The sequence below is a fragment of the Mustela erminea genome, chromosome 7 (genome assembly GCF_009829155.1).
Source record: "Mustela erminea isolate mMusErm1 chromosome 7, mMusErm1.Pri, whole genome shotgun sequence".
Lineage (NCBI taxonomy): Eukaryota > Metazoa > Chordata > Mammalia > Carnivora > Mustelidae > Mustela > Mustela erminea.
Window position 1 is genome coordinate 101,810,246 of NC_045620.1, and position 113,118 is coordinate 101,923,363.

General features: G+C 45.7%; 2 protein-coding genes and 1 non-coding gene across 4 annotated transcripts; 2 read left to right on the forward strand and 1 right to left on the reverse strand.

Moving 5' to 3' along the window:
* Positions 1-6,354: 6,354 nt before the first annotated feature.
* On the reverse strand, positions 6,355-77,498 carry POLR1A (RNA polymerase I subunit A). Its single transcript, XM_032352666.1, has 34 exons — positions 77,062-77,498; positions 74,638-74,842; positions 72,833-72,982; positions 70,429-70,536; positions 69,389-69,474; positions 69,177-69,280; positions 63,437-63,523; positions 61,937-62,042; positions 61,487-61,649; positions 59,047-59,217; positions 58,769-58,891; positions 56,260-56,490; positions 51,101-51,355; positions 46,371-46,562; positions 33,974-34,123; positions 32,573-32,756; positions 30,024-30,106; positions 29,749-29,907; positions 28,108-28,206; positions 26,915-27,067; positions 25,561-25,643; positions 23,060-23,225; positions 22,053-22,274; positions 20,955-21,169; positions 19,073-19,240; positions 18,043-18,178; positions 17,437-17,594; positions 12,774-12,900; positions 11,218-11,328; positions 10,153-10,452; positions 9,181-9,381; positions 7,899-8,016; positions 7,194-7,358; positions 6,355-6,871 (listed from the first exon to the last, which is right to left on the reverse strand). The coding sequence occupies exons 1-34, from the start codon at positions 77,136-77,138 to the stop codon at positions 6,771-6,773; spliced, it is 5,157 nt and encodes a 1,718-aa protein (XP_032208557.1). The 5' UTR covers positions 77,139-77,498; the 3' UTR covers positions 6,355-6,770.
* A 66-nt stretch (positions 77,499-77,564) lies between these two features.
* On the forward strand, positions 77,565-110,108 carry PTCD3 (pentatricopeptide repeat domain 3). 2 transcript variants are annotated; one of them, XM_032352672.1, is made up of 24 exons: positions 77,565-77,700; positions 79,857-79,909; positions 80,018-80,054; positions 85,540-85,585; positions 90,345-90,413; positions 90,813-90,917; positions 92,456-92,579; positions 94,392-94,507; positions 96,342-96,409; positions 97,599-97,686; positions 98,079-98,139; positions 98,828-98,913; positions 100,001-100,145; positions 100,836-100,886; positions 102,745-102,834; positions 103,129-103,157; positions 104,015-104,121; positions 105,091-105,169; positions 105,262-105,352; positions 106,196-106,281; positions 106,782-106,930; positions 108,393-108,434; positions 109,030-109,188; positions 109,459-110,108. In XM_032352672.1, exons 1-24 carry the CDS (start codon positions 77,597-77,599, stop codon positions 109,529-109,531), a joined length of 2,058 nt encoding a protein of 685 aa, XP_032208563.1. In that variant the 5' UTR covers positions 77,565-77,596; the 3' UTR covers positions 109,532-110,108. The 2 variants fall into 2 exon arrangements, with proteins under 2 accessions (XP_032208563.1, XP_032208564.1); XM_032352673.1 differs by lacking the exons at positions 77,565-77,700; positions 79,857-79,909; positions 80,018-80,054; positions 85,540-85,585 and adding an exon at positions 88,155-88,384.
* Positions 107,927-108,063, forward strand: LOC116596695. Its single transcript, XR_004288277.1, has one exon. It is a non-coding gene; the product is annotated as a small nucleolar RNA SNORD94 (small nucleolar RNA).
* Positions 110,109-113,118: the final 3,010 nt, after the last annotated feature.

Here is a 113,118-nt window from a genome sequence, read left to right on the forward strand (position 1 = left end):
CTGGTGGGGTGTATGGGGGCTCATGTCACCTGGTGGGTTCCTCAACCTTTGGCCAGGTCACAGTGAGGCTGTGTCCAGCTGGCTTGTCTGTTGGGGCACTAGGCTGTGGGCTCTGTGAGGGCAGGGCCAGTGTGTTTCTTCCATCTTTGCGAGCTGGGTGCTGTGGGCATCAAGTTCCGGTGGGTGCAGGCTGGGGAAGGAGGGGCACAGTCAGGATACTTAGGTTGGCATGTACCTTCCGGGCTCCTGAGTCCAAAGCTCTTCGTTCCTAGAGGTGCTCAAGGGAAGTCACATGAACAGCCAAGGGAAGCTGAGGAGCTCAGCCCTGTTCCCTGTAACCAGGTTCTGACCTCTCCCTGGGCCTGTGGACAGACCCGAGCTGTAGGGGGTTCTGGGCCGCAGGGAGCTCCCTGATTACCGCGCACAGAATGGGGAGGCAGTGCTGCTTAGAGCTGGTGGGGGGGCGGGTAGTTCTCACAGAGGGGCTTCACTTTGGACGTGGCTTCTTCTCAGGGTGTTTCCTGTAGGAGATACTGGCAGGTCCAGTGTTCCCTCTGCCTGCCCCTGGGGACGCATTGCAGGCAGGAGCTTCTGCTGAACAGCAGCCTCCCCCACGTGCTGGGGGTGTGTGCCCAGCTGCAGGCCTCCTGTTTGTGCCTGGAAGCTCCACCTTTCTCTGCTAAGCCCCAGGCAGAGCAGATTGGGAAGAGCTTTGATTTTCACTCAATCGTTGCAGACATCTATCACCCATGGCCCTGTAACAACTTGGTCACACACGCGCACAAACTCTCCTACTTTCTGAGGGCAAGATCTTACTGGGAAAACTGGGTCCCAGTGACTCACTCCTTGCAAAATCATCCTGGAGACAGAAAACGAGTGATCTGCACAATTTAGGGCTTATTCTAAGTCAGTTGTCCTCGATCTGCTGCACGTTAGACTTTTTTTTTTTTTTTTTAAGATTTTATTTATTTATTTGGCAGAGAGAGAGCACAAGCAGGCAAGAGACAGGCAGAGTGGGGGAAGCAGGTTCCCTGCTGAGCAGAGAGCCCAATGCGGGGCTCGATCCCAGGACCCTGAGATCATGACCTGAGATCATGACCCTGATCATAACCTGCTGAGCCACCCAGGCGCCCCACATTAGACTCTTCTGGAGATCTTCTATCACCTTCTGTAGCAGGCCACACCCCAGATTCGTTAAATCAGAATCTCTGGGACAGTGCCCTGGGATCATTTTTGTTTGTTTGTTTTTTAATTTTATTTTTTCAGTGTTCCAAGATTTATGCACCACACCCAGTGCTCTATGCAATATGTGCTCTCTTTAATACCCATCACCAGGCTCTCCCAACCCCTCACCCCCGTCCACTCCAAAACCCTCAGTTTTTTCTCAGAGTCCACAGTCTTTCATGGTTCATCTCCCCCTCCGACTTCCCCCAATTCACTTCTCTCCATCTCCCCATGTCCTCCGTGTCATTCCTTATGCTCCATAAGTAAGTGAAACCATATGGTAACTGACTCTCTCTGCTTGACTTATCTCACTCAGCATAATCTCTTCCAATCCTGTCCATGTTGATACAAAAGTTGGGTATTCATCCTTTCTGTTGGAGGCATAATACTCCCTTGTATATATGCATCATATCTTCATCCATTCATCTGTTGAAGGGCATCTAGACTTTTTCGCAGTTTGGTGACTGTCGCCATTGCTGCTACGAACATTGGGGTACAGATGGCCCTTCTGTTCACCACGTCTGTATCTTTCTGGTAATTACCCAGTAATGCAATTAATTGCAGGGTCATAGAGTAGCTCTATTTTTAATTTCTTAAGGAATCTCCACACTGTTTTCCAAAATGGCTGTACCAACTTGCATTCCCACCAACAGTGTGAGAGGGTTCCCCGTTCTCCACATCCTCTCCAACACATGTTTACTGTCTCGTTAATTTTGGCCATTCTAATTGGTATAAGATGGTATCTCAATGTGGTTTTGATTTGAATCTTCCTGATGGCTAATGATGATGAACATTTTTTCATGTGTCTGTTAGCCATTTATATATCTTCTTGGAGAAGTGTCTGTTCATGTCTTCTGCCCATTTTTTGACATGATTATCTTTTTTCAGCATTGAGTTTGAGGAGTTCTTTATAGATCTTGGATATCAGCCCTTTCTGTAGTGTCAGTTGCGAATATCTTCTCCCTTTCTGTGGGTTGCCTCTTCATTTTGTTGACTGTTTCCTTTGCTGTGCATAAGCTTTTGATCTTGATGAAGTCCATTTTCACTTTTGTTTCCTTTGCCTTTGGAGACATGTCTTGAAAGAAGTTATTGTGACCGATGTCTAAGAGGTTACTGCCTATATTCTCCTCTAGGATTTTGATAGGTTCCTGCCTCATGTTGAGGTCTTTTATCGATTTCAAGTTTATCTTTGTGTATGGTGTAAGAGAATAGTCAAGTTTCATTCTTCTATACATAGCTGTCCAATTTTCCCAGCACCATTTATTGAAAAGACTATCTTTTATCCACTGTATATTTTTAAATGCTTTGTCAAAGATTAGTTGACCACAGCGTTGCAGGTCCATACCTGGACTCTCTGTTCTGTTCCACTGGTCTATGTGTCTGTTTTTGTGCCAGTACCAGGCTGTCTTGGTGATCACATCTTTGTAGTAAAGCTTGAAACCAGGCAACGTGATGCCCCCAGTTTTGTTTTTCCTTTTCAACATTTCCTTAGCAATTCGGGGTCTCTTCTGGTTACATACAAATTTTGGGATTGTTTGTTCCAGCACTTTGAAAAACGCCAGTGGAATTTTGATCAGGATAGCATTGAAAGTATAGACTGCTCTAGGCAGTATAGACATTTTAACAATGTTTATTCTTTTGATCCATGAGCATGGGCTTTTCCATCTTTTTTGTGTCTTCTTCAATTTCTTTCATGAATGTTCTGTAGTTTTTTGAGTACAGATCCTTTCAGATCCTTTACCTCTTTGGTTAGGTTTTGGAATGAGTTTTTTAAAAAGGTTTCCAGGGGCCTGGGTGGCTCGGTTGGTTGGGTGACTGCCTTTGACTCGGGTCATGATCCCAGGGTTCCAGGATTGAGTCCCACGTCAGGCTCCCTGCTCAAAGGGGAGTCTGCTTCTCCCTCTGACTCTCCCCCTTCTCATGCATGCTCTTGTCTCTCTCTTTCTCTAAAATAAATACAATCTTTAAAACAAAAACAAAAACATAAAAATAAAAAGGTTTCCAGGTGGACCCAATGCATAGAATTGAAAACCTCTATTTTAAGTGTATGTTGGCAAAAAGGGGGGCTTGATAGTGTAGGAATTAAACCATTTTTGACTGTAGCTACTTTGGTGGTTGCAATTGAAGAGTCCTGTGTAAACAACGCAGGAGAGAGAAAATGGCAGAAGGGCTGGGAGACCCATGGGGGACCAGCAATCCCATCAGCTGAACTGCACGGCCTTGAGCACAGGCAGTGACTGCCCTCCCCACCCTGCAGTCCCCGGCCACCCTGCTCAGAAGTCTGTAGGACTGTCATGCCACCAGTCTTTTAGAACCAGTCTTGCCTATTTCGGGAGCATTTTCTAGACTCCTACAGTCCCCCATTCAATCATCAACTCAAAGGTTTAAGATTGGCAAGCAACAGAGAGATGCTTCTTAAGTGGTTCCTAAGCCTGCATAGGTAGAGACCCCCCAAGCACCCAGCATCTGATTAAGACACGATCTAAGTGAATCACTACATCTGCCATATAGCACAAAAGAGAAAAGGAAAAGTATTGGCAAGGGGATGGAGAAATCGGAACCCTTGTGTGCTGTTGGTGGGAATGTAAAATGGTACAGATGCTGTAGGAAATAGCACAGCAGCTTCTCAAAACATGAAAAATAGAACTGCCACTGCCAATGATCCAACAATTCCACTTCTGGGTCTAAACCCCAAGGAACCGGAAGCAGGGTCTCCAAAGGATCTGTCCATCCATGTTCACGGCAGCATTGTTCACAAGAGCCAAAAGGCAGAAGCAACCCAAGTGTCCATTGACAGATGGGTGGAATGCCCATTGACACAGTGGAATGTTATTCAGCCTTAAACAGGAAGGAAATTCTGACACACACAATACTGCGGAACATCGACATTATGTCAAGTAAAATAAGCCAATCACAAAAGAGCAAATACTCTTTCCACTTAACAGAGGTAGGAGTCAAATGTGGAGACAGCAGAAGGAATGGGGGGCTGCCAGGGGCAAGTGGTCACCAGAGGAATGGGGGAGTTGGTGTTTGATGGGGACACAGATTCAGTTTTGTAAGATGAAGGGCTCTGTGGATGGATGATGGTCCAGGTTACATAATAACCTAACTCCTTAATGCCACTGAATTACAGACTTAAGAATAGTTAAGAGAGTGCATTTTATGTCATTTCACCAAAATTAAGACAAAATCACGCACAGCCTAGAGAAGTGGGAAGGGCACACAGTAAGAAGCCAACTTTTCACAGAAGTGGTTTATCAGAGTTGTGGACTGCAAGAGCCTTGGCAGGGCCAAGGAGGAATCTGCTTAGGTTTTGTACATCTATTTGGGACTGAGGACAATGGAGAGACAGGAAAGTTAACTGGACAAAGCGCTTCACCCTCCACCCCCCCCCCCCAGTGTTCTTCCTGGTTCAGATAGAAAATGTCAAAGGTTCACAAAGGAGGGTTCTTGCAGGAATGCCAGTAGTTTCTTATGAGAACCCAAAAGAGAAAGATTAAAAAGAAGCAAAGTTATAAAGCAAGCAAGTAGGGAGGACACTGACACACGAAGGGGTGACATGGGGAAGACACCCAAGAACAGTGGCTGGGCCTGGCACCACAGGGCTCTGAAGAAACTTGCAGCCACCATGAAGTCTGTGAACCCCACCCGACAGTCACTCCCTGTTCTACTTTGATTAAAAAATTATTATGCACCTTGATCTACCCTCTTCATCAGATTTGGCTTGGACCTACTTGTGGTGCTTTCCAAAGCATTTACAGTGCACAGCATATTCTAAAGAACATGCCATCTGAAACAGCCCAGAGTCCCCAAGGACGCTCAGACAGAGAGACCCAGTGAGGAGAGCATGTGATGGCAGAAGGGGAGCCCGCAGAATCCTGGCCTGCCGTGACCAGCAAGCTCTGCAATGCCTGCTTACAAAGCAAGGATATCCTGGGGCAGAAACACATGGAAAACAGAGGTGCCGGGAAACGCACGGATGGATCGGGTAGGGCAGGGGGTCATCGCCTCACCTCCCAACACAGGTCAAGAATCTACTTCAGTGTGCAGTGTCCACACCGTTTCTGCTCCAGCCTTGCTCCTTCCCCTTCGTACCTGCCACATCTGAATGCGGCCGAGCCAAGAAACTTACCCACTTATGCCGAGCCGTGGGGGCCAAGCAACCATGTGCTCCTTTGTCCGGCGGTCTATCTTATGATCTCCTGAGGAACCCTCTCCCACAATTCTAGTGGGAGTGGAAGCTACAGAGCCATAAATTGGCCCACTACCCCAAGCACACACAGCTTAACCTGTGGCATGGGATTCCCCTGTGACCCTTCTTTCTGGGCCCCTCAGAAGCTGTGCCTACTCCTTTGTACCCAAGCCCTAGTCAGCTGTTGCTGCTGCTTTCCCCAGCGTGGACACAGGAGGCCTCGTGTGGACCGGTCATGTGTCTGGAGGGAGCAGCGTGGTCATTCTCCCCAAGCAAGGCCTCCCTTCCCACCCAACACACACGGGGGACCTTGCCACTGGCTTCTACTCTCCTGGCCACGGGGGCAGAAGCTGACTCAGGAAAGGGGATGAAGCAGGGGCTGGTGGGGGTCATAGGCGGAGGCTGCAGGGGTGAGCTCTCCCCCACCACATCCTCTGACAGGAACAGAAGGGACCAAAGACACGGCTGTACTGAGAAATCACAGTCCTGGGCTCTCAGATGAGAAATGGAGAAACCACAAACCAAGGGAAAAAAAACAAAAACTGAAGTCTTTTTAGTTTCTTTTTTCCCCTCCCAATAGCTAGTTCCAGTGATGTTTATTACTCAGCCTGAGTGGGAATAACATTAGACAAAAATAGAAATGGCCTCTGGTTTTACAAAGCGTTTGTACAAGTCCTCTGATTTTCTGTTCATGCCAGGGTCCCCTGCTGTGGCGCCAGAGGTCAAGGGAGGCTGGACGGCCCAGACGCTGCAGGGCCTGCAGACAGGGTTGCGGCCACAATGTCGACAGCAGAGCTGCGGAAGATAAGCCAGGCAATTTGTTCAACAGCCCGACTGGCGACTTAGGGCTCCACACGTGGGGCTTAGCTGCTGGGGTCCTGCACCAGGCACAGAAGTTGGGTGGGTTGAGGCACGGGCTGGGCCTGGGCAAAGAGTCCTGGGCAGAGACTCTGTGGGAACTCTGACCCCAGGAATTGGCATAGCTGGAAGAGGCCGTGGGGCCACAGCTCCAGGTTCCTTCCCAGCAGCCCACAGCAACAGGACATCACCTCCCTGCTTCTGTGCCCCACAGAGAAAGGGCTGGCCACCTGAGAGGAACTCGGGATTCGGTGAATCTTGCTCATATCCCAAGACAGGGAAGGCCAAGGAACGCTGCCACTGTCTAGTTGAAGCTGGTCCAGTCCAGAGGCCAGCTGCTTTCACAGATGCCCAGCGTCGCTGCTGCGCCCTGCACAGCCACTCTGAACCACCTTGGATTCTGCTTTCCCAGGCCTCTCAGGGGACGGGCAGGCCGGGCCCTCCCCCACGTCCTCCTGGCTGTCCTCCAGGCCGGACAGATGGTACGTGGCAGCCACTATCTCAGGGGCTGCTTGAGCTCAAACAGGCCTGTCCCGCCCTTGACGACTTTCCCGACGACCAGGCAGGCAGAAGGGGACCTCAGCTCATCGTGCGATCCTGGGAGACACAAGAGCTCTTGTTAGGTGGTTGACGGAGAACTTGGGGTAGGTAAGGAGACAGACGGGGCATCTCGGAGGCCAGCAGGAGGCCCTGAGTCCTGGAGGCCGATGAGGTTACATGAGGTAGCACTGCTTTGCAGAGAGGAAGGCCCTTCTCCCTTTCCTTCAAAAGGGCAGAGGTAGCTTTCCCATCTACCGCCCACCCTCCCCAGCTGCTTCCCAGTGAGATTCCAAGATCTCACTTGTGTGAAAGGCATGTAGAACAGGGACAGAGCAGACTTAGGAGAGGGAAAGCCCAGGGCACCTGTCCATGCACTGACCCATCAAGGTGGCCTGCTTCAGGAACTGGAAGCTGGTTTCAAACGTCATCTGCTGCAGAGGGGAGGAGTTTGAACGGATCCCAAAGCGATTCAATGGCTTGTAAACGCCCTCGAAGCACATATAGTCGGCGACCAGGGAAAGATGGCGGGGATCAATGGCAATGCCTGTCACATTGGCAACAACAGCGGAAGGATTATGCAATGACAGGGGAACAGTTGGGACAGCGTCACCTGACACGAGCCAGCGCACGGGCTCAGAGGTCAGACCCCCTTGGCTCCACTTCCAGGTCAGTCATCTACTATTCAGTCGGCTACTTAGCCCCCAACCTCAGTGGGGCAGTCCACCCTCATCCCTGGCCACTATCGGTGCAGCCCACTCTCCGCCTTTAACCACTAGCCCAGGACACAGACTCCAGACTTGCAGGACACGGAGAACATAACACCATTGTTTCACTTGGGAGTCCAAACCTTGAAGGCAGGCTGGGACCACATCATCAGGCAAGAGCTTCCTCAGAGGCCAGATGAGAGGTTGAGGGGATGGCAGTGGTAGGGGGAAGCCCTCAGTGATGGGACCGAAACCCGTTCTCCCAGGTCACGGTCAGGGTCACTCACAGGTCACATGCTCACTGCACCTACATTTTGGCTCCCTACAGAGCTGGCCCGCTACACTGGGACCTTCTTAGCACTCCCCGTGGCCCCTCTCACCATACACAGCAAACACGTCCCTGATCTCCTTCTCGATCACCCGCAGTGCAGCCTCAATGCCATAGGTGCTGGCCATCGCGTGGATGTCATTGGAATAGAGGCGGCGCAAGTCCAGAACCTAGATAAGAAGGTGGGGCTGAGTGGGAGGGCCTGGCCTTCTGCTCCCTTCCATTGGCATGACCCACCCTGACCAAGCTCACTCCTTGTCTGGTAGTGAACCACGGCTGACGACGAGATGATCGAGTGGTGGCCCGGGATTAGTGAAGGGGGACAGTGCAGGCAGAGCTATGGGTGGCCAGGCCCTAAGATTTGTCTCGCTGTCACCACCACAGCCCAGAGATAACTTGGTACCTGCTTCAGGTCAATAGGAAGAAAGATATTTCCTTGTTTATATGATAGATAGATGTGTTTCCTAGGGTTTAGACTTCTTTTGATATATGAGGGAAGTTCTCCAGCAGACACTGAAATCCCTCTCCAGGGCACGAGGGGCAGCAGTGAGGCAGCAACGTGGGGGAAAGCCGGGCTTTGTCAGGAGGCTTGAGGCTCCAGCTAAGCTATGCTGGGGGCCCCGAGGGGGCCCAAAACATGGCAGGTGATCCTGGACCTGGTGGAGACCTTAGTCTTGTTTAAACAAACCCCACGATCACAATAGAGTTCACCCTGCTGGGGGCTGACTCCCAGGAGGCACAAGCCCACCCTGCCCGTCTCAGGGGCAGCAGGGGCCTTTGCAAGGCAGCTGTTGTGGGAGCAGTGTTCCAGGAAGGAAGAGCTTTGTCAGCTGGGTGCAGACCTGGGAGAGTGGGCTACAGGGGTCCCAGCACCTCAGTATTCTCTGGGGAAACTCTTGTGCCCAGGGGTTGAGAGCATCTCAAAAGGTTCTGAGAGACACAGTGAAGTGGGAGAATAAAGCAGCAACAGCAGGTGGGACAAAACTTACTGGGCGGCTGGTCTGGGCCACCTCTGCTCCTAGGGCCTTCTTTGCCAGATGAAAGGAGCAGCTCCCAGCCGATCACTCAGCAACTATTTCTAACAAGTTGACTTTGGGGAAGTTTTAATTTCAAGGAAAAAAAATGTATAGCCACAGTGGTTTGAGAAACCTTAGGTTAGATAACGTTAAACAGGTTTCTATACTACAAGTCCCAACGAGGCTCATGCACACGGTGGATCCCAAGAAGAAGGCCTGGGGATGGTGGCTGGGGCCTCACCCCCCAGTGGCCAGGCTCTGAGAGAGCGTGCGGACCTCGTTCTCAGCGAGCAGACCATATGGAGAGGGGACACATACCTCCGAGTACTTGAACAGCTCCGGCAGATTGATTCCTTCTGTGTTTAACACAAGCTCTTTCTCGTTCTTCTTGTTGGTGGTTTCATTCAGGAGACACCTTGTGATGCCCTTGGTGGCGTAGACAACGGCATTCTGGGCCAGGGACATGACCAGGGAGCTCATGTCAAAGTTAATCTTCATCAGAGGGAGCTTCACTGTCACCTGCAAGAGGTGGGCGGTTTGTGTCAGGGGAGGGGGCCAGCCTTAGCCCCGGGAAGGAGGCAGAGGTCCCCCAACTGGTTCCCCAGTCACCAGAAGCTGACACCTTCAAAGCCTGTTCAGCCAACACCTTGGGGAGGCTGGGTCAGCACACGCCAACACTGGGTGGCAAACGGACCATGCAGTGTAGCCATCTGCAGTCACCCACACAAAGGTCACACCTTCACAACTGCTGCTGAAAATCGTTATCTGCTCAACAGCACCCTCGAGAGCCTTTTGATCACCACCACAAAGCATCACAACTGTCTGGTATGGGGAACCTGCTCAGCGACTTTTATCCACCTTGCCATTTGCAAACCACTGGACTGGATCAAAGCGGAGAACAAAAACATCAGTGCGTGTGTGGCTGTGCAGGCGTCCTGACCAGCCAGCCTTTCAGAGAGCCCAGAGACCGCTTCCAGAGTGGTCGGCTTCCAGAGACCGTGGGTGTGAGGAGCTAGCGCACTCCTGCCGGCCTCCACAGCTCTGTACACTAACTGGTAGTGCTGAAGACGGAAGGATGGCAGGTGTTTACAAGTACCCACGGGGCCTGGCCCACCGGACTCACATATACACACTGTCCTAGAAGACTGAGAGAACCGGCCCATAGGGGATTTCGGTCAAAGGTGGAGGGACAGGGATGTGGGGTCCCCACCTGACCCCCGGTGGGCTTGGGGAGGAGCTGGGCAGCAGGTCCCTCGTCGGGGCTCTGCCAGGGTCGCGCGCGGCACTGACCTGGCACCACAGGCTCTCCTCGGTGTCGTACTCGTAGTCCTCTATGAACGAGTGGGCCTCACGCACGGCCCGCACCCGGCGCTCCACAGCCTCGGCTCCCTGGGGCTCCCTGCGGTGGGCGGATTTCCGGGGCCGGCTGAGGGGGGCGGAAGCAGGCGAGTCCTCCTCGGGGCCTGAGCCCACCTCTTCATCCTGCTCCTGGGCCTCGTGAGCACCGTTCGCAGAGTTGTGCCCTTCCTCCCGCACGTCCTCATCATCATTATCCTCCTCGACCTCTTCTTCCTCGCTCTCATAATCGACCTGGCAGGGCACAGGGCACAGTCTGTGTCACAGGGTCCCGCATCTGTCCAGACTTTGCCTGTGGAACAAGCACCCCTGCAGAGGCCTTATTTGGCCACACCCATGTCTCTACTCCACGGGCCTAGGCTGCCTTCTCCTCTGTCCTGTCCCTCCCCTGCCAATGTTGGGGAGGGACAGTCCCAACTCCCAGCACCTTCCACCCTCCTCGAGCTCGATCTCTCGCCTGTCAATTTCCTCAGCCCCTCTAACCTGCCCTCGGTCCTAGGAGCAGTCATGAGGTGGGTTTTTCTTGTTTTGTTTTTAAAATTTATTTGTTTGAGAGAGAGAGAGAGAAAGAGAGAACAGTAAGTACAAACGCAAGCAGGCAGAGGAGCAGAGGGAGAGAGACCCCTGAGCCGAAACCAAGAGTCAGAAGCTTAACCAACTGAGCCACTCAGGCGCCCCCACAAGACTGGTTTTCGTATATTTTCATTAGAAAAACAAGAGGCAGCCTGACCTCACCTCCTTGCAAAAGCCTCTAGTCCCTGACTCTGATTAGATCCACAGTCAAAGGGCAGCCCTGGGATGGTCCTCGCCCAGCTCCTGTCCTGTGAACTTTATCTTCTTCGTGGAGACAGGTGCTGGGCAGGCCAGATTTGCTTCAAGGTTTGTAATGGGTTCCAGCGTGATAACAGAAGTGGGGCCTTACGTGGCAAGCGATTATCTGGCAGGTGTGACAGAGAAGGGATGTGCGCACAGCCCTTTCACCATGGCCAGTCCCCTCACCTCCTCTTCCTGCTTCTCCTTGCGTTTGGCATCAGAAGCATCGGCGTCTCCCTCGTCAGCTTCAGCATCCACAATGGGGCCCTCCTCTTCCTCATCGCCTTCCTGTTCTCCCTGGGGTTTGGGGACAAGGAGGGAAAAGATGGGCTCCAATACCCAGTGCCTGGTGAATCCGTCCACCTACCCATCCATCTTCTTTTCTGCTCACTCGCCCACCCAGCCACCCACCTGCCTGCATATCTCACCATCCATTCCCTTTACCCCCACCTGCCGCCCTCCCAACCACTCCTCTACCCACCCTTCCTCCTGGCCAACTCATCCACCCAGTCCCCTGCTCTGGGCCGGCCCTGTACTCCCTGCCTCCTTCTCTTTAAGCATCGTTTTCACATGTACTGCTTGCAAAATCCTGCATTTTAAAATAATGTCAGAAAAGTAACAAGGCTTTCTAAGTCATTACAAGAGTAAGTTATAAAATACTGTTCCAAATATTTTTGTTGCAAGTGGAGATGAAGATAGAGGACCGGCTTGGCGGACTGTCCAGTATTTTAAAAACCAGACATTTATACCTTCTGACCTTGGCTCCTTATTTCTCATAGTCTTCTGGTTGCCTTAAGGATAGACTGAGCAACACAACCAAAAGACAACTGACAAAATGGGAGAAGATATTTGCAAACGACATCTCAGATAAAGGACTAGTATCCAAAATCTATAAAGAGCTTATGAAACTCAACACCCAAAGAACAAATAATCCAATCAAGGATAGACTACGCAGCCTTTCAAAGACCATCCATGCCCCTCTGTGCTCTGATTCCCCAACTGGGAGACCTGCCGGGCCAGAGGCGGAGCATTCTCTCTGTTCTCAGCCAGTCCCTCATTGTAGGGGTGAGGAGAAAGGCCAGAGACAGGAGCTGACACGGCTGAGATCACAGAGCAAGGCGGGGGCAGCACTGAGTCTTCTCGGAGGGCCCCATCCCCACAAGCCAGGCTGACTGCAGTGGCACAGCCACTGCCATGTAGCGAAAGCTGCTGTGGGCTCAGGTGACGCTGGGGAACCTGCCCCACCCCGCCCCAGGGGCTCCTGGCAGATGATGTATCATCAGTCCTGCACTGTTCTGCCTCCAGTGGCTTCTCTCTGGCTCCTTCCTTTTTTATTCCTGTAGCCCAACTTCCCTGCCACTCCTCTGTGGTCCCCACTTTACCTGGTCCAGGGAAGTTAAAGGCAGAGCCCAGGAAACCAGGAAAAGAATTGGAAAGCCCAGTGGGTACCGACACTTTGAGCCTATCCTCGGGATAAAAATCACTTACAGGGGCCCCTGAGAATACTCAGATGGATGACCCTGGGGCCTCACCTAAGGCCAATGAGACTGGCCCCCACTGTGGCTCTGTCAGCACAGCAGATAAATGAAACAGTACATGGAAAGAGGGGCCGAAACCAGAGAGGGGTTTGAGGAGTACAGAAAACCACCCCCGAGTCTTCCCAGGAGAGAAGATGAAGGCAGCGGCCACACCTATGGGCTTCCCAGGCCTGGGACCCTCCCCTGTGCTGGGGACTCACTCACCCGACTCCTCTCTGACTCCCCAGCGTTGTCGAGATCCCGCTGGGTGGCTCTCCGAGTGTTAACGGTTCTGAAAGCGGAGGCTTTATTATTCTTCTTTCTGAGGGATTCCATCAGAATTTTAAAGAACCTAAAACGAGAAGAAACCCGCGTGGGCCCGTTCAGTACACCTCCTTGCAGGGGTAGGAAGTTCTGTCCGAGGGTCTCACAGCCATCTAAGGCCACGCCAGGGATTTACACGTGAGAGAGAGATAAAGCATCTCCTCTCGACTTACTTTCCCTCCTCCTGCTGCTGCTGAAGGGCAGAGAGCTCGTCAGAGAAAACACTGCTCCACGGCCCTCAGGCCGGTCAGAACACACGTCCTGCCACTCCCTGGGTGTGTGCCTTTCAGCCCGACAGTCGCCGGAGCTTGAAGTCCCTCATCTGTAAAATGTGTGTAGGAATCTGTGCTGTGCAGTCTCGTTTGAAGGCTTAGACCTGACCCCTGTCTGAGAACCGTCACAAGCCTGGCTGAGTGGGTGGTCCGTAAGTGGAAGGTGCTAGTGTGGCTGGGGCCGGTGTCTGATGAGGACAGCAGACTCTATGGCAGGACTGGGGGTCTGGGCCAGGGCCCGGACTGTTCCCCAGACTGTTCTTACTTTCTCCAGAAAGCAGTACAGCGTAGGCCTGACACCTCTGTCTCCTTGGGGCGGGAGACGCGGCAATTTGATGGGAAAACTAAGATGTGCAAGAGTATATCAGAGTTTTGAAGGCAATGAGGACTTATTTTGTGGCCATAAATCATGTTGACAGGTTGGAACCAAACCAATTTAAAGGAACCAGCTTATAGCAGGGCCTAGGGGGAGCCTTTCCTGGCCTCTCCCCTCTTCCTTCTGACTTTTCTATTTTTAAGCTCCCTTAAGGCCTCAACCCGCCCACCACCCCCTGCTCCTTTTTTCACATAATCTCTTGCCTGTCTTCTTCTTCAGGCCAGAACAGCATGCCAAAATGGAATGCTTTTAATTATATTAAGTATCAGATCCCTTAGCCAGCCAGCCAGCCAGCCTGTACTGTCTCAGTGCCTATAATGTGTGTATCATGTGCCCTGAGAGTAAATCAAGGATGAAAATACAGAAAATACAGAAGTAGGCAGGTCAAATATTTACTGTTTGGCTTATTAACAGCAAAAGACAACTGTTCTTCCTCCTCGTTTTATATACATATATATATTTTAACTTTTTAAACTTGTGCATGGTTTTGCTGAGGTTTCCACCTTTGGCAGAAAAAAGTCTCCTGGCCCTCCAATCCAGAGAAGAGCCTGGTCACCGAGTGCTGGGGATGGGGACAAGGGGCCAGAGGAGGGAAGGCCAGGCTTGACTTGAGAAGACACAATCCAACCGAGAAGAGGGGGTCAAAGAGAGGTTTCTAGAAGACCAGGCTCCGGTTCAAATCTGCATTCAGAGACTGGGGAGGAAGGTCTTGATCTCATCTGTATAGTGGGACATTCCTATCCCAACCGGAGCCTATTGCACAATGAGGAGAGGAAACGGGACTGACAGGGATGGGGAAGGCCCAGGCCTGCTGCCTCCCTCCCCACAACAGGAGCTGCTCATCTCCTCCCACTGCTTCGGGGCTGCTACTCTGACTCCCCAGAATCTCCAGGCCAGCAGCTTTGTGGCTGGCTGTGTCACCCCTCCAAGTCTCCTCGCCTCCTGCCTTCCACAATTGGCTCCCACCCCCACAAAGCCATCTGTTCCCACCACCCCCAGTGCATCCTCTGCCAGCAATTTCCCCAGCCACTTCTCTACCTGCTGGAGCTGTACCCAACCCCCAAGCCTGGATCTGAGTGCAGAGGAAGTCCCCAAGGAGACCTCCCCTCACCCCCCTCACTGGGACTCCCTTCTGCCTGGCCTGCTTCTTTCAGCGAACAAAACCGTGGGAGAACACGACAGAAGGTGAGGAAGCAGAATGAACCCTGACCAGTAAGTGGCAGACAGGTTACCAGTGTGCCAGAATCCTCCTGAGGACGCACACACTTTGCCCTTCTGTGATTCTGCCAAGAGCAAGGGAGCCAAAGGCCCACAGCGGCCACTCTGTGCAGGTCTCGCTGTTTGTCAGAATGTGGCAACCGAAAGGGAACAGCAGGGATAGGCTGCAGGGAAACCTCCCATCCCACATAAATAATTGCAAACAGAGAATATGACCCCTGGCTGTCTCCAAGAGTGCCTGGCAACAGCCCCACCACCTGCTGCTTGCGAAGTCGGGTTCATAGGAGCTGTAACTGCACACCGCCAGCTTGGTCGTCTCACGGCCGGGGACGGGCGGCCAGAACTTACCACCCGACTCCTAGCTGGGTGCTCCTTCTACTTCACCAGCCAGGGCCCCCCTTCCAGAGACAGACACTAACATCCCAAGTGACAGATGCTGGTATAAATACTTAGAGAACCATCAAGACTTATGCATCTCCATCTAGGGATGTGCCTCTGTGTTTGTTTTTGTTTTCTTCTCCAATCTACTGTCAAAAGAGTCTCAGGATCTGTTGCTGGGACAAGAAAAGGGAAGGGGAGAAGAGAGAGAAAAGGAAGTGAAGGAGGTGGGGGGAGGGACGGGAAGAAGGAAGGGGCGGGTTTGTCACTCTTGGGAGCGCACGGACATTTCCTGTGGTCTGCGAGAGGCCTTAGTGTGGCCGCTGTGCCGCCCAAGGCTGTCCTGGATGGTCCAAACCACACCCTGCTCAGGCACTGCTCCTCTTGTGCTGGAGTTGCAGAGTAGCTCCACAAGACCTACTGCCGGTGGCTTTGTTTATCACAGCTTCTCAAGTGCACCAGCAAATACAAACTCCAGGAGCTGAAAAAGTACTTCACTTCTGGGAAGAAGCCAGGGCTGTTCCTCATTAAGAAAACTTTTTTTTTTTTTCTTTAAGTGATGGATTTTTCAAATCCCTGAGATAATGTAAGTAAAAAGAACTCTAAGCACAGCCTGGTACATGCCTCACACCGACCTACCTGCCTGGCAGGCGAAAGCCCTAGGTGAAGAGAAACTGGGCAGATCATCCAACTCCACCCGCTCTGGGTAATTCTCGGGAGGCCACGTGATCCTAAGTCCCATTTCTCAGAGAAGGGCCACCTGGACGGCACACACATGCGGCGCTCTTGGGAGCTATGCTCCCCCACATTAATTAATGAGCCGGCAGGCTGGAGACGCGTCTCCTGCGACATGGCCCAGCATCACGAGAGCACTGGGTCTGCCTGGTAAAAGGAACCTTCTCCACCCAGGCGGATGGCAGTGCACATGTTCCCCAAACCCCAGCCAGCAATGACTTCACCCAGGCTCACGTAAACTGGGGCAGGAGATGCCTGGCTGGGGTCCCTTTCCAAGGGGATGGGTTTCCATGCAGGCTCACCTGCCCTAACACCCACCATCCCGACCGCCGCATGTTCAGAGGGCTGGCCTGAAGCCAGCCCACATCTCTAGGCGAGAGGAAGAAGAGGGCCAAGGGCAGAGCGCTTGCTGTCTCCTGGCCACATTGCACCTGTGACTCATCTGTGAACGGGCATCACCCAGGGAAGGCTGGTGGGGTGAGGGGGCGCAGTGCACTCTGACTCTAGGCTGCCCCGGTGGGTCTCCATTTCAGCGAGGCTCCGGGAAGGCCCAAGTACTGGTCTAGATTAGAGGCAGTGGTTGGTGCCTTTGACGGAATCCTGCTGACAGATGGGATCTGTCTGGACCTTACCAAGTTTCAGAAAATGGACCAATTAGTTGCTGGTATTTAAAAATTAGGAGACTTTTCTCATTTATAAAAGCAAAAGTAAGCGACCAAATAGCCAGAGACAGAAAACAACAGGAGAGGGGAAGAGAGGATTCCTTCTTTTTGGATCAGAAGACCTGGCCCCCTTGACTCACACTCCTGTCTGCAAGGCAGGTTCTGTACTCTCCAGTGTGCTGGGGCCTCCTGGCCTGCTTCACTGGCCTGCTCCCTGCTGGGCCCTGCAGCCTCTAAGTCCACAGCATGATCTAGGGTCAGCTGACGAGGAGCAAGTGCTTCCCTGGCTCTTCCTGGCTCACCCCAGCCCCAGCACGCCCAGCACCCTACCCTGTGTACTCCGCATGGTCGCCTGTGCTTTTCAAATACCCAGCAGGAACATGCACTTGACAGAAGGACGTTCATTCTCCCTACCAGAAGGGAACCAGAGTTTCTCTGGAAGAAGCTGCCGGGAACCCCAGGTATAGAATTGGGGTTTAAAAGCAGCACACCGTCGGCATACTGCCTGTTATGAAATAGAATATAAACATATTCGGAACCACACAGAGCAGCCTGGAATGTTTTGCCAAAGATCACCCCCAGGAGCTGGTCCGCCCTCACAGCAGCACGGCTGTGCCCCTGGGGCTCCCTTCTTCTTCCGGTACATGTCCTTCCACATCTTAAAGCCTCCAAACCCGAAAAAAAAGTCTCGTCAACCAGAGTGAAGAAATGTCTCAGGGAGTGGCGTGTGGTGAGTGTAGTCACACCCACAAGCCTGACCCGGAGGGAGGTGTCCAATCTGGGCTGCAGGACCTGCTGTTTCCCCCAACACTGCCCTTGAACGACCCATTTAGACAAATGCACCCAATCTCCAGGAGGCCTGTGGCCCGGAGCACTCAAGGCCCTGGACAGAGCCAGGCCATAAATGCAGCCAGAGTCCTCACCTAGTTTCCATGAAGTGCAGGATGTCCTCGGGTCTCAGGCACTTCTCCTGCTGGTAGTACGCATGCGGCAGGAACTGAAACCGCAGCCGGTACACCTGAAACTTGTCATGTTTGTCTCCGACACAGAACGACTCCTGGACATCAATTTTCTCCAACACCTTGAACCAGACGGACAGAGAACCCAGCTTGCCTGAGTCCCAGGGGACTGTGCGGGACAAGTTGGTTTTAGGAACTCAGGGGTTTAAAGGAATAGGAGCAGGGGCCACGGGCCAAACTCCCAGCACCCAGAGAAACCCCACTGAGCTCTGCCACTGTGACTCACTGTGGACAGAGGCCCACAGCTGGTAGGTCACTGGCAGAGATGGCCTAAGTCTGCAGGCAGCGGGCTCTGGCGGGGCTGGTTAGCTATGGCAGGAGCATTTTGAAGGCACTCAATAATGCTGCAGAACTGATGATTATTTACCCTGCTCGGCACCTGGCAGAGAAAGCTCCCTCATTCATGGGAGTTTGAACCCAGAGCCTGAACAGTCAGCAAATTCTATTCTTCACAGATGAAGCAGGCAAATGCCTCCACCACGGGGCCAGCTGGATCCCAGAGACAGTTACCTCCCCTAAGCACACTCTGGTGAGCTGCTTCTTCAGGCTTTTCACTCTCTTCAGGGCTTTCTTGGTGTTGAACACAGGCACGCTCATCATGGGCGTCTTGATGTTGGCACTCGCCACCATGAGGATCTCCCTCAACCTGTCACAGAACAAGGGCACATCTCATCACAAGAGGGGCCTGGATTACCTATTTGTGCAAGGCCTTTCTTCTCAAGATGTTCGAGCTCTTCTGGGGTCTGAGAAGCCTGGGGATCTTGCAAGGAAATATGCTGGATCAGAGAGTCCCAGCTCTGGCCCCATGCACGTCAGTTTAGGACAAGCTAGTGTGACTCTTGTTTCCTGTCAGCCATGCTGGGCCCACACGGGAAGCTAAGAACTTACAGAGCGAGAGATGCAGGGATGGGTAACTAGCACCTGCAGTGCTCCTCCCAGGTGCAGGCACCATGATGCTCCTGGCCTTGCCTGTGAGCTCTGTCAGCCCGCACGGCCCACCGGCATGGTGGGCTCTGGCCTCCTCCCTTCCACAGATCGAGGACCTTAGGGTAGGGAAGTTGTCTCTCTGCTAGAAAGTGGAAGAGCCAGGTGCTGAATGCAGGTAGGTCTCCCATGCCTTCTTCCTCTTGCCCAGTGGCCATTATGCTGCTGTAGGTGAGCACAGTTACTGGAAGGGCCACTGTGGGCCACAGTCTAGGTGAATGGTGCCCCTGGAACTGGGCAACCAGGTGCATGGGGCTTGTTCATAACCTCTGTTCCTGAGTCCTGACCCAAGGAGTGTGACTTCACAAACATCCCAGGTAGCTGATACAGCAGTTGGCAGAGGGATACAGAGAGATTCTAAGAGGCCTGGGCACAGATCCAGCCAGAAAAACCAGCTGGGCTCCAGCAAGTCTGACCCTAATCCCCATTTTTGATGAGATGCCTGTTTCTCTCCCTTCCACCCTCTCTCTCTCCCTCCTTGTCATTAAATGACTTCCTCTCCAGGAGTGGGCTTAGGACAGACCCCACCACCCTACGCACCCCTGCAGCCTCGCACCTCGGAATGCCCAGGGTAACGTTCATCTCGCCTCTGCCCGCAAAGTGGAAAGTGTTCAGGGTCATCTGCGTGGAGGGCTCCCCAATGCTCTGGGCGGCCAGCAGGCCCACGGCCTCACCCGGGTCACACAGCGAGCGCTGCCACTTCAGCTGCAGCAGGGTCCTCAACCTGAAATGAGGCAGGGGAGGGGGTGGCATGGGTTAGGAGTGCAGACACCACCTGTCTGTCAGGAGCTGTCAACGCCACCCAAGACCAGGGTACAAGGCGCTATGCGCTCTCCTTCTTTCTGGGCTTGTTTTTCCTAAGCAAATCCTGCTAATCCTTAAAATCTCACTACTGACCCTGGGATGACCTAAATGACACAGTACAGATCCCAGCTGGGGGACTGAAGCTCTAGATGTCCCCGCACAGACTGCATATCTGCCCTGAGGACAGCATGCACCCACTCTGCACCAGCCACCGCGAGCCCCCCGGGCAGTGAGAATTTCTAAGCCTGCTATTCATATTTTCCTCTGTTAATTCTTCTTTCCCCACCTCCCACCGTGCAAACTAGAAAGAGGCTCACTAAGCATTTATGGGGATACGGGGTCAGGAAGGAAAGGGGAGGTGTCTGTTTTCTTAATTGGTGCAAATAGCTGCAGGCCCCCTGGGAAACGTGCATACTATGCAGCTTTGTGATCTAAGAACCGTTTTTCCTGTGAAAGCTGGCTCTTTTGGAACAGCCACGGGAACGCTGCACTATACGTGGAACTTCACCCTGAGCTTGCTGCTTGTTAAGAGGTCCCCTGTGAGAGTGACTGAGCAGAACTGGCTCCCCACCTCGGCCTGTGAACCCAAGGGATGCTACCCAGAGCTGACCTCTCCCCACTCTTGCTGCAGCACCAGCGATCCTTCTGAAGGTCAGTGGCCAGTGCCCGGAGCTGCAAGGAGCCAGGTGAAGGCGGCGGGGCATCAGGGTCTTGGTTACAGGGAAAGCCCTGCCAGCCTCTGTGAGATCCCAGCATGATTTATTCTATCTGGGCCTCTCTGAGGCCTGACTAGAGGAACCATGTTAAGGAGCAAAGATAGAGTGTCTTCCTCCCCTCCGGTTCCTCCACTCACGCATTTGCCTTGACTGATTCCGACCTTCCGTCTGCAGTCCCCCTGCTGGACCCCAAAAATCTCACGGGGTGCAGGATGAGCGGCCAGGCCGGGCCCATACTTTGGAGGTCTTCCAGCTCTGCAGGCCAGGCTTAGTGAGCTGAGTGAGATCCCTGGAGTAGGAAACTGCTCCAATTCAAACCCAGAGCATGCCTTCCTTGGGGGCACTTGTGATGTTTTAGTCCAGTGTGGCTTGGTGCTAGTACATGGCTGGCTTCCCACCCATCCAGACCACAGGATTTTCCTACTTTTTGTTTATTGGTGAACAAGTCTAAGTTGAGGACTGCATGTGGTCCTTCTTGCTTAAGACTTCAGAATCCAAAGCTCAGAGGAACACCGGAGTCCTCACATGAACCCCTCAGGAAAGGCTGAGCCATGGTGTCACGGGGCCATGAATGATTTGCCTTGGGTCAGTCAGAAGCTGCTGAATGGGGAGCAGACTCCCTGCCTCTTAGTTAGTCATGACCACCACACCGAGCTCGAGAGAGGTCATTTCTGCAAGCTCCCATGTGGCCGAGCATTTTCCTGTCTTGGGCCAGGTGGCATATCCACTCCTACCCTCCCTGCTCTTTCCCGTCCTGGAGCCCTTTGGGCCTGCAACGTTCCCTTTCTGTTTCACTTCCCTCCCTCCTGCTTGAGGCTCAAACCCAGAAGGCTGCCCTCCCTTCTGAAGTGGGTAAGGAAGGGCCTGGGAGGCTGAGTCTCCCTCAGCACATGCCCTGTAACAAGTCAACATCATTACCTGTCAAGAGAAAGCTCTGATTTCTCATAACTCTTCTCTGCTTGAGATGCCCACTCAACGCTGTAGTCATCCATCTTCTTTTCAAATGTTTCTGACACTGATGCAAAGTAGATGTCTGGGCGCCAGACAGCCAGACTGGGGTCAGGACAAGGAGCTGCCTTCTTCTGGTATTTTCTCCGACTCTGCTCATCTAACTCACTCCACATCTTCAAGATCTGAAAGGAAGTACAGGCCTCAGCCACATGGGAGGAAATCAGGAATGGGTTTGTCTCCCTGGGACATCCAGCAGGATAAGGACGATCATAGGCACGGGCTCCAAACAGGAGCAGGGGAAGGAGACAGAACCAGATGGCAATGAGAAATCCGTCTCAACACTGAGGACCCAGGGCTTCCCAGCACGTGCTGCCTGACCATGACTCTCTGAGCTCTTTATCCTGGCCATTCAAACACAGGCTGGGTGACCGGATGACCGTGAAAGTTAGCATCCAAACTGTCATTCTTTTTGAGTAGAACGGGGAACTATCATTGATAATGTTAGAGTGAAAGGCAAAGCCAAGACATTCCTAGGCCAACCAGGACCTGTCTGTCCCTCATCTGGGCTTTCACACACTCGATACCCCAAGGCTATCCCACAGCAACTGCTTCAAAACGTTCTCCCTGCCTCCTGGCTGCCAGCTTGGTTTGCTGACTGGGACACCCCAGCAGCAGAGGGAAAAATTGGAGAACAGTGAAGCTGGGCATTTATGCCCTGCTCTCTCTAAGAAACCTCTGAGTAGGCTGTGCCTCCCTACTGCCCCCTCATCCCACCCTACAGCCACCCTCTCCATTCCTGGCGGGTGCTCTTCCGGTTTCTGCCCACCTGGGGTAGCCGAGGACCCAGGTTACCAGCCCCAGTCAGTTTCCCCAAACCCCGCCACACCCTTGTGAAGTCCCCTCCTTAAATTCCTATTTGAGGAATTTGTTTCATTTTGTTTCCTAACAGTGAATACAGCCAGATTATACTATGACACCCACTATTAGGAAACTACCCTGTTTCCTCAACCCCTGACTGAGGCCTACACGCTCCACACACTGAGGACACAATCACCCCCAAGTCACCTGGTGAGTCCCAAGGCTGCGGCCATTCTGGTTCCCACCCTCAAGGTTCAAGGCTTTCACAGCTGCTTGAATTTTCTGTGAATAACTCAAGAAGGCGCCTTTTCTCAGCAGGGTGTTGGGATGTTTGCTTTGCCATTTTTTGATGGCTCTGAAGTGACGGAGAGCTTTCTGGGGATCTGCTCTGGATAAAACCTCCTGGAGATGCTTCGATTTCATTATCACCTAAACAAAAACACACACACGAGATCCACATCACACAACTTCACAGGACCACGATGGTCTGTGTGGGGCCCTCACGACGCCCCTCAGTGGGGCTGAGCACCCACTGCTGACCAGGGCCCTCGCTGCCCTCACTCCAGAAGCCAGGTGGGGGGGTTTCTAGGGAGAAACGAGGAGAGGAAGTGAAGGCCAAAGCTTTGGGACAGGCGCCAGGATGGGAAGGAGCCAATGCAGGACCACGACCTTCAACTCTGCCATCTGCTGCCTGGCCATGGTCATGACGGCTTCGGCACCGGACTGCAAAATGGGGTGACCACTCAGTCGCTGGGGGCGGGCATTTCTGAGGCGGTAAGGTACTGTATGCAACCCCCCCAGCCCGGGTGTCAGCTAGGCCTGCAAGCAAACACAGGCTCTGCCTCGCACCAGCTGGTTCTCATGCCCCACCACCCGCAGCCTTGGCTGCACAGACACAGAAGAACACCTACTCCCCCAGGCCGTGGTGCGGATAAAAGCGGACAGTGTTCACAGCGCACTGTAGCTTAGGGCCCAGCACCTGGCAAGTGGCCCCGGATGGCAGCTGGGTGCCAGAGGCACGAGTGCTCTCTGCCATCTTGTGATGAAGGATCCAGAGCGGGTATGAAAACGTCGAGCACTTCAAAGCATCGAACGGTGCTTTCTAACCTTTCCCCACCCTGCCTTGCAATAGCTGCCCTCACCGCATGGCAAAGTTGAGGGTGCAAGGCCCACCATGCAGCCCAGGGCCCCACCACTGGGGCCGGGCCTACTACCTCGTAGTTGCTGGCGAGGAAGGGGAACTGCTTGGGCTGCAGGAACTGCGTCTTGGGGATATCCAGGCCGTCCTCCCCGTACAGGAACTGGACCACGCTGCCATCACTGTCACGCACGGTCAGATCGTACTGGACCACGAGCCCCTCCAAGTGCTTGATGATGCACCTGTGTGGAGGCCAGGGGTGGCAGACGACGGAAATGGGGACTGCTGCTCTGCAGGCAGCTGAGCCAGGCTCTCATATTCCATGTTCTGAGGTACGGCAGCTCCGGGCCAGGGTCTGCGCTTCCTCATGGTCCTCTGGGAGGAGGAAGCTGCAGCCACGTGACTGAGAGCCTGGCTGCCACTCCTTGGCCCTGGCTCCAATGTCCAGCCCCAGCAGCTGGGACCGCTGCCTGCCTTTCACTGCCCTGCAGCGTAGCACTCCCCAAGGACCAGTATCTTTAGGTCCATAAGGCAGGTAAGGCAGGAGGGATGCCACCCTGCCCACTGCTTCCCCAGCATGGTTAGTCCAGAATTGGTCAGGGGAACAAAGGGGACATTGGGAACGAAATGCTGATGTGCTCACTGTAACCTGGCGCCCCTTTTCCAATGTTCCCAGCGGTCGGCCGTCTCCCTCGACCTCTCTCCCTGCTACCTGGTGCTGGCTGCTTAGCTTACTTCTGGTCATTCTGCCTCAGACTCTTCAGCCATCTTATCAGGAGGTTTTCTAGTAATCACTGCTCCCCCAAGCTCCAAGCACAGACCTCAGTGTTAGTCACCACCATCTTCTTGGCACCCAGCACCAGGCCTGGCAAGGCTGGTGCTGAAAATGCCGGAGGGCAGGCTGTGCCCTCTGCTCCTTACCCCAGGGCTCCCGCTCTCTGTACCAGCTATGGCCCTGCAAGGCTGCACGGCCAGGCCTGTCCTGACCAGCAGGCCTTGTCTTTAAAGGTCCACTAGATGCGGCTCCTTGAATATCCTGCTGCTGACAGCCCCCGCCGCCTGTTTTCTCTCTCCTCTCTGTCCAATGTGCCCTGGTGCTATCACTCAGGCCTGCAGACTCAGCCAGGTCTGTCTGCCGCCCCCTGCCTCATCTTCCTGTGTTTCAGCCCATCGCTCTGTCTTTGCCCCACCTGCTTCTTCCTTTCCATCACTACTCTTGGGGGACAGCCTTCCGACGTCTGGCTGGGAGTCTCCACCACAGCCGAGCTGGCCCCCTCCAGTCCATCCTTCTGAAGCACTGCACGTGACCTCTGCCCCAAGCCCCCCCACGGGCAGGTGGATCCTGGGGAGGCTTGTGCCCTTCCCCCCAGTGGCTGCCGCCCTTCCGTTCCAAGCGGGATTCCATACATACTCCTCCTTCCCCCACTGCATTTAATTGGCCTCAGGGACTCCCGCCTCACACAGGGATCCCCCAAACCCAGACTTATTTGATCATTTGTTTCTTAGCTTTTTCCACGTTACACATGTATTGTTGAGAGATTACAGAAATGGCAGGTGGGGTCTAAACCCTGCTTATGGAGGGAAGTGGCCACGTGATCCCTGCTCCTGAGAGGGGATTTCACCCAGGTGCCCCGGCTCCCCACTGACCAGCCACGCAGGGCTGCCCACCCCAAACCCGCCCTTCCCTTTCCTAGCCCAACCCCGTGGGCTGCAAGGGGAAGGGGACCAAAGCATGGGATGCAGCGTTGGGGACTGTGGGACACAAAAGCAGGAGGACAGGGCTGGAGCACACAAGGAAACCTCTGAGGGCAGGATAAAGGAGCTCGCCTCCTTGTGCGGCAGTCACCCAAGGTCCCGGAGAAAAAGACTTCACGCCATGCCTGAGAGGCATGGGGATTTCTTGTTGCCATCTCCTCCATTTCCTACCACCACTTCTCCTCGCACAGGCTCTCTGGGCTCACGAAGAACCCAGCCAGAGCTTCCCCAGGCTGCACTCCAAGAGAGAGGAGGCTGGCACACAGGTATCTGCCATCCTGTTCCGCCGGCCAGGAGTCAGGCCTTGTTTGGCTTCAAGCATCACTCCTTCCCATCTGCCCAATGGGCCAGTTAGAGTGGCTACTTACTCCCTTTCCTCCCACACAGGAGAGAAAACAAGCAGGTCTGGGCTGGGGAACCCCAATGTGACACCTGCATCTGGGGAGACAGTAACACTAACTACAGATTCACAGGCAAGGCCCCTGGGACCGGAACCCTCTCTGCACTGTCCCGGATGCTGAGCCCTCCCAGGGCAGACGACAAGCTCCTCACGGCTCCAGGCCTTTCCCCGGATCCACAACCTCCCCTGGGGAAGCGGGGGGTGGGGGCAGAATGACACACCTGCAGAACACAGGGACCTTCTGCATAAACCTCCGAGCTCATGCTCTATCGATCGGTTAGAAGGGGAAGAATGTCCACCATTTTCTGTCTCAGGCACCCATGGTGGGGTCTTTAAAAAGTGTTTTCATCCAGAGGGACTGTAAGTGAACTATCCGTGACAACGCACAAGATGACAGAGGTGACAGAGTAGGGGCTTTTTACCTTTGGAGGTAGCCGGAGCGGCTGGTTTTCACAGCGGTGTCCACTAGCCCCTCTCGCCCGGCCATGCAGTGGAAGAAGAACTCCTGTGGGAGAGGCGGGGCCGGGCCCCAGACGGGTAGTGAGGGCAGGGTGCTTCTGGAAGCAGCCGTGTCCGAGCTCCCGCAGCCCCGGCGCTGATGGGCCCACCGTTGCCCTCCCCCATGGTCACCTGTGTCTCCCCTTGCCTGAGAGTGGAAGGAAGGTGGAGTCTGGGTACAGGAGCCAGGAGCGCTCCCTGCACGCGTGCATTCCAGCCCTAGCCAGGCACCCTACTTTCCAAGTGGCAATGCTACCAGGGCCTCGTCACCCTTCCATGCAACCCACATCCCTGAATTCTCCCCACAGCGTCACTGGAGGTGCACGGTGCTTTCCAGACATTTTCACCTACCCAAGGGTGCAAAAAACACCCTTGCAGTAGTCATCAGCAAATGTAGAGATACACACATGCACAGAGACAGAAAACTCAAAACGATAACTTTATAAAACTATCCCATCCCTTGGATGCTTTCTTCACCATCCCGTGCTGTTTTATTGCTCAAAGAAATGCCAGTCACTATCTGTTACGGTGATTTCATGATTCACTAGGGACTAGAGTTTAAAAAGTTCTGGTCTAGATCCTCTCTCCTCCATCCTCTGCCAGAAGCCATGGGTGATCACAGCCAATGTGGGATTGACAAGAAGCAGTCGGTGGCCTTGAAACCAAGGGCCAGTCCTGTTCACAACCTGGTCTTAGTTGTCTGACCTTAATGTACCAATCAAGGCACAAAAGGTACTAACATCCAGAAAGCCATTTCTGACAAATACGAGGAGAAAAGCTTTCTCTAATGGGAGAAGTCTGTTTTTGACCAAGAAAGAACAGGCATTTGCCACAGCTACTGGATTTTCCCACCGTGAAGGAGCCATGGGAGGAACCCCACGGTGGGGATTCGTGAAACCAATCTCTGTGATGTTCTCTTTGGCAACAGAGAGTACCCAGGTGAGGGGCATCCCCTTCTCTGGCTGCCTTCCAAGTACGTGAGAAATGGTTTCGAGAGGGGTATGGCAGGAAAAAGTGGAGCTGGGATTGGTCTGACTCATCTCTCCACTTCTTGGCAAACACTGAGCACTCACTATTGCCAGGTCCCGCGAAAGCTCGGGCATTACAGTGGTGAATACACAGGGTCCTCGGGGGCCACAGGGTCTAGTGAGTCAGCAACAAACGGCTCGACATTTATTACTCAATAGTCCTTGCTCAAAGTTGTTGGTAAAGGTCACGGGCCTCCTACCATTGAGCTTGGCAATGAGAAGAGACATGAGGAAAACCCGGAATACATACCGGAGGCTTGATGCCAGTGAGGAATCTGCCAGTGACGAAACCGCCGGCCCTGGGCGTGAACTCATAAGGCTCAAAGCAGGGCAGTGACTTGCCAGATGCCATTAAGGGGGGTCTCCGACCTTCCAATTCGATTTGGCCCAGCAGGCATGAGATCTGGAAGGAAGGAGGCCCAAAGCAAACTTGAGATCCACACGTGTGTAAAGCTTTGTCCTAGCAAAGGAGGGAAGGTCTGCTCTGGAAGGAAGGCTGCGTGGAAAGTGGTTTGTGAAGTCCATACTGGATTTTCACACAAACCAGAGGAGCTCTTGTTTCAAGAAAAGAACTGTGTTTTTGTTTTGACACATCTAGGGTCACTTGTAAATGGTAGAAGAAGCCACATCTCAAAATCATCACGTTCTACCTGTAAGGGTCCCAAAGGCCCTAATGGAGAAACTGAGGTCTGCAAGAAAAAGGGATTTACTGTGATCCTTAAATTCTAAGGCCAAAAGGGAATAAAAGCACCTCTTAATATTCATGGGGGTAAGAGGACTTCACTTCAGTCAAGGGGGCTTCCTGATGGCATTCAGCCTTTTAAGCCCATTCCTATATCGCTCTACACTCACCAAGGTCCTCAGGACTTTAAGAAGAACTATTAACACCTGTGAACACACAGCCACCTGAGGTGGTGACGGACCTCGGATCAGGGGTCAAGAAACCTCTAGGACAACGCCTATAATGTAATGATAAATGAAAAAAGCAGACCACGACAGGATCTCAGAGAGGACTGACCACACACGCGCACGCATCTGCCCTGGTGCTTGTTCATAACGTTGAGGTGTTAACAGGGGTTGCCTCCTGTACCAATTTCTGTATGCTTTTGTATTTTGTAGTACTTGTCCTAGTTTATATAGAATGTGGATCCTTTTAAAAAAAAATCGGAAAGAGGGGCGCCTGGGTGGCTCAGTGGGTTAAGCCTCTGCCTTTGGCTCAAGTCATGATTTCAGGGTCTTGGGATCGAGCCCTGCATCAGGCTCTCTGCTCAGCAGGGAGCCTGCTTTCCCTCTCTCTCTGCCTGCCTCTCTGCCTACTTGTGATCTCTGTCTGTCAAATAAATAAATAAAATATTTTTAAAAAAATCAGAAAGAAATCTGAAAATTTCCTCCTGCCATGACCCCACCCTTCTGGCAAAGCAGCCAGCCTGCCTTTGCCCACACCTGCATGGTGTTCACAGTCGACCCTTTGGCTCCAGACTGCACCATCATCTGCAAGTTGTTCTCTGGGAACTGTCTGTGCAGGCCAAATGGCATGCACGCCTGCAGAGGAAATAAACACAGCAAGTCAGTGACTTCACGCCTTTCTGAAATCCCAACGTAATCCCAAATCACAAGATAAACCCAGGATGCGAAAGCAATAAACTCAGACTATTTACCCAGAGATAAGTGTCAAGTCCCACTCGAGGTAAGAAGTCTCATTTGGCAACAATCCTTTTGCTAGAATCTCTGGAGAGAAGTCTAACGAGATGGCCCCACATGCTACACTGTGCTGACCCCCTCCGCCAAGAAGCCCAAGGCTCTTATCACAGGCCAATGGGGACAAAAAGGGAGAAGCAGAGGGGCCAGCATATGCAGTTTGTGATCCTATAAAACAGCGGGTTCAAGAGAAAACCTGAGGTGTATCATTGTGAATCTGCCCAGCAGACACGGCCTCGATTCCCGCACCCCTGGCAGCGAGGACCAGTGTCCATGTCACACTCACATTTACCAACACGCTGCCCGAGCACCACACGGGAGCCTGGCCTTGGATCCAGGGCCCATAGACATGAATAAAGCCCTCTATGTAGAGCTGGAGGAGCTGGTGGCAGGGCCTCCAAGTCTGTTTCAGCCTCTGCCTAGGGATACAGAGATCCGGACCAACACAGGAGATGTATGTGTTCGGGGGGGCAGGGGGAAGAGGGGGCGTGGTGCGTGTGGTGGGAAGAGAGGAGCTGGAGAGACAAGAAACAATCCTGAGATGCTTCTGAGAAAACGTCCTAGCATTCTCAGTCAAGCCCTGAAGCTGAGAGGTGCTAGGAGGGCTCCTCTGAAGAAATCCTCTCAAGGACGACAAGAGGTCTCGTTCTTGGCAGTCTAAGGGATACCGAGAGCCGGTGAAGAGGCAAACACTGATTCTTGTCAAGCACTGGCCTTGCCTTCCCCCTCCTCTTCCGCAGCTCTGGGGCAGGAAAGTGCAGAGCCCAGGCTGTGGCCTTCGCCTGTCCAGGGACTTCCCTCTCCTTTCTCTGTTGCCCAAGACCTGGCTTGATGGAAAAAGCAGACGGGGACTCCAGAGTACTTCCAGAGTGCTCCCACTGTGCCGAGAGTGTGGTGTAGATTAGCTCCTTAATCCTCTCAGCAACCCTACCTCCTGGTGAGTAAACAAAAGCACAGACTGGTTGTATCACTTGCCCAAAGTCACACAGCAAGTACATCGTCCAGCCAGGACTTGAACCCACACCTCCACCCCAGGCTCACCTATATAGCAAGCACCAGTGGTATTTTTGGTCCTCCAATTGACTCCTCCACTAAACAGTGGCCCCAGAGGAATTATTTACTCCCCTTTGATGCAGTCACCCCCAAATCCAAACATTTGAAGAGAAAAAGTGCAAAGTATTCCCTCTCATCATTAACTGGTTAAGAGAACAAAGTCCTTGATTTTTCAAAACAGTGAATTCTACACATCTCACCTCGCATCTCACCTAGTTAACTGTCAAACAGCCCAATTACTCCAGAGAGCCCCAAGTGAGAATCAAAATGTAATTTTTTAAAAAACCAGCATTCAAAATAGTGGCGATAAGTGCACACACTCGCTGGACTAACCTTGTTAATCTCATTGCTGTAATGGTTCACTTCCTCCTTGAACTTCAGATCAATCATGTTAAAATCCCTCTGGTCTTTGCCCAGATGGGCATCCTGCCATTTCCCTCGGACCTCATCACATGACGCAGCTTCTGGCAGGTTTAACGCAGCCCTGACAGCCTACAAGGAGAAGAGGCACAGGTCGGAGGCAGCAGCCAAGGGAGGAGGGCGTGGGTTTCGTTCCATGGGAGCCCCAACCCTCTACCGCAGGCCGTAGCCACCCAGGCCCTCCTCACCCGTGGCCCGCAGTGGGTGGACTCTTCAATGACCCTGTGTCTCTTTGCATCTGCCTTTGGCTTCACCAGAATGTCTTCCACGCCTGGGGAGTGAGACAGAAAAGCGTGGGTAGGACTGAAACCGACCTGTTGTAAGCTCAGTGAGGTCCCAGCATGGTGGGCACTGCCATGAACACAGGCAGCATAGGGATAGCAATGTGGACACCGACCTCCCTAGTGAGGGCCTGTCACCAGCTGTGAAGTGCTTCCCACAGGTGGAGCATCCTAATCACCGTTTTACACATGACCAAACGAAGGCTCAGACTTCAACTACCTGCCTTGTGTTACGTGGGCAGTGAGTAAACCCACGGCCATGTCCCAAACCTGTGCTCTCGGCCAGCAGCTCTATGAGCACACACTGGATGAATGGGCTGGGGGTGAAGACGAGGTTTCAGGTGAAAAACTGGGAAGGAAGAGAGACAGGGAAGGAACAGTCTGGTTTTGATTCCCATAAGTGACAAGTCATAGGCCATGCGGGCACAGGCACACACCTGAGCCTGGGTGACAGGGACCACCACGGCAGGGTCTGCCCCAAGACCCTGCAAATGTCATTGCAGTTAAACCTTCCTCCTGGCTCCAAAGGGCTGAGGAAGTCCTCACCTTGGGCAGGACATCCTTCTACTTCACCCTCCAATCAACTATTTCCTGTCTATATGTGTGAGTGCTGCTGGACTCTAGAACTCCCTCAGCCAAGATGTGCATGGGAAGAAAATCAATGGTGCACTGTTTAGAAGCTGAGCTAAAACATCTGAATTCCCAATGCCACATCCTGGAGGCCTGAGGGACTCTAAAGAACGTGTACGAGTAGGAAGGGAAAGAACAGTCCCTTTGTGAGGAAGCTGTCATCACAGAAGTGAGTTCTTCCATGGGGTCGGCTCCCGGTTGCCTTGCTGTCACTTCACTGACCCCTGGCTGTAAAGGCTGAAGAAAAGGCGACTTCACTTGGCCGCCCTTTCCCCAGAGCTGTGTCCAGTTTGGCCCCGCTCCCTTTCTCCATCTCGAGGTCTCGGGAAGGCCTTGGCACTCGAGGGCTGATTTTCCCTGCACCACGTGCTAAGCAGAGCTGCAGGCAGGGCTGGGTTTGTTGGGTGTGGTCCTTTTCATGCTCTGGGTGTGGCAGCTTCCTCGACTTCTCATTTTTAAAATTGTTTGTTCAAGGGCCCTCTTCCCAATAAAGTGAAAACCAGGAGACAGCCCAAATGTTTAATTATAGGAACTGGTTAAATAAACTGTGGTACCAGTACACCACTAGAATAATCCATAGCTGAGCATGTAGGCTTATATTAGGATATTTACAAAAGAACATTTATAAATATATTCCATAATGGGGAGGAAAAGATCACCAAACTGTGTAGGGTAGGATCTCACTTTTTCCTGAATGTGTTTATACTGGCGGGTCTAGAAAGACAACAACAGATCAAGAGAATGGTCATCTCTGATGACTGAATGCTGGGGGACTTTCAACTGCTCTCTGGTCTGTACCTATTTTTATTTCTCCACAGTTTACCTATATCCTGTAATTAGCAGGCCCCACTGCATCGAGTGCACGAGCTCCAGCTGAAGCAGGCCCAGGGGCCTCCCCGGGGGGGACTTCCACCATGTCCGCACACACTTAAGTCTGCAAAGCAGAGTCCTACTCCCACTACTACGGTATTATGAACCTGACAACTCCAGCACTCGCTGTGGCTCGAGCTTGACATGCAGCAGGTCCCCTGCTCCTCCTGGAACACCACAGAAAGGCTCAGAAAGTAAGAGCACACTTGCCATCTTTCTCAAGGCCAACTTGCTAAAATGGTGTGTGCTCAGGCACCTGGGTGGCTCAGTTGGTTGGGTGACTGCCTTTGGCTCAGGGGTGACTGCCTTCGGCTCAGGTCATGATCCCAGACTCCTGGGATTGAGTCCCTCATTGGGCTCCCTGCTCCATGGAGAGTCTGCTTCTCCCTCTGACCTTCTCCCCTCTCATGCTCTCTCTCTCTCTCAACTAAATAAATAAAATCTTTAAAAAATAAAATAAAATAAAATCGTGTATGCTCATTTCCAGGAAAGAATGTAGCTCCTCTGCCTAGGTTAGGATTGTCCCAACAGGTCTACCCCAACATGTGTTTCTGACGGTGCTGACGCCCCTGCGATGTGGGGAGGTGTAGGCAGTTCTGACAATAGGGAAGGCCCTTTGTGGAGCACAGAGTGCCCAGGGCATTCTGGAAACACACTCGCAGGAGAGAATGGAGATGGGTTTGAGTGTGAAAAATCAGTCTCAGGGACAGAAAACTATAGAGGCTGGGGTGGAGAATGGAATGGGGACTGAGGAGCCGGAAGAAACACTGGGTGGGGGAAGGGCGGAAAGCATGGGAAAGGACCAGGTCTGTGACATGGTGGTGGCAACCAAGAGAGGACATGGTTATAGGAGCCTGTCCCTCCCCTGGAAGCTGCTAGTAGAGTCAGGGAGACATCCTGATGGCCATGCTGGCCAGGAGAGAGGGGAGCCCCAGGGCCACTCGCCGAGCACTCACCCAAGGTGAAACCTCTGTAGAGCTGCAGGTAGGCAGTGAAGAGGCGGGCCAGGCAGGTGAGAACCTTGCCGCTGGTCTCCCCACCATAGATCTCATAGCAGCAGTGGACCAGGCCATAGGCGGAGCTCCCGTAGTGCGCCTTGTCCAGCACCCCACACAGCAGCTCCCCTTCTCTGATGATCACCTGTGGAGGGGACAACCACCAGTGCTGGAACGGAGGAGACCCCTCTTGTGTGAGCCACCCCCTCCTTTTCCTGTGTTTTATTAACCTTATTGTGTATGTCCCTCCACGGTAACCTGCCTCAGGTTCTTGATGGAAAGGAAGATGCAGGGAGTGATGAATCACTAAATTCTACTCCTGAAACCAATATTACACTATACTAACTAGAATTTAAACAAAAACTTGAAACAAAAAAACAAACAAAAGAGAAATATGTAGCTTATAAGTGGAACTAATATATTTTTTCCTAAATAAAGGAGAGGAGGACATAAAGACCCATTTTTTTCAATTATGTTTGCTAGGGACTATTACCAGCACCCCTCCCCCCCGGACACTTTGCTTGTTTTCTTGTCCCCCTGCAGCACAACCCCACCCATACTGACTGGAGGTCAAGTACCCTTTCCAAGGACCTTATGACTAGAAATGAGAGCATCTGGAGGATAAACTCCATGAGCACAACCTTGGCCTAGGTTCTTCCTCCCCTTGGACTCTACAAGTAAGAACAACATAAGCCTCTATCTGTCAAATAAAATAAATAAATCTTTAAACAAAACAAAACAAAACAAAACAAAAAACCAACATAAGCTTTCTAATATCTTCTCAGGCATTTGCACTTTCCAAAGTTGGGTTAAAGCATCAGAAGCTAATTAAAGGAAGGACTGCTAGCCGCATAATGTAGCACACATTAAGCCCTTGATCTCTAAAGGGAAAGAAAAGCGGCAGCTTCAGTTCTAAATGGAATGTCTGCTACTTCCTGTGACAAAGCACTTGTGAGCTGGGGACTTAAGGTTGGAAGTCTTTAGTGTGGGGCCACTGTCTGGCTGGCTTGCAGGAGCACTGTTTCCCAAGGGCTGGAGCCGGAAGGTGTGGAACCTCACAGCAGATCCGTGAACTTGAGTTACTCAGGGGTCTCAAGGGAAAACATGGGTTCTGCATTTGCAAGTTTTGCAGAATTGAGTCCAGAGGCCTTCTGCTTCCCAAGGGGTTGGGAGGTTTATATGGAGGTTTAAATACCACCAATCAACTCTGACCCTTCCTAAAACCAAAAGTGACACCCATTTGGGTACAACTACCTCTCTTGAAAGCCATGACCTGAGTCTCCCTTTCTCCATCTCTGTTTTATATTCATTTGTCTAAACCTGAGACTAGATGTCTCCAACCGCACAGCTAGGCAGCCACACCTGGGACTCGCACATGGAGTCAGGGTTAAAGCCAGGAACAGGCCGAGGGGACTCCTGTACCCAGGCTTTGCCACTGATCTTCGCCTTTCCCGATAAGCTCAGTGGGACGTGGTCTTCTGGGATTATGTTTATGAGCAGCGTTGACACAACCTGGAAAGAAAAGAAAGATGCTGCTGATTGTGGGGAGAAAAGGGGAGTTCCCTTTTAGGACAACCTGGCCCTGTTCATCCCCAAAAGCCAGACAACTCCATTCTGATGATCTGTAGGTAGAGCAAGAAAACCACACGTTTCCACCTCTGTGGGACAAGCTGATCTCAGTTGTTCTCCACTTACATGCCGTAAGAGGGGGCTTAGGAACAGAAACAGATATACACCATTAAGAATTTCACTGGCACTCTTATTTCCTGAAATAAATTCTTTTTTGAGAGAGAGAAGCAGATCCCCTGGCTAAGCAGGGAGTCCCACTCAGGGCTCGATCCCAGGACCCGGAGATCATGACCAGAGCTGAAGGCAGATGCTTAACTGACTGAGCCACCCAGGTGCCCCTCCTAAAATAATCTTTAAAGTGAACAATCTTCTAGAACTGAAGATGAAGTCCCTGAATAGACCTAAAGGACAGAGAAGAAAAAAGTAAACTGCTGTGGGGTCACAGTAGAGAAAGATTTGAGTATGTAGTAAAAAAGTAAAAGCAATGACAGCAGGGTTGAGAGATGGTGGGGGTCACAGCACTGTCCTCTGCCAGAGGTCAGCCCCAACATGATGTCAGTTCCAGGACTGAGGCGAAGGTTGAAGAACACTCTTCAGAGACATCCTTATTTCATCTTCAGGCCACATCAAAACAGATGAGTCACCAAAATTATGGTCAATAACATCCTCCCACAGAAGAGCTTTGACTTTCCAGTGGGTGCAAAGGAAGGAAGGAAGGGAGAGCTCTCCCTCTGAAGGGCTTCACACATGAGGCCTGGATAATCTGACTGAGAAGCTTCAGAGATGAGAGGATGTTCCAGAGTCTCTGGTCCACGACTGACTGGTCACGTACTGAGGGGCAAAATGACTGTGCTCTTTGGGTTAGCACCGCTCATTTGCAGGGGAGATAAAATCCACCTGTTCTTTCAGCAATGCTCTCCTGATGCTTACAATGGGCCCCGTGCTGGGAAGAGTCACGAATGAATCAGTCTGCCTTCACTGGAACCTTCCTTCCCAAAGGGGACTGTCCTTGGAGGAAAACAAAACAGGGAAGGAGAACCCCAAGGAGAGCAAGGGGGAAAGGGGAAGGAGTATTCAGGATTTTCAGTAAGACAGGCAGGGAAGGCCCCCCCAACAAGGTGGTGAGGAAGTGAACCATGCAGAGATCAGACCATGCATTTCAGGCGGGAGGCTTTTAGTCTGACTGAGAAGGAAAGCTATTCGGGAGGTTCTGATCACAGGAGTGACATGCTCTGATTTTACTTTTAACAGGCCCACCTGTTCCAAATACGTTCATGGTCTAGACACTGAGGCTACGTAAATTTCTCAGAGAATAAGCCCGCTGAGTGACACTGACAAGAAGGACCAGGACTTTAGAAGCGGTTATTAAAGCTGAGTGAAGAAGGAGCACCATGGGATAGTCTCCATGTGAGGAACACCACAGGATCCACTGGTTACATGATGAGCAACCTGACGGCTCCCACCCAATTAGGTTTTACAGAACTAACACGAGAAATAAAGTCATTCGACCGGGATTAATCATGGATACTGAGAGACTGGGGAGTCTTTCCTTCCTTTGCCCCAGCTGGGTGCATCACGGTGGCCACCCACTCAATAAGTGGCTGCTAACTGGAGGTTAGGGGGGCGATTTCTGAAGCAGCTGCTCCACTGAGAACCCAGGCGGGGGCAGCTGCGCCTGGGTATAACCATGACTCCAGAGAGGGGCAAAAGCACACATTCCCAAAGATGTAGCAGGCAAGGTGCAAAGAGGCCAGGGCAACAGGCATGCGGGCTAAGGAGGGGCTGGGAGCCATCAGCAGGCATCAGTAAATAGCTCTTTGTACACCTGCACCAGGCCCCACAGAGTGGCGTCTTTATGTATCATCTTTAAAGAAAACAGACAACACTCTGCCTCAACGGAAGATGACCGGTAGGGCCATAACCGCACTCTTCAGAAAGCTAGCACTGCCAGACAAGGGAGAGGAAGTAAAGACAGGAGGGTGAGGCTTCCCTGTGAGGCTGACCACAAGCTGCACCTCAACTAAATCACCACAGCGTGGACTGGCAGGCTGGGCACAGTCAGGATAGGAAGTCTATGTGCAAGGTGCAAGCACACATAGCCAACCATCAGAGGACAAGGAAATACGACCCGCCATCTTGTCTATAAAAACAAGAACGCAGAAGAAGCAAAGCACTTGACAAATTCCAACAACCTTTCATGATAAAAACACGCAGCAGAATAGGAATAGAAGGGAATGGTATTGACCTGAAAAGAAGGCACTTATGAAAACCATAGTTAATATACTCGGTGGTTGGGTCACCTGGGTGGCTCAGTCAGTTAAGCATCCAATTCTTGATTTCAGCCCAGGTCATGATCTCCCAGTTGTGGGATCCAGCCCCAGGTCAGGTTCCATGCTCAGTGGGGAATCTGCTTGAGATTCTGTCTCTCCCTCTGTCTCTCCCCCGACTTGCAGACTCTCTTCTTTTCTCAAAATAAATATATTTTTTTTTTAAAGATTTTATTTATTTATTTGAGAGAGAGACAGTGAGAGAGAACATGAGCGAGGAGAAGGTCAGAGGGAGAAGCAGACTCCCCATGGAGCTGGGAGCCTGATGTGGGACTCGATCCTGGGACTCCAGGATCATGACCTGAGCCGAAGGCAGTCCTCCAACCAACTGAGCCACCCAGGCGCCCAATAAATATTTTTTTTTAAAGATTTTTTATTTATTTATTTGACAGAGAGAAATCACAAGTAGATGGAGAGGCAGGCAGAGAGAGAGAGAGAGAGGGAAGCAGGCTCCCTGCCGAGCAGAGGGCCCGATGCAGGACTCGATCCTAGGACCCTGAGATCATGACCTGAGCCGAAGGCAGCGGCTTAACCCACTGAGCCACCCAGGCGCCCTCAAAATAAATATTTTTTTGTGAAGATTTTATTTATTTATTTGCCAGAGAAAGAGAGTACAAGCAGGGTGAAAAGCAGGCAGAGGGAGAAGCAGGCTCCACACTGAACACGGAGCCTGATACGGGTCTTGATCCCAGGACCCTGGGATCATGACCCTAGCTGAAGGCAGATGCTTAACTGAGACACTCAGGCATCCCTAAATAAATCATATCTTAAAAAATGCATACATATATACTAAACAGTCCAAGACTAGACACTTTTTGCCCAAGATCAGGAACAAGACAAAAGATACCTACTCCCACACTTGTATTCAACAATGTACTAGAAGTACTGGCCAGGGCAATTGGGCAAGACAAAAAAAAAAATAAAAGGCAACCAGATTGGAGAGGAAGAAGTAAAACTACCTCGGTTTATAAATGACATGATCTTTAGATGGAAAACCCTAAAGAATCCACAAAAAGGTATGAGACCTAGTAAATTACTAAGCACAGAGGAAGGAGGCAAAGGTCAACACAGAAAATCTACTATTTCTACACATTAACGATGACAATCTGAAAATGAAATTAACAAAATAATTCAGTTTAAAAAAGTATCAAAAAAGAAAATACTCAGGAATAAATTTAAAGCAAAGAAGTGTAAAATTCATACACTGAAAAGTCTAACACAATGTTGAAAGAAATTAAAGAAAATCTAAATAAAATGGAAAGACATCAGGGATCAGAAGACTTAATATTGCTAAGATGGCAAGGGTCCCCAAATCGATCTACAGGTTCAGTGCAAACCTTACTGAAATTCCAACTGCAAGTTTTGTATAAATGAACACGCTGATCCTAAAATTTACAAGGAAATGCAACAGACTTGAATGACCAAAACAATCTTGAAAAAGAAGAACAGGGCGCCTGGGTGGCTCAGTGGGTTAAGCCGCTGCCTTCGGCTCAGGTCATGATCTCAGGGTCCTGGGATCGAGTCCCACATCGGGCTCTCTGCTCAGCAGGAGCCTGCTTCCTCCTCTCTCTCTCTGCCTGCCTCTCTGCCTACTCGTGATCTCTCTTTGTCAAATAAATAAATAAAATCTTTAAAAAAAAAAAAAAAAAAAAAAAGAAAAAGAAGAACATAGTTAGAAGACACATACTTCCAGATTTCAATACAACAAAGGACACAATGATGGCATAAAGACTGACATACTGATCAATGGAAGAGTCCATAATGTGGAGCAATTAGAATGCTCAGGCATTGCGGGTAGGAATGTAAAATTGTACAGCTGTTTGGGAAAACAGTTTGGTAGTTCCTAAAAAAGTTAAAAATGCTCAGGCATTGCTGGTAGGAATGTAAAATTGTACAGCTGTTTGGGAAAACAGTTTGGTAGTTCCTAAAAAAGTTAAAAATGCTCAGGCATTGCTGGTAGGAATGTAAAATTGTACAGCTGTTTGGGAAAACAGTTTGGTAGTTCCTTAAAAAAGTTAAAAATAGCATTACCATATGACCCAGCAATTCCACCCTTAGCCAAGAGAACTGAAATGCATCATCACACAAAAACTAGTACATGAATATACATGGCAGCTTTATTTAAAATTATCAAGAGGGAAACAACCTATATTATCCATTTATCACCCCACTAACAAAATGAGCTATTTCCATACAATGGAATATCATCCAGCCATTAAAAAAAATGAAGTCCTTTTCACGCTACAATATGAGTGGATTTTCAAAGTATTACATTAAGTAAAAGAAGCAAGTCACAAAAGGCTACCTGTTCTAAGGTATCAGTTACATGAAATGTCCAAAAGAGGCAAATCCACAGAGACAGAAAGTGACTACTTTGGAATGAGGGAGGGAGGAATTGAGACTGTTGGTAATAGGTACGGGGTTCCTTTTAGGGATGATGGAAATGTTCTGGAATTAGCTAGTAGTGATTGTTGTACAACACAGCAGGCATACTAAAAATCTTTGAATTATACCCTTTTGAAAATCATAAATTTTAAGTTAAATATGAATTACATCTCAATAAGAAAAACACAGAAGTCAAACAAGAGGATTTTAAGCTTCTTCCTGTGATAACATTCTAGAAATGTTAAATTTACTTTCTGGTCATAAAGTATTATGCTAGGGAGAAAAGACAACCTGCAACCTGTTCTTAAACTGAAGGGCAGATAGCAGTATCTTTGAGAATTTTAAGTGGATTTTTTAAATATTGAACTTTAAAAATGTTTTAAAAATTAAAAGGATTTCTTTAAAAAAAGAAAAGTTTTAAAATGTATATATCCTTTGACTTGGCAATCACATTGCTAGGAACTCATCTCAAATACAAACCAAAGAAAGTGCATGAGTGTAAACGTAAGTGGGTGCTCACCACAGCACTAGGTAAAATATAAAAACCAGGTAACAATTAAATGTCTGCCCAAAAAAGCCAGTTAAATCAACTATGGTATATCCATATCACTGGATACAACAGAGAAGGGGTTAAAAAGAATGACATGATCTACAATATGTCATTAAGTGAACTAAATCCATCACAAAGCAATTTTAAGAAAGGTCCTGCCCGTTAATCTAGCACATGAAGGCAGTTTAATGAACTTCTTGCCATATTCAGAGTAAGTTAGGGTAGTCCGAGAAAAATACAGACTGCTTGAAATAATGGAATTCCCTTTGGAAGGCCTGGTGGCTCATTCAAAGTAAGCCATGTTAAAAATCAGTCAAAAAAGGTCCATGTACTTGGTGGTCATGAAAGCTCATGCCTCAGGTACAAGGATGTTACAGATAAAGAGGTTTAAAATATAAGTTCAAAACTGAATGTCAAATTTAATCAGGACTCATGGTTCTCCTGACTAGGTATTATATCTCATTCTGAATTACTTTCTATGAGAGTACGTGTGGACATGGAGAATAGGGTTGGGGAGGGAGGGAATGTTTCCTTTTTCCCTTCAGGTCACTGTGTTCTTGTTTAACAACAACTTCTGTTACTTCTACAGTTAAAAAGAATTTGAAAGGCACTTATCTAATAACTGAATTCAGGAAGGTTGCTGAATACAGGGACAATACACATAAATTAATTGTATTTCTACATCTATATAATTAGAAAATAAACAATGCCATCTATAATAGCAATACCTAGAAATAAATTTAATGAAAGATATACAAGACTTACATAATTGAAGGACATACTATGTTCATAATTTGAAAGATTCAATACTGTAAATATGTTGATTCTCCCTAAAGTGATCTAAAGGTACAATGTAATCCCAATAAAAATTCTAGAAGGTATTATTTTTGGGGAAATTTATAAGCTGACTTTAAAATTTATATGGAAATACACAGGGCCAAGTATATGCAAGACAGTCTTGAAGAACAAAGCTGGAGACTTTTACTGTCAGAAATCAGTATTATAAAGCTACAATAATTAAAATAGTGTAGTACTGGTACAATGAAATCAAACAGATCAGTGGAATTAAATAGAGGCCAGGAAGAGACCCCCATCTATGTGACTAGTTGATTTATGACACAAGAGATACTAAAGAGAAGTGGAAAAATGCTGGTCTTTTCAACAAATGATGTTATATTAACTGGAGAGCCATATGGGGGAGAAAAGGAATCCCCTACCTTATATCGCACACACCCACAAATATCAATTCCACGCAGACAAGTAAACCTAAGTGTGGAAGTGAAACAGTAGAGCTACTGGACAATGACACAAGGGAATATCTTGATGCCCTCAGGACAGGCACTTATACAGGAGTAGCTTTGAACAGCACATGCTGGTGAATTATAGTAATAAAAAAGCTCTGATCATTAGAAAACAGCACTGGGTAAAAAGGCAAAAATTTGGCAATGGATGAACACAAGAACATATAAAAAAAAAAAACCCTTACTTATTTATAAGAAAATGGCATGGAATAGAAAACAAGAAAAGGACTCCAATGAGCACTTCACAAGTGATGATCCCCTAATGGCCAATAAGCATATGAAGACGTACTCAACCTCACTTATCAGTAAGAAAATGCAAGTTACAACCATAATAAGGTGCTACTACACACCCATATGAATGGCTAAAATAAAACTAATGGAAACAAATGGTACAATAATTCAACTTCCGCTGAGCATAGGAAGTAACTAGAATTCTCATGCCCTGCTGGTAGAACTATAAAGTGCTATAAGCACTTTGGAAAAATGTTTATTAATAAATCTATTAATGTTAAACATAGATCTTATGATTCAACAATTTGATTCCTTGGTATCTAGCCTACAAAATGAATGTGTATGTTCCACAAAAGATATATACAAGAATGGTGATAATAACCCTATTTGTAATAGCCAAATGAATACAAGCCACATGTTGCTGGAGAGTAAATGAGTAAATATATGATGGCAGCGTTACACAATGGAATACTATACAGCAATGAAAATGAATGAACTCTTGCTATGTGATACCATGAATGACTTACGCAGAGATATGACTGACCATTCCATTTACATACAGTTCAAAAAAAAAAAAAGACAAAATGTAATTACAGTGTTCGAAGTCAGGTTGGGGGCCATCTTCGGAGAGGGGTAAAAATAGACTGGGGCCTGCAGGGGTCTTCTGGGAGTGCTGGTGAGATTCTACTTTCTGGTCTGGGTGATTTTACAAAGGTGTGTTTACTTTGTGAATGTTCACTGAGCTGAACACTTGAGATATACAATGACAGGCAAATCCTTTTCCTTTATATGCTCTTTCAACAAATGCTGAGACCTCAGATTCTTAAATGAGAGTAAAGCACTCAAGAGGCTGCCTCAAATGCCCTTGAGAAGGAGCCTAAGACTTGATTTTGGGGTACAAATAGAGCACCTAGGCGAAGCTCCTTATCTCCTAATTCTACATATGGCTTTTCTCTGCAGAATCAGACTGAGCCACCATCAAATTCTTGTGCATGGCAGTCATTCTTTTCTTTTACACCTACTTGCAAAGAAGTAACAGCCTGTAGCAACCTTGCAAAAACACCAAAAAACCTTAACTGTGACACAAGTAAAACCTGGGCCTATTCTCTAGTTTTACTAATTAAATGGTAATAATCTTGGCCCAGAAACACTGTAAGATGAAAATGATTCCTAACATGACCAAATTATTCCATCATTCTAATCTTTTCCATGCCACACATTTTCTCACTTATGTGCTTAACATGGTTGTGACAATGAACACACAGAGAATGCTGTAGTCTATTTTTGTTTTCAACATTAGGTCAGAAAAATTTCCCAGGCTGTTTCACAATATGGTCTTTTAAAACCACTATTTTAAACAGCTACATAATATCTTCACAAACGGATGTTCCACAGTTTCCTTAGCGCCGATGTAAAATATCCAGGTTTTTCTAATTTTCCACCTCCATCAACGGTGGTGTAACGGGCTACTTTTTTCAAGTAGCTTTTTCTACATTTCAGACTGTTTCATTTGGCTAGATTCCCAGATTGAAGGGAATCAACGTATTTATGGTTCTAGATATATATTCTTTTCCCACTATTTAGTTCTATTTTGAACACATAGCTTATGTTTAAATAAAATTCTAATAAATTCTGGACAACTACTTAAAACATAATCATTCACTTCCAAGAGAACTTCAGATGGCTTATAAGATGAACACAAATAAACAGAAATAATAAAAATACTAGAAATAAAAATAATAAAGCAGACAAATACATATGGCCAACTAAGTCAGAAGCCAGGAAACTATAGCCTATAGGCCTCATCTGGTCTACCACCTGTTTTTGTAAGTAGGTAATTGGATCACAGTCACGCTCATTCATTTATGTTTTGTCTATGGCCACTTTCCTGCTACAACGGCAGAGCTGAGTAGTTGCAACAGAGACTGTATGACCTGCAAAGCCTAAACTATTTATTGTCTGGCTTACAGAAAAAGCTTACCACTCCTTGAACCAAACAATCCATACTTACAGATTTTAATCTTAAATTGCAAAATTCCCCATCTATTCAGTTAAACTGACTTCCACTTCTGGCCAAGCTAGAGCAACAGTGACCTAATGATTCTTCCACCAAAAACAACAGCAAAAGCAGACATGATCATGAAACAATGGTTTTTAAGACAGTGGATACCAGGCAATGAAGGACAGTGATCAGCAAAGACAGTAGACTTGAACTATTTATTAACTGACATTTTTAGAGCACTTCATTTAACAATAGCCGAGTATACATTATTTTTATGGGCTCACAATATTTACCAAGATACACCATAGTAAACATAATCTCATACACAAACATCAATAAATTTTAAAAGAATTCCAGTCACCCAACATATGTTTTCTTGCCACAATGAAATTAGATTGGAAATCCATAACAAAGATATCTGGAAAATCTCTAAGTATGTAGAAACTAAATAATGGACTTTTAATTAACTCATGGGTCAAAAAGAAATCAAAAGGCAAATTAGCAAGTATTTGAATGAAAATGAAAACAACATAATAACTTAAGTGATGCTGCTTAAGCAGAACTTAAGGGGAAAACTTATGAAATGCCTATATTAAAAAAAAGGGGAAAAAGGTCTCATATAAGTGATTTCAGCTTCAATCTAAATGATGAGACAAACAAGGGCAAATCAAACCCAAAGTAAAGAGAAGAAAAGAAAAATTAAGATCAAAGTGAAATCAATGAAATAGAAAACAGAAAAATAAAGAAAGTCAATGAAAGCTGATTCTTTGAGAGCAAAACTAATAAATTTCTAAGCAAACTGATCAGGAAAAAAGAAAAAAGACACAAATCAGGGTGCCTGGTTAGCTTTGTTAGAGGAGCTGACTCTTGATCTCAGGGTCATGAGTTTGAGCCCCACATTGGGCACAGAGATTACTTAAAAAAAAAAAAGAAAGAAAGAAAGATTTAAATCACCAATATCAGAAACGAGAGAGCCGACCCCCCCATAGATTCTGTAGATAGAAAAGGATAGTAAAGAAATATTATAACTTTATGCCTATAAATTTAAAAACTTATGAGAAAAAGTCATCTAAATCACAAAGTACGGAGGCTCATTCAAGAAGAAACAGATAACCTGAAGAGCCCTATATGTATTAAAAAGATAGACATCTTAGCTAAAAAAACCTTCCTATGAAGAAAAGTCCAGTTCCAGATGGATTCATTGGCTAATTCGACCAAACATTTAAGAAAAAAATTAATACCAATATAATACAAAGTTACAGAAAGCTGAAGAGGAAATATTTCCCAACTCATTCTATGAACCCTGCATTACCCTATAACAAAACCAGGCAAAGATATTACAAGAGAAGAAAACTACAGATCAGTATATGCATATCTTAGAGATATTGTGGGGTGAGTTCCAGACCACCACTATAAAGTGACTATGAGGATAAAGTGAGTCAAATGAATTTCTAGTTTCCCAGTGAATACAGAAGTTATGTTTACTTTGTACTGTAGTTTACTGTGTGCAAGAGCATTATGTTTAAAAAGCCAATGTATATACCTTAATTGAAAAAATACTGCTTCACTCCTATGTGGAATTTAAGAAACAAAAGAGATGAATATAGGGGAAGGTAAGAAAAAAATAAGATAAAAACAGAGAAGGAGGTAAACCATAAGAGATTTTTAACTACAGGGTGCAAACTGAGGGTTGCTGGAGGGAAGGTGGGTGGGGGGATGGGGTAACTGGGTGATGGGCATTAAGGAGGACACGTGATGTAATTAATGAGCACTGAGTGTCACACGCAACTGATGAACCACTAAATTCTACCTCTGAAACTATTAATACACTATATGTTAACTAAATTGAATTTTTAAAAAATACTTTAGTGCTAAAAATGCTAACCATCATCTGAGCTTTAAGTTGTAATCACTAATCACAGATCACCATGACAAACAAGATAATGAAATAGTTTGAAATTTTGTGAGAATTACCAAAATGTGACATGGAGACATGAAGTAAGCAAATGCTGCTGGGAAAATGGCACCAATAAATGCAATGAAAAATGAAACAAAGCATACAAAACTGCTTGAATGCTGGGGAGCCATAAACCTTCAAGGAGTAAAAAACACAGTACCTGTGAAGTTCAATAAAGCAACGTGTAATGAAACGAGGTATGCTTGCATCCCTCACCAACACAAGTGCAAAAATATTCTCAACCAAACTTGAGCAAAGTGAATTTAAAAATACACAGATGGGGTAGTATCTCATGACAAGTAAGGGCTGCCCAGAATGCAAGACTGGGATAACAACGAAAAACCAGTCAGGCCGCAGGTGCGCAGACTTAAAAAACTACTGAGCAGGAAGAGACCTGAGAGATTATCACCCCGAGCCCTTTGTATTCTAGATGAAGAAAGGAGGCCCACAAAGCCAAGATCACGCAGCTGATGAGGAGTTAGGCCTTAAGGCTAAAACTGGAGACCCAGACAACAGCAGAAACACACACACTACTGTATTTCATTATTTGATCGCCACACACACCATTATTTCATTACTTTGACAGGAAGCACAGCGTGATCTCTTAGGAGCTAGGAATCCTGCGTCTGAATTCCAACTCTGCCTCCTACAGACTTGGGCATGCCACTGAAGTTCTCTAAGGCCTCAGTACCCTCGTCTACTATAATAATAGTATATTATACTATATATATATATATATACACACACACACACATACAGTATATATAGTATATATACAGCAATAAGTATATATACAGTATGTTACTGTATATACTATATTATTACTGTATATACTATATTATATATACTATATGTTACTGTATATATACAGTAATAAGTATATATATATATACTAATTAATTATTATCTGTTACGTTATGTAGTCCTCACATAACGTGCTGTGAAGACCATTATTATCCCTAATATATATATATATATCTATATATATATATATAGATATATACCATGTCAGGCTGCAGGTGCGCAGACTTAAAAAACTACTGAGTGTATATACATATATATATATATATATATATATATGGGCTGGCTGTGAGGACCACATAACGTAACATCTACAGAGCTACAGTAAGGTACTCGGCCCCTCCCAACAAAAAAATTACTACTACTGCCACCAATACCAGCACCTCTTCCCACTGTATCTGCATTATGAGGACATCGAGGACAGACACTATGCAGTCCACTCTTAGCGGACACTCCCCTGAAACCACCCAGACTCAGGAAGCCCACCAAAGAGAAAGTCATACAGATCATACAGGTATACCTTGGGTTCAGTTCCAGAACATCTGATTTGCCGTTTCTCTACGTCTGGACTCTATTGGGAATGAAATCTTTTACACGAGTGGCCTGTTTCCTTTTTTTTAAATTTCTCCCAATTACCTGCTTTCCTGTCCACAGTGGAAAGGGCTTCAGGATGGCAGGAGGAAAGAGCTTCACACGCCCCACCTTGTCTGTGAGTCCTCGGTATAGCAGCTCCATGTACTGCTCCCGAGTGAAAAAGCAACCTCGAATGGTCATGTTTGCGCCCGAAACCATGTGATCTTGGATCAACCCTGCCAATGGTTGGCCATCCTGCAAACCAGAACAGGTAAGAAAGAAGGCAAATGTGAAATTACATTCTAATTCCTAATCATCCGCTTGGAAGCCATGTACCAACAACAGCACTCCCCTCCACTCCTGTATTGTCCTGCCCACAGCCTCGCTAGGCCCCGGGCTTGAGCCTCCCATCTGGAGAGCAAACTGCCTCCCAAAGAACATGACCTGGGCTTCTTGACCAGCTTCCCCCTTTACCATATGCCCACTGTTCTAGATCAGAACAGCTCCAACTCGTCCAGTTCCCCAGGCCTTCTTTTCATAACCCCATCTGGTTCTAGTTACTCCAGTGTTATTTTTGGCATTTTTGCATAAATTTGGCCTCACTACAGTTTGCTATGTTCTTGCTTTTATATTTTGGTTTTATGCTTTAGTATTTTTCACACATTTCTGGCCTGGTTTTCCTCTAAATCAGTCATCCATTCAGTAAATATTTATTGAGAGAATACTATACGCCCAGACATTTGGGTTAGCCCTCCAGTCTACTCTAGTGGGCCAGATATGATCCTTTATGGTGAGGAAGAACGAGATAGTCAGCAAATGACTGGACAACTACATTATCGCAAAGAATTTTAAATATCTTGGAAGAAAATAACAGATGGGTCATCATATAGATTAGAGGTAGGGGGATGGTCAGAAGGATCTTTCAGGGGGCAGTAAGAACTCTGAGTATTACTGATGTAAGCGTCAGCTCTCTAAGGGGTAGGGGTTCAACCAGAGGAACCTCAAGAGGGTTGAGAGGCCTTGCTGTGCCTGACTATGGAAGAAAAGAATGTGTCTCTTTACAATGCAGCACATGCTCATGGTGGGGCCTTTAATAAAGGCTGTTATCTACCAGATGCCCAGACAAGGGCTTTAATGTAAGCCCCAGTACGTTCACCTCATTTGGAACTTTTTAGAGACTTTCTGGGCCCCAGTCTCCTGCAGCTTATCTGGAGGTCTGTGTTCATGGCAACGTAAGGTACACTAATGTAAAAATAGCTGTGCCCACTGACATGCTCTAAGCAGCAGTGTTTGCAAACTTTGCAGTGTTGATGGGAACTTGAGAAAAATCTGTGCCTGGGATCTAAAGATTGTTATCATTTGATTACTCGTTAAATGCTATCCAATGTTATGGCCAGGTTTCATAACTAAGGCTAAAGGAACTCACAGATGCAGCTGTGGAGAAGTGCCAGGAATTTAACCACATGTACTAATTCAAAGGATAAAAAGGATGCTTGTCAAATAGCGTACATACTGTGGCAATGGGCTCTACATGAACTCAAAGACAATTATTACAGATGGGCTGAATAGACAGAGCAAGGTCAGATGGTGTGTACAGCCTCTCTTACGAAGGCTTTGAGTTAAGAACATAAATAAAAAATTATACTCTGCATCTTGTTCCAAAGACAAGGTCTTATTTTGCTTGGTTTTTGCGGGGGGGTGGGGGGTGGGTGGGTAACCCAAACCAGTTTTATGTATTTGCCTCATCCCACAGTCTTTGGGGGCAGATATAGATTTTTCTTTCTGTTTTCTTCCTTTAAAGAACATAATTACAAGTTATATGATCTATTCAGTGCCTTCCCTTCTCTCCATCCAGATTTTTCCATGACTAGAAAATCACCTTCATGGCTAAATTGCTTTCAATGCAATAATCATGAATCGTAGGGAGGAATGCTGATTAAAGCAATTTACTAAAGGCCTACTTATAATTCTGGATTTCCCAAATTCTGCTTAGGATCAGAAAGACCATCTCTCAATCAAAAACCCAGATAATTGTTAGCTATCCTATTCCACCTAATATCACAGCAAAATGACATTACAATTAATGCCTTTGGTCAGGATGCTTTGAGAATTAGAGTATTCTGGGATTTGAATTTTCTGGCTAAGTGGATGGAGCCAGGAGACTCTCAAATCTTGTTAGGGGGAACCCCCCCCCAAAAAAAGAACCAACACTTTCCACACGGGAATGGCCCTCAAAAAATACAAAAAAAAAAAAACAGAAGAAAAAAACCCACAAAGAAACACATCAATGAAAAGTTTAACTGTTTTCTCAGGAAAGAAAGAACTGGTATCATTTACTTCCTATTTTAAGTAAGAAAATAACATGCAACTCTACTAACCACATAAACAATAAAATAAAATGTACTTTAATCGGGTACTACGGTTAATCAAGGAACAGAACCTGGAAACAGAAGAAATAGATTAATAAACAAAAGGAAATGGGGGTGCCTGGGTGGCACAGTGGGTTAAGCCGCTGCCTTCGGCTCAGGTCATGATCTCAGGGTCCTGGGATCGAGTCCCGCATCGGGCTCTCTGCTCAGCAGGGAGCCTGCTTCCCTCTCTCTCTCTGCCTGCCTCTCTGCCTACTTGTGATCTCTGTCTGTCAAATAAACAAATAAAATCTTTAAAAATAAATAAATAAACAAAAGGAAATGGAAATAAGGGAAAAAATTACCCCCCTCTCCCAAAAAATGACTTTTCCTAATTTAACAAAGCCAGTTCCTGTTCTCTTAGGACTTTATCACCAAAGTAGTTTAAGACATGTTGCATTTTTATAAACATGAGCAAAAATAGAACCCATGTCTTGGCATTTACACTAAGGATTAAATGAAATTTATCAAGAATCAAGAGCTCTGTGCCTCTGACTAAAGAAAACTGATGGAAAGTGAAGTGAACACTTGGGTCACCCCTTGGAAGTTTCTTTCCCCCAAGAATGTAATCCATTGATGTAAGCTTATTTATCTGTGTTCTGCCTATCTCTTGACCTAAAATCCGTGGGTAGGCAAACATATGCTGGGGCACATCTGGATTTAAACAGCTTAGCCCTTTGAAAGACATGGTGTAAGCATGAAGTCCTTGTAGGACTTTATTCAATCAAAATGAAGTACGGAACATTCAGGTTCATTGGTCTGAGAACCTCAGAGCACCCCAAATCCCCATTCCAACTCCCCCTGTGTCCAGTGCCACAAGCAAACTATCTGGCGCTTCCTGGTAGTGTCTCCCATGGGGAAATGAGGCCCTGCCTCTCAAGTCAGAGAGCCAGTTCGGTCCTGGCAGCTACTTACTGCCACGTGGCCTCATCCCCCACCTTGCCTAGTAAGTGAGAGTAATGACCCATGATGTACATGGACGTGGGAGTCAAAGGTGCTAGGTTCAAGTTCCTGCCTCATCGCTGGCTGGCAAGTCACTCCCCTGTGTTTTCTCTTCTGAAAATTGTACCTATCTCACCAGGTTGTTGGGAGGGCTAAGAGAATGTCTGCAAACAGCTTAGAGCAATGCCTGCTGCTCGGGGAGTGCTCAATGGGTGGTGGCTTTTACTGCGGCCTCAAAGACAGCCACAACTCTTATTTGCATGAAAAGGCAAAAAATCAATTTTCAATTACTAAAATTATTATTCTAACTTCCAAGGGACCTCAGTGGGCCTTTCAACCCTCCTTCCTACTTTAGCCCCTTCACTAATCCAGTGCTGGCTGAAGTGGGCAGAGAAGGGAATGAGGGTTAAACTCACACAGCAGCTTCCCATGCTCTCCTGTGTGGAGAAGACCCATTTCTTCTGCAGAAGCGGGGCAAGACCCACGGAGGTGGAAAGCAGCAAAGCCCCGAGGAGCTGGGAGCTCCCTGTAACTTTCTCTGCCTTCTCAGCAGGGTCCTGCTGCAAGTTCAGTGCCCTTTCGTCTTCTCCATGTGTAAACATGGACACCAACAGCACCTACTCCAACGGCCGCGTGACGGTGAAAGGGGAAGCCCCCCAAGTACTTTGTTAGACGAAGTCCTTGGGAAATGGCAGCCATAACTCCCTGTTACTATTACTACTGGTTCTTTCACATTCCAGCACAACCCAAGTGAATGATGTATAACTGTGAATCACTGTGATGCAAACGGCTGATAATTTGAAAGGCCCCAGGCCTTAGGATGGGTAGTGAGGAGTAAGTGATGTCTGGAACATCCTCTATTCTATTTCCTGCAGCCTGGCTCTATCCCCACTCCGTTGTTCTCATGAACACTGGATGACTCAGGCCCCTGCCACTTAACAGAATGGGTCAGTTGGCCAGGCAAGGGGGAAGGAAGCTGAATCCTTCCCACATACCCCACCGGACAGCCATGACCACATGCGTCTGCTTTTAAGGACCAACCTCAGAGAGAGAAGGAAGGCATTCAAAGAGAAGACACTTTTATGGGCTAGAGGGATCTCACTGTGGGCCTTCGCGATTAAGTTGTCTCTTAAAATTCATGCTTGTCAGAACTCAAAGGATCAAAGTCATCGGGGGTCAGGAGGACCATCACTGCTGGGATGCCAATGCTTGCCAGTGGCACAATCCAAACATAAGTCCGGAAGATAAGACCTATTACACAGCTACTGGTTGCTACCCTCTGAGCAGCCAGAGCCGAAAACCTCACCTGGAAGAAGCCAGAACCCTCCATTCCATGGGCCCCTGACCCTAGAGCTACCCACTGACCCCAGAAGCTGGCAAGAGCCCAGACATGAAGTGGCAAGTTGTGCAATGACCACGGAACGGCCTCAAGGTCAGACCTACCTTGGGGACTAGGTACTGCTGATCTGTGCAGGCCAGGACATAGGCCTCAGCCCGGCCCAGTTCACTCTGGGGGAAGTGGGCATTCATCTCGTCTCCATCGAAGTCAGCATTATACGCCTTGCAGTTGGCATAGTGGAGCCGCAGGACTTTCTCTTCCGGCAGGATGCGGGCATGGTGTGCCTGGATAGAGGGTCTGTGCAGGGTGGGCTGTCGGTTCAGCAGGAGGATGTCCCCATTCTTCACATGCCGGCACACCTGCAGGCAGAACAGAGGAAAGGGGGCTGGTCAGTGACAACTTCAGTGTCCCAGGGCTCACCTCAGCCTGCTGTGTGTGTGACTTCTGTCCATCTCATGTTTTAGTCAACCAAATCAAAGGGGCATTTTTAGTGTGGAATGAGGCCCTAGAAATCAATGAGAAATAGCTATGAGCCCAGCTTTGCCCTGATCCTGGCTCTGGGCTCAGAGATACAAGAAAGAGAGGAACCTCCAGACCTTTGTCTAGGAGTCTCTGTCTTCTTCGGAGACACATGGCCTTTCTAGACTCTTAGATTCCTCTGGCTATTGGTCTTGGGAGACAAATGGACACATGTGAAGACAGCGCATCTGCACATTTAACTGTGAAGCCCCTAGTCTGAAAAGACCTGGCAGACCTCTGGGTCTGTGGGCAGACCCACAGTCCCACATGGGTACATGATCCTAAATGCAAATCCCACGTTTTAGAATGACCTCACCCAAACTCAAATGCTGGAGCCAGCACCGGAACACAGGGCTCTGACTCCCAGTTCAATGCCTTCTGAAGACCTTTTTTTGCACTTAAGACATTAATAAGAAATTTAAATTGCCACAGTCTTTTGGGAAAGCCATCTGACAACAGATTCAAGAACATTTAAAACTCATTTCCTTTTGGCATTTCAGAAGGAAAAAAGTGGCAATGTAAGGTTACACAAAGATGTATGATTAGGCAGCATTGTTTACAGTGGAAAAACTTGGACTAACTCGGGCTGTCCCACGGAAGCGGCAAGGGCATATACACACTATGTACATATACACACTATGGAATGTTATGCAATGATGAAAAAACTGGAGTTAAATCTACACTAGTCCCGAAGTGATAGCAATAACGTACTCCAGTAAAACAATACCACCAACAAAAAATCCACGTGCCATCTAGGGTGACAGGATGAGGCGAATGAAAACCCAATGCAATTCATATGTATTTATATCCATCAGGGAAAAGGCTGACTTGAGTGGAAGGCTCATTAAGCCTCATTCTGCCCTTCAATTCCCCTTGTATCAACTACCAGGCTTCCTAAATGATGAACATGAATGCTATTTTAAAAAGCGAACACACGGGGCACCTGGGTGGCTCAGTGGGTTAAGGCCTCTGCCTTCGGCTCAGGTCATGGTTCCAGGGTCCTGGGATCGAGCCCCACATTGGGCTCTCTGCTCGGCAGGGAACCTGCTTCCTTCTCTCTCTCTCTCTCTCTCTGCCTACCTGTGATCTCTATCTGTCAAACAAATAAATAAAAAAATCTTTAAAAAAATAAATAAATAAAATAAAAAGCAAACACACGAAGGCAGCTGCTGCCCAATGATTCTGCAGGCCCCCTGAGCAGCCCAGAGCAGTTATGCGCCTGGTCTGACCCCTCTTGCTCAAGTTCCTCCAAATCACAACAGGCAACAAGCTGGGAATAACAAATTTTCCAAGTCTGGTCTCTTTTTGTGTTGCCCATATTTATGAAGCTGAACCAAAAAGGCAGCCACAGAGAGAGGCACACACACACACACCCCCACCCCACCCACCCACCCCCCGGAGTTGAAAGTTTCCTCCAGGTCAGGGAAGCAGGGAGCAAAACACTGGAATTCTAAAATGCAGTCCTAAAAGCACTTAGCAATGAGGCAATCTTGCTGCTCCCCAAGGAGTTCAAACCTACCCCTCTCTGCTCCCACATCCATGTTTCCAAGGAGACCTGAACTCCTGTGGACTCCCATGAGGGTCTGCCCAGGGCACGTCACAGAGCCTGAGCTGACTTTCAAGGTCTTATTTCTTTAGCCTCTCCAGGGAGAAACTGCCCAGACCTGTGGCCCAGGCCCAAAACTCCAGGATGGACCTCGGATTTGAGTCTCGTAAATTCGAGACATCCTCCAGCATAAGCAAACCCCACAGCTGGGAAGGCACGCAGGCCAGTCTGGCAGTCAGCGGCCAATCCAAACAGAAGCCCTGGAGCACGGGGAGCTCCCCTCGCCAACCCAAACCTGAGGCCCTTCCTTTCTTTGCTCTCTAAATAAATACTGCAGTGAAAATTAGCATGCCCCAGTGCCCGGGTCAGAGTTTGCAGAGCCAAAGATCGGCTTCTGGCAGGCTGCTGCGCTGGGAAATGAGACTCAGCCGTCCTGGCCACCTCCTCCTGACTTACAAGGCCCAGAGGAAGGGACAGAGGTTTCACACCTCCCAGGGGAAACGGGTCCTGTCAGTCATCCTTTCCCTTCCTGCCTAACCTGCGGTGTGTCCTTCCGGGGACCCGGCTCTCTCCCTCCTGCTCATGTCCTCCAGCCTTTGGGCTGGTGCCAACCTACAGGCAACACGTTAACCAAAGTCTTTTAAAAATACAAATAAATTAGAAGTACACGTGCATGTGATTACATAAGTAAGCACTGTGTGTAATGTTATTAAGATTTTGGAAAATAAAAATAATCATCCTTAGTCCCTAGGTCCTGATGTAAAAACCTCTTTTCCCTCATGAAGTCCCTTCCTGTCTTTGCCCCTGGGATTACCAGGTCTAACATGGCCTTCCGACCTCAGAGCCTCCTACACCTCAGCCTGGATCCATCTACCCCACGGGGGTGCCCTGAGCACCTCCTCCATATCGGGAGCTGAGCAGAAGACCTAGCCTGCGCCCTCACGGTGTTTAGCAACTGGAGGGAGGATGAATGGGTGCACGCACTGTGACAACACAACGCAGTGAGAATAACAAGGTGCTGGGAAAGGCCGAGGGTGTGGAGGGAACACAATGGGGACCTCATACAAGTTTTGAGAGCGGCAAACTACAGCACACAAGTGGGACACCTGCTTTCGGAACCAGTGTCTTCCGGGCACACGGCCAGGCCCATTCATTTGTGCACTGCCCATGGGGGCTCCAACACTACAAACGCAGGCTTCATCAGCTGCATCAGAGCCTAAAATATTTACTACCTGGCCCTTCGCTGGAGAAGTTCACAGACCCCTACCCTAGAGGATGAGGGCTTCACAGAGACCTGAAGGACTAGCAAAGGTTGGCCAGGGAGACAGGGAGGGCAAAGAGATCCAGATGGGGACACAAATGCACAGGCGCACGGCCCCTACGGGGGCCAGCTAGAGTGTGGGGGGCAAGCTGAGAGGTGAGGCAGGAGGAGAAAGCGGGGACAGTGTGCCCAGGGCTGGAACTTAGGCTGGAAGAGCAGCGACACAGCCGACCACATTCGACCTTGCTGCTGCCCAGAACTCTTTTCAGACACTTCCCAGGCACTGAGCCACGTGGGGCAGCGGGCCAACCTTGCCTCTCCTAAGCCCTGGATTTCCACTCACCTCCGACCCTACAGACGCAACTAAGGCCATGTGAAGTTCTCCTTGCATTTGCCTCATCCCCACGTCCCAATTACATCAGAAACCCAGGATCATTCTGCTTTTCTTTCAAATGCCCTTAGCTCCAGGCTTCGCTGCCTCATAAGAGCTCCTCATGAGGGACCTGACTCCTCCCGCTGTTCAGACTGCTTTCCTGCGTCACCAGTGACCTTCACTAGGACAACTCAGATGCACCTTCCTGCGGTTTCCTCACTCTTCTCAAACTTCACATTTAACTTCACTTTAACAAGTGCCCCTTCGAGAGCTAAAGATACCCAGGGACTAATCTTGACCTGGAAAAGCCCCACAACCCTGTGTGGGAAACAAATGCAGATGTCAAATGAGGTGACCCAGACCCCCACTCTCTTCTCCCTCAGCTTCCCTGGTCCCCCCTGCCTTCCTCCTGTTCCTGCATTTCAGCCCCAATGAGTCCCCTATTTTTCTCTCCATTGTACTTTGTGCTCAGAGTTTAACATTCTGAAAATCCCATTTTTCTAACTCTCCGGCCCTTAAGTCCCACACCCCCACCTTTCCCAGGACATGGCCCTAATCTTCTCTGTTCCTCCTCCGAAGCTACTTCCAGGCTGAGAGAGACTCTGCAGAGCTCGGACTCATTACGGAAGAACATCCTGATCTACCACTTGGTGTGCCCAAGTCAGAACGCAAGGAGATTTTGAACAAAGGTGCAGAGGAAACCGTGCTGAGGAAAATGCACTCAGTCAGCCCGACACCGTGTACTCACCCACCAACCAAACCTGAATAAAAATCCATTTCACCTGAACAACTTCTGCTGCTAATGCCTGGCTAGGGGTCATTTGTTCTGCTTCCCCCACTGCCCCCCGTATAAATGGCCATCTTTAACAGGACACAAATGAGCTCACCCACCGATTTCACACCCCCAGCTCATCAATCATGTACTCTTTCCAGTGGAGCCCAGCGAAGGCTTAGGATCCCTTAACACTGTCCCATGGGCAGCCACCAGCAATTGCCAGAAAATGAGGCATCAGATGCAACCTGTGGGTTATTAGTCATCACGGACAGACCACACAGGACACTTCCTTCCTTTAGGGCAGTCCTCCAAAGGACTGCCCTAAAGAAACCTAAAGAAACCCCACAAAGTGCTTTTAAAGCCCAGATTCCTGGGCCCCATTCCCAGAGAGTTCTAATCCATTTTGCACGGGGTGGGGAGGAGAGGCTGAATGTGCATTTCTCACAAGCTCTAGGGATGCTACAGCTGATGATCTGAGAACCATCTTTGATTCGCCTTGCTTAAAGACAGCAAAGTTGCCTGCCCCAGGATCATAACTGAGTTATTATTAGAGAGCATTTCTCAAACCTTGGATGGGTAACCCAGCACTGTGCTGCATGACATGGAAGAGCCAAGTGAATTTAATCATGGGGTAAAGATCCTGGGAACTCCAGCTCCAGCTGGGGAGGTAAAGCAAGCACGATGAAGCCATGAAGAAACACCCACATGGGAAGAAAGCTTCATCCGGGGATCAGCACACGTGATCTGCAGTCATAGGAGAGACCCTCATCAAATCAGCCCAATACTCACAATTTTTGTCCCCTGGGGCTTAGGTGCCCCCGTGGCTGGTGTCAGGAGCTGTTTGGCCACGGCTTCCCGCTGGGTCAGGTCAACGGCACTCAGGGCTGTGCGGCTGCCGTCCTCGTTGATGACCATGGAGGCTCCTGGGTGCACATTGGGGCCATTGATGACGGCTTGCCTCAGTTCCTGAACATTCCAGGGGGTGACTGGCTGAGGGTAGGTCAGTTTTGTGGCAAACACCTAGAAATGGAGTGGATATGAAAATTCAGGGGAGGCAAAGAAGATGATATGGATTCAAAATCTGATTCAACAGGCTGTGCGACTTCTTCCCCAAGACACGGAGGTGCTATCCTTGCCACGAAGGTCCTTTGGGGAGAAAGCAACATCCTGTCGTCCACAGAGCCATTTTTCTAGACTTAAGGTCTTTAGAGAATAGAGAATGGGCCTCCTTTCCTAGCAGTCTGTCTGAAGAGAATAACCTGAGTGTTGCAGTGTCCACACTGGAATGTCAGTATCCTGTTTTAAAACTTCATCATTTCCTCACCCACTGATCAATTCATAGTCCCCACAGGGAACACAGAATGGGACACCAGGTTGAGAGAGGTGGCCAGTACCACCCCTCAAGTACCACATTGCAGCCTTGCCCACTCCTGCAGACCTCACTAAGTGATCCTGGCCCTTGCCCGGAGTCCAGACACGGCATCAGAGCCTCTACCCGGCAGTTTCGGCTGCCTCTGTGATCAAGGTGGCGCTTGAGATGAAACTGATTCGGTCTCCTGATACACGGTAAGATGCAGCATTCTACTTAATGCTAGACCTGCAATATACTCCAAGAAAAACGAGTTCCCTGGTTAAGTGAGTTTCTAAGCTGCTGAATATCACAAACCCTCTGATGCTTCCAAATGCACTTAACTACATCAGAGCCTCTGAGGAGTCTGACGTAAAGAACCTGGCTGGATTCTGTCCAGGTCTCTGCTTGGATGCCACGGCAAAAGGCCTTACCTGCCATCCCAGCCGGCACTCCCTTTCCCCGTCACCTGCCCCAGTTTTGCTAATGCACTGACCACTGCCTGACAGAGGGTTTATGCTCCTATGTATTTGTTTATTCGTCTCCACCACTGGAACGTGAGCTTCTCAGGGGATACTCTAGACTGTCTGGTTCACTGCTCAACTCTAGCTTAATTTGCCAAACTTCACTTCAGCTCCTTACTCCCATAATACCTCTCCACAGTGCTCTCCGGGAAGTGTGTGCCACAAGGGACCAAGAAATAGTCTCACAGCCATCCTGTGAGTACCACCCCCCGGCCACGATGACCCTGAGACCTGGAACAGGCTAGGGGTGGGCAGAGGAGTAACTCTAGAGTCCCTCCTTAGGACCAGCCATTATAAAATGAAACCAGATCCAAGAAAGGGAGGTCTGGCACCCTTGAAGGTAAAAAGAGGAGGCAGCACCTACAGTCTCTCCCAAAGCTGGGATGCTTTAGGCATCTGTGAAGCCAAAGCCTGCGGGGGTAGCCCATGCCTTCGGTATGGAGAAAGCAATAAATGCCAGTAAATGGCCCTCTCCTCCCAGGGCTTCAGACTCAGGAAGGTCACCACTGAGCTTCACAAGGCCTTTCTCTGCCACCTGACCCAGCTTCTAGTTGGAAAGACCTATGGTTCTAGGAGGCGATGGACACAGGGCTAGGCTTTCTATGACTCCTCTCACATTTGTGTCCTTGCCTAGGGAGCCAAGTGTGCCCCAGAGAGATGAGGCAGTGGCCATGCCGGAGGCCATCAGGACACTCGAGCTCCGCTCATTACCAGCACTCCCCTGAGAGCAGCAGAGGGGGCAGCGTACGAGGAAATGAGACTCTCCACAGAGGGAATTAAACCATCTTCATATTTCTGGCCTCAAGGTCCATTAAGGAGGAAGCCGATTAAAGCACTGGTGCTAATGAGCACCACAGCTTGGACGGGTGGGGAAGTGAGAGGAGGAGGCCGGCTCCCTGAGGAGACTCTAATGGGTGGATGGGGCAAACCGCTTACCCCGGAGGAACTGGGAGGATGGAGGACTTGCACACAGCCCTCGGGGGGGGGGGGGGCCTCTCTCCCTTTCCTGGGCCTGGCAACAAAGAGTACACATTCCTGACTCCTAATGCCAGGCAAGTGCATGGGGGGCAAAGCCCCATTTCCCTCTTCCTCATCTCTGTCATACACTCGATTTGACCAGGAAGGTTTGGACTTGGCTTTGAGAAGTTGCGGGGGAGACACACAGGCAAGGATGTGGACCACCGTGCAGTCAGCTCCCTGCTTGCCCACCAGGAAGTGCGTCTTCCTTGGAGGCAGGTGTTTGGAGACTTGGAAAGGAGTGAAACCAACACCATCACACAGCCTTGTGCTCCCTCTAAATGGCTTCTTTGGGAAAAAGCATAAAGTCCCCACCCAAGCCACCACAGTCTGCTGTACCCCTTCTCCCCAGTCTTCAACATTCCCATCTGCCACCCGACAGTAGCTGGGGAGGCCCCTCCACACACACCATGGGAATTCCAATTTCGTTGGTGTTAATGTACATGTCTGGGCAGATGACTGAGCGGGCCGCGTAGTCTACTCGCTTCCCCATCATGTGCTTTCGGAATAAGCCATCCTTCTTCTCCAGGATCTTTATGCAGGAAAATATCCACAGAAAGCATCGTTAAGGAAAAAAAGAAAGAAAGAAAAAAGAGTCAAATACATTTATTATTTTCTTGTTTTGATATAAGTATGTTTATTATTTAACCCCTCCACCTCACAATGGGGATCCAACTTTCTTCTCACCTGTCTGATGCCAGGATACTTTTCCATCATTAATTTGTCCATCTCACTATCAAACACAATATTGACATGGCTCTGAAGACGAATCCAAATGTTGTAAAGTTTGTCTGTGAGGGACTGGCCTGGAAGCAAACTCAAAAAGGATCGGTCCAGAACAATAGAAGAGTCTTTTTCCTGGCAAGACACAACCAAGAAAACAGGCACGATGGAAAAACCTCAGAAAAGCCAAGCTTGGTTTTATTTTTCTTCCTTACTCTCTGACAATTGATGAGCTCTGGAGTCTGCCTTCATGTCTCTTGAACATGACAGATCAGTGGCAAAAGCACTAATAAATCAATCTTCTCAGTTTCTATCAAGAAAACATTTGGCCCGTTACACATTTACCAGTCCTTTTTGGATAGTAAAATGAACTCAATTTTGTAAGCAAGCTCCTTTTTTTTTTTTTTTCTTTTTTAAACCAATACACATTTATTACTTCACAGTTTCTCTAAGTCAGGAATCTGGGTACAGTTCAACTAGGTTCTCTGCTTCAGTCTCTCCTAGGCTGTAACAAAGGAGTCAGCCTGAACTAGGGTCCCATTTGAAGCTTCAGCTGGAAAGGATCCATCTCTAAGGTCACATGGTTGTTGGCAGGGTGCAATTCCCCGAGCTGCTGGACTGGGGGCCTCAGGTCCTAGTAGGCTATTGCCCAGAGACCACCTGCAATTATGTGCTTTGCGGGCTTCTCCAACATGGTAGCTTGTTTCACTGAAACGTGTAAGCCAAGAAAGTAATGGAAGGGTGTGCCAGCAGCAGCTGCTGAAGTCCCTTACCATCTAATTCTTTAGGCCACCCTAGAAATTCTCCCTCCATCTATACGCTTCATGAAGCTCTATTACCCCACCAGGCAACTGATTCTCGCATGGAATTTCACCTTTATTTATGGTTTTGGAAAAACTTAATCCAAAGCACTTATGAAAACACAAGTGGATTAACTTTTTTAAAAGGAAAAACGCTGCCATACTATTTTGTATGCTATCAAATAAAATGTGGGTTCCCACCTGAAATATGTCAAGGGACTGGCTGAAATCCAGGCCTCCCTGGAATATTTAACCAACCCTTTTAATTATTTCTGTCCCCGGCTCTGCCTCCTCTTCTCTCTCTACCTCCCCACTAACCTGCCTTACAATAGCACCATCTACTGACATTGTGTGGCCACCAACTAGCCACATCTGGCTGGCTATGACACAGGAGTTAGAGGCCCCCAGTGTGAGTGAGATGAGAGAAGAAACCTGTCAATGTGTTGAGGGAAGTACGGGGGAGGGGTGAAGATCTGGTAAATAAGAATGCCATGAAAACCACTAGTACAGTGCCTTTGTCCTCAACCCTGAGGAAAAAGAGAGGTCTTCTTTAGTTATAGGGAGGACAGATGCATTTTCTCTCTGCAAGGGGAGACGCACAGGAAGAGACGGTCACTTCTATGACTACAGAGGCCTTGTCGGCCTAAATCACTGCTTATGACATTACCGGCTCACGGCTATGTGATTACCCTTGTAATGAGACCTGTGAGAGAGCTCTATTTCCAAGGAGCATCAAAATAAAAGTTCTCAGCCCTGTTCATGGGTCCTGGCTATCCTATGACCTTCCCCCAAAATGGAGCCAGGACCTACAGCTGGCACATTTCTCTTAGACTGAAGGTTTTTGAAAGCACACTACCTGGACAGACCAGAAAACTTTAGCAAAAAGCAAAGACAGTGCAGAGCAGAGTACGGGTCACCCACAGCACACGGTTCCAGGTGGACGTGGCGCCACCTGGTGATAGGCCTGGCTCCCAGCGGAACTGCTGCCGGCAGCCCAGTCCACTGAAGGCTGATTCATCTTTATACCCACTGAGGACCTGGAACACTGAAGGGACTCAGAAAGCTGGCTGAAACGGGAAGACTGATCCCACGCTATCATTTACTGAAAAGGAAGCTGAGGCCTCAGATAGGACAATCCTATTCCGGGAAATTCCTAGAATCGACAATAGTACCCTCCTGAACCCAATGCTAGAGGTCTTAATGAGCCCAAAACAGAGCTGGATGACTCAGGCTCTGGTACTGTACCCAAAAGGGACATTCTTAGAGCCCAAGGATGCAGACTCCTCTTTCCGGAGTTGCCATTCACCGCCAGCGAAGGCAGGTGGCCCAGAACTGCCGATATGTAAAATCTTACCACTAACCCTACACATTTTACAGTGGAGACAGGCCCATGAAACCAAGCAACTCAACAAAGGTCACCGCGGCAGGACCTAGATCTTCCTATGCTCGTATCATGCTTTCTCCCAACATTACTTAGGTCCCCCAAATGACGCTCGCACACAACTGTACAGCAGCTCCCTGCACCCCCAGCGTTCTGCATCAGCCCTGCGGGCCTCAGAATGAAGCAGACAGGCTGATGACATCAGCTCCAAGGTGGCCCTGACCTCATCCTTGGCAGGTGCTGCCACCTCACACGGCAGCTCCTGTTCTTGGGCCATGAGTGCCAGAAGTTTTCGGATCAAAACCATATCCTTCATGACAGCCTGCAAGTTCACCGTCTGGCCGTTGGTAAACATCTGGTCCCCCAGCCGATTGACAGGGCGATACCTGCAGGGGGACACAGGGAATCAAGGACCGCTGAGCATGAGGGAAGTGTCAGGTTCTTCAGCCTCTTGCCCATCCCTGCTGTAAGCAACTCACAACCCACCACACTTAGAATCCAGCCAACATTCCCACCGCAGTCAGGACGAACACTCCCACCCACGGGCAACCCGGGTATGGAACCGCCGCTTGGCTTCTCGGTGCACTACGCCCTCCAAGCCTCTCTCAGGGGTCATTATTCCATCGCTCTGTAAACCTTTTCCAGTGAAACAAAGCTAATTAAAGGGCATTACCTTGAGGGTGGTACCACCAGGAAATCCAAAAAGAACATACTGGGATTGAATCTAGACTCCACATCGACATCTTCCAGTCCCGAAAAAAGGTAATTCAGAAAGAATCCTGCATTTGAAATTAACCAAAAGGAACATTTACATCTATGTGTGAGGGCAGGGATGAAGGACCACTAAAATTCTACCGGGTGACGAAAAAGAAAAACAACATGTGGTAATAGGTAGAGTAGAATCTTATTTTTCTTTCTAAACACAAGCAAAAAATAGCCTTTGTGTGTTGGGAACCCAGACACAGGTGAGATGGTGGTTTAAGGACAGGTGCTGAAGAGGGGCTGAGATGGACTAGGATGGGGAATGAAAACCTCCTCTTGTTTCTCACTACTCTCCTGGACTATCAGACTTACACACACACACACACACACACACACACACACACACACACTAAGCTTTGGTAACTATAAAAAAAAAGTATCTGAAATAGGGAAAATCAATTTAAAAAAGTTAGTCTTCTTAAAAATAAAACAAAACAAGGGGTGCCTGGGTGGCTCAGTGGGTTAAGCCGCTGCCTTCGGCTCAGGTCATGATCTCAGGGTCCTGGGATCGAGTCCCGCATCGGGCTCTCTGCTCAGCAGGGAGCCTGCTTCCTCCTCTCTCTCTCTGCCTGCCTCTCTGCCTACTTGTGATCTCTCTCTGTCAAATAAATAAATAAAATCTTTAAAAAATAAATAAATAAATAAACAAATAAATAAATAAATAAAACAAAACAAAAAACCCTCCATATAGATGCTACCAAGGAGGCATCGTTTTTGTGGATCAAAGCTGTATTTTAAGTTTCCAGTGAACTTAGAAGAAAGCTGCAGACAAAATGAGTAAGTGTTAGGGCCTGCTGCAGAAATGATCACACTGACTTGAGTGCTTTTTTTTCCCTGACATCATCTATCCCTTCAGCAGCACTGTCATTTTTAAGTGCCTATCATTACACAGTAGCAGCTTTCAGCGTTCTAGAAGAGCACTTTCTGCGGGTGGTGACATGGAGGCCTAAATACAGTGCCTAGCTTTTGTTAGACATGCACAAGGAATGGAAAACTTTCTTTTGTAGGAAATTAAAATGTGGGAAAATTCTAATTAAAAAAAAAAAAAGACATGTTAGAGTTCATTTTTTGAATCACAGGAGGAATTCCCTTAGAATCCTTTTCTGAAGAAGTTATTAACAGGCATTTAAAGTAAAGTTGAGTTACACTACAACTCTAGAAATACGTCAAACTAAGCGAGGCCCACCCACAGCTGTCATTTAATAACCAGGTTCAGTTAAATAGTCGTGAAGTTCATATTCTTGCCTACTCTAGAATGTGTCGATGACAATGTACCTGAAGCCAGCCCCAAACCTATGAACGGAATTCAGTAGAAATCTATAATTATCACAATTCTGAAAACACAGAAATAATAAGGCAGGATAAAAGAGCCCAGAGACTCATTTCGATTTCTTTTAGGTTGGTACAGCACCTTCATTCTTCCAAAGGGCGGTAAGATGTTCTTGGGCGCTGGTGGGTGTCAGGTACCCTCGTTTTCCCATCTGAGCTTCCTCAATTCCTAGAACCGGGATGGGGGATCAAAGCACAATAAATCAATAACAGGCACTCCTTCTGTAATGGGATTTATCAATGCTTTCTCCCCGCCCTGCCAAGCCTGCAATTTGACCACAAAAATCAATCTCCAGGACAGCTTCTTCTCAGCTCTGGATTTTTTTCCCCCTTAACCTAATTTCTAAAGTAATGGAAAGAGTATAACTATTGCATAAAACCAAGAGAACAGAAGAAAAATAAATCACACACAATTCCATTAGTACTACTACATACTTTGTTCCAGTCTTCTGGTTTCTATGGTATCTAAGGTAACTGTAATCTTTTTCAATTATTGTTTTTTAATCTTTTTTCTTTTTTTTTTTTAAGATTTATTTATTTTAGGGAGAGTGAGAGTGCATGCGTGCACAGGAGAGGAGGAGGCGGAGAGGGTGAGAGAAAGAATTCCAAGCAGACTCCCTGCTGAGTGTGGAGCCTGCTGCGGGGCTCGATGTCACGACCGGGAGATCACTACCTGAGCTGAAACCAAGAGTGTGATGCTTAACTGAATGAGCCACCCAGGCGCCCCTAAGATAGCTGTAATCTTAAGTGTGGGTTTATTCTGTACACTGCTTTGCTCGTTTAGTGTCCTCCTGTGAGCATTTCTGTACGTAGTCACGTAACATTTTTAGTGACTGCATGATATTCCACCAAGAGGATGTTTCCTACTGAGCTGACCATACTCTTACAACTGGACACAGGGAAGATCCCAATTTTCTTACTGTTGTAAGTTACGCTATGATTGGGGTGCCTGGGTGGCTCAGTGGGTTAAGCCTCTGCCTTCGGCTCAGGTCATGATCTCAGGGTCCTGGGATCGAGTCCCGCATCGGGCTCTCTGCTCGGCGGGGAGCCTGCTTCCCTCTCTCTCTCTCTCTCTCTGCCTGCCTCTCCATCTACTTGTGATTTCTCTGTCAAATAAATAAATAAAATCTTTAAAAAAAAAAAAAGTTACCCTATGATTAAAAAAAAAACCCCACAACTTTATGCACCTGACAATGTCTCACACACAGCAGATAACAAAGTCACTGGCTCAAATATACCCATTCAAAACATTGTACAAGAATTTATACTTACAAACCCTACTCTTTTTACTTATTTATTTGAGAGAGAGAGGAAGAAAGCACAAGCAGAGCAGGCAGGCAGGCAAAGGGAGAGGGAGAAGCAGACTCCCCACTGAGCAGGGAGCCCAATGTGGGGTTTGACCCCAGGACCCTGAGGTCATGACCTGAGTCAAAGGCAGACGCTTAACCATCTGAGCCACCAGGCACCCCAAATTCCACTCTTTTGCCTTTTTCTACACTTATAAAAAATCCAGCTTCGAATTCCACCTCTCATTCTCCAATTAAGTTTACCATCTACAAAGGATGTGTCCTCACAAGATTTTAGGGAAATACAAAACTTGGATAATTAAAAGATATACCCCAATTTAACTAGTCTCTACTGATAGGTGTTAAGTCATTTCCCATTTTAAGCTATTTAAATAATACTGTCATGTGGGTATGTCTAACTCTCAAAATAGTCACAAAAGTGGAATAGCTAGGTCAAAGAGTCTACACATTTAAAATTTTGGTTCCTACAAAAGCAAAGTATTTCCATCAGTTAATGCAATTCAAGGAAGTATGGGTAAGCAATGAAGAGAGGCTCTGACCTTCAGGGATAACCACAGCATTAGAAAGCTATGTATCTTCGGTGGGAAAACAGATTCCATTAAGCTAAACATAACAATTTGTGGGCTTTTCTGAAAATGGCAATCTGAATTTCCTCTCCTACTCAAATAGGTTTGAAGGGCTGAGGAAGATCAGTTGACTCTGTCGATACTCCCCAGCTCCTGTCCCAGTAGCTCCCAGTACATGAAACTGCTGCAGTTTCCTCATTGTGAAGGCAGAGTGGGGTTGTTCAATCACAGGGCTATAGAATCAGAGGAAGCCTGCACGGCGCCCTCCTGAAAAAGACACTTGTACAACCAGCGAAAATGGATACTGCCTGGGTAGGCTTTCAGAACACTACTGACGTGGGTTTCATTCAGCTTCATGAGCTGCTATGTGACAAAGGGGCTGATCGGGAGGTCAGAGAACTTGGGGAAGGCTGGATCGCAGTGGAGTGTCTTGCCTGGGAGGATCCTCATTTTAAAATGCTGCGGCACCTGGGTGTCTCAGTGGGTTGAGACTCTGCCTTCGCCTCAGGTCATGACCTCAGGGTCCTGGGATGGAGCACCGCATCGGGTTCTCTGCTCAGCGGGGAGCCTGCTTCCTCCACCCCTCTCTGCATCTGCCTCTCTGCCTACTTGTGATCTGTCATAAATAAATACAATTTTAAAAAATAAAAAATTTTTAAAAAAGATTTATAAAATGCTGATGCGCATCGTGGGGCCTGAGGGGCCCTCGGAAGTATCTGCAGAATCTCACAAGCTTATGATGCTCCCTGTGGGATCACTGGCCTGCACCAACCGCAGAGGCACAGGCCTCGATGCTTGGCTCCTTTTAGCCAGGAACACAGCCTGACCCTTGTTCAGAACATATCACCTGCTGCCTAGAGTTACTGACCTGGGTCACCTGTGGCCTCTTCTGACAGCAGAGGCCACGTGGTCTCCACCTTGGTACTCTGCTTGGTCACAGGCACCGTTGTTGGCACAAGGCTGAGTGCCCACCAAGTAAATGTTTGCTAAATACTAAAATCCCAATCCTGGAACCACTGGAGACCACCATCACTTTATTCCTAATGTGCAGAATTTTGGGTGGCACTGTCATACGCTCATAGCCACAGTGAAAGGTTACTTCAGAAGAACACATTTGGCAAAAGCACTGGAAGGCTACTTAACTTCTAGACATTTACTCCAAAGAAACAGTTATCTTTTAGAATTCTGACCATCTTTGCTCTCCATCATGAACATTTTCCAAGGCACACTAAGGGCTAAGGCAGCAATTCCCAACCTTAAATTGTTTTATGGGCTATTTATAGGTAAGTGTATGAAAACTCCACCTTTGTGGCTGACTGTTAACCATTAAACAAAATTAAACAGGCTTTTTTAAAAACGGGATTAGATCCAAGAGCATAGAAAGGACATCACTGGAAAATCCGGAGAAATTCAAATAAAGCCTGTAGTTCATTTAATGGTAGTGTACTAATTTCTTAACTTTCTTAACATGGTGGACATGTATACCGTGGTGACGAGTGTGCATGGGAACTCTCTGTACTATCTTCGCCACTCTTCTGCAAGCCTCAAATTAGTCTAAAATAAAAGGTCTGACCCAGACCTTTAATAAACTTTCAATAAGTATTTCATAGTTAAGTGAAAAAAATAAAAAATAAAAGGCCTGAACATCTGTGTCCCCTCAAGTTTCATGTGTTAAAATCCTACCTTCACCCCATATGATGGTACTGGAAGTGGGACTTATGAGAGGTGATAAGATCATGAGAGCAGAACACTCGTGACCAGGACTGGCGCCCTTATGAAATGACCCTGAAAGCTCCCTTGCGCCTTTCTGCCATGTGAAGCTAGAGGGAGAAGACAGCTGATGGTGAGGAAGCAGGCCTTCACAGGACACCAGACTTGCCAGCACCAAAATCTTGGTCTTCCTAGCTTCGAGAACCGTGAAAAATAAACGTGTGTTGTTTAGATGTCACTCACTCTGTGATATTTTTTTTATGGCAGCCCAAAATACTGAGATAGTTATCTATTCCAAGCCTTGCCAGAGTCCTCAATGTAAAAGATTTATGCATTGCTAGGAAGAGATCTTATTTCCCTGCCTCGACCATGTTCTCGAGCTCTGGAATAAGGTTTAGTAACAATATGCAATGGACTTTCGCTCATGAAATCTTCCCAACTCTGGGCAAGAAATTTGGTTATTGCCACTCGATTGAGTTGAAAACAAAACTCCAGCGACCTTCTCTAAGCCACTAATGGCAGAGTGAGGGGTCAGTCCCAGGTCATGCTCCCCCCCACCAGCACACTGAGTGCACCACACAAAATCAACAGTTAACATCTATGGACCACATACTATATGCAGCAGGCACCGATCTAAGTACTTAATATGGACTATCTAACCTCATCTTCACCACTTCACAAGAAAAATCAAAAACCATATTTAAACAATCCTATGGCTACAAAAATTTAAAAAGAAGACATACAGACAGATGGCCAACAAGCACATGAAAAGACGCTTAACATCACAGATCATCAAGGGAATGCAAATCAAAACCACAATGAGATATCACCTTACAGCTGTCAGGATGACTAGAATCAAATAGACAAGAAATAAGCGTTGGCAAGGATGTGAAGGAAAAAAAAACCCTTGTACACCGTTGGAAGGAATGTAGCTTATTATAGTCACTGTGGTAAAAAGCATGGAGGTTCCTTAAAAAATTAAAAATAAAAATACCATATAACCCAGTAATTCCACTATTGGGTATTTAGCCAAAGAACAGGAAAACACTAACTTGAAAAGATACACATACTCTTATGTTTATTACATCATTATTTACAATAGCCAAGATGGGAACGCAACCTAAGTGTCCATTAACAGATGAACGGGTAAGGGAGAAATGGTGAACATATATACAACAGAATATTATGCGGCCATAAAAGGGATGAGATCAAGCCACTTGCAATACCATGGATGCACCATGATGCATAGTGAAATAAGTCAAACTGAAAAAGACAAATACCATATGATGCCCTTCATAAGTGGAACCAAAAAAAAAAAAAAAAGAACAAACAAAAAGTATAATCAGAACTATAAACTATAAATACAGAGAACAAACTGATGGTTGCCGGAGGAGAGAAGAAGTGGGGATTGAGCAAAATGGGTGAAGGAGATACAGGCTTCTAGCCATGGAATGAGTAAGTCACAGGAATAAAAAAATATAAAAATATTACATAAAATATAATATATAAAAATATATTTTTAATATAAAAACTAAAATAGGAATATGGTCGAGCATACTGTGATAGTGTTGTATGGTGACAGATGGTCGCTATACTGTGGTGAGCACAGCACACAGTGTATAAACTTATCAAAGCACTGTATCTTACACCTGAAACTAATGTAACACTGTGTGTCAAATAAAAAATTTTTTTAAATAAATAAAAGATTTAAAAATAAAAGTACTAAGTCTCTCAAATTTTTTCCCAAGAACCCTATTGGTAGAGCAGAGCTGAACAGGGGACACTCTACTCCAGGGATCTGAGTGGACAGCCAGGAGCAGCCTGTGGGAGGCACTGACATTCTTTGTATATTCAGTTTTCCTTTAAAACTCACCTGCATTTTACATTTTGCTTCAAAATAAGCCCACACTTATTTGACAATAAAATGGTTCTAAGTATTTACCAAGTAGATTTCTTAACCTCTTCCTCAAGAATCTTCTAGAAAGATGACTACCTGAGGAAGATGCACTTCATTCAACTCATGGGTCACTGCCTCATAATGTAGCTCAGCCTGTCAGTTCTATCTGAGAGGCCAGGGCTGGCACTCACTAGGGTCCTCTCCAACCATCTGAGGCTTGGAGCCCACCCCACTGCTGGCCCACCACAAACACAAAGGTGAGAAATATGATAACAACCAGGTATTCCCCAGATTCCAAACACATCTGTTGGTCACAGACCTCCCAGGGCCCAGCCTGCTTACCCAGGGACTCTGTGTCCTTCTGGCCAGCCTTCTTGTGTACCATGGCTGGGTATGTGACTGTCAGCTTGCTGTTGTGCTCCTTTCGGACAACTGACCGCCCAGTCCTATATGTGAGAACAGTTGTGACTCAGGAGAGAAAAACCTCAACAAGACATCGAGTAACTGGCCAGAGGCTTCTGGGAAAAGGGAAAGGTAAGAGCCCGGTCACTCACTTGCAGTGGGGACACCGCTTAGCAGTCATATGTGCCTTCCAGAAGTAAGCAATGAGTTTGCTCCTGCTCTCACAAACATTTTTCACCTGTTGAAAAAGGGCAAAGAACTTGCGGTACAATCTGAAGAACCCTGGGGTACACATTCACTTTACAGTTTTTACCTTTTTAAAAAAAAGACAAAGAAAGCCATCCTCTTTCTTAAACAACATTCCCCACAGACCCCCATACAGCCAAACTCTGCCAATTACTGAGTGACTTCTTTGAGCCTTAACTTTCCTCAACCGTAATGTGAGAATGAGATTAACTACCTCATGAAGCTCCTCCTAAGAGTTCATGAATGCAGTGGGGGGACTTGGAATACAGTGAAGCCCTCTAGAAATGCTAGTTAATTTAAAACAAACTTCTCTGTACGCAGCTAGCATACCCTCCCTGCTGCCTCCCTTGGATGGCCCTCAAGGTCCTAACAAAGGCACGTCCACATTTAAGCTACACAAATAGGTCTGAGCCTCACTGCAAAGGAAACCTTCCTGGGAGATTCTGTAACTTCCACTGGACTCTACCCCAGACCAATGAAATCAGAATCTTGGGTGTGGAACTTGGGCATAAGGTGAAGTGACTTTAAGATGGTACCTGAAAGAGGAGTAGAGGCTGATTAGTATGCCATTTGTTCATCCACTGAACAAACACTTACACATGTGCTGCAGGGGCGGGGGAGGTGAGGAGGTGGCAATGGTTTACAGGGGAGGAAAAAGAAGAAAAGGACGCGGACACCACTCTTAGTGTCCACCATAACCTTGCTGGACACCGGACCTACGCCACCTGACTTCATTGAATCCTCTCATCAGACCTGCAGGTGTGTTAAAGCAGAGGACACAGAGGCTCAGGGACAGCAGGTAATTTATGAAGTCACAGGCCTTTAAGAGGCAGAACCCAGGTCTGCCTTGGGGCAGCTGAGGGCACACACAAATGACAACGTACAAGGATCTGTGATAATTATGCTAAAAACCAAGTGTTAGAGAAAAAGAGAGAGGATAACTCACATGAGCACCATGGGATCCCAACATATTGTTCTGTACGATTTTGGCCGTGTACTGTTCCAACTCTTCCTGAATTTCGAAGGCAGTAGGATCAGCATTTTCTTCTAGAAACTGAGAAACAAAGAGAAAAACAATACTACTGGAGTAAAGCAAGCATACGACTGCTAGCACCACAGGGGCCAGACTCTCCCAGGGTGGGAGGGTTTAGTTCAAGGGAAGAGAAGGAAACTTCACACTGTGCTGCATTTTTAAAACAGTGAAGCAACACTGCTGTTAAAAATATATATATATATTTATCAAAAATATCTTGCTTCTGCCAATGGTGAGCAAAGTTATTCAGACCAAACCTAAAGCTGTCAAGAACCAAGATAAGCTGCAATACTAAAAAATACTTTAAAGCTCCAAAGAGCTGACAGGACAGTGAGGAAGAGGCAGATGGAACTGAAGGGGAGCCAAGAAGCTAGGAGGTCAAACCCCATGGGGGTCATGTTTGCTCTGATGCAGGGCTGCGGCACGGCGGGGCTCCAGGGTGGCCCACAGCGTAGTTATGCTCCCCTGCAGAAGGCATTGCCAGACTTCTGATCCTCTCTGGGGGTCGGCAGTATCATCCTAGGCCTCGTGTTACTCCCACTGAGAACTAAGTATTCCTAAGTAAGATTAAAAAACCCAAAACATTGGTCAAAAATAAATACAAAAGGACAGGGGAAAGAGACAGGGTTTCTTGGGATTTGGACACTATCTTGACAATGAAGGTGACTATATGGGTGAATGTTACTTTGTAACTATTTCCTAGACTATAGGATTAATGTGCTTCTGTGTATACTTTATAAAAAAAAAAATGTTAAGGTAGTAAGCATCATGAATCTTATGTCAACAAATCTGAAAGTTTCCATGAAATGGACTAGAAAAATACCTAGAAAAATAAAACTTACTCTGAGTAAAGCTTTAAGAAGATCCTTCTCTCTCTCTCTCTCTCTCTCTCCCCCCCTTGGGCAAATTTGACTTTGAGCTCATTTTTTGGCTCTGTTCCCCGGGAACCACATATGCTTATGTGTACGTACCAAACTTCTAATTCTAGTCCAACACCATAGAATTAATTCTGGATCTTTTCTCTTCCACGTTTTTGTAACTCCCTTCTCTAATAGTGTGAAATCTGGCTTGCCTCTCCTTAAAATTAAGACTTATTGGATCAGTCCCCTCCCTGTATGTAACCTCTCTCCCATCACTGCTACCTCTCCCATGCATGGCTCCCTCTCACTCGACTTGGGCACCCACCTGCTATGCTGAGCTCTTATCCCTAAGTGAACAGTTTCCTCATCTTATGTGAGCTCTGACATTCATGCTGGGCTGCCCACACATGCAGGGGTGTTCTCCTCTTGCTTGGGCTCTGACAACCCACCTAAGGCTACACCTCTGTGTAGAATCCTATTGGCTGTGTCCACCTAATGTCTTTTATAATACTAAATTACTCAGGAAAGGGATATTGAAAGGAAAGGTGAAAGGTTCCCCTTGTGACAAGAAATAAGACAAGGATGCCCACTATCTCTTCACTACAGATCCTAGCCACCAAAATAAGGTATGAAAAAGAAACAGAACATATAAGGATTGGAAAGAAACAAAACTGCTATTAGTCACAGATGATAAAATGGTGTTGAAAATCAAAAAGAATCCATAGGTAAAGCATTAGAATTAATGATATGCTTGCTATGTTGTTTTGGACAAAAATCAATACACAAAAATCACTCCTATTTTGATCTACAAACAGAAAATGAATTTTACATAAGACACTTAACACTAGCACCAGAAAATCTGAAGGAGTTTTGTATTGCAAAGAGAAAAATGTCTCTGTGATAGATTTGGTGGTCCCCATCTTATCCACGTAACCACACTCTTAGCATTACCAATAATAAAACCAGCTGGCAGCCTGGGCCTCCTGAAATGACACCATACAGTGTAGCTCACATGGTATAGGCTACATTCTTACCAAAACATGAATCTAGTGAGGGAATAGTCAGACAAATCCTGAAGAAGTGAGAAGTCCTACAAGACAACTGGCTTTGAGTCTTCAAAAAAGTCAGTACCATGAAAAACAATTTTCTGCATTAAAAAAGACCAAAGAAATGTAACAAACCAAAGCAATGCATAAGCCTCCACTGGCTCCTACATCCAGAAAAAAAAAAACTCAATGATAGGTAAAATGGTATTTCAGTGTTGTTTTTGTTAACATTTCTTTAATTTCTCTTATGGCTTCCTGTTTTCATACTGAGCTACTGGTACGTAGTTGTAAGACATAAAGATCAAGCATTCTGGTGACTATTAGGATGACAGGCCTGGGGACAACACACAAAGAGGCCTGTTTTCACTGCTTTGGCTCGCCTGGTTTCCATGCCAATCAGCACCCACCTACCCTGTTCAGAATTCTCTCAAGTTCATAGACTGCCTGTAGGGCACCCACTTCCAGAACTCGCAGCTGGCACACTAAGAGGTGAATCACAGCACGGGGGCAGGTCAGCATGTGACAGTTTAAACAGGAGCCTCGGAGCAGCAGGTAGAGTTTCTGAAGAGAGGGAAAAAAAAGCAAGATCATTAGAAAGAGACAGAATAATCAAGGTAATTTTCAATGTATTTAAGATTTTTGTTTTTATGTAGCCAGTTTATTCCTTTGAGAATTCCACTTCCAGGGTACCAGGGTAGCTCATCAGTTAAGGGTCCAACACTTGATTTTGGCTCAGGTCATGATCTCAGGGTCATGGGATCCAGCCCCATGTAGGCCTCTATGCTCAGCGGGGAGCCTGCTCAAGATTCTCTTCCCCTCTCTTGGCTCACATGCGGGCACACACTCTCTAAATAAATAAAATCTTTAAAAAAAAAAATTCCATTTTCCCTGATACACCTGGAAAGGTCTCTGTGACTCTACGAACTAGATAAATATTCCTGTGTATTTCTTCTTATTGTTTCATTTTAATCCTTTAAAAGTTGAAATTTACTCTGGGTCTGAGACAGGGAACTACTTTCATTTTATTTAACTAAGTACCAGATACTAATTTTGGTATTTAAATATTTCATTTAGAATATTTAATAGGGGCACCTGGGTGGCTCAGTGGGTTAAGCCCCTGCCTTCAGCTCAGATCATGATCTCGGGGTCCTGGGATCAAGCCCCGCATTGGGCTCTCTGCTCAGTGGGGAGCCTGCTTTCCCCCCTCTCTCTGCTTGCCTCTCTGTCTACTTGTGATCTCTCTGTCAAATAAATAAATAAAATCTTTAAAAAATATAAAATAAAAAAATAAAATAAAATATTTAATAATTAAGGGGCACCTGGCTGGCTCAGTTGGTAGAGCAAACTACTCTTGATCTGGGGATTGTGAGTTCTAGCCCCAACTCAAATTTGGTTAAATATTTGGTATGTAACTAAACACCGTATTTAAGACAATTCTTTTCTCAACATGGTTAACAGATAAATATCACAAACACCGTCATCATGGAGGCTAGGTTAAGTGACAGAAAAAGCTGAAAATACACAAATAAGACTGTAGACAGGACCCTCATTCTTAGTTCACTGTCTGCCCTTTTGGGCTTTGCTCCTCTTGCAACCAAGCAAAAGCCTACAAATCCACCAGAAGAGCTCAGGGAAGGGTTGAAGAACTCCCGCGGTCCTTCTCTTGTCAGGAAGGCTTTGCCTAGATTTCTGAAGGGCATGAAGCCCCTGAAATCTAAGATGTAGGGGATGAATTCCAGTGCTTTTTTCCTATGTGAACAGAACCAAGCTGTGGCTCTTCTCAACTGGAATCAAATGGAAATTCATTCAGTTAGGTCTATAGGCCAAGTTGAATTTATTGGATTTGGCTCCTCCAGATCTTATTTTATTTTAAAGATTTTATTTATTTATTGGACACAGAGTGAGGCAGCGAGAGAGGGAACACAAGCAGCGGGAGTGGGAGAGGGAAAAGCAGGCTCCCTGCCCAGCAGGGAGACCGATGTGGGGCTTGATCCCAGCACCCTGGCATCATGACCTGAACCAACAGCAGACACTTAATGACTGAGCCACCCAAGTGCCCCTGCTCAAGATTTTAAAGCTCACAGTAGAGAGCACTTTAACTCCGTGCCTAGAGCTAACTTCCTTGGACAACTGTAGTGAGGCCAGGGGTGGCACTCACAAAACCCACCAGCAGCCCCAAGATCCCACACGTACAGACAGCCCAGGCCAGAACGTACATCGAAGAGGAGAGGGTTGTACACCGTGAGTGGAAGGTCAATGTGGCCCAGGTGGCCAGAGCAGTTGTTGAAGTCCTGTACGCAGGTGGAGCACACTTCTTTGGAATCTGCAGGGCCCAAAGCTAAATCGTACAGGCCATTCACTGATGGGTTCCCCAGGCTGTCCAGGTAACGAGGGTTCGTAATGGACTTAACACTTAATTTCCTAAGGAGGTGAAAGAAAAATCAAGGGGAAACTAGGTTACCCAAATTCTCGGATGTTTCTTCTCAGGTGCTTCGGAGTTAAATGATGATTTCATGTTTGTTTCCTCAGACATGCTGACAATTGAGCCTGTAGCATCTGTGTAAGACTTGCTCACCCCTGCAGCTCAACACTTAGCAGAGTCTGCATACAATAGCTGCTGGAATAATACGTGCTTAACAGATACGAGTGTAAAATATTTAAATACAGGTTTAGTGCAAATCTTGCACTGAGTACAGTGGAGACTATTTATAGTCAAGCACCTACACAGGTTACATGCTTTACAAGCAGCATTTAGTCTGACTTCAACCCTCCAAGAGGCCATCACTATATGCATTTTTCTGAGGAGGATACTGGGGGTCAGAACAGTTAAGCGATTTAATCCAGATAACACAGCCAAGATTACAGGGAGGACAGAGGCAGGATATGGACCATACTTAAATTCAAAACCCACATAGTTCAATAAAGAAAAAATAACCCAATAATCCCTACATGCGGAAATAGTAAACTGACGTTAAACACAAATCTGCAAAACTTTGAGAAGTGTAACCTGTTTCACTAAAAGCTTCATTACAGTATCTTACGTTTGGTTTAAAGGGGGCTCCCATAGGACACCTAACGACTTTTACCGAAGTATATTCATGCCAAATTTGCTTTTTAAGTTTTTGTGGGTTTTTTGGGGTTTTTTTTGTTTACTTTGGAAATAAAGACAGTTATCCAAATCTCACAACCTAGGAAAAAAAAAAACACTTTTAACATTCATAGACATAGCTTTATAGATATATTTTTAGAAAGATAACTGGAATCATTTGGTATTTTTAGCATTGCATTTGTCTATTTTCATTTAGCAGTAAATGAGTGTTTTTATGTCACTAAAATTCTTTGGAAACACAATTCTTAAGAATTATAAAATCTTTCATTATGTGGCAATTAAGAATTCATTTAACCAAACTCTATTTTAAATGAGCTTATGAATCCTATCTGCATAAGGATTTTGCACTGGATACTTCAAACCCGACTATGTCCTAAAAATATAATTATTTTCTCAGTGGAGTGGAATCCCTGAATTAAAGGGTGCAAAATGTTTTAAAACTCCTGATACCTTGCAGTCTAGAAAAAGTGGGCTAATAGTAGATTGCCTGTCTTTATTAGCACTGATTCTTAGCACTTAAAAATCTTTCCAGGGGCTCCTGCTGGCAGGTGACTCCTGATCTCAGGGTCCTGAGTTCAAGCCCCATATTGGGCATGGAGCCTACTTAAAAAAAGAAATCTTTCCAAATTTCAGGAGGAGAAATGCTACTCCACTATCACTTTAATTTTTTATTGTAATTATTTCAAGTTGTTTTAGTCCTTTACTTATTTCGAATTGAAATCTTAATGTTTTCGTGACTGTACTACATGTACCCCTCACACATAAGGACATTAATCTTTTACTATAACGGTGTCAAATACTTTTCCCAGTTTATGATTTGGCTTTTGTTATTTTTCACATTGAAGGTTTAAAAATTATTTAACAGCTTCGTTGAGATATAACTCATTACACAATTCATCTTTTTAAAGTGCACACTCAATGATTTTTAGCCTATCTAGAGTTGTACAATTATCACCAGTGTAGTAAGAGTATTTTCATCCCCACTAAGAGAAACGCTGTACCTATTAGATGTCACTCTTTTTGTCACAGAAATAAAAGAACTTGCAAACAGTTAAGGTCCCGCAAATAAACAGAGTTCCGAGGGTGTGGTCAAGACCGCCAAACGTTACGGTGATCAAAATGAAGATTTAAGAGAGTCCCCTTGATTTACTAACTAAGCAAAGAATATAAAGGGTCCTAGCAAAGAGAAGTTGTCGCTTTCAACGAATCTTGAAGGATAACTATTTTGATTATGTGTTTAATGAACCACCTCAAGGACGATGCCACTCCACAGACGCTGGTTAATTACCAAAGAAACTGATGGACGCTAATGTTGCAACTTGGTTACCAGCGCAAACTCTAACCTAGACCACCGAGGTTCTAGGCAGTGCACGCCAAACCAAGACGTGTCTGGAACTACGGATCCCAAAAGGCCACGCGCCGGACAACCACTAACTCACAGGATAAACTGAGCGCAAGACCTTTTGGGAACTGTAGTTTACAGCGCCGACCTCAACATGCAGGCTCGGCATGCTTCCCACCAACTCCTTACTTGAGTTCTTCCGCCGAATACATCCCGAAGGAAATACCCTGCAGCCTCCGCCAGGGCATGTTCTTTGAGCCCAACATCTTCCAGGTAATTTTCGAGTTCTGACACCCAGAAAGAGATTCCAATCAACACCGGCAACTTAACTCAGCTAGAAGTCCGCAGCCACCATGTGATTTAAAATGCGCTTGCGCGCGAGAAAAGCTCGCTGGTTTGAGATTTACGTGGACGAGACCACTTTCACTGTAGGGGGGGAAGTAATTTGACGACTTTCGATCTCCCTCTTATCTTGAAAATATCGAAGACATATAAACCGCTGAAATAATAGTTCCGAAAAATTTCTTCGAGGCAGACGGGGTGTTTTGAGTCTTTAACTTCCGTAACAAAGTCTTTCAAACCATGAGCTTTTTTAACCTCCTAATTCTTGACCGCTTTTGTCTTGTTCTGTCTCAGCCAATAGCCGAACTATTCCCCGCCCCCTCTTGGTGATCCTGAAGGTCTAGGTCACGCTTTCCCAGCATGCAACGCGAAGAAGCCAAAGATGGCGGCGGTCGCGGTGAGGCGGTGGCTGCGCTTCCGCTGCAAGGTTTGTCTGACCCTCACGGGTCAGCGGGCAGGTCCGTGTGGACAGGCCCCTAATTGTAGGTAAGACACGCATGGAGAACCCAAGAGAAAGACCCCTTAGCCAACCTCGTCCGTAGTGTGGAGAGGACGAGAGCTGGGGAGCTAGGTACAATGGAGTGAGACGCGCATGTGCAATTTCGCGGCCGCGTGCTTAACTCGACACGCGGAGCTGGAATCCTGGGAAAAGGGCTTGAAACTCGTTCGTTAGGACATCACTTATTGGGTGGCTGGTTAATCCTAGAATTAAGAACTGTCGGCAATATGGGATCCTGCTCTCGTGGAACTTAAGTTTTAGTGGATGTGGCTGCTAGCAACCCCGTCCCAAGTTTTTAAAAATAGAAAAGTATGCGTCTTTACTCATCTTTATCAAACGGGGAACTCTGAAGATTTTCCCAAATTAAGGGCAGTTTATGAGGGCCAGTGTGTGCTGGATATTTTCGGGATGGTGGGCCAAAGAAATTATCCAGGTCTTAACAAAAACAAGGAAGTGTAAATGATTGGAGCACAGCCTTTGGATTGCTGTGATTGTCACACCTGAGAGTATGTATTACTTAATTTTTTCACTAATTACAAACAGTGGTGGTGTGGAAGTAGTGTCAGTAGTTTGTAATGAAAAGTTGGGGGGTGCCTGGGTGGCTCAGTGGGTTAAAGCCTCTGCCTTCGGCTCAGGTCATGATCCCGGGGTCCTGGAATGGAGCCCCACATTGGGCTCTCTGCTCAGCGGGGAGACTGCTTCCTTTCCTCTCTCTCTGCCTGCCTCTCTGCCTACTTGTGATCTCTCTCTGTCAAATAAATAAATAAAAATCTTTAAGAAAAATAATAAACGTTGGGAAAACCCCAATTTTGGATTCGAGGTTTGCCAATTTTTTAGTTGGTTAATAGATTTTCTTTTTTGTAGACTGCAACTTATAATAATTGTCCAAAAAATGGTGAGGAGTAAGTGAGCTGTGTAGCTTGAGGTATAGTCTTATATGCGATACTTGCATGCAGCTTATCAGAAAAGGAGAAAGTGCTTCACCTGATACTCTAGAAGCCTTAATGCTGCTGTCTATCCTGGTCCTTTTCCTGATAGTGCCATTGTTGACATTTTTCTACTCATTTCCTTTGCCCGACACAGCAAGCATCTCTCCCACTGCATTTACCCACAAGACAGCAGTGGTCATATCCTAATGTCAGGAGAGACAAATAGCGTGATTTGAAAGAGTTGATCCCTCTCTAAAGTTGATCCTTAGCAGTAAAGTATCGTTTTAAAATGATACCTGAGGGGCGCCTGGGTGGCTCAGTGGGTTGAGCCGCTGCCTTCGGCTCGGGTCGTGATCTCAGGGTCCTGGGATCGAGACCCGCATCGGGCTCTCTGCTCAGCAGGGAGCCTGCTTCCTCCTCTCTCTGTGCCTGCCTCTCTGCCTGCTTGTCATCTCTCTCTCTCAAATAAATAAATAAAATCTTTAAAAAAATAAAAAATAAAATGATACCTGAGACCAGATGCCAATAGAGGAAGTGAATTTTATATCTAATCACATTCTGGCAGTTTTAGCAATGGTACCAATGCTGTGTAGGAAGGGAATAGGTAAAATAATAATGCACATGACTATGTGCTATTTTGATTGTATTTCTTAGTGTTATCAGAACATTTTAAAACTCAGTCATGGGTCAGTGACTCTGTATTTTAGATAAAAATATTATCAGTTTCAAGTTTAAATTAGCACATACATATTTGGCAAATTACTGATTGTTGAGTGACGTGGGATGAAAGTCTGATGATCTTAGCTTAATAATTTATCATAATTGCTTATCATCATTAGGGTGTTACTCATATAAAATCAGGAGCTCATTAAATTATCCCTCTTGACCTCAGTCAAGATTAACAAAGTTGAAAGTCCCTTATGTTTCAAATCTGCTTCTTCAGGTGGTTCAAGTGATATTGAAATTTTTTCCCTGATTTTATTTACCGAGATTGTCTGACTAAAAAATATTGACCATATTGTGTCCTTACTTTGTATCTGTTTTGTAATGGTTTTGAACTTGCCGTCAGGCCATGTCTTCTCAGTGTACACTGACATGAATCATTCAGTTATTTTGATCCATGACAATTGGGAAATTTGGTTTAAATGCACATAGGTGAAGGTGAGATGGAAACTTCATTAATGAGTACACTTCCGGGATTTTATTTCTTGCAGATTTTATTCTGGAAGTGCAACTGTCCCAAAGGTTGAAGGAGCTAATGTAACAGGTACGTAAAAATATATTGAAATGATTTCATTTTTGTGTTAACACGTTGCACTTATTTGTAATAGTAGTATTGGGAAACTTATTTACTTTTTTTTATTTTTAAATTAAGGGATTGAAGAAGTGGTCATTCCAAGAAAGAAAACTTGGTGAGTATTCTATGTTCATTCAAGTGATTGAGGGCAAAACATTTGTAGGTAAGGAACCAATGACATGAAGAACGATAGAGAGCATTCCTCGGGACAAAACAGTGTGGGAGAAAAACTTGGGAGTTGAAAAGAACATAAAGAAGAAGGTGGAGAGTAGTGAGTGAATGGGGCCTGAGATTTATATAAGGGTTAAGAGATCTTCTGAACTAAGTTTGGGTTAATGTTAAGTAATGGTTAATTGTGAACATCATTATTAGAATAACTTTTTTTTTCCATTTAAGAAAGTTCTTAGAAGGTTGGCAGACCAGACAGAAATTCTGTCTTTACAGTCTTTAATGAAGTAAAATAAAATAGTGTGGACAGAGTTTAGCCTTTTTTAAGCTAACTAGGTAGACCTTTGAATAAATTGCCTTATTCAGCATTTGTTGAATATGTGAGAACTGAATCTTTTTCCCATAGAATTCTTACAGTAATGATTTTGAATGCGTTTTATGACCCTAAAAAGCCAGGTCTTCTCCAAGTAGGACTTGAAGACTCAAGTCTATTTAAAAAAAGAAAAAACCTTTTTAAGTTATAGAAGTCATTGACTGTTGTGGGTGGGTGGGCTAAGTGCAAGAAGGAAATAAAATTACCAACAATTCCTCTATTCAGAGACTGTTTACTTAATCTGTCTGTCCCATAGTAAAATGTGGATAATGATTGCACCAGGCCTAAAGGAATAAAGGAGCATTTGAATAGCACCTTACACATAGTCAGCTCTCAAAGGAGCACTCTTTTTAAAGTTCTGGGATATAATTTTTTTATATAAGTCACAGTTGATCCTTGAATAACAGGGATTTGAACTGTGTGGGTCCATTATGGTTTTCCATAAATATGGTATAATATTCTTACGGTTGTCTTAAAAATTTTTTTCTGCCTAACTTTGTTATAAGAATACACTGTGTAGGGCACCTAGGTGGCTCAGTTGATTAAGCAACTGCCTTCAGCTTAGGTCATGATCCTGGGGTCGAGTCCCATATCTGGCTCCTAGCTCCATGGGGAGTCTGCTTCTCCTTCTGACCTTCTCCTCTCTCATGTTCTCTCTCACTGTCTTTCTCTCAAATAAATAAATAAAATCTTGGGAGGGGGAAAGGCATACCTTGTGTAATGCACTTAGTATACAAAGTATGCATCAGTCAATTATTCATGAAGTGTGCATTAATCAATTGTTCATGTTATCAGAAAGCCTTCAGTCAATAGGCTATTAAGTTTGGGAAGAGTCAAAAATTATACATGGATTTTTGACTCTGCAGGGGACATGAGAGTTGGTTGGCACCCCTTGTTCAAGGGTTAGCTGTATTCATTTAGTTTGGGAGAATTTATTTATATCCATGAATGAGGCACTTTCTTGTGGCATTCATGTCTAAAGCACATTACCAACCCACTGTGCCTCTGTCCCTGAGGAAGGTACTACAGAGAATACAAAAGGGAAAACTGGGAGGATGTGAAAGCAGAGGCTTTAACCCACTGAGCCACCCAGGCACCCCTCACGTGCATACTTTAAATCTTACATCTTAAATTTATGTAAGTACTAATCTTACACATGTGGCTGGAGGCACACAAGATATGATAAAATTAGTAATGATTATATTATTTTAATCAAGGGGAGTTATATTGAATATGTAGAAATATACCTGTGCCTTAAAAGAGTAAGATTATTTTATTGGAATCAGAATCACCAGGAAGGACGCCTGAGTGGCTCAGTTGGTTAAGCATCTACCTTCAGCTCAGATCATGATCCCAGGGTGGTAGGATCAAGTCCTGTATCCGGCTCTTTGCTCACTGGGGAGCCTGCTTCTTCCTCTCCCTCGGCTGCGAGCGCGCGTGCGCGCTCTCTCTCTCTCTCTCCTGTGTCAAATAAATAAATAAAATCTTTAAAAAAAGAATCACCAGGGAATTTTGTTTAAAATCTGGGGCGCCTGGGTGGCTCAGTGGGTTAAGCCACTGCCTTTGACTCAGGTCATGATCTCAGGGTCCTGGGATCAAGCCCCACATGGGGCTCTCTGCTCAGCAGGGAGCCTGCTTCCTCCTCTCTCTCTCTGCCTGCCTCTCTGCCTACTTGTGATCTTTCTCTGTCAAATAAATAAATAAAATCTTTAAAAAAAAATAAATAAAATGCATATCCCTGTACGTAATTCTTGTGAGCCTAAAGTATGAGACCTACAGATAAACGAAGCAGTAAGGTAGAATGGGACATGACCGTGACATATTTGCTGTTAGGAAGAGGCCAAAAATGGTCTTTCAGAACAAGGGAAATAAGGTATCTGCTAGAGAGCATTGGCCAGTAAACTGAGGCCCAATTATTTATAGCCCAAGAACCAAGAATGGTTTTTACATTTTTTTACACTTGAAAAAAGTGAAAAGACTTTTTTTTTGTTTATTAGAAAGAGAGTAAGAGAGAGCATGAGCAGGGAGGGTCAGAGGGAGAAGCAGACTCCCTGCTGAGCAGAGAGACCAATGTCGGGTGAGATCCCGGGATACCAGAATCATGAACTGAGCTGAAGGCAGTTAAGCCTCCCAGGCTCCCCGGAAAAAATGAAAAGACTTTCATGACCATGTGAAAATTACATGAATTTCAAATTTCAGTGTCAACTAAAACTGTTTTGGAGTGTAGCCTCATTTGCTAATGTTGTCTGTGGCTACTTTTATGTTATACTGGCATAACATTCAACAGAGTCCCTGTGACCTATAGAGTAAAAAATACTATGTTTCCTTAAAGAGAAAGTGATGATTTCTGTGCTCAGGAATTTAGGGTTTTAGATCTGGGAGAACCATAAGGACTATAAATTCTTGTTGCCTTATTTTAGATATTACCTTTTAAGGGTGTGATTTCCCAGGTCACTCAGGTAACATAGAAGACGCCAACAAATTATACAGGGTCATTGTGAGTTTTCATAGGTGAATGTGGTGTGATAAAGGCAGTGTTGTGGGCACCTGGGTGGCTCAGTTAGTTAAGTGACTGCCTTCAGCTCAGGTCATGATCCCGGAGTCCCTGGATCGAGTCCCACATTGGGCTCCCAGCTCCACGGGGAGTCTGCTTCTCCCTCTGACCTTCTCCTCTCCCATGCTCTCTTTCACTCTCTCTCTCTCCAATAAATAAAATCTTTTAAAAAATAAATAAAGGCAGTGTTGTGAACACGTCAGTCTAAATTGTATAGTCATTTTAGGGATGACAGGGAGACCATTTATGATCAGTGCATTGGTAACTGGGTCCTAAAAGAAATAGATACTAAAATTTATTAGAGGGGCACCTGGGTGGCTTAGCTGGTTAAACATCTGACTCTTGATCTCAGGGTCATGAGTTCAAGCCCCACGTTTAAAAAATATATATTAGATTGGGGGGCACCTGGGTGGCTCAGTGAGTTAAAGCCTCTGCATTCAGCTCAGGTCATGATTCCAGGGTCCTGGGATTGAGCCCCACATCGGGCTCTCTGCTCAGCAGGGAGCCTGCTACCCTTCCCCTCTCTTTGCCTGCCTCTCTTACTACTTGTGATCTCTGTCAAAAAAATAAATAAAATCTTTTAAAAAAATTTTTTCTAAAATATATATTAGATTGGGACAGAGATGTGGAGAAATGGATGCCCAGATACATTGTTGATCAGGCACTCAGTTGGAATAATACTCTGGAGAAAAGTTTACAGAGTCATAATTTAAAATGTGTATACTTTATTGATTAGCTATTCTGGGGGAGCACTTGCATAAATCCAGGTACTTACGTGTTTTTTATAACTTGGGAGTAATAACAAGCTGAGACCATCTAAATGCCCATAGAGAAGTAGATAGGTGGATAATGAGAAATGGTTATCATTTAAAGGAATTAACTAGATTATATGTAGTAACATGGATAGTACAGATTTATGTAAGTAAATATTCAGAATGACTGTGTTTTTTACGACTCTGTGTATGTGTGAGAGAGAGAGAGAGAAAGTACCTGAAAAGTTCTGGAAATACAAAAACCAAACTTGCAACGCCTGGTTAACTCAGTCGGTAGGGCAGGGTGTAGAGAATTAAACAAATACCAAACTCAGTGGAGTGGGGGGGAGGGGCACAAGATGACCCCATAACCTGTAATGTTCTCATTTGTTTTTTAGGGATAATGTATCCATTGAGGTTGCTTTTTAAAATTACTCTTTTAAAATGAGAACTAGTGAGTACTCTTGAGTGTCATAATCTTACTGTCATTTTTTCAGTATGTTAGGAAGATATGTTGACTTGCTAGGACATACATGCTAACGTAGCTCTAGGGGATGCCAAGAGATGTGAGGATGCTTTGTCTCAAAGAAATTACATAGTTTCTTTTTGTTTTGTTTTGTTTTGTTTTAAAGATTTTATTTATTTATTTATTTGACAGGCAGAGATCACAAGTAGGCAGACAGGCAGGCAGAGAGAGAAGGGAAGCAGACTCCCCACTGAGCAGAGAGCCCCATGTGGGGCTTGATCCCAGGACCCTGGGATCATGACCTGAGCTGAATGCAGAGGCTTTAACCCACTGAGCCACCCAGGTGCCCCCATAAATGTGGTTTTAAAAAAAAGGATAGAAAACCCAGTGGATTTTATACACATCAGGACATTATTCAGTCTTGATGTAATACAAAATTTCCTGTATGTTTTGTCTATTAGAGATGATTTATGTTTATATAAATGTTACATTAAACTTCTTGAAAAATGCTTTTGGTTTATTAAATTTACCTCACTTTTGGAAATGAAACAAAAAATATAGCAGAAGTAGAAATGTATTTAGAAACAAATTACCTTGGTTTGTCTATTCAGTGAAATCTTTTTTTCTGGTAGTTAGTGAGGGTCTCCATACCCATAGCACAGCAGACAGCTGGCCTGAGATTTTTATAAAGGTTATATAGTTGAGAGGTTCTAAATGAGGAGAGTACAGCGGAGTCATCTGGGAATTCAGTAAGAATGTATGTGACAATTCTCTGTGGAACTTGGAGTATTTGATTCAGGAAGTCCAGAGTGCATCTTGCGATTTATTCTCATATGTAGCTGAGTTAAGAGCCACCATTTTTTTAAAAAGCCACCACTTGAGATAAAAGAAGCCCAGAAAGTGCAATGAGAATGCCTAGGAAAATGGGGCACCTGAATTTGAGCCCCACATGGGTATAGAGATTATTTAAAAATAAAATCTAGGATAGATCGTTTTATGAGCTAGGGGTGGAAATCGCTAGGCCTTTGGAGACGGAATGATGACCATGCCAGAGAGGGTAGGCAGAGTATAGTAGGAACATTACTGCCCACCTTTAGGCAAAAGCATAGGACAGGTCTCTCGTTTTCTAGCTTGTTTTTCTAGCGATCTTGAGAAATAAGAGCTGGCTTTAGTTGAGACCTGAACTTTGTTATTGACCAGTCCATACTGAGAGTAGAATCAATCACTTGTTCATTTTGTGGGTATGGAAATCCCTGCCATAGGCTAACTTGTGGTTCTTGTTCTTAGGGACAAAGTGGCTGTTCTTCAAGCACTTGCGTCCACAGTGAATAGGGTAAGTAGACTTTTAGCTTTTTGTTGTGGATCTTGAAAGTTTCTTAGAAATGATCTAATCCAGTCCCTTCCTGTGATAAATGGGGAAACTAAAGCCTTTAAAGGAACTGGCTCTAAAAGTGCTTGACTTAGGCCCTTGTCTTTTATCTCCAAATTCAGTGTTTTTAATCCTAAACCAGTAATCCTTAAACTTAATCCCCTGAAGAGCTTGTTGAAATGTCCAGCCCTGGGGGATGGTTTTGGTGTGATACTGTAATGCAAGTGATCTGTAGACCAACTTTGAGGAATATTGTGTTTACAGTGCTGTAAATAATGCAACGATTAAGAATGTGGGTTCTGGAGCCAGTGTTTTGTTTCATAGCTGAGCAACTAGCTTTGTGATCTCCATCAAAAAGTTCTTTTATCTCTTGATGCTTCTATGTGTTTATAAAGTGGGGATTAATTATAACATCAAACTTTAAGGTTATAGTGTGAAATAATTAATGTTGGTACAAAATAAAAGGATTTAGGGCAGTGCCTGGCACAAAAGAAATGCTCAGTAAATGCTGGCTCTTTTACTATTACTGCAACTTATTTTAGTGAAGTATTTGTCGATAACTTGCTCTGTTGACAGTTCACAGAGTTTATAGTCTGATAGATTAACTAAAATCTTGATAAATGCCTCAGAAATGGGAACTTCTTTTTTCTTTAAGGTGATCTCTGCACCCAGAGATTACTGTGAGGCTCAAACTCACAAGCCCAAGATCAGGAGTCACATGCTGTACTGACTGAGCCAGCCAGGTGCCCCAGAAATGGAGCTTTCTGAGTAATTATATATTTCATCATACGAAAGCTATACTTTCAATTTCAGCTATGGGGATAATGTCTAAAATAATGAAGACGTTAACTGCTATAATAGCTGTGTGGATACTAAACCTCTTTAAGGCCATTGTCACAGATTTCCAGGATTGTTTTCTGTTGTAGATGTTACAATTAAGGAGTCATGGGCCAGACATACCCTGATACATCTTAGCAGTTTCTCCGAAAGGGTTTTTATAATACTGCATCTCCACACTGGCAAGACATTGAGATTTTCAGCAGTTTACTTAGCTCTGAACAGGCCCCTGAAATGTAAACTAGAGTAATGGTCTGCTGAGACTGATCTCAGTTTTTTTTTTGTTTTGTTTTTGTTTTTTAAGATTTTATTTATTTATTGACAGAGATCGCAAGTAGGCAGAGAGGCAGGCAGAGAGGAGGAAGCAGGCTCCCTGCTGAGCAGAGAGCCCGATGTGGGGCTCCATCCCAGGACCCTGGGATCATGACCTGAGCTGAAGGCAGAGGCTTTAACCCACTGAGCCACCCAGGCGCTCCTGATCTCAGTTTTTTAATGAGAATGGCCTTCAGGTCAAAGAAGTTATAGAATTATGTGTACAGTTGTCTGATTTATCTGGGTTTGGGCCCTTAAAATCCAAGGTATGGTCATTTATTCATTCAGTAACCACATATTCTACCCTTCTGATGCTTACCAGGCACTATGTGGGATGTAGAATAAAGACAGTCCTTTCACAGTTCCTAGAGAGGGAGCATGAAGGAGCACTGAGAAGAGGGTACGTAACCCAGGCTGGGAAAGGACTTCCAGAGGAGCTGATAATTGGATTGCTGCTAGGAAGGTGAGCGGCAAGGATACTGTGGTGGGAAGAAGCATTCCTCGTAAAAACAGCAGCATGCACAAAGGCCCAAAGGCATAGAATGAGTAGATGGTATGGTAGGAATCAGGGATTTGACAGGTGGAGACATGAGAGATAGGCAAGATGGCAAATGCTATGCTGGGGACTCAAGTCCTCTGAAGAATTTTTTTTTTATATTATTGATTTATTAATTTGACAGAGAGAGAACACAGGGGGAGTGGGAGAAGGAGAAGCAGGCTTCCTGTGGAACAGAGACCCAGGACCCTGGGATCATGACCTAAGCCAAAGGCAGACACTTAATGACTGAGCCACCCAGGCACCCCTCCCTGAAGAATTTTAAGCAGTGGTATGATAACCAGATTTTAGAAAAGACAGCCATGTGGAGATGGGAAACTTTTCAACTTTAATGTAGCATAAAGATCTTAAAACTAGCATATCTGAACCCATACCTTCTCAATAGCAACTCCATTATTCTAAATGCCCAAGTCAAAAGCCTGGGAGTTATGTGTGACTCTTCTTTCTTTCATGCTGCATGTTAATAAATCCTTTGTTTCTTCCTTTAAGATAGCTGTGTGTGGACTCCCATCATCTCTCCAGGTTCAGTGATTGGCTGGGAGAACACTCAGAACACTCAGCATATAGTCCTACAGCTACAATTTATTATAGAAAAGGCACAAAGTGAAGTCAGCCAGGGGAAAAGTCACACAGGGTGAAATCCAGAAGAAACCAGGTTCAAGTTTCCGAGAGCGTTTTCCCAGTGGAGTCACACAGAACACTTCTAATTCCTCCAACTGAGTTTTAACAGCATGTGTGAAACGTCTACCATGAAAGTTCATTAGAGACTCAGGGCCCAGAGGTTTTTCTGGTATCTGGCCACATAGGCACCCTGTGCCTGGCACATACCAGAATTTCAGACTTTGAGAAGGAAGTATAAACAGTTTAGGCACAACAAGCCGTTTCATCAGTACTGGGGGTGGTGGGACCCCTTCCCAAATCCAGGTTCCCAGGTGCCAGCTAAGGGCCAGTCTTGCAGGCAGGCCTTTCTGAGGACAGCAGTCTCGGGCCTGGTAACTCTTTCTGCACATTATCAGATTCTGCACTCATATGATCATCACCACAGTTGCTTTCCTCATGTAAGTTATTATCATCTAATACTCTGGACGGATCCCAGCAGGCTCGATCTCTTACATTGTCTCAGCTCCCCCCACACACTGCTCGCAGTTAAGCAGCCCTGATGATCCCAGTAAAATGTTGGATCACTCCTTCCTCAGAACTCGAGTGGCCTCATTTGTCATAATTGGGATAAAAACTGAGGTCCATATGAGGGCTCCTTAGGCTCTCCCGCTATCCTCCCCACCCCCACATTACCTCTGACAGCGTCTCTTGCTATCTTCGTGGACACCCCAAGCCTCCTGGGCCTCCTGGCTAATTCGCTTTCCCACCAGGCACACCTCTGCCTCAGGGTCCAGTGTTTGCTGTTCCTTCTGCCTGGACTGTTTCCCCAGATACATTACTTGCTCCCTCACCTGCTGAACTCTGCCTCAGTGTCACTTCTACAGTGAGGCCTTCCCTGACCACCTGCCTTAAGTTGTAGATCTGCTACTTTCTTGTCCCTTTTTGTACTTCATTTTTCTGCATAGCAGTTAACCTGTTTTTAATTCACTGTCTGTTGTTTATTTTTACTTTCTGGAGGTTCCTGTCCTACTAGACTAATAAGCTTTATTTGGGTAGAGGGTGATTTTATTGTCTCCCTGGAGCTAGAATAAATGCCTGGCACATAGGTGCTCTGTAAATAATGAATAGGATGGCACTGAACTACGGCTGTGGTAGTTGGGATAAGGGACAGTGGAGTCAGTAGGGGAAGTTAAAAGAACTAGCGTGGGTTAGATCTGATGATATCTCAGTTGACTAGAAGTAGTGGGACAGGATCTACAGGTTGGACTGCAGATTGGTCAGTACCATTCACTGAGAGAAGACAGGACAGGTGGTGGCTTCAGGGAAGTTCACTTTGGGGTGCAGTTTGGTTTAAGGCATCTGAGCTACAGGGCCAGAGTGGAGTTGTTTCACACAGACCGTGGAGGACTTGGAAATCTGATCTAGGGAGAAAAGTTAGGAGATAATGGGAAGAATAAGTCTAGTAAGTTAAAAGAAGCCCAGCATGTCACCAGAACTAGAGTCCCCAAACAGGTTTCTGACAGGGGTGGTGCAGAGGTCAGAACCAGAGCTAGGCACTAGTTTGAGTGTAATCAGGGAGTGAGCAGTCCGGGGCAGCTAACGGAGAACTGTCACCTCTGGTTTACCATTAACTGACTGACTGCCTCATTCAGTAGAGTGACTTGACCACATGAAATGAGCCTCCCATGAGTATGAAGGGATATTGATTTTGAAAGTGGCAGCAGGAAGCTGAGATGCCCCCAAAAATCCCACTTCTCCTTAATCCTACTTAGGTATGAGTAAGACAAGGTATCAAGGGGACAGTTAGGAGAGATTCTGGATGTAGCTTGAGTTTTCCCAATGGAACAAAGGTCCCAGAAGGCCCAAGAAAGGAGGCTCTAAGGGAGAAGTGAGGAATAGAGGAAGTAATTAGGGGGCAGTTTTCAGTGAATGGTACTGAAGAGTTGTTCAGGGTTCTCCCTAAAACAGGGTAAAGCAATATGTAGAATGTTCGACAACAGGGCATAGGAGAAGCTGCTATTAGCTCCTTCCAAGAGGGCACAGCAGTATCCTCTATTTGGGGAAGGGACTCTTGGTGGGTAGTGGCTAGGTTTGAAGGTGCGCAGGACACTGGTACCCGTATTGGTTAATTCAGAGGATCTTTCATTTAAAACAGCACTAGTTCCTAGAAGCACCCTCAGATCTGAAGAAGCAGTCATGGGGGTTTGAGTCATTGTTTTCTGTGTGTGTAATGACATGCGTCTTACAGAGCTAAGAGGGTTGTATAGGTGTTCGTGTTTCTCTCACTACACACACACACACACACATATTTCTATATGTGTTACATATCTAATTAATACTTGCTTTACAGTGTTTTTGGTTATCAAAACTCAAGGTCTTAATGAAAATCTGACTAAAGAGACTTCTGTGTCTTCACAGGACACTACAGCTGCCCCTTATGCATTTCAGGATGATCCTTACCTCATACCAACATCCTCTTTGGAATCTGTGAGTATCTTCGTACACTTTTTCTAGCATTGTTTTATCTTGTTTGGGTACAAGCACGGATACAGAATTTAACTTAACATGTAGAAACCTTTGAAAAGTTAACAGTTCAGAGTTTTGGAGATTGGCTGTGGGAATGATTTGGGATTTAAAACTTAGGGCTCCTCACACTGGAGCAGTCCACTCGGCTTCAGTGCGCTGGTTTCATATACCCCCAGCTGTATAAGATGTGACCTAAAATGTCACACTCAGTAGCAGAGGGGGACATACAACAGCGTGTAATTTAACTTCTATTTGGGCTTTTGTGTATTGCTGCATTCTTGGAGGGGTGGGTGGTACGTGCTGAGAGTGTCGTTTTGATCTCTTGAGTCAGTTTACATCTAAATCCTTTTCTTTATATAGCGTTCGTTTTTATTGGCAAAGAAGTCTGGGGAGAATGCAGCGAAGTACATTATTAATTCACATCCCAAATATTTTCAGAAGGACATAGCTGAACCTCATATACCGGTAAGGAGAGATAATTGTGTTTTTCAGGTATTACTAAGTAAATGTAAATGAAACCAAGTTTTAGGGCTAATATTTCAGTAGCCACTTGAATGGCCTCAGTATTTGGGTGAAGTCTTTTGATGTATATAGTTATCTTTGCTTTCAGCAAACACCTGTGTTTGCTCCTCATCTTATTTTCCCTGTTTGGCTTCTGTGACACCAGAATCTTAGGTCTTTACCTCTGTGACTGTTCTTCTTGTTTTTTTTGAGTAGCTTTTCTATCCACTACTTAAGTGTAGAGGTCTTCTTAGGTTTCCAGGCCCAGTCTTTGTCTTTTTCCTGTCTGCAGTTTTCCTGCAGCAGCAGTCCTTCTATTCCGTGTGACACTCTTGTCTACCTGGCCCAGATCCCTCTGCTTTGATAGTCCAGTGTCCTGGTTTCTCTTCAGTGTGTGTCAGCCCTTCGGCCTTTGACTTTGAACTCCAGATTGTATTTCCAGCTACCTCTGCGTTGTGTCGTCATGGAGTGTGAGTGTTGTGCAGCGTGTTAGCTGTTGTGCTCAGTGCCAGTGTTACCATGGCCAGTGGAACAGAGGCACCTCTGCTTTCCTGCGTTTATTAGTGGAAATAGGAGCGTCAGACCCATATCCCAGACTCCTTGCTTCCCAGAAAGCACGCATCCAGGCACAGCCTCCTGCTTCTCAGGGAGCATCTGCCAGGGCAAAGTAGGAGGTCAGTGTGATTGTGCAGGTGACAGTGCCAGAGTCCTGTGCGGAGACAGTGGCAGTGATGGTCCACTCGCACCCCTGGATGTTTCTAACCAGTAGTTACTCTTCTGTGCTGATGACCTCTGCTTGAAGCCTTGTGTGAGTCCCTGCCTCCCTGGCGGACAGCACTGTCACACCTTGTAGGTCTCTCACTTACATGCACACTGCTGTTCTTTCCTTGCTCTGTTAGATGGGGAGAACCTTGAAAGTAGAGAAGGACTTTTACCTGTGCCTCTAATTCCTCACTTTGTGCCTGGCAGACAGTGGTCAGCATTCAATAAGTAATGAAATAAACTAGTGAGTTAGGTAAAATTAACATATTTTGGTGATGGTTAGTGTTTTTAGAGTATAAGAAGCATCCGGGCTGATAGGTTTCTCCTTTGCAAATCAGATATACTCTGACACTGTGAAACAAGATTGGAAGGAAAGGAGAGAGGATTGTTTTGGCAGAGGATGAAATAAATTCAACTTGAAGTTGGGGAAGTTAGTTGGAAACCGGGTTTTTTAGATTGAAATAAATACTTATTTTTGGATGCTTTTAAATTCTCCCTGAGCTAGGAGATAGCTAAATGATCTTGTTTCGAATCCTTGAGGGGTTCTTTGATTTTTTTTTTTAATGTAATATAATTCTTTTAAGTTACAGTTCCTACAAAGATGTATACATGGTGCCCCGTGCGTGAAACATGAATTGGAACTGTAAAGTTTTATTTTGGTGTGTTGGTGATAAAAGTTTAGTCCTCTTGGTTACTGCCCCTTTACCTGTTTGTGGTAATTAGCCATCTTCTTTTCCTAGTGTTTAATGCCCGAGTACTTTGAACCTCAGATTGAAGATATAAGTGAAGCAGCCTTGAGGGAAAGAATCAAGCTCAAAAAAGTGAAAGCATCTGTGGACATGTTTGATCAACTCTTGCAAGCAGGTGACTCAGTTCATTTAAAGCACCCCTAGGAACATGGGCTCGGAAGTGGGCTGTGCTTACGTGATCCCGCTGGTTGTGAGCAAAAGTTAGAAGGATCTCTGCTTGATGCTGTGGTCATGCTTTTAAGAGTTAATATTTCAATTCTGCTTCAGCTTTTGTTTTTTTGAAAATGTAAGTGAGATGGAGTTGCAGCTTAGTTTACTGTGCTCTGGGCTGTATTGTGCAGCAGGCAGAGAAATGAGAGAACCATTGTTCCTTCCATTTTTAACCTTAGGTGTGTACATACTGTATTCAGATTTTCTGCACTTTTTAAGTATGTTTGGAGGCATAAACAGACAAGGAATATTTTAAAAGGAAAAAGCAATAAACTGGGGTACTTATTCTAACTCTCATACCGATTAGCTCTGTGGCCTTGGAAAAATCACTTAATTTCTCAGAACTTCTGTCTCTAAAATTCTCTGACTGACTTTGATCTGGATGAACCTCTAGCAGAGTAGATCTCAATTGCATGGCCTGTAAGCTACCAAGACAACAATGTACCTATAATAACATCAGAGGCAGTGGGATTGTAAGTTAATGGACTCCAGAATGCTGTTCAGTGATTTAGGATAATAATCAAACACAGAAGAGAGAGGAACTGGACTGAATCACTCAGTACATTCTTCAGCACAAGAGACCTTTCCAGAAAGCTGTGTTTGAGAATATTGGTGTATTGTCTGCTGGACATTGAATATACAGATGAATTGCTGAAGCACATTATAGTTTAGGGAGGCTTTTGCCTCTGCTTGTTGCATATGGTAATTGGTAAGTCTGCATTCAAGTACTGAGTGCTCAGACCTGTCTTCCTCTAGGTTCATAACACTGTGTGCTCTAGGCACACGCGGACCCTCCGTACACGCCTCTAAAGACGGCATGTCAGCCCCACAGTTCAGAGTAACAGAACAAGCCAATATGCCATAGGGGTGGGGGCAGGTAGAGGAAGTTTTACTGTCAAGCACCTCATAAGTACCAAACACTTTGCTGGGCATTTCACATACTGAATTTAATTCTATAATGTCTCAGGAGTTGCTGTGTTTTATAATCATTTTATAAAGGAAGCTGGTTATTAAGTAAGTTTCTAAGGATACAGAGTTCTGAGATGGTAAGATCCAGTTCAGTTCCCCTCCACGGCCTCTCTTCTCTCCACTTTCCCGTGCTCTTTTATGAGATTTTAAATGTCCCAATTGGCATTTTTATTATCAGTATATTTTCTTTAGAAAAAATACTGTATCATATACTTCCTGTTCCCTTTTTTTCCTAGTGTCAAGACGGGAACATAATGTTCCTGAGTATTGCTTTTTTAAAAACTACTATAACTAGACATTTCTGCTCACATCTTTAGGCAAGTATTCCAGTGAGGGCCTAGATCCAAGTAGAATAGTTCTGCTTGCATTTGTAGAAATGGAACTGGGCCGGGGGAACTGAGTGGCAGTAATTTGCTGAGTGTTCAGTTTGGAAATGACCTTTAAAACCATGAGATCGTTTCTCTGGGTACATGAGTATGTAAACTAAGTGAACACAGGGTAAGGCGTTGTCTTGTGCTTTAGTCCCTCCTCTCAGACCCCACAGTTCGTAGGGATTGTGTCCCTGTCAGCATCCCTTCAGGTGTTGGGGTTCACGTGGACTGCATCCTCATCCATGCTGAGAATGGTGGATGACATGAAGTATGCAGCCAAGAGAGCCACAGCCTGGAGAAAAAGCAAAGAATTTTAATGCAATTAGCTTCAGTTCTTTATTTCAATGTTTCTTTCCTTTTTTTTCTCCTACCCACAGGAACCACTGTATCTTTGGAAACAAGTAATAGTCTCTTGGATTTGTTGTGCTACTATGGTGACAAGGAGCCCTCAACTGATTATCATTTTCAGCAAAGTGAAAAATCTGAAGAGTTGGTAATGGCTTTTGGCAGTGATTTTTTTTTTTTTTTAATTTATTTTGCCAGTAGTAACCATTTCAAAGTAATATGGTTCTTATGCCCTGTGTTAGGATAATAGAGATTTGTTCTGAGATGCGAGATGTGGTTTAGTAGCTTTGATAAAAAGTGATGTGTAGGAGGAAAGATCTAAACAATTACTTTAATTCTGGTTCCCTTAAAAATATGTTGATCTTGCCTAAAAAGTATGTTGACGTTGCCTACCACATGCAGGCAAAGCTTTGACCAGAAATGTTTATACAAACTCCTCTCTTATTACTTACACTGACCATATGTAAGGAACAGGGAAAGACTCTGTGGCCCCAGCACCCCACCACCACCAAAATATGCATGCGTAACATGGGCAGAGAGGAGTGAGCTCACTGTGCTGGGGTGTAGGGCAGTATTGTGCCAAGGGCCGGCCTATAGATAGGGAGTGCTATCTTAATTTCTCAATCCAAGAGTTTTACTTCTAGAAAAAGACCCTGAGAACATCTTTGGGTCATGTGAATAAAAGAATATATACATCATTTTCATAATGTTCATACACATAGATAGAAAAATGTGGAAAACTGAATGTCCAGTGACAAATGATCAGGTTATGGTAATGTGATTGTCGGGACTAGTGTAGGTCTGTTTGGCTGTGGAAAGATGCACCATATATTGAAAAGTGAGACTATAGGCTGGATGATAATATTTCATTTTTATAAAATATTTCCAAATGCATGAGAGAAGATGAAAAGTTCTTTTCCTTCTATTTCTGTCTAATTTTCCTCCACTGAATATGGATTATTTACATACAGAGTGATTAAGATGTTTAAAGTGTATAGGCAGGGGCGCCTGGATGGCTCAGTGAGTTAGGCTGCTGCCTTCGACTTGGATCATGATCTCAGGGTCCTGGGATCGAGCCCCACATCAGGCTCTTTGCTCAGCGGGGAGCCTGCTTCCTTTCCTCTCTCTCTGCCTGCCTCTCTGCCTGCTTGTGATCTCTCTCTGTCAAATAAATAAAATATTTGGGAAAAAAAAAATGTATAGGCAGGTGTGTTATTTCTGTGGGGCTCAAGCTAGATAGAGCCAGCTAAAGCCAGGTTGTGTTTGGATTTGCAGTTCTCTCCTGTTGAGGCTGTGCAGGGTACCGGTTTCATCTGTCTCCAGGCTGTTAGTTCTCATTTCAAGTGCTAGCTTTACTTTTTGTCTCAAAGTGAGCTGATTTATGCTGAAAAAGTTACCAGTTTTTTAAATGAACATTTTTTTTTTTTTAAAGGTTTTATTTATTTATTTGACAGAGAGAGATCACAAGTAGGCAGAGAGGCAGGCAGAGAGAGGAGGAAGCAGGCTCCCTGCTGAGCAGAGAGCCCGATGTGGGACTCGATCCCAGGACCCTGAGATCATGACCTGAGCCGAAGGCAGCGGCTCAACCCACTGAGCCACCCAGGCGCCCCTTTAAATGAACATTTACTGGGTTTTTTCCTTCACCTTCTGTTGGATCTGTATTTTATTTTTACAAAGTTTCCTTTGCCTTTTTCTTTTTTTTTTTTTCTTTTTTAAAGATTTTATTTATTTATTTGACAGAGATCACAAGTAGGCAGAGAGGCAGGTAGGGAGAGGGGGAAGCAGGCTCCCCACTGAGCAGAGAGCCCAATGCGGGGCTCAATCCCAGAGCCCTGAGACCATGAGCTGAAGGCAGAGGCTTAACCCACTGAACCACCCAGGCGGCCCTCCTTTGCCTTTCTGGTTTTAAGTATCTGAGTAGGAGAACACATTGCATTGTCATTTTTTGTTTTATTTTATTTTTTTTTGGTGGTTCATTTCAGGAGGAGGCCGCAGAGGAAAATAACGAGAAACCGAAGAAGGCCAATCATCAGTTTGGAAACCTATGGAGGTACGTTACATGTCAGTAGAACCTTGTGTGGTTTTTTTTTAATGGGGCATGGCATGTTCCCCAGCACCCCATCAAGAAGATGTGCTTCTGAAGCTTCTAAAGTAGAATTTGTTTTCAACATACAGTGCAAGTGTGACCTTGGCATGATATGCATTTAGAGCTTGTTCCCTAAGATCTTTACTTCCAACGAGCAATACTTAGTTCTTCGTGTGCCTGTTTGTGGGCCCCTCCCATGCCCCAATTCATTTCATGTCACCTTACATATTGTTGGTTCCTTGGGTAGTTCCATCAGTGCTCCTACTCTGCAATATATAACTCACGTTCTGAAAGATTGGCTCAATTTGTTTGTGTAAGAATACACATGCACTGGAATATAGCTCTAAATTAAGGCATTAAGGCAGCTGGCAAGCAAGCAGAAGTACTCAGCATTTCTAGACAAAAGGTGAATAATGTTTAACTAACATTTAGACTTGATGTTAACTGAATAGAAATGTCTGAGAAATACTTCACGTGGACATCTGGAGAAGGAGAGCTACCATTAATATCTGAAGTCTTTTAAAGTGATAAGTTGAATTGAATCAAACATTGAATTTCCTTAGTAGATTTTAATAATTTTGTGTAGTGGTTAAGAGCATGGACTTTGGCATACCATCCTGGCCCAAATCCTGCTCCTGATTTCCATTACCTCTTTGTAAGAGGCAGAAGAAAGATCTAACTGTATAAGATGGTTACGTTAGGTGACTGAGTGTTTGATAGGGAAGAAGGAAGAAGATGCCCCAGAGTGTGACATGTACACACTAGACTATGAGATTTTGGGAAAACTGCTTGTCCGTGGGGGGCTCTGGGGAGTTGTATATGGTTGAGAGAGGGTGGGGAAACTTCACTGTGTTCCCTCTGTACACTTTGCTTTTTGTTCAGTATTGTTTATATTTTTTGTAAAAATTTTCAGTCCTGGTTCTGTCATTAACCGCGAAACCACGGACCACTTGAGGTGTTCAAGCCTCAGTTTTTCCCACTTTTCAGAATGCTAACTCTCTCTCTCTCTCTCTCTCTCTCTCTCTCTGGATGCTAGGAATTGTGTGTATGAAGTGCTTAGCAAAGTGCTTGAAACATTTTGAACTCTCAGTAGGTTGTGGTAGCTATTGGTTTTTCTTTTTTCCCCCTGGTTCATTTACTCTTCTGTGTCTAGGCCAGAAAACAATGCTGAGAGAATCTTTGCTCTCATGCCAGAGAAAAACTCACGCTCCTACTGCACAATGATCCGAGGAATGGTGAAGGTAACATTTATTTTTATACTTCTGTCTTTAATGTCCACTAATTCCGGGTTTTTCACCTTCAGAATTGTTGACAGTTGGGCTGGATGATGTGTTGCGGTGGGGGCTCTCCACTGCACTCTGGAGTGTTTAGAAGCTCCCTGTTCTCTACCCACTGCATGTCAGTGCTGCGTCCTCCCTACCCTCAGTTGTGACAACTAGAAATATCTCCAGGAATTACTGCATGTCACCTGGGAGGCAGAATTTCCACAGCAGTGGAGTGTGAACTTCTTGAGAACCAGGACCTTGTCTGCTTCTTTTACTGTTGTATTCCCAAACTCTAAAACAGTTGTTGTGCAAATATTTCTTAAGTCAACATGTTTGATGATGTTTAACATTTATGCTCTGTCTCCCAGCACCGAGCTCTTGTGCAGGCATTAAACTTGTACACTGAATTACTAAACAACAAACTCCATGGTAAGTGTGTTTTTGGAGAATTTCCTTTTCTTTCCTTAAGAATCTGTAACATCGGGGCGCCTGTGTGGCTCAGTGGGTTAAGCCACTGCCTTCAGCTCAGGTCATGATCTCAGGGTCCTGGGATCGAGTCCCGAATCGGGCTCTCTGCTCAGCAGGGGCCTGCTTCCCTTCCTCTCTCTCTGCCTGCCTCTCTGCCTACTTGTGATCTCTCTATGTCAAATAAATAAATAAAATTCTTAAAAAAAAAAAAAAAAAAAGAATCTGTAACATCTGGAATGCCTGAGTGGCTCAGCCGGTTAAGCCTTACGCTCAGGTCATTATCATCGGGTCTTGGGATTGAGCCCCACATCAGACTCCTTGCTCAGTGGGGAGCCTGCTTCTCCCACTGCCTGCCATCCCCCCCCCCCACCCCGCTTGTGGGTGCACGCTTTCTCTCTCTGACAAATCTTGGGGGAAAAAATAAATCTGTAACATTTTGGAATCTGCAGAATATTTGATCTTGCCTCAATTATGAGCTCAATTCATGTGGTATTGGTGGTAGAAGCAGGAGGAGAGATCCAGAGCAGGGAGTGATTGTCTGGTGTCGTGGGCATATGGGAATGAGCTAGGGGCCACATGCGCATTACTGCTTTGCCTTCAGCTGAGGCATTTAGGGGTTAAACTTCAACCTAGAATTCTGTTTTTACAGCTGATGTGTATACCTTCAATGCATTGATTGAAGCAACAGCATTGAGTGCGCATGAGAAACCGGAGGACAAATGGAATAATATACTGGTAAGGAGGAGCCCTCATTTTGTCTTCTGATGGGCCTAAAATACCTTTTCCTAGAAATAAAGGGGGTGGAGACGCATTTACTGTGCATTTTCATGGCAGATATCATGCTGGGCGTGCAGTGGTTGCATGCTTATACCCTCCCAGCAACCCTGCAGTTTATTTTATTTATTTTTTTTTAAGATTTTATTTATTTGACAGACAGAGATCACAAGTAGGCAGAGAGGCAGGCAGAGAGAGAGAGAGAGGAGGAAGCAGGCTCCCCGCTGAGCAGAGAGCCCGATGTGGGACTCGATCCCAGGACCCCGAAATCATGACCTGAGCCGAAGGCAGCGGCTTAACCCACTGAGCCACCCAGGCGCCCAACCCTGCAGTTTAAATGGCTGTGTCTGACATGTGCATAGAAAAAGTTACCTGACCCATTGTCCATGGCTAGAATTCAGAAAGACCACAGTTGCTTCATTTCTCAGTTTTTTCATTACAAAAATAATGTGTATTTATGGGAACATTTTTATCAGGTGAGTTTGGAAAATTATACTCACTGGATTGAAATAACTTCGGACTAGAAGTGTTTTTTGTTTTTACACCATACAGTTTGTCTTTATACCATACTGCTCATTTTAAAGGAAAAACTCCATTCTAGTCTGTTCTTTTGCTTTACTAGGCAGAGTGAAGACAGTTGTACAACTTGATCAAGTGAGGTGGGGTGACTTCTCTAAAAGGCAAAGTCACTGGTCCTGCTAATAGATAAATTTTGGATAGGGATGTATTTATTAACTTTAGACTTAGCCAGAGAACCAAAATCTTTTTTATTACTTTACTTGCTTATATTTAAAGGTCTTATTTGACAGAGAGTCACAGCGAGAGAGGGAACACAAGCGGGGGGTGGGAGAGGGAGAAACAGGGAGCCCAATGCAGGGCTTGGTCCTAGGACCCTGGGATCATGACCTGAGCCGAAGGCAGACCCTTAACAACTGAGCCACCCAGGTGCCCCCCTTCCCCCAAATTCTTTTTTAGTGTGTGATATTAGTTAATTGGACAAATTACCTATCCAGGCATAAACAAGACTTACTGCTTTTGACTCAACTAGGAGCTGCTAAAACAAATGGCTGCTCAGAAGGTGAAACCGAACCTACAGACATTTAATACCATTCTGAAATGCCTCCGAAGATTTCATGCATTTGGAAAAGTGCCAGCCCTGCAGACCTTTCGTGAAATGAAAGCCATCGGAATAGGTGAGTATGTGTCCTGTCCCTCCCTGGAGGCTGAGCCAGTGCTGGCCAGAGTTCTCAGATCCAGATAAGTGAAAAAGAGATGGTAAACTCTTCTTGCTTTGTACAGAACATATTGAGAATTTCGAGTCCACCATTTGGCACAGTTAATTACAAGTATTGAGTAATGGTGGGAACTCCTTTATCCTCATGCTCTTTATGGCAATTACAATGTTTTTTAATACTTCAGTTAGTTTTATGTGGACTTTTAGGGAGAACAACTGTTCACTTAAGAATTCGTTTTAAATCCCATGACATTTGCTGTCATAATTAGGTGTTTGGACCTAAATTTGCTGCTGTGTTGTAGAGTTTGCAGTAATTATTAAAGATTGTTTGGGAACACGTTCACTTCAGTATGCGTTAGTATTCTGGAATGGAGAATTATAGCACAAGTGCATTAGCTGTAACATTTAGTAATGACATGTCAGGGCTTTCTAAAAGTGATTGTTTTTGATCTCTTTACACTTAACATTAATTCAAATGAGCTAGGAAAGGTCTTTGTTCAGAGGAATAGGAATGTATCATCTTTTACTTAAATACCAAGGTTGGTGTGTTTTTAGTTCATTGTGCCTCAGTAAACACTATTTTTGGACAGCTGTGTTTGACTGACTTCTTTTTTTTTTTTTTTTTTTTCCTGTCAACCTGGTAATTTAGAACCCTCGCCTGCAACATACCATTATCTTATTCAGCTGTTTTATCACCACGGTATGTATGACATTATGTATTAATTCATGTAGAAAGCTGACCCATTCTCTTACGTTTATGTGATTGTTGTAGTCATCTTTCCCTGTGCAGGATTTAAGAATAGAGGACACAAATTAACATTATCCTATAGCCTGAGCAGAAAGTTACTCCAAGTGGAGAGGACAGGGTCATTAAATGTACTAACAGTGTTGGTGTACAATTACCAATGGTCAAAAGGTGGGACACCTGGGTGGCTCAGTCGGTTAAGCGTCTTCCTTCAGCTCAGGCAGGGAGTCCGCTTCTCTGTCTCTGCCCCTCCCCACCATTCTTACAAGCTCGCTCTCTCTCAGATAAATGAAATCTTTAAAAACAAAGAAATGGTCAGAAGGTACATTAGTCTGGAGTTCTTTTGACTCTCCAGAGCTGTGCTTTCCAATAAAATAGCCATTAGGCATACATGCCTATTTAATTAAAATTAAACAACATTTAAAATTTCTTCATTGCTTTAGTGCTGCGTAGCCACATAGCTACTGTATTCAGTGATGCAGGAATAGAACATTTCCATTTGTACAGGAAGTTGTTAGATAATGCTGCTCCACAGTAATCTTGACCTTATTCTGAAGTCTTGTAGGAGAACCTTTTGGCTCTGTTTGCCACCTGCTTTAGGCCCCCAGTTCCTGTAGGCGCTGTGCTCTGTTGAATGGACTTCAGAGCAAGGCACACCTGAGTTGAATTTCACCTGTCATTTATCAGTTTTGCCAAAAGGGACTGGATACCTTACCTGAGTAAATACCGCAGGGCTGTGATGATGAAATGAACTCTTGGCTCGTGCTTGAAAGGCATGCAGTAAGCACTCCTAGTCTGTCAGTTCTTAGCTATTTGCCCCAATCTGAGAAAGAACCCCTTCAGAAATGACTGTTCCAGTCCTTCAGATTTTACACGTGTAAAAGAGAAGAAATTAATTGTCTCTGTTTTGGTGGGCTAATTTTACAAAATCCACATCCTCACCTGTGGGGAAGATTCTGTCTTTTAGTATAGTGGTTGGGGGAAGAGGTAACAGATTTTATCTTGGAGGCAGATAAACAGTGTCCACAATAACTATATCTTCTAAAATTTTACTCAACCTTGATGACGTTAGAGTGAATCTAGTGTTTCTGACCCTAAAGCCGGTTGCCTTTCTCTTCTACCATTACATACCACTTTGGTTCACTTGTGAAGCAAAGTCTGTGGTTTTGCTTCCTAAGTAACACTCAGGAACATGGGGGCAGGCTCAGAACGGGAGTCTCCGTTTGCCTTACACATGTGGAAACTGGTTCCCTGCAGTAATGACCTTTAGGTATTTACTCAAAGGAGAAAGTCTAAAGAAAGAAAGGATACATATAAAGCAAATTGTTATGTAACTAATAAAATGATAAGAAATGTCAGCAAATGGAAACATCCTTGAGGAAATTATAGAAATACATCTGTACTGTCATTAAAACTACATTACCACGTGTGTGCTGATAAAGGTAGGGAACAGATTGTATGAATAAGGTGATGTGTTGGAAAATTGTGTAGGTGCATTTTATACCTATTAGTACTCAGTTCACATGATTTTAAGAGAATTGCCTCATTCCATTAATTCTACAGTTCTCTTTTTCTCGGCCTTTTCATCCCGATCATACATAACTCAAATGATTACTGCCAAAATAAATAATTGTTTTTCTGAGTAACTGCCCCGGATCGTATGGAGAGTTGCCCTCTGTGTTGTGTGCACCTGCTTCTTTAGCGGGCATGCGCTCTGCAGGCTGTGTGCCAGGCAGTACGCTGTGAGGGGTGGGTACAAAGAGTTGTAAGGGGGGGTCTCCTTATAAAACCTAATTGCTTTTTTGTTCTGCAGAAAACCATTCGAAAGGATCATCCCTCATAATCTATGATATTATGAACGAATTAACAGGACGGAAATTTTCCCCAAGGGACCCAGATGATGGTAGGCACAGAAATTGCTTGTGTGAGACAAAGAGCCTGCTCTCTTGATTGCCAGTTATTAGAGGCCTTATGATAGGACAGGGTTTGATTTAGCTTAGTTGTCTTACAAGCGATTATTCTGAAGAGGCCAAAATATGTGTGGCCTCTTGCTGTGTGCTTCCTCTACTAGAGTTTTTATTCCTTTAGGTTTAACTTACACGTTAACAGTTTTATTGCTAGGATATTTATTAATGCTGCTCACTTGAAAATGTATTTTATCCATTGTAACCAAGACTTTGTGAACTTTGATTTTCAGATATGTTTTTTCAGTCAGCCATGAGAGTTGTGAGTACTGATTCTTGTTTAACTTTAGTTTTTTTTTTTCCTTTTAGTCACTTAAATTTATCTTTAACTGGAGTGAGTGGGCTCTCCTCGTTTTTTCATTTTCTCTTTTGTTTACGTCTTTGGTCCAAATTTTCTTTTTTTCCTCTTAAATTTCATGCTAATTCACATAGCATCCTACCCTTTGTTTATTGTATGTATATGTTGTCTTTTTTCACACCTTTGCTCAGATAAGGTTTCAGAGTATTTCATATTTACCTATTGGTCATTTTTTAAATTGATAATGGTTCTTTGGGATTTAGGTTTTTCATTGTATGTTAATTAGAAAAAGTTGTAGGCAGTTTCAGGATGGGTTAGCATATCCTATTCCCTAAGGATAGTTGCTTTCCAAAAGGTTAGTGTGTACGCTTGCAGCTTTTCTCCTCCAGGTATTCAGACACACACAGCCAGGCCCGTTTCAACTGTATTTTGTTTGTTGACAGTTGCATAGTATTTCATAGGAGTATTTCATAGTATTTCACTGGAGTCTTCTACTGTTCGTGTATTTTGGAGTTACTGCGTGGGGTTTTTTTGCAAGTATAGTGAGGCTGAAATGAGCTCTCCATCTCTCTTTTATGCACATAACCAGGTGTTTTCGTAGGATTGATTTCTAAAGCTCCAATCACTAGATTAAAATTCTGTTTTAGATTTCACAGAACTTGGGGTTTGCCTCCCCCCCACCCCAATCTTATAACTCATTTGCTGTGAACTAGTAATACATTGACTCAGCGTGAATATTTCAACAAGTGACTCTTTTTAATGTAATGAGCCACTGTTTGGCTGGTAAATCTGAGTGATGCTTACTGCTTGCAAATTTTCAGTGCTCATTTCTCAGAGATCTGGAACTTGCTTATCAAGTACATGGCCTTTTAAACACTGGAGACAACTGGAAATTCATTGGACCAGATCATCGGCGTAATTTCTATTAGTAAGTGTGTTGGAAATGTATCCTTTTGCATTATTGGAGCCTCTTTAAGCAACCATTAGTTCTGCAAATGGGAGACTTTGGTAGGCTTCCTATGTCACCCCTGGAGGCAGCAGGCCCCTGACTTAAAGTACATGTACTTAAACAGTACATGTTAATTGAGCACTTGGAAGTTCAGGCAGCGGTAAAACTGATTGGCCTGACTTAGATGTCTGGTATAGTTTTATCTTTTAGATTGTTTTTCTCTGTAACAGTTTAAATCTACATATCTATTCCTCTAGGCCCTGTTTTATATTTTTGAATATATAGTAGGGTGGGTCCCTAACAATTTCAGCCTTTTTTTTTTTTTTTTTTTTTTTTTAATTTTATTTAAAGATGTTATTTATTAGAGAAGGGGCAGGGGAAGAGGGAAAAGCAGACTCCTGGCTGAGCAGGGAGCCTGATGCAGGGCTCGATCCGAGGACCCTAAGATCATGACCCAGGCTGAAGGATGATGCTTAACCCACTGAGCCACCCAGGCACCCCAGCCTCTTGTTTTTAAAAAGGAAGGTACAGAGATAAAGCCCAAAGAGGCTCCTTAAATGAGTTGACTTCAGGTAGATAAAAACAAATAAGCACTTAAGGAGGCAGTCTGTTAATAGGCATGTAATGTTTGTCTTCAGTGTGTCTATGTCCTTGCTTCATATTGCGTGCTTTTAAAATGAATGGATATTCACTGTCTGCTCACAGTGAGCTGAGAACATATTGAGGCAGTCATGAGCAGCTAGCTGTGGGTAAGAAGGTGTTAATTAGGAAGTCCAGACAGCATGGTTAGTACCTTCTGGGTCAAGCATTGGCCCATGCAATTTGACACTGTTTGTAACTTACAAGTTGATTTTAAATTCTGTGTAACAGATCATATAGCTGTGCTGTAATTTAATTATTCTGCTGTTTGGGATCTGAGACTAAACCTATCTTTTCTCTCCATTACAGTTCCAAGTTCTTCAGTTTGCTTTGTCTAATGGAACAAATTGATGTCACCTTGAAGTGGTACAAGGACCTGATACCTTCAGTAAGATGATCATAACCTGTCATTGTAGATGAGCTGGTGGGTATCTTTGCTGACTAATACCTTAAACATATATCCCTATTTCTCTTAATCAGGTGTTCTTTCCCCATTCCCAAACTTTGATAGATCTTCTTCAAGCATTGGATGTGGCCAACCGGCTAGAAGTGATTCCTCAAATTTGGAAAGGTTGGTTTCAGCTTGTGTGTTCAGCACCATCTCACTTCATCACTTCATTGTCCTACATTTTGATTAACAAACATGCCAACATTGTTAGGGGTGGAAATTTCCATTTTTCACTAAATTTAATATATTATAGTCTTCTTCATGGGTGCTGGCTCACTTTGCATGTTGGATTGCATGAGCAAAGATGCATTGAAAGTGACCTAAATAAGTTTTTGTGTGACACGACAAAGGGAAGATCAGTGCTAATTACGTGATGCACCCTAAATCAAAATTCAGATCTCTACCTGCAGAGTCTTTGCAATTCCTCTGTATCATGCTGCATTCTTGTAACTCAGTTGTTAACTGGTCAGTGATACTTAATGCTTCTAAGAAATGGGCATGATTGTGGGTTTCTGTGTATAAACTGGCTGCAGAAGATGCTGCATGTCTTCTACAAGGTGACTGCAATCACAGCTTGAGTTTCTGTCGGCTGCAGATTTCCATGTCTGAACACTGAGACTCTAGCCCCTGACCTGTTTCACAAGATTGCTCTAATGATTGTTATATTAAAGATCGTTGACAATCATCAAGTGCTGTAAAACCATGTCTTGCCATATGGAGCTGGTAGCTGCTCCAGGGTAGCACACCTGCTGTCTCTCACCTTTGACTAGGAGCAGGTCACTGCCTTCCAGTGCTCCTTCATCCATTCTTAGCGTGAATTATCCTGCTGATTGCCTGGAGTCCTAGAATAAATAGTGTCAGCACCTGATTTTGAGCAGCCCAGGAACTGTGACGGTGGACAAAGGTCAGCTGAAGAGTTTTGGTTTTACATGACTGTAATCACCTCTGTGTTCTTTTTGTTTCAAGATAGTAAAGAATATGGTCACACTTTTCGCAATGACCTGAAAGAAGAGATTCTGATGCTTATGGCAAGGGATCAGCACCCACCAGAGGTAGGTAGGGTTGTATCCAGAGTCAGGTTATGTTACAGTGATTAGATGGGTACTAGCCAGTATGTTCTCTAACACTGTAGACTTTGTAATGGTAATTTCCTTGGTTTCATTTAGGGAAACATTACAGAGAATTTTGCCATCTAAACCCAGATTTAAATTCTGTATCTGAACACCCAGCCATTAGCAGAATCCCATTTTTGAAGTCCAAAACATGTTTCTGTCTTGACAGTAGTAGCTTTTTGAAAAAATTCCCATCTAAAGAGAAAACCCATAACGTATTTGAAGGATGTGGCCAACTTGCAAATTATTTACCCCAGAGCAGGGCAGGGTGTTTTTTTTTTTGTTTTGTTTTGTTTTTTTAAATCTTTTGTGTACTATACCTGTGATGGGTTCGGATGGTAAAATGCATAGCTCAAAAATGCCACGTCATCTGTGGAATCTCCTCAACTTAGACTCTCCTCAGACCAGCTAGGCAGTTCTGCTGACTCTGAGCCTCTCAGCTTCAGGTGGCGTTTGCGGACTGTGCTGCAGATATCAAATCCACTTACGAGAGCCAGGATGGCAGACAGGCTGCTCCTGAGTGGCCAGCCAACTCTCTGAACTCTATCGCTGTCCTCTTTTTAAGGGCTGGGAGAACCCAGGAAGCCTGGTGAGTACAAAGCCTCAAGTGTATAGTAGCAGTATTTGTATCTGGATCTCAGAGAACATCTTCCCTGGTCACTGTATGATGTGTAATCAGAAAAACGAGTTTTTTCTGGGACTGCAAATACTGACTGAAAAGGAAACTTTTGGAAGACCAGCAGAGTATAAACATTGTATTTAAGAGAGGACACAGTTTAGGGCGCCTGGGTGGCTCAGTGGGTTAAGCCGCTGCCTTCGGCTCGGGTCGTGATCTCAGGGTCCTGGGATCGAGTTCCGCATTGGGCTCTCTGCTCAGCTGGGAGCCTGCTTCCCTCTCTCTCTGCCTGCCTCTCCATCTACTTGTGATTTCTCTCTGTCAAATAAATAAATAAAATCTTAAAAAAAAAAAAAAAAGGAGAGGACACAGTTTAATGGGCTAATTCTCTATTGCTCTCCTGTTTTCTGTATCCATGGGCAAGTAGTCTCTTGTCTGTCCACTTAATAGAGTGATGAGAGAATCTTACTTTTGAAAATGTCTTGAGCATTTGGCTTATCCAAGTATTACACTTAATGCTTAAAATGCAGCCTGTACACTTGGGACTTCTAGAAACTGACATTTACAAACTTGACTAGAACCATCTTTGGTTTATGTCACTGTGAGCCTACCAGTTACGTGTTTTCATCAGCACTTCCCTCACATACTAATTCTTAGTTTTTGTGAATGGACACTTCACATGCATTCCTTTTTCCAAAAGCAGAGAAGTCAACAAAAGAATACTTTGTAGGAGTAGTCCTCATTAGGTGATTTTGTTCAGTAAGTGGGGTACTTGTTTATGGCCTTTTCAACATAAGAAAGTGACTTGAACAGAGTTTTCAGCCCAAAATGTCAGAGCTGGTGAATGAAGGCTTTGCTGCCTCAACTGGTCTTAAGAGTATGAAATCACACACATGACCTGCTACACTGCTAGTGGCCAACCTTTGATGCTTGAATTTGTTAACGGGTTGACACACACCTGTTAGGAGTCAGGCTGTGATGATTGGCGCAGGGGTACGGACCTCAGCTGAATCATGGGAGCTGAATGTACGTGTTTCACCTTTGTCTTGCATGTGGCAGGACGCCGGTGAGCACTTACATGAGACTGATGCCTCAATCTGAGCCTGCTCTCCACCGCGTATCTCTAGGACACTGCTCTCATTCTGGGATTGTAAGAGGATAGAGATCACACTCTGTTGCATCCCTCTCTAGAAGAGGGTGTAACCCCCCAGTAAATCTCAACACTGGCAACGAATCACACTTGCCTGGGAAATGCACGTATGTGAAGTCTGGGAGGTGGGAGTTGAAGCACCCAAGGTGATTTAGATGTAAACAGGGCTGGGAGCCAGTCAGCTCACAGCTGCTGTCTTCAGGAACTTACAGCAGGAGAACAGCTATGATCATCTGCTCACCTTCTGGGCTGTTAGTAATCTTTCTCGTATCTCGTGTTGAACAGGAAAATGTTGGGGCTTTTCAAGAAGCATAATAAGATCCCTGGGTAAGTTGAAGTTAACAGGCTTCCCTGGCTGCATGTTAGATTCGCTGCATGGTCTTAACTCTTACCATGGGGTGATTGGAATTTCTTTACATATCTCATTCAGTGATTGAGCATCCTTCTGCTGAAGCAAATGGATAGTTCTTCTACCATCTAGGGCATCCTGAAGCAAGCAGTGTTTTTAATCTGTTCTTGTTGATTGCAACACACTGGCAATACACTGAACAGATCCTTAATGAAGGCATACTGAACCAATGTTCATTCTCTCTTTGGCCCTTTAGTCTTCATGGCAGCACCTGGGTGGCTCAGGTTAAGTGTCTGCGTTTGGTTCAGGTTATGGTTTTAGGGTCGAGCCCTAAATGGCTTCTCCTCAGTGGGAAATCTGCTTCCTCTGCCCCTCCCCCCACTCGTGCTTTCTCTCTCTCAGATGAATAAATTTTTTAAAATCTTTAAGAAAAAAAAAATTTACCTCCAAAGCTACTGTTGAAGATTTCATGACTCAACTTTATAGGATGTTAGATTTTATTTTGCATATAAATCTTAGAGGGGGTCCAGGGATTTAGGTGGGGAATGTTGACATTTTGCTTTTCTTTTACAGAAATAAATTGCTGAATGAGTTTATGGACAGTGCAAAAGCATCCAGCAGCCCTGCCCAGGCCATTGAGATAGTGAAGCTGGCGGGTGCCTTCAGTTTGCCTATTTGTGAAGACCTTGCCCGGAGAGTGATGGCTGACTTTGCGATCAGCCAGGAACAAAAGTGAGCCCTGCATGGGTAACATAAAAGAAAGTGATAGAAGTAGAGCAGGCCATTTGCCCATCTACCCAGTGTTTATAGTTTTCTGTCTCCTTAACTTTTTTCTTTGCAAAAAGGACATGTTAGTTATTTATTTCATTTGTCATACACATCAGAGGCCTGTAGATTTGGCTCTTGGAACCGTTTCCCTTTTCATCATAGTTCAGTGCAGCTGCAGAGTCCCTCCCCCACGCCTAAAATGCAGTGTAACCCTCTAGTTTATTTTCCTTACAGGGAAGCCCTGGGAAACCTAACCTCACTGACCAGTGATAGCGACAGTGACAGCGACACCAGTGAAGGCAAATAAAAATGGGCAAATCAGGAGAAGCTGTGGCCTGGAATAGCTTGTTAAAAGTATACTTGAGAACTGCCATCTCTGTCTAACCATATTGTGAAGAAAACAAGAGAATTCAGCCTTGACCTTTGAAGAACAATAGATACAACATGGACTAAATTCCTAATTTGATACTTCCTAAGCCACCCTTTCAGGGTTGACCATTTGAACAGAAGCAGCACTACCATTTTCCTTTCTTTGGACATGCAGCGTGAGGATACAGCTCCTAGCTTCAGCCTAAGCTCTGCGGACCTACAATGTTTGTTCGGCCGACTTCACATGCTGTCCGGTGTGGTCTGCCCTCCCCTCTCATGGACTTGGCCTTTGTTGGCTGATGCTACGATGGTGGTACTTCCTCAGTCTTTGAGAAGGTGGCTAAAGGAGATTTGCAATACACATCTCTACTGATACTAGATTAGTAGCCCAATTTCAGGGGTATTATAGACGTGAGAAATTTGCCATTGTTGTTTAATCATTTCTAAGTTGCATAGGGTTTAGGCTGCACATATGGGAAAATGGAGGCTTGTAATTAAACCCTCGTTAATGTGCATTTGTATGCATTCCCGTTACTTTTACACAGCCAAGTTCCAGGGCTGTGGGGTAGGGGAGGTGCTCCATCTCCTTTTCTTCCCTCCTTGGGTGCCAGGACCTTTAGTTGTACTCTACTCAAAGTGCTCAAGAGTGAGGGCTGCTGGGCACCTGGGTGGCTCAGTAGGTTAAGCATCTGCCTTCAGCTCTGGTCATGATCCTGGGGTCTTGGTATTGAGCCCTGCATTGGGCTCCCTGCCCAGTGGGAACCCTGCTCCTCCTGCCTGCCACTCCCCTACCTGTGCGCTCCTTTGCTCTGTCACATAAATAAAAAATTAAAATATAAAAAAGTGAGGGCTTTTAATCAGGAACTTCTACTTCTGGCATTTCTCTTGCCACTCTGAAATCCTGTTGGAAGCTAACAGGAACCTGCATGGTTTACAAGAGCATTACCCTTTATAGGGTTTCCACAGGCTGCTTTTGCTCATGCGTAGTCCAGATGTACTGAGTTCCCACAGAGGAAGACCTTCATCTTTACCTTGCCAGGGCTGCCACTGATGGCCGACTATATCGTACCATTGTCGGTTACATGGGTCTGTTCCAGCTCTGCTTTCTATCCTCTCTAGGCCTGGACCCAGCTTTATATCCTCAAAAACCTAAGTAGTAGTTCATGTTTTCTCCTAGGTGGCTGGTTTAAGACCGCTAATGAAGGACAAAGGGGGCAGAGAAATGACAGTTAGGAGCTACTTCAGCATTCACCTGTGTTACTCTGACGTAACTGAAGCAAATGAACAAAAGGACAGTTAAGGCTGATTAGCCTTTGATCTTGGTTTATAACTTCCAGGGAGAATCTGGCTTCCTGTTAAGTTTCTGTTCGCTCTGGTCCTTCCCATCTCCCCTCCAGATGCCTGGCTCTCTTCTTGGCCAAATACTATACTCACTGCAGTCCTTTGAAATGTGGTACATTTCTCCTTGCCCAGGCCCCAACTGAACCCTCACTTTAGTGCTTGGTATGGGAAAAAGTCCCATCTTGGCTGATGTCATGAAAATTTATAATGGATTTCAATGTAGTTCAGTTGTTTTAACTGCTGTAGTTTACTCCAAATACCAACTCTAGGCAAATAACTGCTTCAAAGTTTCAAAAAATCAGCCCTGTAGGATTTGTCTCCATTCTTATTTTTAAAATTTTATTTTTAATCTCTACACCCAACCTGGGGCTTAAACTTAACCCTGAAATCAAGAGTTGCATGCTTTACTAACTCAAACAGCCAGGTACCCCTCCAATCTCTCATTTTTAAAATATTTATTCACTAATATTAGCCTATAATAGCAAAAAATGTTGCTTCTTTATATCAAAGTCAATGACCTACAGTTTTTGCTTCTGGTCCCTGGCTCTCCCCTCAATTTTGCTGTCTTCTTCCTCCCAAGACTCTAATGCACTCACGTACTGCATGCCTAAAAGGCAGTTACTAAAATGAGTGGTTTCTCAGTCATGAGAATGCCTCATTTTTACGACCACTCTTAAATACGTTTTAACGTTTCATAGATGTTTAAATAGGAAACATTTACATTTACAACCTAAAATCAGCGTTTTATTTAATTTTTTGAAAGATTTTTTTTTTATTTGACAGATTACAAGTAGGCAGAGAGAGAGGAGGGAGTAGACTCTCTGCCGAGCAGAGAGCCTGACTCGGGGTTCCATCCCAGGACCCTGGGATCATGACCTGAGCCAAAGGCAGAGGCTGTAACCCACTGAGCTACCCAGGCGCCCCTAAAATCAGTGTTTTAAACAAAATGGTATGAGGAGAAAGATTAGAGTTCTAAATCCAATTAGGAGCAGGATCAAGTTATGAAAAGCTTTGGAGCATTAATGGCAGATAGAGCAATCATGTTAAAATAATCCAAAAATAGCCTTTTGGGAATTGAGGACAGTTGAACTGTTTTTTAGAAACTTACCAAAAAGGAACATGAGAAAACAGGAGCAAACTGTGGAGTCAGGACCCATGGAATGGGAAGGGTCAAGGGAGGAGGCCTATTACATGTGAATAAACTTGTTCAGTGTGCCTCAGATCACCAGTGTGTGGAAATTAGAACTAGCAGATCTGAGGTTCAGAAGAACAATTTGAGGACTCCAGCAATAAAATGGACTGTCTGATGTTGGTCTTTAAACTGTAGGATCTGAAGATGAATTTCATGGGTGATTAGAATACTGCAATTACAAAATCAAAGTACATCACATGCAATAAAGCTGTGATACATTTTACAGTGCAATAAACATGCATATAGGTACACATGTGTTAAGTTTATCTGGTCATGACATAAATAAAAACACTGAAATAGGACCTGCTCGGAGACAGTAGTCACTGGAACAAGGCTGCTCAGGGCAAGTTCAGGGAGTCATTTAGAACAGATCTTCGGAGCAGAGTGATGATTTACCAGAGAAAAGTATTTGATTTGGTTAACAAAAGGCAATGTGCTAATGGAAGGACAGAAATGTAAGGTATATAGGGTCTGGACAGTGAAGGAACATCCAACCTGGCCCAGGAAGGAGCCTAACCTGTCAAAATGCTGTCCATCCAATCCACACAGCCTTTGAACTGAGAGAATTAAGGACTGGAGATCAAGCCCAGAAACAGTTTACAGAGCTTGGCAGCATTTCAGAGTCTTGAAAACAAAGAATGTCCGAGAGGAATAAAGGTTATGAGAATTTATTCCCAGGGAAACCTAAACTTTGCCACCAAAACCAGTGGAATTTGTTCCTACAAGAGTGGCACCTCTGCTGGCTCTTGCCTCTTAGTCCCTCTAGAAACCCTCTTCCTGAAAACCCCAGGGCAGTGTCCCTACAGCTAACGTGAACTAACAAGTCCGTGAAACCACATGACCTCCCCATGTTTTGGAAGGGGCAGAGTGGCCGGTTACACTCCTCCTCTTCCTTTCTGATACTCTCCTGCTAACCTCAGGGTCCCTAAATGCATCAGGGGGAAGGAAGCAGGGAGCAGGAGGACATGGGGAGAAGGGGGTTCAGCTTTGCA

What these genes read in the sequence shown, in the direction of transcription:
- POLR1A (XM_032352666.1), bottom strand. Translation starts at nt 77,138, where the DNA reads ATGTTGGGCTCAAAGAACATGCCCTGGCGGAGGCTGCAGGGTATTTCC. An exon ending in CTGGTGGTACCACCCTCAAG is followed by an intron (nt 61,650 to 61,936) that starts GTAATGCCCTTT and finishes GTCCCCCTGCAG; the next exon opens with GTATCGCCCTGTCAATCGGC. An exon ending in AGTATCCTGGCATCAGACAG is followed by an intron (nt 58,892 to 59,046) that starts GTGAGAAGAAAG and finishes TCCTGCATAAAG; the next exon opens with ATCCTGGAGAAGAAGGATGG.
- PTCD3 (XM_032352672.1), top strand. Translation starts at nt 77,597, where the DNA reads ATGGCGGCGGTCGCGGTGAGGCGGTGGCTGCGCTTCCGCTGCAAGGTT. An exon ending in CCCAAGGGACCCAGATGATG is followed by an intron (nt 102,835 to 103,128) that starts GTAGGCACAGAA and finishes TTTGATTTTCAG; the next exon opens with ATATGTTTTTTCAGTCAGCC. An exon ending in CATCGGCGTAATTTCTATTA is followed by an intron (nt 104,122 to 105,090) that starts GTAAGTGTGTTG and finishes TCTCCATTACAG; the next exon opens with TTCCAAGTTCTTCAGTTTGC.